Below are 129,424 nucleotides of genomic sequence, written 5' to 3'. Positions count from 1 at the left end.
CCTTGCCAGCTTTTCCTGTTCCCTCTGATAGGAGCAACACTATAAGGTCAAGAGTGCCATACGCTGAAAAAGATTTTCATGCATGAATTGTTGGAACAGATGCACATTTTGCTGCTTCTACTTTAAGTTGTTAAAATAGGAAAATGATTATTTTCTCTACTTCCTGCATCCCCTTAGTGGGTGGAACTGTCCCCGCTCCCCCTTTCTCTCAGTCTGGCAGGTTTCCTTTCCCGGTGGTGTCAAAACACAATACAAAATTCAAGTGCAAGATACCCAAGAAAAAAAAGGATGTTTTATAAACCACAAGCTCGTCACAGGCGAGGGGTCAAGATAAATAGCAAAAAAGAGTTCCAGAGATGGCATAGAGAGCCAATAGCCTTTATAAAGAAATCTGGTGAAAAGGCAGACTTGGGACTTCATTTCGGAGATCTTTGTGAAGAGGATGGTGGCCTTTAAGGCAGATTAAATAGATATAGAAAAATCCACGCTCTTTCTGTTTTTGAGTCTGCTCATCTGAGCATGGCCTTCTGGTTTCAGTAAACTCTCTGAGGATGCAAGGCACCACTTAATGTTATTTCTGCCTGAAAGCCCTATCTGGCACCAGCTGGAAATCCCCCAGGGTAGACAAGGGATAACCTTTTCTACTACTTCTCTGTGTAGATTGCAGAGACAGATGTTTGTCACACTGTATCATCTACATACCTCACCAGCTGAACAAAGACTCCCAGGCAAGAACTGCTAATACATGACATGTAAGTGATAACACAATGCGTGCAGTTACTCTGGCTGATGGCATGTTTTAAGTATGAAAGAGATTGCCAGGTGTCATCAATGAGCCCAGAATCTGGTTATCTAGGGCAACTCAATTTCTTGGAGTCCATTATTTGATAAATGGTCTTACCTCATTATAAGAACTGTATAATAAGTCTTAATACTGAAGTGATACTAGCCACAGTCAGATATTTTGTTAGCATTATCATAACAGCATTATAAAGGAAGGTCAGATTCCTTCCTTCATAATGCTGTTTTTATAAGATATATTACTTAAAGCAGATTTTCCACATTAATGCTTTTCCATTAGAAAATGCTGATTCCAAAAGATTTAAATGTTTTGAATGAATGTCTTGATTTCATCAAAAGCTTTTGTTGCAAATGATCAAAATGTTTTATGCATGTTTCAATGCTGATTTTTTTTTAAATGTAATATATTGGTAATATAATCAATGCTGTATTTATTTGCATACCATAAGTATCTTTTTTCCTGAAAATTAGCCATGCAAACTTGGGGCACATGTTCTAAGTGAGGAAACTGATTTCTGCACCAGAATGGAGGCTTGGGAACACTGGAAAGATGGCATAGGAAAGATGGCTCTGCACCAGTTTACCTGAAGCTGAACCTTCCCAGGGCAGGGAGAAGGGCAGAGTCAGAGACATAACTGGGTGCTTGAGTGCTCTGAACAACAGCACAGGACAGTGTCATTGGCTGTACTGCAGCTGTCAGCCTAAATACTGCTCTTTTTTTGGCCCCACTCAAGGTCCATGTCCAAGACTAGTATCCTAGTTGCCTCCCCTTCATTATGCTATTGGGTGGAGTACTGTTATCAGCATCATTCTCCACCTCTTGCTGCAGGGCAACAGCTACAGATTTAACTCTCCCACAGCTTCTGCTGAATTGTCAACAGCTGTTGGCCAAGCAGCAGTGATGCTAGTGATGGGATTTCACTCCTGTTCCTTGAATCCAGTGCTTTCAGCCTTGAGTGAGCTGGTATCATAGCAGGTAAGACTCAGAAAAAATATTTTTTTCTTCATTCAGGCTTCCTGAAGCAAGTTTATACATCTGACTCAGGGAGGGTGGAAGGAGGAGGAGACTTAGGGTAGTACTGAATAAATGTGGTATATTATAGCAAAATGAGAAACAGTGTTTTAGCTTTACTGAAGCAAATGGTCCAGTACATCTCTTTTGATGTTTCTGTGAATTAAAAATATAATAATAATGTTTTAAATATTGACTTCTCATTCCAATTTGGGACAAAAGGACATTTTGAAGTATTGGAATTTTCCATGGAGCAGATGCTCTGAATTTCAGTTAACTAATTACATAAGCAATTAAGTATGACAAAGCAGCTGGTTGTTAGGCCAAGTACCCTCCCTTGTCACCTCAAACTACTGTACTATTCCCCTTACAAAATGCTGTAGCTAACTCTGCAAAAAAAAGAAGAAAAAAGAACAGTCTCAGAGTGATTTAATGTTATTAAATAGGACTTCCCCTGAAAGGCAATGAGCAACCAGATTTCCCATTGACTTAAATATGAATTAGAGGGTCTCAGAACTTTCCAGGACTGGGCCAAATTTAGAGAATTTTTTTTCCTATGAGGGCCCTCAAGGTGATGATGACTGTCCCCAGGTCTTTTCTGCCATTTCCCAGATGCTATTTAGCTAATTGCTCTATATCAGTAATAGGCATTTCATATTCCTTGTTAAGATGTAGCTCCGGAGCAGCTTCCCAGTATTGTCAAGGGCCTAGGTTTTAGCAAATATAAAGATATATTGCTTATAAAGACCTGTTGCATTCCTAATAAAGTATCCAGCATTTTCAACCAGGCATCCTCCCTATTTCTGCTATATTTTGAAAGATACAATAGTTAGAAAGAATAAAGATAACAGATAGAAAATAGGAATAACTGAGTTCCACCAATAGTAATTATATGGGATATATCTACTATAATTATGTGTCGTGCTTCAGAAGACTATAATGCCCCAGTGGGAAGAGGTCATCCCAACTCTCTTCTGGGAATCCTGTAAAGCCTGTGCACATGTATGAGAAGTAAGTTAATCAGATGCTCCTGTTTTTCTTCATTTTAAATCACAATGATTAAGCATACTGCAGATTTGTCATTACAAGGTGACTAATGGCTCACTCAGGCACTGGGAATCGTGAATATGGACATGTGGAACTCTGCTTTGGTACACAAGGTTGTTCAACCAACTGATCCAACATTATACAGCTGTCTCTCATCATCATCATCATTGGTGATCCCTCGCAGATGAGGATGATTGTTTTCCATGACTGTCTTATCTGTAGATCAGAAGATGGCTGATGAGATCTATCTGGAATTGACAGACTCTTGTGCAGTGTCTCCTGTACGTTGTCCACATCTCAGCTCTGTACAGTAAGGTGGGGATCGCAACTGCTTGATAAACCAGGAGCCTGGTTTTTAATCTAATATCACAATCTTCAAATGCCCATTTCCTCAGACATCTGGAGGCTGCACTTACGCATTTGAGGCTATGTTGGGTTTCTTTGTTGATATCAGCCTTCTGCAAGAGAGAGCTTTTGAGGTACAGGAAATACTTAACATTCTACAGTCTCACCATGAATCTGAATTACTAGAGCTGGGAACTACTTGTTAAGAGTTTGTTGCTGGAGGACCTTGAGCTTCTGAATGTTAAATGTAAGTTTCATTTTCTTGTCTCGGTAAAGATGTCCATGTCTCAGTAAAGATGTCAGTGATTGCCTGAAGGTTTGCTTCTAAGTTAGTGCAACACTACAGTATCATCAGTGTACTGGAGCTCGATGATTGAGGTTGGGGTGGTCCTGGTTTTGGCTCGGGGTCGGCTGACCATCCCTTTTGGTAGTTTAGTTCCACAGCTAGACCATCCATTTGGAAGCTTGTTGGTGGTCAGCTGTAGCATTGCAGTAAAGAATATTGAGAAGAGTGTTGGAGCAATGATGCAGCCTTGCTTAACTCCTGTCTTAACCTCAAAAGGATTTGTGATAGATTGGTTACTGAGAACCACCACTCTCATACCATCATGAAGCAGATGAAGAATCTGATGAATTTTGGTGAACATCTATACTTCAGGAAGATCCTCCACAGTGCTTGTCAGTTGACAGAGTTGAATGCTTTTGTGAGGTCAAAGAAGGCCATGTAGAAAAGTTTGTTGATGCCCTAAACCCACACTGAGATTCTGGGAGGAGCTCTTCAACAAGTGGAAGGAGATGGTTTAGGAGGGTTCTCACAATGATCTTTCCTGTGGTGGACAGCAAGGTGATCCCACTGTAATTTCCACAGTTGAACTTGTATCCTTGCTTGAAGGTCATCTGTGATATCCACATCACAGCTCTATGCCCTAATCTTAAGGATCTGGAATGATGTGAGCTTCTCTCCCCACTGCTTGAAGATTTTGGCAGGGATTCCATCAGCTCTAGCTGCCTTCCCATTCTTCATCTGCTTGATGGCTTTCCCCAACTTGTCAAGGGTGGGGGGGGATTCCAAGATCACTTCTGACTGGGAGTGGAGTCCCACTAATTTAGTTCCAAAGATTGTTCAACCAACTGATCCAACACATTATACAACTGTCACTAGAGGTGGACTAAGCAACAACAATGTCTGTTTTAATGTTATTTGGTTTGTAAAGTCAAAGTTAGGAGAGTGCCAGATTTAAGGTTGTTTTGACCACAAGAATTTGCCCCTCCATGCATGTGCCATATGGTATATGATCATCTAGTATTTTTTTCATGACTCTTACCTTATTCTATGCACAGGAGGCAGTCCTGCTTACAACAGAGCACACAAAAAGTAATAATAGTACCAACTAAATGAGCCTGTCAATGAAATTTGAAACTGCTCCCTATAGAACTGCCAACTGCAAAAGCCAAGCACTAGGAGGTTAGAGCCAAGGGATTCTCATCTTATGGGTATTTTTATATTGAAATTGCTTTTTTTGTTTGCATGTCTACTGACTGTAAAGGGAAGTGCATGCTGTAATAGAAAATCCATGCAACATTAATCTCAGAGCCAGGGGAAAAACTTTAGGTATAAGACTTGTGAAGGAAATGGCTGCTTAGTGCAGGTAAGCCGAAAAGCATCCTACTGGGGCTTTCAAAGTCTTACAGGCAAAAAAAAATGACCCAGCTGTGCCTTGTGAGAATTTAACTTTACAAAAGGCTGCTCCAGATATCTCCAGCTGTGGCTCACAAAACCAAGTCCATGGTGTAGCTCTTCTTCCAATCCACAAGCTTGCTGGGCTTTGCCACTGCGTTTTTGTAGCTTTAAAACGAGAATCATACAGGGAATCCTTCACAAGTACTAACTCCGTGCAATGTGAAAGAAGATGAATACAGTTATTTCACTTCCAATTGTTATTATAGTTAAGGAGCTTGAAAATACATATCTCTGCATTACTATTTTGGAAACATGGATAGTTTTCTTTCTAATTATTTTTAGGAGAAAAGAAGCAAAATCAGTCTGTTTGTTTAATAACAACAACTTCAAATTCTCTGGCCCCTTATCAAGTGTGAACATATGTGCATTGCCATTATGAATGATATACCCACAGATCTCAACTTACCATTCCTTAGTTAAATACGGTTACTGAACTATCATAGAAACTGTAAAACATTTTTGAGAGTCCTGTATTTTTTAACTGGGCTTTCTAAGTATTATGTAAATTTACAAGTTAAATTTAAAGTGTTGATTTTGCCCTGTGAAAATAAACTTCTTCAGTGCAAATATATTTTGCTAATAACACTGGACATTTTTATCTGACTATTGTTAGTTGTATCACAGTAACACCTAAAGACACCAAATATAAATCAAGGTATACATTGTGCCTTGATGATTTACAAATACATGCGGAGATATATAGCTCCTGCCAATTCACAATCTAAATAGACAAAACAAACAAAGGCTGGATGAAATGATTTACGTAAGCCCAAAGAACTTCTCAGTGGTAGAGCTAGGAATAGAACAAAGCTTTTCTTCGTAATAGACTAGTGCCCTATTAACTAGACCAAGCCTCCTCCCAGTAGCTGTAGGATTAGGAAAGAAGGTCTGAGATCACTTGTTTTCAGTACATTATGTGCAGCACTTACTGTGGGAGTTGTGTAAAACTAAGTTAGATGATATTAAACTGATACTGCATCTTAGCTCAAAGAGACAGCTTTAAGGGCAGGATCACAGACTGTTAAAATAGATAGGAGCTTTGCTATGACTTTAGTGGATGCCTGATCAGACAGTACAGAAAGAAATTAACAATCTCTGTATTCTAAAATGTGTGGCGAGTCCCAGGCAGATGAAGACATTTTGGAGAAGGCTGGCTGATTGTCTAATGATCTATGTGCTAGAAAATCCAAGTCTCAAGGCTCATAGTTGCCTATGTGGAATTGTTTGAGCATGAGAAGGAGAAAGTAACTCTAGTGTCATTATCACAGAATGCATTAGTATAACATCTGTGTGTCGTTTTTCACTCTGAGAGTGTTTTTTTTTGTGTTCTTATATATTTTTCTCATTCTTTGGCACTGATGTAAGTCAATCTCTCTTGTTACCTAGTTGGAGCATTGCTAGAAAATAAAAAATATTTAATTGGACAGATCAAGTGGCCTTCAAGACTTGTTGAGGGGAGGGGAGGAGGTTGGACTACTTCCAGCCCTACTTCTCTTTGAAAAGAGAAGTATAGTAGGAATGTCAGAGAACGCTACGCTGTCTTGAAAAACTAGCACAAATTGAGTAGTGGGGAAGAATAGATAGTGCAACCAAAACCTACCTGCACTCGTATGTTATAGACAGACCTCACATTGTAAGGTAGTCTGTGTTATGTACTGTTTTAAGAAATTTTTGAAAGGTCAGGAAGTCTTCTATAAAGTCTCTTTCACCTATTGCTATCATATTTTTGCATTATGTAATTAAGTACTACCTGGTACAGTGTTTCTACTGAGAGATGTCTTCTTTTTTTAACTCAGTCCTGCTTTCTCCTGTTGTTGGTATCATGATGAAATGTTTAACTTTTTCCATTTTTAAGCTATACTGTTCTCTGTGTAGGTTTATTAACACATAAAAGGATAGAAATTTGAGGAGAACTGGAAGGAGACCTCCATTGGAGAATGGGTTTTGTCCTTCCTCCTTGCAGAACAAGTAGGACTCTCTGCCAATAGAATCTATTTGTTCCTTGAGATTCAAGATACCTTAAGAACAAAAAAAGTAGCATACAGGAAGTGGAAGCAGGGGGTAGCTAGCAAGGAGGAGTACACTTCCTTGGCCCACACCTGCAGGGTGTCAGTCAGGAAGGCCAAGGCAGCTCTGGAACTCAGGCTAGCGGCAGGGATTAAGGAGAATAAAAAGTCCTTCTTTAGGTATGTTGGGAGCAAAAAGAGGGTGCAGGGTAGCAAAGGACCCCTACAGGACAGGCAGCGGGGCTTAGTGACGGATAGCAGGGACAAGGCAGAGCTCTTCAACGAGTTTTTTGCCTCTGTCTTTGTAAATAGGAATCTAGACAAACTCTCAATACGCATCACGGACACCAACAAGGGGAACATCAGCTGAAACAAAAATATGAGGTGAAGCTAACACCCTGGAGAGGAGGAACCGGATCCAGGCTGACCTTGACAGGCTGGGGAAGTGGGCAGAGAGCAACAGGATGCAATTCAATAAGGACAAGTGCAAGGTGCTGCATCTAGGGAGAAAAAGCTGCCATCATACCTATAGGCTGGGGGGCAACCTTCTCAGCTCCACTGAGGCAGAAAAAGATCTTGGAGTCACTGTTGACTACAGGATGAACATGAGTTGTCAACGTGATGAAGTAGTTGGCAGAGCAAATCGCAGCTTGTCGTGCATCCATAGGTGCTTCACAAATAGGGCCAAGGAGGTGATTCTCCCTCTCTACGCGGCACTGGTCAGGCTGCAGCTGGAGTACTGGATGCCTCAGTTCAAGTGGGATGCAGACAACCTGGAGAAGGTCCAAAGAAGAGCCACACATCTAATTGGAGGCCTGTAGGGAAGGCCCTATGAGGAAAGGCTATGGGACCTTAACCTTTTCAGCCTCACCAAGAGAAGGTTGAGAAGGGACCTGGTGGCGGTGTACAAATTCTTAAGGGGAGAGCAACACGAAGTAGGTGATGATCTGTTTACCAGTGCACCCCCTGGAACAACAAGTAACAATGGCCATAAGCTACTGGAGAGAAGGTTTAGACTGGACATTGGAAAAATGTTCTTCATGGTTAGGGTTGCCAGGATCTGGAATGGGCTTCCAAGGGAGATGGTGCTCGCCCCATCTTCAGGGTCTTCAAGAGGAGACTGGACAGGCACGTGGATGGGATCACATGATCCCAGGTTTGGTGACACTTTTCTTGCCTGCCAGGGGCAGGGGGTTGGACTAGATGGCCCACTGAGGTCCCTTCTAATCCTAGAATTCATCATGTGCCAGTCTTATCTGCACAGATGCACTGTACCTTTGCATTTATTCCTGTCTCTATCAATACCTCGGTCAATGTCCATGGCAGCAGGGTGCTGGCAGGAGGGGACTTATTCCCAGCCAGTCTCCAGTGGCAGGAGTAGAAAAGTAAATATTCAGTGCACAGAAAGGATTATCTTACTTACTGGGCATGTCTACATGCACAGTTAATGTACCTGAATTTACTGGGTAGTAAATTCAGGCTCGTTTAACTTTTCTCCTGGGCTCATGTCTACACGTGCACCTGGGTTAGGAGCAAATTGAGCCTGTACCAGGAGCAGCCTAGTCCAGGGCTGCTTCTACCCTGCTCTGCTACCCTGCAGCAGCCAGGGACATTGGCGACACACAGGGGGCACGTGCGGGTACACGTGCACCCCCTGAGATTGGCAGTGCACCCCTGCAAGAAGTGCTGCTGACACTGCTGGTGGGGGGATAGTGCCCGCCCCTCCCCTGCTGACAGTGCCCTGGCCACCTGCAGTAGCTCACCACTCACCGCCACCATGCTCCCGCTGCTGCCTGCGGGAGCTCACTGTGCCCCACCAGCCTCCAGGGGCACAGAGAGTTTATGGCCAGGGAGAATTCTAGGTTCCCCCAAGCACCAGCCCCAGGCTGGCAGGGGCATGGGGGTAGGGCCTGGGCAGGAAGCTGTTGTGGGTCTTGGGGTTCTTGGCTGTAAGGAGCTTGGGGTTAGCCCCAAGCTCTGAGGGGAGGGAATGGAGGGAGGGGGGGAAGGAAGCTGCCTCTGGAGCTCAGGCCTTGGCCAGGCAGCAGTTATGGCCCCCTGCTGCCTGGGCTGACTGGGAGCAATTTGCTTCCTCTGCCAGTTTGCTCCTGGCTAGCATCTAGACATGCGCTTTGGTGCATTAGTTTAAAGACTGTTTTCTAGTACCCATATCTGTTCATACTAGTGCATGGTGCTTTAAATTTAATCTACTGCACAGTAATTGCTATGCATGTGTAGATGGTAATGCTTGACTATGCATTAGATTAGTCTAATGTGCAGTAAAGCATACGTGTAGATGTGCCCACTGAATCCTTGTAGGGCTGGTTGTGGCAGTGCTAAGGAACATTGTGGTACCTCCCAGCTCAGTCCCTTCCCATGTGCAGAGTTATAAGGAGGCAAAGGAAGCTGAAGAGCTGATGGCCCTTGCACATTTAGATTTAGTAATTTGTTATATAGCTTTCATTCTCTAATCCTATACCGCATTTTCTGACAGTGTTTATGTGATGGGTGCTACCATGCAATGAAGCTGTAACATACTAAATTGTATTAATTTTATTACAGTAGATTATGAATACAGACAGGGACAATCATGATGAAGATATCTTCATTTGCAGGCTTGTCCAACATATGGCCTGCGGGCCACCATGCACGGGGTGGCAGCAGAGCACAGCCTGTACCAGTACGGGACGAGCCTGTACCAGTCAGTCCCGAGCGGCACATGGCTCCGCCACCGCTTCTGCTGGCTGATGCGGACCTGGCCGGGCTCTTCCCATCCCCAGCAGCACATGGGAAGCTGTCTTCAGCTGCATGCTGCTTTTTCTGGCTGGTGCTGACCCGGTTCTGCCCAGGCGGGTCCTGCAGCACCATGTCAACCCGGGCATGGCCCTGCGGCTTCTCCAGCACTAGGTCAACCCGATTGTAGCCAAGCAGCTCCTGCAGCACCATGTCAACCCAGGCATGCATGCCATGTCAACCAGCGCCATGTCAACCCCTGCAGCTTCACTGGTGTCAATGGTCACATGACATCACTTCCTGATATGATACCACTTCCTGTGACGTCTTTGAATATGGCTCGCCAGCCCACTGGTTGATAAAAAGTTTGTGATCTGGCCCCACATTCAAAAAGGTTGGACACCCCTGATTTACACAAAGGGAAACCTCTCCTATTATTTATAACTGGAAATATGATCTCTGTAAATATAATTTTTGTCATTATCTTTGCCTTGGGGCACATCTATCACTTCTTTTATAATCTTTCTAGTAGCCCTATTCAAATCTGAAATTTATTTTCACTGGGAAATATAATCTTTATCAGCAAAACTTGTTATGTGAGTTAAAAATTCTTCTAGCCCAGCTCTATATCAATATATTGTCATAACTGCTGAATCCTTCTCTGTTCTGCTAGAAAACTCTGGTTGCTTTAAAAAACTTAATGCTTGCATTTTCTCCTAATCATATTATGTGTACTGTTCTTTTTTCCCTTGTAGGTCAGAATTCATAGCTCACTATATACACATGCACATACACATCCCCTTCTGTCTTAAAAATATTCTATTCATGTAATAATGCCCATTAAATGTTGTTATAAAATCTGCTTCTGAAAAATCTTTCTTCTTTTCTATTGCTAACTTGATGGATTTTGATCCATGACTCTTAGATGCATCTTCTAAATTGGCATCACAGACAGACTATATTTAATCCCCGATTTCTCTTTATATGCATTTCTTTGCCTTGCCTTGAAGAGGGGGATGGTGTTACACAGTTAGCTTGATGAATCCAAACCGATATGTTCAACAATGGAGCTAACGGCTCTTAAGCTTTGAGCACAAAAAACAACAGTGCCAGGTCTAATCAGTTCTTAGATGGGAGATAACAGTGGAAGATGCAAAGTTATTCAAGTGCCTCAGTAGATGGCACTCTTCCCTCTAAGGAAGACCTGAGTGCTGAACTTATGTTTTACAGGTTTAAATCGGTTTCTGATTACTTAAACCGGTTTATGTGTAACTTCTGTCCCTAGCCTTAATGTAGAGCATGCAGTGGGCTAAGGATCTGGACAGTATGCACAGGAGATTAGAACACAATGACTCAGGAAAACCTAAGGAGAATATAGGCGCTCCAGAATCTAACCCTGCACCTGGTTCTTTGTGGCGGAGTGTTGCATCCACACAAAGCCCCACTGAAGTCAGTGTCCACTTGCCCAGTTTCAGTTACATGTCCCCTATGTGATACCAGTTGTGACACATGTTGGTAGTGTGAAATTAAGTGCATGTCAGACTGAATTTACTGTATGATTTGATTCTTCACTAAAAATTGTAAAAGTATGAGGATGATAGAGGAAAACAATATTCCCTACAATTTAGCTTTTGGTTTCTACATCATTAGAGAAACAATTGCAATTATTTTGTCTGTGACATTGGCATGATTAATTCTATCCAACAGCATGTTCCTGCTTTTATTTATGGCATTTTATTTTGCATTTTTAGTGTTTCATATTTTGTTCATTGTAGCCATAGGCAAGGATTTGAAGTGGTGATTTTGAGGATTCCTTTGTTTAACAAGTGCCTGCAAAAGCAGCAGATTGAGCTCTATGGCTCAGGAGGCCCCTTCCAGTCGTATGTTCCTATGAAAAGAATAATAGGGCCTGGTGCTCTCTCACAGAAGATGCAGTGCTTAGTATACTTATGGAAATACTTCAGATTCCGTGTCATGTGCTGCTCTATCTGGGTATTGCTGTACAGATAGAACTGGTGCAGTATTATTTTTAACTTGGTTTGACTGTTAAATGCAATTTGCAACATGTTTTTAGCAATCTGAAAAATGCCGGTAATTTAATGGTTAATATTTGGGATCAGATTGGGGATACAAAAAATAGGGATCATAGTTCAGTCTTTCCGAGTGTGAGTTGATAAAATAAGATGCCATAGGTGGTAGATTGTGCAGATGTTTAAAATGTGACAGAGTAAGCATTTTTGTGCAGCCTTGGATACTTTGAGTGTGGTACCACCCCTGCCCCTAATGTGGGACTTCAAGAGCAAACGAATAAATTTAGCCCTCCAGAAAGCTTGATTTCCAGATAAAACATCTTCATAAGCAAGTAATAGAAGCACAAGTAGAGTCTAAATATAGAGCTGACCATAAAGGGAAAAATGAAGGGGAAGCTGTTTTACTATATCACTGAGGGAAAAGCTAGGAGCAATGGATGAAACACTTTTGCTAGGAATAATATTTGAACCCTGCAATAGTCTATACAGTTTTGATGAATACTGTGGCTCCACGAAGAATGAAACTGTAAGGAGAAACATTTGTACTTGGAACCACCCCACCCCAAACAAACAGAAGAAAGAAGGGATACTTTGGAGACATTAAATACTAAGTAATTAATGATAGGATTGCTTGCAGGATGCTAGTCTGACTTACAGAAGAGATTGTTGAAAGAAACAGGTCTAACCCTAGAGAAATGCCTCCAAATAGCAAGGGGGGTTAAACTGCAGAGAAAGAATCAAAACTGTCTCGCTGCTAGAGCAGGACATATATGAAGGGGCATACTAAAAGAATCCACAAGGTAGGACAGAGAAATACTGATTAAAAATCATAATTAGAGTTCATTTTTCAGATATTTATACAGGGTAAAATAGAATCACAATTAAAGTCAGGTCGTGGCCTTCAGCCTTTTGGTCTGTCCACTTATCCCAGTCTGTCATACCTCTGGCTGAGCACCTAAGTGGACACAAGTGAAATCTGAACTTTCCATCGGGACTTAGGCACCTGCCCACTCCCTGCCACTAGAGTGGTTGACAAGGGTCAGCTGACTCTTCACCCCTTCCTATAAGAATCCAGAAGGCCCAGAAGAGGAGGTGTCTGGTCAACAGGGCTCAACCTGTGCCTAGGCTTGTTACTCTTGGCTCATGATACTCTTAGCTCTCTGACAGGTTCTCCCGCTACCTGACCTGGCTCGCCCACAGAACCCATGTTTGGCCTGACCCTTTGGATCTTTAACCTAACTCCTAGTGTGATCTCTTGGTTACCTGACTTGGCTGGCCTTCTGACTCTGTGCTCTGCTCTATCCTCCTGAAATCTGCCTTGGCTCCTCAGACAGGTCTCCTGGCTTTTGGCTTCCCCACACTCAAATCTCTGTGTGCTCCTTCTGATTTCAGTTGCTTCTCCAGATTCTGACTCCCAGACCTAGCCACCCATGACCCAATGTAACACTTAGGCATCTAACTCAGCTTAGACATCCAATAGGTGGATTAGGATCTGGCCACCTGTGTCCTTTCTTTCCATTTCTACTAATCCAACTATGATTCTCACAGATCTCATTTCTTTTACTTTAAGAAAGTGATCCTCAGAGAAACAGTTAATGTAATTTCTCTACTTCCAGGTTTTCAGGGAAGGAGGTATGCATTAATGACTGACATTTGTGTTGTGGCTGAGGGATTTTTCTTTGTTTTGGAGAAGATACTGGATTTGCTTACTCTTTAGTTTTCATTGGTAAGATTACAGTTTAGACTGGACATTAGGAAGAACTTCTTCACAGTTCGAGTGGCCAAGGTCTGGAATGGGCTCCCAAGGGAGGTGGTGCTCTCCCCTACCCTGGGGGTTTTCAAGAGGAGGTTGGATATGCATCTAGCTGGGGCCATCTAGACCCAGCACTCTTTCCTGCCTATGCAGGGGGTCGGACTCGATGATCTATTGAGGTCCCTTCCGACCCTAACATCTATGAATCTATAATATATAGAAAAGATACATAGAGCTTTGGCTATTTTAATGGACTGTATACATTTAAGTAAATAGAGAATTTCACAAGTGTTACCCTGAAAACCTCCCCAGTGTTATATTTTATCCAGAGAAGTACAAGGCAAGCCAAAACAAGTTTCTCTATATACCAGTTTATTGGCATATTAACAATCAGGCAAAATTATCAATAGTAGCTACACACAGTAGAGAACATATAGATAGATATACTCACTACCTGGTTCAGGTTTCAGGTCTCCCAGAGACCACCTTTATAGGTACTCTAATCCTGGAAGTGATGCAGTCCCGATAACAATGATTAGCATGCGAGAGATCTGAGGAACGGTTCTGTGATATGCGAGGCACAGACCAGTGATCACGTCAAATGCTAGTAAAACAACCCCAGGTAAAAACAACCATCACACATCATGACTTCCTGCTGAAGTGGTCAAGAAATAGTTATCTCAGAAAGTAGGCAGGAATACAGAAATTTGAATCTGAGCTATATAAAATTCCTCAACACAAAAGTATACATGTGGGACTCTAAAATTTCCCTTACCTATAAAGTTGAGGCAGTAATCACTTCAAGCCATTTTGAGTATGAGTCAACAACAAATAAGACATTCTTAACTTGAAGAGGGCCAGCAAAATCAACGTGGATGTGTGACCAGGGTTCCTTTGTCATTTCCCAAGGGAATACTGGTGCCTTCAGTGGATTATGATGGGTTGCTTGACAAATGCTGCACTCCCTCACAACCCTTTCTATGTCATTGTCCATACCTGGCCACCATACATAACTTCTAGCCTGCGCTTTCATCCTCACAATGCCTGGGTATGCTGCGTGTAGCGTTGTCAGTATGATTTGGTGTCCTGCTTCTGCATTTGCAATCATTTTCCCAGGTTTGTACATGAGTGTATAGTCACATGCATTTAGCATGATGCTCCAGTGTTGCATACAGGGAGACAAAATAGGAGGAGTTGGTTTGTCCGTAGTAAAAATTCCAAGAAGGGGTTTGTGGCCTGTTCAGATTTCAAATTTGTGGCCATAAATGTAATTGTGAATTTTTTTTCATTTCTGCAATGATTGCCAATGCTTCTTTTATTAATCTGTGCGTAATTCCTCTTGATTGAAGTCATTGTTCTTGAGTAGAAAACAACAGGTGTGTCCATGCCATCAGGTAATGTGTGACTCAGGACAGTGCCAAAACCAAACAGCAAGGCATCACAAGTAATGGACAGTGGCTTCTGCTCAGCATAATGAACCAGGACAGAGTCTGATGTCAGCAACCTCCTGATGCCCTGGAAGGTTTCATTGTGCTGGCAAGTCTACTTCCACTGAGCTCCTTTTATCCAGTAAGCGATGATGGGGCTCTGCTATGCTGGCTTTTTCTTTCAAGAAGATGTAATAAAAGTTGAGAAGTCCTAAGAATGCTTGAAGATCCTGTCTGCATTTTGGTATAGGGGCATCATGAGTAGTACATAGGGTCATGTATTGCTTTTACCTTGTCTTCAACTGGGTGAATACCAGAAGCATCAATTTGATATTCCAGAAAGTTGATACTGAAAACTCCCAGTTGACATCTCTCTCTTTTTACTCTGATACCTGCTTTATTGAATCTCTGTAAAAACTTCCCTGAGCCTTTCAGTGAATTTCTCTCTAGATGGCCCCATGATCAATGTGGCAGACCAGTAGGGGGCGCTCCTGCGTTGAACCACCAACCTCACTGTGCCCAACCACCTTCCAGGCTCCCAGTGCCTCCCTAGGGGTGCCTCACATCTGGCCAACCCTGGAACACACCCACTAGCCTGGGGGTTCCACTGCCACCACCCAAGGCTGGGCTTGATTCTGGCTGTCTGCACCCTGGGAAACACAGGCCTAGCAGCCCTTGAGGGTACTTGATTCACTTCAAGAACTTAGGATGCTTCCCTCAGTCAGAAGTTCAAGTAGTGGTCTCCCTTAGTCAGCCGAACAAAGGGGACCCCAAGGCATAATCTAGACCCGCTCCTACACTAGGTACAAAGGAGAACTTTATTGGTTATAAGGGGTAGGGTTGGAATAGGGTACAGGGTAGAGCAATAGCAGAGAAATCCCATAGAGCAAACTGATTGGCTGGGGTAGCCTTTGATCACACACCTGAGTTACTGCAAGCTATATATCTAGTTAAATCTCAAGTAGCTTACTCACAAGTATCAGCCAGAGGCAGGTAGAGATTCCCTCTGAAGGCAGGCAGTTGCTTGATTATGAGTTTTGAGAGAGAGAAAGCAAGTTTCAGATGGTCCAGCTCTTAGCTCTCTGAGTCTTTCTCATGGCTGCTGCCCCCGCCTCCTGGGGAGTTCTTAACTTATATAGCCCTTGTGACCTCATTTACTTGGTCCAATGTAGGCCAGCACCTGTTGGCTGTCAGCCAACCAATTTGAAATGCATCACTAGTTGCTGGGCAGACCGGCAGGTCCTAGCTTCCCAGGGAGCAAGCCCCTTACCCAGGTATGTGATACCAGTCATGTAGGCAGAGGGAGCAGGTTTCCCCCCTCCCTCAGCAATGTATCCAGCTCAGGCTACCTAAAGAGAGAGGGTAAGGTGTGTATCCTCTGCAGGGCCCATCCTAACCAAATTGTCACAGAGCAGAGTTTTTGGGGAGAAACAGAGGTGGCCTTTTGCCACACTTCTCTCTCCCCCCCCCTTCCCCCCCCCCACCTGCCCTTTTAAAAGCTTGGACACATGGCTTTACAGAGCTATGGGTATGAGTATGTTTCATTTGGAAGGGTCACCTTTCACACCTAAAGGGTGAATACACAAGACATAAGACTGGTCATAACAATAATACACATAGAACATGAAAGCACATTGGGGAGCTCCCATACTAGAACTCTCTCAGGTGGGCCTGAGTCCATCTGACCCATTACCCAGAGTACTTTCACGACAGGGCATCTGCTATCACATTCTGGCTTCCCTTGATGTGTTTGACGGTGAAGTTGAACTCCTGAAGCTGCCAGGCCCATTGTTGAAGCTGGGCATTGGTGTTTTGCATTGTCTGCAACCATTGTAGTGGGGCATGGTCCGATAGGACGGTGAACTGCTGCCCCCACAAATAGGGCCTCAGTTTGTTCGGCGCCCAGATGATTGCCAAACACTCCTTCTTGATAGATGACAGGTTCCGCTCCTGAGGGATTAACTTCCGGCTTAAGTACACCATGGGGTGCCATGTCTCTTGGTGCTCTTGTAAGAGTACAGCTTCTAGTCCTGAGTCGGAGGCATCAGTGGCTACGTAGAAGGGTTTATCGTGGACCGGTGCTTTCAGGATCAGTTATTTGATCAAGGCAGCCTTTAGGGTATTAAATGCTTCCTGGCACCCCTGCTTCCAGACCACTGGATCAGGGCTTCCCTTCTTGGTTAGCTCATGTAGGGGAGCTGCCGTCACTCCAAATCCAGGGACAAACTGCCTGTAATATCCAGCCAGGCCAAGGAAGGCTCTGACTTGCTTCTTGGTTTGTGGAGGTGGCCAGTCTCTAATGGCCTCGATCTTGTCCCACAAGGGAGCAATATAACCTTCACCCACACAATGTCCCAAATATACCACTTCAGATAGTGCCCACTGGCACTTTTTGGCTTTCACAGTAAGACCAGCTTGCTTGATCTGGCCTAACACGGTGGTCAGATGAATCAGGTGCAATTCAAAGTCCTGACTGAAGATGGCGATGTCATCAATGTAAGCCATGGCAAACTGCTCACATCCTTGTAACAGGTTATTAATCAGTCTTTGAAAAGATACAGGAGAGTTGCACATACCGAAAGGTAAAACTGTAAACTCATATAGTCCCACAGGTGTGGTAAAGGCAGACTTGGCTATGGTGTCCGGATCCAGTGCCATTTGCCAGAAACCTTTGGACAGATCGAGAGTAGAGAGAACCTTGGCTGGGCCTAGGTGATCAAGTAAAGTGTCCATCCTGGGCATAAGTTAAGCATCAGGGGTGGTAATAGCATTCAGCTTCCGGTAGTCCACACAGAACCGGATGGATCTATCCTGCTTCTGGACAAATACCACTGGGCTGGCCCAGGGACTCATTGAAGGCCAGATTACCCCTAACCCTTTCATCTCTGTGATCTCTCGCATTATTTCTTGCCTCACCTTCTCGTTAACTGGGTAAGGTCTGGATTGGATAGGGTGATGGCTGCCCATGTCTATAAAGTGTAATGCCAGGTTTGTTTTACCTGGTTTGTTGGAGAACACTGTCTCAAAGTCTTTGAGTGCTGCGAGCAGCTTGTCCTTCTCCTGGGAGGGCAGATGGTCTGGCAGGCAGAGTTCCTCTGTTCCTGCCTCTCCATCCCAGTCGTCATACATGACTGGCTCCTCTGGATCCTCAGGTGATCCTTCTACCAAGGAAATCCAGAATCACTTCTATTAAAGTATGGTTTAAGCATGTTCACATGAACGGTCTTGGGCTTTTTCCCACTCCTGGCCACTATATAGGTCACATCGTCCAGTTTATCCAGGATGACATGGGGACCTTCCCAAGCTGGTTGCAGCTTGTCTGTCTTCAGTGGCAGGAAAGCCATGACCTTATCACCCTGTTTGAAGGTACGTAAGTGAGCCTTTTCATCATACCAGGCACCTTGCTTCTCCTGGGCCTGGGCCAGGGAGTCTCATGCCCCCTTCACCATGTCAGTTAACTGCTGACGAAAGCTGAGCACGTATTCTACCACGGAGGTCTTAGTAGAAGATATTTTCCCCTCCCACTCTATTCTCACCAAATTGAAAGGACCCCTAACTTGTCTTCTGAACATCAACTCAAAGGGTGAGAACCCAGTGGACTCCTGGGGCACCTCCCAGTAGGCAAAGAGCAAATGCGGAAGTTTCTCAACCTAGACACTGGGGCTAGAGTCCGCATAGGCCTTTAGCATACCTTTCCAGGTCCCACTGAACCTTTCTACAAGCCCATCTGTCTGAGGGTGGTAGGCTGTGGTCTTGAGGTGTTTCACCCCACAGCACTCCCACAGGCACTTCATCAGCTCTGCCAGGAAGTTCCCACCCCTGTCAGTCAGGATCTCGGAGGGAAAACCCAGCTGAAAGAAGATCTTGGTTAGGACATCAGCAACTACAGGTGCCTTGGTGGAGGTCAAAGCAATTGCCTCTAGTGGATTTCGCAACTCGGTACCTGGAGTCAGGAAGCATTTCTTCCCTCTATGAGTTTTATGCCTCAGAGGGCCCACAATGTCTATTCCCACTCTTTGGAAAGGTTGATCAATGATAGGGAGGGGCTGTAGGGGAGCCTTTCTCTTGTCCCCACTTCTGCCCATCCGCTGGCACATCTCGCAAGATCTGCAGTAGTCTGTCACATTTTGGACCAATAAAAGTTTTCCTGCAGCTGCTGGTGTGTCTGTTCCCTGCCCATGTGACCACCACATGGTAAATCGTGAGCCATGGAAAGCAATTGTTGTCTGAACTTATGAAGTACTATGAGCTGGCGATGGGATTCCCAGGTCTCGGCCTGGTTCTTTGGTACCAACAACCAATAGAGAAGTCCCTTATCCCAGACCACCTGTTCCCTCTTATCTGGGGTGAACTCTGTCTCTTGCTCCTGAGCCACCCACCTGCCAGAGTTCCTCCAAGCTGGAGTTCTCTAGAACCTCCTGCTTGAACTCCTCTTGCCCGGCTAAGCAATCAGCAGACAGTTCTGGTGCTCCTGTGAGGAGTGCACCCGCACCCTCAGGGATGTCCTTTAGCTTCTACCCAAGAGTCTCAGTTTCCTCTGCTACTGACTGACCAGACTCCTCCCTGGGACTGTCACTTAACCCAAACTTGAGGTCACTGGTTTCCTCAATGCCTGGGGACTGGTTGCAGTCAAAGGAAGTCTGAGTCCCTCCTTCCTCCCCCTCTGTCTCAGTAGCCAATTGGGTGACCAGGCCCTGGGAAGTTTCCACTCCTCTTGCCTTTAGCCTTTCTGCTCTGTTGACAAGTCACCACATTAACACGGTAGAGCTCTAGCTCTAGGAGGTGGCCCTCCTCCCTGTACAGGTATTCTAGCTCCATAATATCACATCCCACCAGGATGGGGACAGGAGCCCCTTCCATCACACCCAGTTCTATGCACATCCTACAGCTTCTCCACTCGATGCGGGGATGTGTTACTGGTACCTCAAATGGCGGAGACCCCACCCCTTGAATGGTAAGAGTCCTCCCCGGGACTATATCTGCAGCTGAAACAAGGTTGGGATTGATTAATGACACACTGGACCCTGTGTCCAGTTCCCTGACAAGGGTTCTCCCGTTTACCATTATCTTAGTCCAGTGGAAGGCCGTCACCTCCTCTGGGTTTGGAATCCTGTAGCAACAGGCACGCCCCTCAGAGTGGCTCGGGTCTTCCCCCTCACTGCTTATAGCTGTTGCATGTCTGACTGGCTTGGGTTTGTTGCTTAGCTTTGGGCAGTTGGGCCTGATGTGGCCTGGCTCCCCCGCAGTTATAGCACCCCCTCTGTGAATACATTTGCCACAGTCTTTTTGTCTCCCGGAACTGGCCTTCGAGCAATAAACCCTCTCTATGTGGCCCCCCTTCTTGCAGGCATGACACTCTGCATTCCTAACCCTGCACTCCCTCCATCTATGTTGGCTGCCACAACTCAAACATGACTGTGGATTAATTGGCTTATGTGGTGCTGTTGGTGAGGGTATAATCCGCTGAATTTGCTGGTGATGATCTGATTCTTGATCTTTTTGGAGTAAGTGGACATTGCTGGAGAACACCTGACAAATTGCTTCACGTTATGGGATGCTGCTTCAGCTGCCAAGGCTATTTCTTGTGCAGTAGCCAAGGCCAAATTTGGTTCAGAGAGCAGGTGATGTTGGATTGCTTCATCTTGAACCCCACAGATGAGATGGTCATGAAGCAGGCCATCCAAAAGATTCCCAAACTCACAAAATTCAGGAAGGCCACAGAGCTCAGCCAGATAATCTGCTCTGCCTTCGTTGGCCTTTTCGACCCATTTAAAAAAATGAAATCTCTGCAGGGTAACAGATGGCCTTGGGCAAAAATGTACCTTTAGAAGGGCAATTAGTTCAGCATAAGACCTAGTGTTTTGGAAGGCAGGTGCTGTGAGGGAGTGAACAATGGCAAATATTTTGGTACCATAGACCACCAGGAGGATCGCACACTTCTGTGTTGGGTTTTCCACTTTTTGATGGCTTCCAGGTAATAGGATAGCCTTTCCGCATAAGAGTCCCAAGAAGCTGGCTGGCTCGCATCAAATTCTTCTATGTGACCAAATGTGGCCATTTTAACTAACATCAGCCATATTACACAGAAAAGAAGAAGAAGAAGAAGAAAAAAAACTTCCCTGTGATCACAAACACAGCCTGGTCTCAGAACATTGTCCCACCCAATCTAGGGGTGTCTTTTCAGCAAAGAATCCCAACCTTGTCACCAGATGATCTGTTGTGAGTTCAGCCACAACACCCTAGACATTCCTAGGTTGAACTAACAGTTGTTATAATTCTCTGGAATCACATCCAGGGTGGATCTTAACAGTTGCATCAGTATATGTATGCAGATCTTATATCTACTCTGCCTCTTACTTGACCCAGTTCATCCTGTGGAGGGAGAGGAACCAAGGCTCTGCCTCCACATGGCAGAGAACATGGAGTCTCCAGTGCTGCAAAATTGCCACAAAGTAACAGAACCATGCAGTGCTGAACATGAGGACTTTGGCCTTCAAGGGACAGTGCAAGGAAAACACAATAAGACGCAACAGCCCTCTATAGTGTTCCATATACATTTTTAAGAATTGAATTGTGCTCATTGTATAGTAACTTGTCTTATCCCATCTCACCACTTTTATCTACTGTATCTACTTACATTTCAGTTTTAATTTATTCCAGTTGGAAGATGGTAATTGTAACAGACTTTGGAGAGTAGCTGAAAGTCTGTTACCAAACTCATCAAATATTTAATCTGTTGTTTGTTTATAAATGCTGAACACACAGTGTATAAATATGATATTTTTCTTTGTATTGCAGGCATTAATCTTCAAACTTGTTGATCATTTTATCTGTTTGGTCCACTTCCCTGGTTCTATATGCAAGCATACTTCAAACCCTCCTGAGCCTCTCTGCCAGCATCATGCAGCAAAGTGAACTTACTTTCTGTATAATTAATATATTTAACCTCTCCAAAGACGTTTTCACTCTTTTCTTTCCACTAAAACCACTCCCTGGTGTGGACCTGGGAGCCTAGAAGTTTTGGAAGTCTTGTGAAAGACTGCTCTAACTATGTACTGGGATTTGTAGGAGGAAGCCCTAAGAATTCCAGCTTACACTCTCAAGTCTTCTAGGTTCCCTTCTGAAGAGCTGCTCAAGGAAATAGGTGCTTTTGTCAGTTCAAAAGCCTCTAAAAGTATGGAGTCAACTGGCTTGGAATCTGGAAGCTCTTATATGCTTGGCCTGGGATAGTCCTTTACTATGTATCTATCCAAGACATGCAGACCCCAGGAACTTGGACAGGAGCTTTGTGTAGCAGGTGCTCATCCCAGGGGTGGTTGAAATGACCCCTGGTGGCTGCTCAGGCACTGCCAGCTTGTGACTCTCCTTGGACAATTTCCTCTTCACTGTGCTGCCACACCTTGATGTTATTATCTTTGAAGAAGAGGTATTCTGCCTCAGGACTTTCCAAGCCTGGTCTGACTCTCATGAACACAGGAGTCTGTGGTCTCTGCTTTAAAGACCAATTATGTGCATCATCCTCCATAATACCCACTCCCGTGCCTTGCAGATGATCTGCTAACACATACCCGTCCTGGGCCCCAGACCTCACCCTTCCTGGGCTATGGGCTCCTTGGCCCTTTCGGTCTTCAGCTATGTTCCCTGACCTTTGGGTGTCTCTAGACCAGGTCTGACCATTTTGCCTACTTCTGCCGTAGACCGTGGTCCTGCTCCTGGACCACTTGAGATCTTTGGGCTCCCAGGCCCACCTGACAACCACCCCTCCTGGGCTGCAGACTTCTAGGCTCTCTGGCCTTGCTTACACACACCCTTCTGTGGGCTCTGGGCCCTCTGGCCCCAGCTAGGCTTCAGGCATCCTGGACCTTCACTCTCTGCTGCCCCTCTCCCAGCTAAGGGCTCACTCGCTTCTGTTCCCAGACCTATCTGTTCCAAGGCCTGCCACTCCAGGCTATGGGCTCACCCACTCCCAGGGCTAGACTGCCTGACCAGCTGAGGCTTACATGGCTCAAGCCCAGTCCCCACACTCTGGTCAGGTGTCTCCTTAACTGTCCCCTGTCACACCTGCAAGCTGCTTCTCCCTTAGTCTCTTCTCTTGAAGCAACAGGCACACCAAGCGCCCTATCACACTGTGTGGAACTGACACTCTTATCAGTTTCACTCAGCAGCTGTGGTTCTAGGGATCTGATTAATTGTAGCAACACCTCTTGTTTGCGAAAAATTTAAAAAACGCTGGCTTCAACCTGATTTGGAATAAAACCAAATTGTATTTTTTGATGAATGGAAAAACCTGCATGTAGCCAACTCTATGCCTGACCAACCAACTCCAGCTGTACAAGCAAAACTTCTAATTTTGATAAAGTCTTACTGTCCAACTTTTTTGTTGTTTTTATCCAAATGCAGCTGTACATATCTTCAGTTGTCTTTCTGATACAAGCCCACTGTTCTACACTTATAACCTCTCATTTCCAGATGGCAGTATAACAACACATATCATTCTGTCTGATTTTTCTGCTTGCACTATCCAAAAATTCTTGCAGCTTTTGTACAAAAGAAGCTCAGGTTTGGATCACCTAAGAAATTACTCTCCAGGTTGGATCGATTGGTGGATTGAATAAGAGTGAATAAGAAAGGGCAGGTTCTGTGTAACTTGTATCTAAATTCAGTTTGGTTTAATGTGGTGGTCAGTGTTTTTTATATGCTGCTGCCCACTTCTGGGTAGAATATTGACCATGAAGTCCAAGATGACAAGACTATATTGACTATATTGCAGCACAAGCAAAAAATACATTATAAGGAAGGAAGATTGCAAAGTTAAGTACTAAGAAGCTAGGAAATGCCAGTGTCAAGGTTGTTCCCAGCCCTTGTGCATGTACATTATGATAAAATCATTAATTTCATCATTGCCTATTTTTTTTTTTTTACAGGGTCTCTGCCTTTTTAAATGAACCAAATAGACCTGCTCTGGGGAAGGAGCAGAATGCTCTCCTTTGGATCTGTGCTTCATTTTTTGCAGAAGTTGGAAGACATGTACAGGATGAGGTAAGGATTGCAGGAAGAGAAAAGTCTTGTGAATAAAGCCTTTGAAGGTAGCTCTGAAACCTAGATTCTGTCCCTGCCTCTGCCACACAGTTTCTGTGCTGCTAGTCAAGTCATTGAAAACAGACAGGTGGTCTCCTCCTCTTTGTGCACAGTTTGAGATCCACAAAACTAACTGGAATAAATTCTAAGTGAACTGGAGCTTTACCTTGTACAGATGTAGTGCTAAATAATCTGAAAAAATAATCAGGCTTTAAGTATCTCAAATTGGGTGCCCAAAATTTAATAGACACTTTTGAGCGTAATTCCTCTGGGCCTCTGCTCCCCATTTGTTGAATCTAGATAATGAATAGTCACGTGGGTGTTGTGAAGATTTATCAATGTTTGAGAAGCACTTGGGTATCATAGCAATGAGCACCATGGAAAAACCCAGGAGAATGTTAATAGTTCTGACTTCAGAACAGAATATTAAGCAGGAAATCAGGCCATCCTGAGCAATAAAATGAAAACAATACTGAATAGCTACTCATTAGCAGAGCACAAGCCAGTCTATGCACTGGATAATATAGGGGTTCTCTCTCTGTGTGAGGAAAGAGGAAACTGAAAAGGAACCCAAGCAAGCAAGATTTCCGACCTGTGGTAAAATACTGACAACCATATAGATCCGGGATAGGCACCCCCTGGCATGCGTGCATGCCCAGTGGCATGTAGAGACATTTTCCTTGGCACACCAGGAGGTATGCCAGGGAAAATGTTTAAAAACATTTTTTTTTTTTAAGTTGCTACTCTGGGCTCTCCAGAGCAGCCACAGTTCCCAGTGCCGCAGCAGGGGAAGCCTGTCCCCTTCCGCATGTATGAAGGAAGCACATGGCTCTGGGCAGCAGATAGTTCAGTAGCCTGGTGCTGGTGCTGATTTCTGTGCTTTGCAAACTGAGAGTTTAACTTTGCATATTATTCAGTTTATTTGCTTTGTTTAATTATTTCATATTCAGTTTTTGCTCTCTCTCAAACCAGTTTATATTATTTAGTTTTTTACTTTCTTAAAGCTGTTCATATTCAGTTTATTTTGATCTACTTTGCATTCCTAGATTTAAACATTTCATATTGCTCACTTTTTGTGTGGTTTTTCTACTCTCTGATTGCCTTCTTGGAAATACTTACCCAGATTTATATGCGCTTTAAATAATGCAATGCTTTCTCATTTTCTGCTTTCTGTTTGCCTGCTTACATTGTTTGCCCTGCCTTTGGTTTGCATGAACTTCAGGAAATCTTACAGTTAGAAGGCATACAAAGGTAGTATATGAAGTTTTATTTATTGTAACCAGGTTTAGAATTTTTAGAAAACCTGGTATTTAGTGTATTAAAAAAAAAAAGCAACATTTATGATTATTAACTATATTAATATGCAGTGTGTCCTGCCATGTACCCCCCACCCTGGTTTTGTTTTTCCAGCATGCTGGCACTCTAGCACCTTATGAGGTAGATGTTGCAGTTTTTTTGGCACTCCAGCCAAAAACATTGCCTACTCCTGATAGATTATCATTAACTTCAGACCCACTGCACAGACAGACCTCTCCACTTGAGGTAATAGAGTAACTGATAGCACATTGCCTCCCTCTGACTAGATAAGCTTTACAGGAGAACCAGCAAATTTTTGCTAGGGGGTTTCATAGATATTTCCTGATAGCAGAGGAACGATGAGGTTTGAGGACCATGGGTTCCATTCCAGTCTCTAGAACAGGGGTGGGCAATTGTTTGGGCCTGAGGGCCACTTAGGGAGTTTTAGTGAGCTGTTGCACACCAGATCAGAATCTCCCCTTTCCCCTGTCCTGGCAAAAGCTCACCAAAACTCCTTGAGTGGCTCTGCCCACCTGCTGCCTTATCTGAGCCACCTCGCCCAGCAGGGAGCAGTATCTGGGAGCTGGACAGGCAGGCAGGGCTGGGATTGCAGGGCCATGACAGCATGGGGCCAGGGCTTGGGGAAGAGCCATGATTTGCTCCCTGCACACCCCTGTGAAAGGCACTGATTCAGTGGGCAGGGGTGTGTGGGGACTGGATTGTGCTCTGCCTCAGGCCCCAGCCCCACGTTGTCACTGCCCAGGGGTCTCCATGGAGGCTGGCTAGGACCCGTGTGGGCAAGGCATGTGGCTGCGTGGAGGGGATGGAGCTGTGGGCAGGGAGCTATGTCCAGGAGTGGGATAGGTGGGAGTGGGATCATTGGGTGGTGACAGTGTGGGGTCCGAACCTGGGGTAGAGCTGTGATGCACTCCTACCACGCCTTTGCTCATAGAACTGGCAACCATTGCAAGGACACGTGGGGAGCAGATTGCAGTTCTGTCCTGGGCCCGGGCCATGTGCTGCCATGGCCCCATGATCCCACCTCATGATCCTGGCTCTGCCTGCTTGTCCCACTCCCAGATGCTGTTCTTTTTCCACCGTGGCCCCATCCCATCCTATCCCATCCACCCAGCTGTGTGCTCTGCCTGTGGGGGTCCCACCCCTGGTGGTGGGTGCAGGGCATATAGTCCAGGGTGCCTGGATAGCAGGGCTGGGTCTGCTGGTGGTGACAAAAGCTGGAAGGAGCCACGACCTCTGGGGCTGCTGGCAAGCAAATCCAGTTGCCTCTGCCCCAGCTGTGCTGTGCACCCAGGGGTGGTGCTACCAGCCACATGAGACATGGCTTGGGTTTCCCCCTGGGCTGGGTGGGACCAAAGCACCCACTATGAGTGGGACAGAATTCCTTGGTGGGCCAGATGTGGGCCGTATTTTGCCTGCCTCTGCTCCAGAAATATATGTTCATAGATTCGTAGATGTTAGGGTCGGAAGGGACCTCAATAGATCATCGAGTCCGACCCCCTGCATAAGCAGGAAAGAGTGCTGGGTCTAGATGACCCCAGCTAGTTACTCATCTAACCTCCTCTTGAAGATCCCCAGGGTAGGGGAGAGCACCACCTCCCTTGGGAGCCCGTTCCAGACCTTGGCCACTTGAACTGTGAAGAAGTTCTTCCTAATGTCCAATCTAAATCTGCTCTCTGCTAGCTTGTGGCCATTATTTCTTGTAACCCCCGGGGGCGCCTTGGTGAATAAATACTCACCAATTCCCTTCTGTGCCCCCGTGATGAACTTATAGGCAGCCACAAGGTCACGATAAAGTGCCATTGGCTTTTCTGATGGCTTCGTCACACTGCCGACTCATGTTCATCTTGGAGTCCACTAGGACTCCAAGGTCCCTTTCCACTTCCGTGCCACCCAGCAGGTCATTCCCTAGGCTGTAGGTGTGCTGGACATTTTTGCTCCCTAGGTGCAGCACTTTGCATTTCTCCTTGTTGAATTGCATTCTGTTGTTTTTTGCCCACTTGTCCAACCTGTCCAGGTCTGCTTGCAGCTGTTCACTGCCCTCCGGTGTGTCCACATCTCCCCATAGCTTTGTGTCATCTGCAAACTTGGACAGAGTACACTTCACTCCCTCGTCCAAGTCACTGATGAAGACATTAAAGAGGACCGAACCCTGTGGGACCCCACTGCCCACACTCTTCCAGGTCGAAACCGACCCATCCACCATGACTCTCTGGGTGCGACCCTCCAGCCAATTCGCCACCCACCGGACTGTGTAGTCATCTAAGTCACAGCCTCTTAACTTGTTTACCAGTATGGGGTGGGATACCGTATCGAAGGCCTTCCTGAAGTCCAAGTATACGACATCCACCCCTCCTCCTGTGTCCAGGCGTTTCATAACCTGGTCATAAAAAGAAACTAGATTGGTCAGGCACGATCTGCTTGCCATGAACCCGTGCTGGTTTCCCCTCAGCATAATTTGTCCTGCCAGGCTCTCACAAATGTGAGCCTTGATAATTTTTTCAAAGACTTTGCCAAAGATGGAGGTGAGACTGACTGGCCTATAGTTGCCCGGGTCCTCCTTACTCCCCTTTTTGAAAATGGGGACCACGTTGGCCCTTTTCCAGTCCTCTGGGACTTGGCCCGTGTGCCACGAGCTTTCAAATATTCCCGCCAGTGGCTCTGCAATGATGTCGGCCAGTGCCTTCAGCACCCTCGGATGGAGCTCATCTGGGCCTGCCGACTTAAAGGCATCCAGTTCTTCCAAATGACTCTGCACCATCTCAGGGTCTACGCATGGTAGTCTGGTGCCTTGCTGCTGCCTCTCTACAACCCCAGTGAGAGACTTGTCGTGCCTCTCACTTAGGAACACTGAGGCAAAGAACTCGTTGAGGAGTTCAGCCTTGTCCCCTCTGTCCATCACCAATTGTTTCTGCCCATTTAGCAGGGGTCCTATTCCTCCCTGGGCCTTCCTTTTACTCCCAATATATCTAAAAAACAATTTCTTGTTGTCTTTTACTTGGGTTGCCATCCTCAGCTCCATGGTAGCTTTGGCCCGTCTAACTGCCTCCCTACAAGCACGAGCAGAGGAGGTATATTCATCTTTGGTGATCTCTCTCTGTTTCCACTTTTTATGTGCTCCCCTTTTGTCCCTTAGGCTGCCCTGGATTTCTCTGGTCAGCCAGGGAAGCCTCCTGGCCCCTTTCCCTCTTTTGCCTCGCTCGGGGATTGTCTTGCTTTGTGCCCGAAGGATCGTTTCCTTAAGGCACAGCCTTAAGTTCTGCAGTGGTCATGGATTCTTCTTCCTGTTACTCGTAAGCTTGACCCTTTGGCCCTATTTTACTCTTTTCGTTGTCTCTGGATCCCCATCTGATTCTTCTTGACTCCCCAGTCTCCCTTCAAGTGGCACATCTTATACCCAATCTCCCTATCTGGATGGCCCTAATGACTTCTCTGTACTACCCAACTAAGACCCTGTCTCTTACCTCATTATTGGACTCTTCTCCTTCCCAGTCCCAGTCTCCATAGTCACCTAGGCAGTCCAGTTTTCCATTCCCACCTCCTCATCCAGTCTGTTTCTCCATTCCTCCCTGGTTTCCAGTCATCTTCTCCATTCCCCAGTTTCTCATCTCTTTATGGCTCCTTCTCCCAGTCTTTTGTCCAAGTGGTCCCATTTCCTTACTGGCAACCTAGCTCTTTGCCAGATCTGTCTTCCCACTCCACGATTTTTCAAGAGTAGATTGGATAGTTATCTTGCTGGGGTCACCTGACCCCACTTGTCCTTCCTTCCTGGTGCAGGGGGCTGGACCTGATGATCTTCTGAGGTCCCTTCCAGCCTTACAATCTATGCTACCCCCTGCCTCCAACCATAAGATCATAGTAAAGTATGGCTAGAAGGAACTTCTGGAGGTCATCTACTCCAGCCCCCTGCTGAAGGCAGGATCATTGCTGGCTTAAGCCATTTTAGTCAAGTATCTGTCTAACCTGCTCTTAAAAACATCCAAAAATGGAGATTCCACAGCCTCTCTAGGAAGGTGGTTCCAAGGCTTAATCACTCAAATAGTGAGAAAATTCTTTCTAATTTCCAACTTAAATTTCCTCTGCTGCAGCTTGAGGCCATTGCTCCTCATCCTTCCCCTATAGCCATTACACATAATTTATCTCCATTCTCTTTATAATCTCATTCAGGTAGTTGAAGACTGTTATCTAATCCTCCTCAGTTTTTTTTCTTCTCCAGCCTAACTAATTCTCTTTATTTTGGACTTCCCTCAAGGCTGTGCTTTTTCTAATCTGTGCACACCTTTCTTGAAGTGTGAGGCCCAAAACTGGATTTGTCCCACCAGTCCCAGTCTTCCATCCTCTTCTGATCTTGGTGCTCCCTTTCTCTTCCACATGGCTCCTAGGACTTCCCATTTCCTACACCTGTTAGCAGTCTCCTTGTTCAGTCATTTCTTGGCACCTGATCTTAGTCCTACTCTCTCTATTCAACCACTGCTATGCTAACACTTTCAATCACTAAGTGATCCCAGGCTTCTTTCACAACTCCCAATAAGTTTCTCTCTTTCCTTATCCCTTGTACAGTCTCCTAACTCCTTGCCCCACTTCCTTCTCCTCACTGCTGAGGAACCAGCAGAGCATTCACTGAGACCATCAGAAAGACCTGCTCCCAAAGAACGGTACCTGGCTCTGCCATGGACAAATGTACATAGGAACTGCAAATAAAATAAAACTATTAGAGAAAAAGTCCTACTTGATCTCTTAATCATGGGCTGAAACATACTTTGTTCTTTATCATTCTGTCAGGATAGTTTATGATATGTAAATGTGGGAATTATAATTGGAGACCTCCAACTCCATTATGAGACAGAAGGAAAGAGTGAATGAGAAGAAAGGCATTGCACCTTTAAGGCCAGACAGTTTTGGCTGGACATGTGAACCCTGCAGGGGTATGTTAACCTAGTACCAGAGAATGCTTGGCAGAAGAATACTGGCAGTACAAAGGAGGAGCTCTCCTGGTGAAAGAGCTGAAGAAGCTGAATCTTTGAACAGATGACCATAAATAGGACCTGAAGAGGACTGGAGCTAGGTGAAGGCCTAAAAGGGAAGACAACCAGGAAGGAAATGGAAGCTAGTCTTGTCTGACTTTACTAAGAGGCATCTTGGCAATGGGAGCCTATGCCGCGAGGCATAGGGCATTTGAGGAAAGCAGGAAGGCCACTGAAGGCATTCCAAGGGAATGTGTAATCTGGGTACTTTTGGGGGCCAAGATGGCCCTGTGAACTGATCACAGGAGGTCTGGTTGTGGGGAACTGATTACAGAGACTGGTTAGGGGCTGATAAGAATATTGGGTGGATGAAAGAGGTTTGCCTAGATTGGACACTTCATGGGCCTGGTTAGGGAAAGCCCTATGATGTAAAGAAAGAAAGAAAGACATTGCCCCATCCACTTCCAAATTCCCTGCATTCACTTCAAATTCAGGAATTTGGACCCTCATCTCCATATAAAAAATAACAGTTGCAGGACCAGGGTAGGGTTAACCTGGTTTTTGGCAATGACATCTCTCTTTCGGCAGTGTCCTACCTCCACTTCACTCAGATCTATGCAGCTGGAGGTATGAGTCCCTCTGCCTCCATTTCAGTACAAACTCTATCAATTATACTTCTGGGGCCAGGGATTAGAGTGGCACTTAGGCAGGGTTAGGGCTTACCTTGTGGCATGCTTGCCAAAAACATTGGCCACCACTACTTTATATGTTGATTGAATTGTTTTTCATATGCGATTCTCCATTAAAATCTGTTCTCTGTTTTTAAACTATAAGTTTCTAAAAATATTAAAGGAATTCAGGTCTTTCATCATAAAATACAAGCAATTCAGCCTCCTAGAAACATTTGTTTCCAATGTCCATGGTTTCAGGAACAAACACCTAGATGTACTAGTAAAAATGTGCATGTACTAGATTTACTAGTACATCTAGTAAAAGTACAAGATTTCCTTTCAGTTTCAGTTGAAAGCCTTCAAACAGAGGATGGTTTCACTGAATATTCAGGCTAACAAAAATCTCAGAAACTCAGTGAATCTTTGCGTCCCCAAATCCCCAGTCTTCATTTACAAAAGGGATTCTGCTAAATTGAAACAAACAATCTTTCTCTATTTTGTTAACTTGTTGGATAAACACATTCTTGATTACATTCAGGATAAGAGGGTTTTAACTGTCACTCTTCCTATATCAGAAACTCACACCTTGACACTTTGCATCTGATCCATCAGTCTTCATTTATATATCTGTTACTCATGATAACACATGGGGGAAAATGAACTTCTATATGAACTCAATTCAAGCTTTAATCCTACTCATGGGCATATGGCCATTTGCAGAATCAGGGCATTAAGAGATACATAGTTAATGCTGGTGGATTTTCCCCCTATTATGGGCTAGAAAGAGTGCATAGAACGTGCTTTCTTAATGAAGATAAAATAGTACTGGACTCAGGACAGACCCCTGGGAGACCCCACTTGATAGCTCCTCTTAATTAGACATTGAGCTATTAATGACTACTGTATGAGTACACTTCTAATCAGTTATGTATTCACTTTACAGTACTTTCACCTAGGCTGTATTTTCTTAGCTTATTAATAAGAATGTCAAAAGTGTAGCTAAAGTGAGGGTATATTGCATCTAGTCCCATCACATCCAGTCCTGCTCTCTTCCTATCATCGGAGCCCGTTATCTAGCTATAGAAAGAGTTCAGGTTGGTTAGGCCTGATTTGCTCTTGATGAATCCATGCTGACTGTTCCTGATCATTTTGGGCACTTTTACAATTGTTCTGGGGGTGGGAGGGCGGTGCTTTAATTAGGGTGTTCCAATAGCTGCTCTAATTAAAGTGCCACTATGTCTCCTGTATCAGTGTCCCTGCACTTAAAAAGGGCAGCAGGGGACTTGAACTGAGCTTATTTAACACTTTTTAGTTAAAGTGCCCCCACCACCATTTTTAAGTGCAGGGATACTGACACATGAGATGCAAGAGGCTGCTGCTAGAGTGCAGAAATTGCCATGTTCCCCAGATCAATCAAGTTTGCTCCAATATGCTGGAATTCCAGCATGTACAGGCACCCTTTGTTTTCCTCTAAGTGCTTCCTTGATGACCTGCTTCATAATCATTCCAGGTACTGAAGTTAGGTGGGTTGGTCTGTAATTCCTCAGATCCTTCTCATCCTTTTTCTTTAAAGAAATATATTCCCTTTCTTAAAACAAGCTATATTTGCCATTTTTCAGTTGTCTGGGACCTCCATGAGTTATGGAAGAGAATAGCCCATGGCTCTGCAATTATCACAGCTAATTCACTGAATATTCTAAGATGCATCCTTTCCAACTCTGATGACTTGAAAATATCTACTTTTTCTAAGTAATTTTTCCATTCCAGGCTCCTTATCTCCTCCCCTATCCTTGCTGCCAACTCTCCTCATCATTTGGTAGCAGACCTTAAGTGAAGACTCAAGTAAAGAAGGCATTAAATACTTCATCCTTCTCTGCATTGTCCATTATTAGATTGCCCTCTGCATTCACTAGGGGACTTACACTTTCCTTGGCCTTCATCTTTCTTCTGACGTACTTGTAGAATGCTTTTTTTTTGTTGCCTTCACATCCCTTGCTATGCACCCTGAAAACTCAGAAAATAGAAGCCCAAATGTATTATTTTTCTAAATTACTTGGGGTTGACAATAATGGTAGTAGCAGAGTTGTATTGACATGAGGTGTGCAGTTAGGTTCAGCTAAGTTACAATGATTGTTTTCATGTTCAGTTTTCTTCATCTTGTCTTTGCCCACAGTCCGCTGTTTCCCAGTCTCCTCAGGCTACTCTAATTTTCAAGGAATTTGCTCTCTAAGTCAGGAGAGTGACAGGTACGTCTTATATTTCTAGTATAAAAGTCAGTACAAGGAAACCTACTGGAGCAGATACCTTTTCTAGTTTTTTGATCATCTTTTTCGATTGAATATTAATGAAGGAGGATGAAGGGAGAAAACCCTAAATATCTGAGAGACTGCCAGAAAAATGTACTGAAGTGGGGATTAAGAATTTTGCATCTGAATGGGACTGCAGTAACTACCAATGTGCAGTAATATAGAGGTGGTTAGCCATTTTGGTCTGAAGATGGGACAGGGTGGCATCTTAGAAACTAACTGGTTCAGAGTGGAAATTAAATTCAGTAAGAATAAGTGTAAAGTCCTGTGCTTGGGACAGAATAATCACATGCACTAATACTGATTGGAGAGTGACTGGCTAAGCAAAAAAGGACAAGAGAGATTATAGAGGACCATAAATTGTTGTTAAAACAATAGTGTGCTCTTGTTGCACATTTTAAGAAATACAAGTTGGAAAAAGTTGAGTGGACAGCCACAAAAATTATGGGAGGTCTAATAAATATGATTGATGAGGAACATTTGGAATAACTGAGTTATATGGTTTGGAAAAGAGAAGACTGAAGAGAGATTTGAACTCTTCAAATATCTGATTGGTGTTTATAAAGTGGAGATTGACAAACTGTTCTCTGTAGCTGCAGGAGATAGGACAGGGAATCTTAAACTGTGACAAGGGAAATGTAGGTTTCCCTTTTCACTATAAGGGTGGTCAAACACTGGAACAGATTACAAAACTAGAGAGGTTGTGGACTCATCATTTGTGGAAGTTTTAAATAGTGGATTTAGGCAAACATTTGTCTGGTATGGTTTAAACAGGGATAATTCTGCCTTGAGCAGGAGTTGGACTAAAAAACCTCCTGAGATCCCTTCTAGCCCAACTTTCCTATGATTCGATAATTCAATTTATTTGAATTACATGTCTTAATGATAAAGACAAGAAAACTGTTTTAAAGATAAAAGATTAGGTTATCGTTAATCATTTGATTTTTAAGCAGCTGGGGTTTAAAATAAAAATCAAAGATTGCAAGTTTCTCTATACATTTGTGAGAGTTGGGGGAAAATGTGCTATTACTGATAAATACCATATATCAGATGGATTAGGACCTTAGTAATTACTGCCACCTATATCAGTAAATTTGATCTGAGGTCTTCCTAGAAAATGACATCCTCTGAAAATCAATGTCTGGTTTTTTTTGAACATGCAGTTCCCAGCCCTGGATAGTTGTGACGGGGGTTGTGAATAATCTGCGATTCTTAGGAAAATGCAGTGGCCATGCAATTGGAGCACACTTGTTTCCATTTTTAAAGCAATCCTTACAAAGAAAGTTTTTTAATTCTCGTTACATTTCTATGTACTTCCTCCATTTATAGAAACAAGATGTGGATTTTGTGGGCCCCCAAATGTTGGATCTGAAAATAAGGTGTACACTTCTATTTTAATTTTAAATATAATTCATTAAAGACTTTAATAGATAAATCTTAAAAAAACAATATATCAGGTTTATTAGATCCTTTTTAGGAAAAATTGCTAGAGTCAGTTCCATAGTGTGTGCGTGTGTGTGTGGGGGTGGGGGAGGTTAGCTTTGGTAGTCTTGGCCTTCACCTCCTGTGTCTTTTCCGACGCTCTCCTGCCACGTCTTGATGACTGTAGATGATATTAGTCGGGAGGCAGTATCTACCACAGTAGGCTACCGGCAAACCCCAGCCCCTTTTATCTGTGGTCTCACCTTTTCATTGCCTCCCTTAATGAGGTGAGGGATTTTGTGCAACACTCAAACCACACTCTGTCATAAGTAAGCAACTCCTTTTATTGTCCTTCGAGTGTTGTTACACTCTTGACCATTACAAAACCGCCCCTGCCTGTTTGTTTTTTTTAGAGACGCCTTCAAAGTGTTATCTTCATTGATGCCCCGATCGGTCTGTTTACCTTTCAAAGCCGAACCAGGGATTGCCTTAAAATCTCCGGCATTAACTTTCAGGTAAGTAAAAGAAGAAAAATTCTTGTTTTGTTTTGTTTTGTTTTGTCCACAAGCCCTCACTAGGGATAGTCAACAACTAAAAACCCAAAAATCAAAGGTAAAGTTTCCTTACGTTTTTCATAGATTTCATAGACATTAGGGCTGGAAGGGACCTCGGAAGATCGAGTCCAGCCCCCTGCCCAAAGGGCAGGAAGTCAGCTGGGGTCATAGGATCCCAGCAAGATGAGCATCCAGTTTCATCTTGAAGGTGTTCAATGAAGGTGCTTGAACAACCTCTGGTGGCAGGCTGTTCCAGACCTTGGGGGCTCGGACAGTAAAGAAATTCTTCCTTATGTCCAGCCTGAAATGATCTTGTAGTAGTTTGTGACCATTCGACCTCGTCATCCCTTGGGGCGCTCTGGTGAACAAACGTTCCCCCAGATACTGGTGGTCACCCCTGATAAACTTGTAGGTGGCCATCAGATCACCCCTGAGCCTGCGCTTTTCCAGGCTATAGAGCCCCAGGGCTCTCAGCCTGTCATCGTAGGGTCTGCTTCCCTGACCTCTGATCATGCGCGTGGCTCTTCTCTGGACTCTCTCAAGCTTCTCCACATCCTTTTTGAATTGTGGAGCCCAAAACTGGATGCAGTACTCCAGCTGCGGCCTCACTAAGGCCGAGTACAGGGGGAGAATGACGTCCCGGGATTTGTTTGAGAATCATCTATGGATGCAAGCCAGCATTTTGGTCGCTTTACTAGCCGCAGCATCGCACTGCAGGCTCATGTTCATCTTGTGGTCAATGATGACCCCTAAGTCTTTCTTCCATAGTGCTAGCCAACATAGCACTGCCGAGCCTATAAGGATGCTGCAGGTTTTTCTTCCCAAGGTGGAGAACCTTGCATTTATCGGCGTTGAACACCATCAGATTCTTGTCCACCCACTTGCTAAGCCTGTCCAGGTCAGCCTGGATCACCTGCCTGTCTTCTGGTGTGGATGCTTTGCCCCAAAGTTTGGTGTCATCGGTGAACTTGGCCAGTCCGCTTCTGACTCCAGTGTCCGCATCATTAATGAAGATGTTGAACAGTATGGGTCCAAGGACAGAGCCCTGGGGGACCCCACTGTTCACAGGACACCACGATGAGTGACTTCCATCAATTACTACCCTCTGGGTCTGACCCCGGAGCCAACTTTCCAGCCAGTGGATTGTGGAGGACCCAAGGCGACAATTGGCCAGTTTCTCCAAGAGGCGATCATGGGACACCAGATCGAAGGCTTTTTTGAAGTCAAGATATATGACATCAATCTCTTCTCCCTTGTCCAGGTGATAGGTCACCTGGTGATAGAAGGAAATGAGATTGGTCAAGCAAGACCTACCCGCAACAAACCCGTGCTGGCTATCCCTTAAGATGTTGGCGTCGACCAGTCCATTAAGGATGGCCTCTTTAATAAACTTTTCTAAGATCTTCCCCAGGATAGAAGTCAGGCTGATGGGCCTATAGTTAGCCGGATCCACTTTCCTCCCTTTCTTGAAGATAGGCACCACATTGGCCTTCTTCCAGTCTTCGGGCACTACACCAGAGCGCCAAGAGTTTTCAAAGATCCGTGCCAGAGGCTGGGCTATAATGCTCATCAGCTCCTTGAGTACCCTGGGGTGAAGACTGTCAGGGCCAGCTGACTTGAAGGTATCCAGCTTCTCAAGATGTTCCTTCATGAAGTCAGCATTAATGGAGGGCAGGGGATCACCCTCACCCAGACTTCCCGGCCCTGTAGCGGGCATGGGCATCCCACGGGGCTGATGAAAGACTGACGCAAAGTACCTATTTAATAGGTTGGCTTTTTCCTGGGCGTCAGTTGTCAGTTGCCCCATCTGGTTTAGCAGGGGTCCAATGTTGCCCCTGCTTTTCCTCCGGCTCCCCACATATCTGAAAAAGGACTTTTTATTGTCCTTGATGCTCAAAGCTAGCTGGAGTTCAGTTGCAGCCTTGACTTTCCTGGTCTGCTCCCTACAAGACCGGACCAGTGCAGAATAATTCTCCTTGGTGGTGACTCCCGACTTCCATCCTCCATCCTTTGTAGGCCTTTCTTTTTAGCCTCAGGAGGCCTGCTAGGTCCCTGGAGAGCCAGGGGGGTTGCTGTGCCCTCTTGCTGCCTTTCCTCCAAGATGGAATAGACTTAGTTTGTGCATTGAGGATCGCTCCCTTGAGGAGCAACCATTCTTCTTGAACTCCCCTCTCCCTGTGGTCACAGTCCCTTAGGGCCTCACTGACAAGCCTCCTGAGCTTGTCAAAGTCGACTTTCCTGAAGTCAAGGACTTGCGTGTTGCTGACTGACTTGCCAGCTTTTTGGCGGACGGTGAAGGTGATCAGCTCGTGGTCGCTGTCACCCAGCTTCCCATCGATCACTAGGTCGCCGACTAGGTCATTCCCAGTAGCCAGTACCAGGTTGAGCTTTGCCTCTTGTTGGCCCATAGACTTCTTGAATCAGGTAGAGGTCATCCACGCACAAGAGGAAGCTCTGCGATCCAATTTTGTCATACTCCTCTCTCTCTCTCTCTTCTCTCACTGTCTTGTTATTTGTTTATTTTTTTCATGGGATCTGCTCTTATCTCCACTTCTTGCAGCTTCTCCGTTTCCCCTCCTGGGTGATCCTTCTCTTGCTCGAGATACACTTGCCGCTTTTCTTCATCCAGCCCTCTCTCGCTGGACCAACGTCCCAGCTCCCCCCGTCTTCTTCTTGTTCTCCCCCATTGAGGAGACTCTGCCCCTTTTTCCCCATTCCTTCCTGTCATGTGGCTCTCTCCCATGGCTCCTTTATAAGAAGGGAGAGCTGCTCTTAAAACGCCGTGCTCCCAGCATGATTGATTTCTCCGTGCCAGCGTCGTCCCTTGCCGATATTTCTTCACACACAGATGAGGGATTTTGGTTACAAATGCTTTGCAATAAAAATCCTCTATTCTTCTGATCCTCCAGTGAATACCTAACTGGCAGGAGCGGTCCAGTCAGTCTCAGCTACTTCATTGGATCTTAAAGGGGAAAAAATGAACTATCTGATAACAATACGGCTGACAGCTGTCATCTTTGCAATGGAAATGTGAAGCAAGGTTGAGTTAATTGTGAGGGGAAGCTCTCCTAAATGAGAGGAAGGGAAGTAGCAGCTGGTGGGGTAAGGTGGATTGCTTTTAATTTTGGGGGAAGTTTGTTTTGTTATACTTTCTTATTTTAAGTTATTTTTCCTCTTACTGTAAGCAACCTGAGCCTTTTTGGGGAAGGGCACTATGTTAAAAAAAAAAAAAAAAAATGCTGGTCCCAGTAAAGAACTTTTGGGCAAAACAACATATAACATTCTGACCTTTGCATTCTCTCTATGCTGCACCTTATTATATCAAGATAAGAGTGCTAGAAGCTTTAATTTATTAATTGCAGTTGTCAGTGTAGCACTAAGTAAAAGAAAATTTGGGCATCCTTGCTATAATATCTGAGGTTGTGGGTTTTACCGTTTATAATGTATGCACATCAGCAAACTCTCAGCACAAACTCAGTAAAAGAAAAGCCTGTTAGGAAGGATTATGTACTTCTGCATGTAGCAAGTGCTAGTCCCAGTGGTGGTCATGATGTTTTCTTGTGGCCACTCAGCCTTTGCCAACCTGGCTCCCTTTGGGACCCTCTTGCCTTTACTCGCTTGCCATGCCTTGTTGTTGTTAACTTCTGATGAAAGGGAGGCTGCTCCAGGGCTTCCCAAGCCTGGTCTTACTCTTAGGACCACAGGTGCCCATGGCCATTGCCTTAAGAGCTAATTTTATGGGCTCCATCCTCCCCAATACCCACTCCCATGATCTGCTAACAGGAGACACCTTTCCTGGGCTATGGGCTTCCTGGCCTGCAGGTTCTTTGGCCCTGTCAGTCTCCAGCTATGACACCCAATCTTTGGCCTATCTATTCCAAGGCCCTGATCCCGCTCCTAGGCCAGGTGAGGTTTCTGGGCTCTCAGGCCCCCGCAGTCTCTGGTGTTCAGCCCATCTCTGGGTCCTGGCCCTGCTCCTGGGCCAGTGAGACCTTTGGGCTCCCAGGCCCTGCTGATGCTTACCCCTCTAGGGCTAGAGAATCCAGAGGTCTGGAGCCTAGCTGACACACTGCCCTTTCTGGGCTTGGGCCCTTGGGCCCCACACTCTACCCTTCTATGGGCTCTCTGCCCCACACTCTGCCCTCTGACAGGCCCCCAGGCACTGGAGCTTCTCTCAATGTGTCCTAATTCCTCTTGGGCACCAGATCCTTGTTACCAGATTTGCCTGTCCCTTTGGAGTGCACTCTAATAAATGAGTTATGTTTCTGGACTCTCTGTAATTCTATCAACATAGGCGATACATAGGTGGGGCATGTGCCCCCTTCCCCCCCAAGAGTGCTGGTGCCCCCCCCGACAGCAAGCGCTTTGGCTGGTAGGGGGGCTAGGAGAGTGCTAGTCCTGAAATTGGCTCTGCCGGCATGTTACGCAACCGGCCACTGGGGGGCCCTCGCTCCCTGGTTGCCGGCTGGCCACTGGGCCCCCCCCTCCTGTGATGCCCCACTGGTGCCCCGCCAGACTTAGGAGGCACCAGTTGCCCATGTCTATCAATGTACTGCTTGTGTCATTTGTGTTTCTATATGGAGTTCTATCTCGTCCTCCTGCAAGTCCTCACCCCCAATGAAGCTACCTTGCAAGGTTTAGTTTCAATGGGTCTGGGTTTCTCCAGCTACCAAATCAGTCGCGCGCGCGCGCACACACACACACACACACACACACACACACACACACACAGATTAACAGAGCACATCTGAGCAGTTAGGGTTACTCAGCATTTCCAGGCTGACACCCTCATGTGCCCCAAACTCAGCACAGGAACAGAGTACGTCTGAGCCAGGCTGGGTAAAGCAGAATTAACAGGCTGACACCCTCATATGCCCTGGCTCAGCAGTTCCCAATCTCTTGTCCCAATTGTCCTGGTAGTAACTACCTTGATGACCAAACCCCACAGGATTTTTGGGCTTTACAGAGATCTTTGGCTTAGGTAAAAGGAGCATTGCTGCAGAGCTAATGGGGAGGTTGAGGAGAAGGAAGAGTAAATGAGCTTCAGAGAGAATATGGCAACCGGCTTGACCATAAAAGTTATTTTATTGCCAGGTATATGAAACGTATAAGGGCACTAGTAGGAACAGCCATACAGGAGAGACAAATAAACAAAGCAGTTACAATGTTGGACAGTTTCAACTGGGTATTTGGGGAAGTCTAGCTCAAGTTTGATTAACAAAAGTCAGGCTTATAAACCTGTGCCTGGAGAGGCAGAGGCTCTCACCACTCAGTGAAGCTTTAACTGGTTGAGGTTCCCAGGTGTTTGGGGAGCTTGCAGACAATTTGTTTAGATTCAGGTCCAGGGGGTTGGAGACAGGCAGAGCCCCCAGCACAATCAGTGAAGATATTCCAGGCAAGAAAGGAAAAGGTGAAGTCCCAGCGAAATTGGTGCAGTGTTTGGATCCAAGTACCAGAACAGAAACTTGAGCTTGGGTAGGGGTTTTTGTAGGGAAATAACAATGGTTCAAGGGAGAACACTAGGTTAGTTTATGGGTAAATGATTTGGAGCAGGGATCCTCCATCATGCAGTGCTCCCCAGCTTCTCTGGTCCTAGAGTTCAGTGCAGTCCCTGCCTTGGAATTTCTGTTCTCCACTCTGAATGCTAATGGAGGTGCCTCCCTTTCTCATCTCTGATGCAAATGGGACTAGGGGAGTTACCTTAATCCTGTCACCCTTGTCCGGAGAGTTTTAGGTGCGTCTCTCACTGCATCTTCATTGCCTTTTGTAAGTCCTTCTTCTGATCACTTCTGGTTCAGGTGGGGGTAGGGGGAATCCTTCATGAGTCACACAGGCTGGGTACTGCACCAGGGTTCCCCAGGAACACAGAGCTGACAGGTAACACCCTCCTGGTCTCCCCCCCACCCCCCTGCATCAGACCTTCTCCTGAGTACCTGTCTCTGGGTCCCAGGCTCTCTATTCCTCCTGGCCCCTCATCTCTGCTGCCCCTCTCTAGGCTACGGGTTCACCACTCCTCTTCCCAGGCCTATATATTCCAAGGCCTGGCCTGTTTCTGGGCCCTGGCCTTGTTCCCATGCTCAATGCTGCTTCCCCCAGCTCAGCAATTCTCTCAGGAGCCCTGCTACCAGGAGCTCCTCTCCCCATGGACTGACTGACCAGCTCAAGCCCAGCCTCCTCCTGGTCGGGTGACACTCTCATCTTTTATCTTTAGGTATGCTCTTTCCAGTGTGACCTTGCTGTAGCTTGCTGTTGCACAGGGTTAAGTGGAGTACAGTAGTGTGGAGCCATGGATGTGCCTTGGAAGTATCAATAGTGGTCAGAAGCCCCTTGCTTAGTGTTCAAAGAACACAGTCTGCTGCATTTGACAGTCTCTTGTGTGCAAGTGGTAGGGCACACAAACTTTTTTTTGTCTTTGGTGCAGATATTTTGGGCTGGGTCAAATCTTGTAGTTTTAAACTGGCAAAATTCCAACTGATATCAGTGAGAATTTGGCCTGTATAAGAGATCCGGGATCAAGTTGTATGTCTCAACCGGTAATTACAAGGATATAGAGACTCCCTATGCCTGAAGAAGGGTGTTTGCACCCGAAAGCTTGCTAAGAACTTTCCAACTACTCAGTTGGTCTAATAAAAGATATCACATCTACTCAAAAACCTTGTCTGCATATAAAACGAAATTTATTGTGTTAGCTGAAACACTGCAAGATCTAGAAAAGATCATAAAATACACAATAGTGCAGAAGAATAATAGTATTTAATGATCTTTTACATTGAAGAACGTTTTAAAAAATGTGTTTTAAGAGTGGTTTAAAAAAACTATATAGATATATATAGATGTGTGTGTGCATATATGTATTTGTATAAATCTATGTAACATACAAACATATATACAAAAGCTTGCTGCTGTAGATAGATAGGCACATACACAATATCTGTCTATCTCTAGATAGATAGATATAGATATACGTGTGTACACCGAGGCCCACACATGCGCACACACTTGCTTCCATAAAGGAACATGAAAATACAATTATCAAATCCTAATTGTTTTAATAGTGTGTTCTAATAGCCATGGGGCTTCTTACATGTGTCTACATATTCTTCTAGTGTCCTCATCACTGTGATGTACACATTAGCCTATTTCAGTGGTCACCAACTGGTCTATCCTGGTCGATTGGGGAGCCCTTGACAGTTGATCTTAGTTAGATCAACCGTCACAGGCTCCACATTCAGGACACATGTGGGGAGTCACTGGGACACAGTAGCGGAACAGCAGAATGTATGAGTGACAGGACGCACAGGGCTAGGCTGAGCTCCGCCCCCTGCTGCCGGGGCTGGGCCGGGTGAGTGGGACAGTCCCTTTCTGCACCCTCTACTACCCACGCAAAGCCCAGCGAACAGCAATAGCCGCCTCGCCATGTGCCCCCGTGCCTCTGCTGGGGTGTGTGCAGCAGCAGGAGCCCCCCACGTGCCTGAACAAGGCACCTGGGCACTGACCCTCCCCTGGCCTGGCCCAGCCAGGGCCCCACTCGCCCCTACCCCTACCCTAATTCCTCCTTCACCGCAGAGGCCTCAGTAATTAAGTGTGTGTGTGTGTGGCGCGCGCACATGTGAGGGACAAGGTAGCGGGGAGAGCTGGAAAAAGCAAAGGGGCAAATCGTATGCACGTGTGTGTATATATACACGTACATAGCTATATATGAATCCCCCCGCCTCGCTGTATTTCCGGGGGGACGGAAATGTTCTGGAGCAACACTTATTGCCCCAGGGACAGGACAGACGCGTGTCCTAGGTGCTCGGCCTGTCCCTCACAAAGCTGGGAAGCGGCGTGGGAGTGTCCCCACCCCTACGGAGCAGCAGGGGAAGCGAGGGCTCGGCAGGGAGCAGGCGCGGTACCTCCCCGCGCCGGCCACAGGGACCCGCCTCAGCTGCGCGGCTCGGGACCAGGCGGGAGGAAGCGGCCGGCAGTGGAGCGCCACCGCCCCTTCGCGAGCGCCTGGACCCGGCTGCGGCAGAGGCGGGGCTGTGTGCGGCCTCCCGGAAGCTGCCGGCAGCCCCATGGACGGCTCCGGGGAGGACGAGCCGGCGGAGGGCACGGTGCAGCTGCTGGCCAGGCGGCAGCGCAGGGAGAAGCGGGAGCTGCAGGGTGAGCTGAGCCGGCCGGGGGTAGCTGCGGCGGCAGCGGTAGCCCCTTGCACTGCGCTCCGCTCCGCGCGCGCTTCCCGCCTGGGGGCCGCTGGGCCCGGGCGGGGGGATTCCAGGACTCCGCGTTCCAAAAGCGCCGTCATCATCTTCGTCACAATCGCCGTCAGCGCGTCATAATGACCCTCGGCATCGGTCTGCTGGCGGGCTCGGATCTCCCCTGCGGGCGGGCGGCTGGAGCACGGGCGCACCTGTGGCCCAAGGGCTTAGTCCGGGACGGGGGAGTCTGGGGCTCGATTAATTCACTGGAATCAGCCCATTGTCCCCAGGCCAAGTGCTAATTCGGGCCCTTGGCAGGTTCCTCGCGTGGGATCAATGGACCCGGCCCTGTGTGGAGTCTGGGCTTTGCTGCCTAGGAGGCCTGGAAGCCTCATCTGCTTTTAGCCTTAGGGCCCTGCTACAGCCCCAAATGGAAGCTGGCTAGAAACCGGCCAGAGCATGGTTGGGTTTTCAAACACTAATGGTGTAGCTGGCTGGCTCTTTTTATAGCTGCCCAGTCACCTGTATGGTCTGGGAATTTCTTGGATGCTTCTGCTTTACCTTTATTGCGTGACTGATAATATATGTAACATGTAGTAGGGGCCGAGGAGTAACCAGGTAATCACACCTTAAGTTGTGATCCAGCTACGAGTTTATCCGTTAGATGGTGTTAAAAAATGTGTGATAGCTTTGTAGCTTGTCCTAATTATGCCACTAATTGAATGTGTGGCCAAGTGCTTCCTTGTGGCTGGGAGCCCTGGCACCTGAGGGACTCTGAGCCACAGGGCTGCACCACTTGCTGCCAGCTCCACAGCTGACGAGTCTTGCCATGGTGATGGCATTCCCATTGCTGACCCTGCTGTGAGTCTCAACAGCTGTGGGCCTTGCAGTAGGGACAGCCTTGTTGGCTGTAGGTCTCATAGCGGGGGCAGTGGGAAGAATCCTGGGGGGCTCACAGCCATGAGAGCCAGTGCAGGGGATCATGATCTCCCTCTACTGGCAGTAAGGTGTGATAAGCTCTAATGCATGATCCTAAAATAGTATCTTTTGCCATGCACATGTGGCATGGCAGGAGGCATGATTGTGCAGATCGCGCATTAGATTCCATTGTGCCTTTATCTGCACTAGAGGTGCACCGATACATTTGTCCATATCGTATCAGCACTGATAAAAGGAAATTGACATTATTGGCAGTCAGCTTTTTTTGGCCAAAGAGGTTGATAATGTCACCGATAAATGTTGTGTGCACGTGCACAGCTGCAGCATGCATGTGGGCAGGAATGCAGCCCAGCAATTTGGAGAGCAGCATCTATCTGATAAGTTTGTGGGGAAAGGGACATAGTGGAGGCAGATTGAGGCCCCCACAGCGAGGGAAGGAGTGGAGCTGGGGCAGGTGGGACAGGGCATGGGATGGAGCTGCAGGTGGCTCACCCAGGGGGTGGGGAGGGCAGCTTTCGACGCTGCATGTGTCCCACGGGAGGCATGGGAGCCATGTGCCCCCCAGATTTGTGCATGGGACAAGGGCATGCTGCCTGCTGCAAGTTTGGGGCTGGAGGCTGAGCCGAACTCTTCCCGGTGGGAGGGCTGGGGTTGCACTCGGGGTGGGTGGAGGTGGGATGAGTGGTGGCAGCATTGGGAGGGGGGGCTATGGGGTATTTTGGGGTGGCTGTAGTCCCCCCTCCCAGTGCTACCACTGCCCACCCCCAGTGCAGCCCCAGCCCAGCCTCTGACCCTGAGCCCACAGTGGGCGGCCTGCCCTCACTCCATACACAAATACGGTCGGCATATTCCCCCTATGCTTCTGCGAGGGATGCGCACAGTGGTGGGAGCTGCCACTTCCACCCCTTGTACAAGCTGCCTGCGGCTCTATCCCCCACCCCGCCTCGGCTGGGCAGTGCCTGCCTCTGCCCCTGCCCCACTCCTTCCCTCACCATGGGGGCCTCAATCCACTCCTCCTATGCCCCTTCTCTCCTCTATGCCCCTTCCCCCCTACAGGCCTACCTTCCGGATGCTGCTCTCTAAGTTGCCGGGCTGCATATTGGCAATCAGATCAGTATTGACTAATATGGCTGGTTAATAATTGGCCATTGGTATTGGCCAAAAAAATCTTTATCGTGTGCCCCTAATTTGCACATGTAGAGGGGCACTAAGTGTGCAGCTATGCCCTGCCTTCTGCTCTACTTCAGACTAACCCTGCTGACTGCCTTTCTGTAAGGTGCCTATAAAGTAGTATCTCCCGTGCCTTCTGCCTCTCAGATTCAGTTGATGTGCCACAAACTTTGGTCTCTCACCTTTCCCACTCCCATGTTGTCACTGTGGGGCTGTGACCCTGAAGTGTTCTTATTTTCTGTTTCCCCCCAGAACTTCTCAGCTGTAATGTGGCCTTAACAGGAGTGTTTCTGCTTATCTCCATGTTGTTAGTTAAAAAAAATAATATAATGTAATAATCTAATGTAAAGGGACTTCAGAAAAAGTTCTAATGCCCAGTCAGAAACATCTAGTACTTCATCTTTAATATCATTTAAGTTTGTCAAGTTAAAAGGTAGGTTTGCAGTAATGTAGGGTTCTAAAATACTTTGCTTGAAACTATTCTTGATTTCCCCTGAGACTGTGCAACTGGGATTCACACAACCCAAAGAGTGTGTGCGCACTAACGGCAAATGGACAGGTCGGTACTCTTCAAGGAAAAAAATCCTCTATAGCAGAGGTGTGCAAAATACAGTCCGCAGGCTGGATCAGGCCCACCAACTGATAGGATCTGGCCTGTGGACGGGCATCCACCAATTGATTTCTACCCCATGGCTGCCACTGGTTCTCCATAAGGGGCTGAGCCCTGCCCGCTCCTGCCCAGGGAAGCCTGTGTTGCACTCCTGCCTGTGCCTGCTGACATCCCTGGCCAGTGTGCATGGCTTCCCAGTGGGGCCAACCCCAGTGCACCTACAATTGCCTAGGTACTGCTCAGCTCCCCCTGCCATCAGTATTTCCTTTTCTTCCTCCTGTCCCTGCTGAACTGCTCCAGGCAGCAACTAGCTTGAGGAAGTGACGGTGGCCACGGGGACATGTGCGGACGCCATGAACCCATCCAGGTGGTGGGGAGCTGCAGGTGGGTGGATCCTGGGCCAGTGCACAGGGGCTCCAGCTCAAGCTCCAGCTCCCAGCCATCTTCTACCCACTCAGCCTCTCACAAGTGGCTGCTTGTTGCACCAGGTGGGCAGAATGGGTGGAAAGTGGCTAGGAGCAGGAGCCCTGCATGCTGGATTAGGAGCTGCCTGGCTGCAGCTTCCCCCTTGTCTGGACAGGCACCTTCTGCCTGGAGCAGCACAACAGGGGCAGGAGAAGGAGCTGCTGGAGGCAGGAGGAGCTGAGCAGTACCTGGGTGGCTCCAGCAACAGCCCCACCAGGAAGCTTTATGCCAGGGCTGAGGCAGTGCTGTCTAGCCAGCTCCTGGGACCTAGCGTGTGGGCACCCCCAATACGCGTGTGTACCCATCCCCCTACACACATGCATGGACCGCCCCCCTGCCGACAAACACCACATGTCCACCCTCTCCTACACTCCTCCCATACACACCTTCAACCCTCATACCCAACTTCACAATACAAAAGAGTAAGACTTTATTTTGAGCTATTATGCAGTCACATTTGCTACTCAGAAAAACAAATCCTGATAAAAAAAATATTTTTGGAAATAAAATTAAAATATGGTTTAGCAGATGGTTGATATGTAGTATATGACTTATCATTTTAACAAGTTACAGATAAAGAAACATTTTCTGAAAGATTTTACATGTATGGCCGTTGATAGCTTACCAAAATCCATTAAGTAGTCTTCCAGTTGAAATAATTGGCCATCCCTACTCTATAGCAATAGTAGGTGGTGGTTTAAATATGGCAGATTGAAAAGCAAATTGAGTGATTATGTCTGTTTCTATATTTGTGAGAGTCATTCAAACTGTAGAGTTCACATCTAGTTTTTAAAACTCTAAAATCTGTTTGAAGTTTTGGTTTTTCATTCAGGTCACTGCAAAGCATAGGGCCATTTGTATAACTTTTATATTGAGTTATCTCTGAAGCTTAGAGGTTAAAGTAATGTGATATTTTGTTCTGGGCCAGTAAAGCTGGTTCTACCCAGTAAACTTCTGGTTCTGCGGGCTGAATGAGTGGTATGGGGATGGTTGTGGGGGGCCAGATCCTGTATTGGGTCAGTCCATGGGTGCAGTCCAGCACGTCAACCCAACCCTGCATGCCTAGATCTGACTGTGAGCTGGCCCAACCCCATATGTCTGGATCTGGCCAAGCAGGCCCACATTATCTGGCCCCTGGGACTCCCCAGGTGTCTGGAAATTTAGCAGCAGGGGAGCAACAAATAATGTAGTCACCACTCCCACCTCATATTTATAAGTGATTTTAGCATATTCCATTTTTAGAGCTTAATACTTGTCTCACTACTTTTCCAACAGCCAAGATTCAAGGTATGAAAAATGCTGTTCCCAAGAATGATAAAAAAAGGAGAAAACAGCTGGCTGATGATGTTGCCAAACTGGAGGCAGAACTGGAGCAGAAACATAAGGAAGAACTAGAGCAGTTGAAAGAGAATTTACCTGATAAGAATAAGGTATAAGTCATGTTTAGATTTCATAGACTTCATAGATATTAGGGCTGGAAGGGACCTCGGAAGATCAAGTCCAGCCCCCTGCCCAAAGGGCAGGAAGTCAGCCGGGTTCATAGGATCCCAGCAAGATGAGCATCCAGTTTGCTCTTGAAGGTGTTCAATGTAGGCGCTTGAACCACCTCCGGTGGCAGGCTGTTCCAGACCTTGGGGGCTCAGACAGTAAAGAAATTCTTCCTTGTGTCCAGCCTGAAACGGTCTTGTAGTAGTTTATGACCATTCGACCTAGTCATCAACCCTTGGCAGGCTCTGGTGAACAAACGTTCCCCCAGATACTGGTGGTCACCCCTGATAAACTTCTAGGTGGCCATCAGATCACCCCTGAGCCTGCGCTTTTCCAGGCTAAAGAGCCCCAGGGCTCTCAGCCTGTCATCGTAGGGTCTGCTTCCCTGACCTCTGATCATGCACGTGGCTCTTCTCTGGACTCTCTCAAGCTTCTCCACATCCTTTTTGAATTGTGGAGCCCAAAACTGGATGCAGTACTCCAGCTGTGGCCTCACTAAGGCCGAGTACAAGGGGAGAATGATGTCCCGGGATTTGCTTGAGAAGCATCTATGGATGCAAGCCAGCGTTTTGGTCGCTTTACTAGCCGCAGCATCGCACTGCAGGCTCATGTTCATCTTGTGGTCAATGATGACCGCCAAGTCTCTTTCTTGCATAGTGTTGGCCAACATAGCACTGCCGAGCTTATAAGGATGCTGCGGGTTTTTCTTCCCAAGGTGGAGAACCTTGCATTTATCGGCATTGAACACCATCAGATTCTCGTTCGCCCACTTGCTGAACCTGTCCAGGTCAGCCTGGATCACCCGCCTGTCTTCTGGTGTGGATGCTTTGCCCCAAAGTTTGGTGTCACCAGCGAACTTGGATTTAACCTTGCTTGGAAACTTTTAGGGGCGAGTTTTAATTTCAGTAACCTGACATTAGGTAGCTGAGAATTAATTTATTAACAAAATACTAGATTTAGGGCACAGAACCTGTTTTTTGTACCTTTCATTATTGGGGTGACAATAAATCCTTTACTCAATTTTACCAGATTTTCACTACTGTGCCCCTTAAGCGTACGTTACATTACTTTCTGCTATGAAAAGAATTACATCAGCAGCAGAAGTATAGTGTCATTATAATTACATCAGCAGCAGAAGTATAGCACCAGATAGTGTTTAGATATAGTTTCCTGGTCATGTATTTCACATTAATTATCTAAAATAAAGCAATTTTCTGTGAATTATAAAGAACTACTAAAGTATCTGTCTATTTAGGGTCAAGTAAAAAGAATAAGGTCTTTACACCGAAGAGTTTACAGTCTCAGGATCTGATGCTGCAAACCTGGTGGCTGAGAGAACTACCCTAGCCAGCTCCTGGGACCTAGCGTGTAGGCAGCCCCAATACGCGTGTGTACCCATCCCCCTACACATACATGGGCACATGCATCATGGAAAAGTCATGATTTGATTAACTCAGTTTGTGGGTTAATCGTCCAGTTAATGATTGGGAATTGTCCGAGACCAAAGGAATCTCATGAGGCTCAACAAGGACGCATAAGATGGAAGAATCCCATGCATCTTTACAGGCTGGTGGCTGACTGGCTGGGTAGCAGCTCTGCAGAAAAGGACCTGGGGGTTATGGTGGACAATAAGTTGAATATAAGCCAATGGTGTGCCTTTGTTGCCAAGAAGGCTAACAGCATACTGGGCTGCATTGGTAGGAGTATTGCCATAAGATCAAGGAAAGTGATTATTCCCTTCTATTCAATACTGGTGAGGCCGCATCTTGAGTATAGTGTCCAGTTTTGGGCTGTCCGCTACAGGAAGGATGTAGACAAACTGGACAGAGTCCAGCAGAGAGGGCAACAATATGGTGAAGGGGTTGGGGTACATGACTTTTGAGGAGAGGCTGAGGGAACTGGGCTTATTTAATTTAGAGAAGAGAAAACTGAGAGGGGATTTAATAGCAGCCTTTAACTACCCGAAGGGTGGTTCCGAAGAGAATGGAGGTAGGCGTTTCTTAGTGGTGACATGACAGAACAAGGAGCAATGGTCTCAAGTTGCAGCAAGGGAAGTTTAGGTTAGGTATTGGGAGGAACTTTCTCACTAGGAGGGTGATAAAGCACTGGAACAGGTTATCTGGAGAGGTTGTGCATCCATCCTGGGGTTTTTTTAAGACTGGGTTAGACAAAGCCTTGGCTGAGATGATCTAATTCAGGATGGTCCTGCTTTGAACAGTAGGTTGGACTAGATGGCTTTCTGACATCCCTTTCACCTCTATTTTTTTATGATTATGATTTTGTTGAGATTTCTAGACCCCTGGGGAGACCCATGGACCAGATGACAAGATTTTGGTCTCAATATAGCCCCAGGAGCTGGAGGTTGAGCACCACTGGATTAATTTGATTTAACTGTAAAGAAAAAGGGATGAGGACCTAGTAAGTGATAAATAATGGTAAAGTGACGGAACGGATGCAAACAAAACTTTACATAAATAAATGTAGTTCTAGAGTTGAATCAGAATCAATTGTATAAGACATGAAACTCCAGGGTTGTAACTGGAATAGACTGGGTATGTCTGCCATATTTCAAGAATTTATTCTTGATGTTCTATTCTCATTAATATTAAACTTAATTCCAACATATTTTGTTTCTAGATAGATTCTGTGGCGGATGGTGTTGCAAGTTTGGAGCTTGATGGATCAGAACAGCAGATTCAGCAGCCTCGAATATCAAAAGCACAGAAGAGGAGGGTATGAGTCCAGTATCAATGTTTTCTTTAAAGGAGTGCTGACATTTTTGCACTACAGTGTTGGCTGATATTTGACTTCATTCAACATCAGTCTCCCATAGAGCTCATTAGGCCAACAGTTTTCCAGTGGACTGTACCAAGGTTAACGAAGTGTGCAGGTGGCTTTCTTGTATGATGTTTTTGTGTTACAAATCAGCAGGGCTGCCACCTAGAATTCTGTGGATATTTTAAAATAGTACACTTGAGTAGCATGTTGACTTCACACTCATTTTGAGAGGGTAATTTCATAATTCTTACTTAATTAGAACTCCTGAATTTATCTTTCTGTGGGATAGTCTGCTTACTATATCTGCCTGGGTGGTAAAAACAGAAGCTTCGTGGAAGAAATAAGAATCATTACTTATAGTGTTAACCGTGTAGTTGTTTGAGGATGTTGATTTTGCATATTCTCACTACTTGGAGCACTTATGTCCTAGAGCTGGAGTTGGCACCTTATGGTCTGTGGGCCAAGTTCAGCCTACAAAGAAATTAGATATGGCTTGGGGGCAGGGAAGGGCAATGATTGGTGGTACATAGCAATGGGAGCACCTTCTCTGTCCTGTGCCATGCAATCCTCTGCCACATGCCACTGATCCCCTCCTCAGCACCCGAGCTGCCTGCTGTTACCCTGCCCTTGCCTAAGGCTCTTTTTTCACTGTGCTACTGCAGTCTCCACTCACCCACGTCACTGAATTTTTCTCTCTCCTCATAGCCATTAGCCACAGGAAACAATAGCTCTTGGTGGTGCGGATAAGTAGGGGTTGCATTAGAGGGTGCAAAATACAGCATGCGGCTGGAAGGGCTGGGGTGCTGTGGAGTGGATTTGTGGCCTAAAAAGTTTCTGACTCCTGTCCTAGAGCCCTGAGGTTTAGCGAAGGAACTGAGGCAGAGTGTCTCTGTGTGCCTTATAATGTCTCCAGTTAAGGAATTATTTGAGAAGGCTCTTTTTTGGTAACTGTAGGGGTTGCTGTCCAGAAAGTTCTCAGAGCTTGAGTGCTGAATGGGGAGAGCAGTGTACAAATGTGAGACTAGAGTCTGCTTGGGTAACATTCTGGCAACCCAGATTGGAGTTGACCACAACACTGGAGTTTATTGGTTTGTCTTTTATACAAAAAGTATTATTAATGACCAGAATGCATTAGCAGATGCATGACAAACAGGTCCAAGGAGGTGATGCTTCCCCACTAAGCCTGACCAGTGCTGCAACAGTTGGAGTACTGTGTCCAGTTTTGGGCACTGCACTTCAAGAGGGATGCAGAGAATCTTGAGAGGGTCCAGAGGCGGGCCACTTGTGTGGTCAGAGGCATGCAGGCAAGGCCCTATGAGGAGAGACTGAGGGACCTAGATCTCTTCAGCCTTCACAAGAGAAGGCTGAGAGGTGATCTTGTGGCTGTCTATAAATTCATCAGGAGAGGGCAGCAGGGAATATGAGATGTTCTATTTACTAGGGCATCCCTTGGAGTAACTAGGAATAATGGCCACAAATTGATGGAGATCAGAGTTAGGTTGGACATTAGGAAGAACTTTTTCACAGTAATGGTTGCCAGAATCTGGAATGGGCTTCCAAGGGAGGTGGTGCTCTCCTCTGCCTTGGGGGTCTTCAAGAGGAGACTGAACAAACACCTAGCTGGGGTCGTCTGACCCCAGCGCTCTTTCCTGCCCATGGCAGGGGTTTGGACTCGATGATCTACTGAGGTCCCTTCTGATCCTAGCACCTATGAAACTATAGAAGTAGTCAGGGCTTCAGTTTTCCAGCTGCTTTAAAAGAACCTCCTCTGTGGTATTCCAGGGACTTTTTACTAAGCAAGATGACTATATAAAAAAAAGATACATAATGGAACAAGTAAAACATGTAACATATCTAATAATATTTGTGTTAGAAAATTTTCATTTTCTTTCAGTGGCTTCCTGAGTTGATCTGGCTAATAGAAACTTGAAAGCCAAAGTTTTCTTTTATGTTCCTTAGTTAGGCACTTGAATTTATTTATCTAACTTTAGGCAGCTTTGGCAATTCTAATTGAACTTTTTAATTGTGTTACTTATAGTTCGTTCTTTTCTAAAAGATGAATATGATATACTATCTAATTGGGAGATTGTTTTCTCGTTGATATGTTGGTAAGGTGTACAGCTAAATCTAAGAAATATTACCTTCATGGAACTGAACAGCAAATGAAGAGCTATAGGAAGACTTGGGACACATTTTAAATTTGAGTAGTATATTTCTTTTTACAGCTTTAATAGTACATCTTTGCAAATGTCATTTATTCTTTTAATCTCAGGAGAAGAAGGCTGCTTTGGAGAAGAAAAGAGAAGAAAGGATAGCTGAAGCTGAGATAGAAAATTTGACAGGAGCCAGGCATCTTGAAAGTCAAAAACTTGCTCACATATTGGCAGCAAGGCAGTTAGCAATTAAGCAGATTCCATCAGATGGCCACTGCATGTACCGAGCTATTGAAGATCAACTCAAGGATTGCCAAAACTCCTGGACTGTTGCAGCCCTGAGAAATCAAACTGCAAAGTATATGCAAAACCATGTTGATGATTTCCTGCCATTTCTAACGAACCCCAATACAGGAGATGTGTATAGTCGAGGTAAGAATTCTAGTTTATTAAATGGCTTTTAAAAATGTTGTGATATAAATACTACCAGTAGTTTTGGAGCTTAGCATTATTCGTTTTCTTGATGAGCTAGGAGAAGTTGCAACAATCTTCAAATTGGGCTTCTGTAGTCTAGTGCAGACAGAATCATAATCTGATTTCTAAGTAGGTAACTGCTTTGAATGTGTATAATTACACCTGTAGGATATATAACTTTTACCTGGCTGTGCAAGATCTCATCTACCCAACAGAATCACTTATTGTTTTGAATTGGTGGTAATGGTGTGATAACCATGTCTTTTGAGTTAGTTTAAACTGTAACGTAGACAAAATATATAACACGATGAAGTTAATTTGCAGACAGTTGAATTCTTAGTCTGAATCTTTTCAGAAAATATGCACCTATTGATCAAGCTCTCTTGGGAAGAAACTTAGTATAATTGGTGTCAGCGTGAACTTAAGGAGGTCATTGTCCAACAAATTCCTGTCCTGTTGCAGAGTACATTTTTGCAGATGCTGTAGATTTTAATACTGAGGGTAGATGATGTTTGCAAAATGCTTGAATCCTAAGTAATGTAGTTGCAAAATGTGAACATATCACATCTTCTTAAGGACCTGCTAAGATGTCAGTTGCATATTAGTATTGCTGTATAGCCATCCATAGGTGCTGTCTTCTATTAGGTTACGTTTCTTTTTTGTAATAGGAAAGAATTAAATACATCTCCTGTTTTCCTCATATCTTTGTTTACAGTATCCTGGTTGGAAAGTCAGATTGATGTTTTTCATTTGTTGTGTGACTATGAATTGGGCACATGTCAAGAATTGCTTTGTTTGCTGTCAGTCCATTTTATGTCTCTCTAAGGAGGATGCTTCAACCAAGAAAATGATTCATCTTGGAGAGTATAATAGTCTGTTTGTCTTACTCTTCACCACAAATAGACTCAGTAGTGACAGTTTTTAAAGTTCTCTGGATTCTAAGCATTGTTTGTTGAGAAATAACCCAACTGGTTGTGGTGAGAGAGTTTGGGAGGAGAGGCAGAACTGCAGTTAGTTCTGAAACTTGCAAAATTTACCTTAAACCTAGCTAGCACAAAGGCAAGTTAACCATTTGAGGAGGAGGTTACTGGCCCTGTTGCACTCTTCTCCAAAGCTATGTCTACTGCAGTTTAAAAGAACAAAAATATTGTGTAGTAGTAGAGGTGCACCAATAAAAGGAAAATTGACACTATTGGCAATCAGATTTTTTTTGGCTGATGTCGTACTTCTAACTTTCCTGTCTCTTGTGTCTCCTGTACATATTATCAACCCTTAAGTCATTTAGTCCAGCCCACTGCTCAAAGCAGGATCATCCCTGAGTAAATCTTCAAGTATCTGTCTAACCAATTTTGAAAATTTCCAAGGCTTGAGATTTCGCAGCCTCTCTGGGTGTCTTGTTCCAATGTTTAACCACCCTTATAGTCAGAAAATCCTTAATATCCAACCTAAATTTCCTGTACTGTATTCTGTGGCTTGCTCCTAGTCCTGCCCTTGACAGTCACAGAGAATAGTCTATCTCCATCGTCTTTATAATCATCCTTCATGTATTTGAAGACTGATACCAAATCAGTCTTCCCTTTTCCAGCCTAAATTATCTTAGTTCTTTTAGCCTTTCCTTGTAAGTAATGTTTCACAGACTTCTTATTTTTGTCACTTTCCACTGGACTCTAATTTGTCCACTATTTTGATGTGAGGGGCCTTGAACTGGCCACAGTACTCTAGCTGAGGCCTTATAAGTGCTGATTAGAGTGGAAGAATCACTTTTCTCAACTTTTCAATTGGCGCTTCTGTTAATATAACCTAATATGCTATTGGCCTTTTCTTGTAGCAAGATCATACTTGGCTCATATTCATACTTCAGCTAATGGCCCACTGTAACCCATACCCATTTCTGCAGTATTGTAGCCAAGCTTATCATGCCCTAGCTTGTATTTGTGCACATGATTATTTTTTTTTTTCTGTTCTAAGTATAGGACTTCGTATTTGTCCTTGGTGAATTTCATCTAGTTGATTTTGGAGCATTTCTCCAATTTGCGCAGGTCATTCTGAATCCTAGCCATTATTTTCCAGAGGAGATGGAACTCTACTCAACATAGTGTCATCTGCAAATTTGCTAAGGGTTCATTGTTTGAATGCATTTTTATGTCATCTTTGTCTACCTCTACTAACTAATTTTTTTCTAGCTTATACTAGAACATGTAACTTAATCATTTTAATTCCTTGCCTGCTTTTCATTTTTCAGTCTGTTTTTCTACTGCCTTGAATATTTTCCCTTGTACTGTGTCCTATTCTTTTTAATCAGTGCATTTTTTCTTAAATATATTTGTCCACTGACCACATCTGGGTAAGAGTTTTACTGACAGGTTTACTGAACTTGGGTTTTTTTTCCCTGCAGAGGAGTTTGCAAAGTACTGTGATGACATAGCAAACACAGCTGCATGGGGCGGTCAGCTGGAAGTGAGTATGGTGATCTTTTTGCTGATGAAACTGAAATGAATGACAATGAATAGATTTTATTATTGTAGAATTGTTCCCACTTCACTTATGTGGGAACAAAAAACACTTTTGTTTTTAAGCTCTTGCCAATGACTTGACACCAAGTCTAGCAAGGTATTAAGTGTTTTAACCTCTAGAGACTTTTCTCCCATTCCAACTGCTGCAGGTTTGTCAGATAGTAGAAACCAAATAGAAGCCAAATAGCCTTTATTCACTGTCATTTGGCTGGTCTGGCCAAGTGACAGAGGATAAATGTCAGGATACAAAATCCAAAGTGCTCCCAAGAACACGCATCTTTATACATACACTCTTCTTTGAATCATCCAATTACAAGCTGACATATGGATGCACAGCTATTTATTCCTTTCTCTTGCATATCAGTGCATTACCTTTTCAGTCCTTTTCAGTTCCATATCCTTTGACTGCCTTTTCACTTCCAAGTTGCTTAGGCATCTACCTTGATTGAGGAGATACTGAGGGTATTTACAGTCAGTCTTAAACACTCAACTCTTTGAAACCTCCCAGTCATAGGATATTTAGTACATCCTTGTTACATCTCCCCAATCTTCAAGCAGCCAACGCTGTGTCAAAATGTAATTAAATTTTGTAATTTAATCTGAAATAGTTTTGTAGTTCATTTACCTTTGGTATTAGAAGTAGACAAGTTTCTCTCTGATTGTATGCTAGCATACTGCTACATTTCTTTCAACAAAGCAAAGTAGTGGTGAATTCAGACAATATTTTTAAAAAAGTTCTACTAAATTGGAAGAACTTACTTAAGTTTTATTAAAACCTAGTTTCTAATAAACCTCTAAATTCTGGCGTAAAATAACCAGATAATATGACTTTTTGAGAGCTAAGATTTTTTTCATGAGATTTGATTCTATTTTTCTGTGCATTGTTTTCCTGTCTTAAAAGCTGCGGGCTTTATCACACATTCTGCAAACGCCAATTGAGGTAGTGCAGGTGGATTCTCCTCCCATTATTGTTGGTGAAGAATATTCAGGCAAACCAATAATACTTGTGTAAGTAGACATTTTTACTCCTCCTTTTTTTTTTTTTTAAACAATCTTTGGGCTTTTTTCCACAGAAGGTGAGATTAATGTTTCGTGTAACTGCACCATTTTTTTTAATGATGTTGTAGCTCAGAAGGGTGTCTGCAGTACTGAAAAACACCGCTGCATGTTTGAAATTCCCCAAACCTTGTGACTGATCTGGGTGTATGGACCACACTTTTAGAGTGTGTTACAGTATAATTTGCCTTGTAGATAATCATAAAATGATTGTCAGTAAGTCATAATGGAAAACTGTTGCACGGCCATTTTTGGTCAATAGGCTGCTGTTAGGCTTCATTGTTTAATCAAAAGTTGATTTTCACACAGTTGTAAGTGGGTTCAATGTACTATTTTATACAAAATCTGACACACAAATAACATCAAGCTTCTTGCATTGTTTCCAGGGTGGGTAGCTGAGTGTGTATGTATATTTTTTCCACGCTGTCTTGAACTTTCAAATTTCCGAAAATTACCTTTCAGTAAAAAGTGGACTTGTTAATTTATATACTGTATAGTTGAAAGAAGGATAATGTTTTAAAACACCTTTTTTGTTTTTCAGGTATATGAGACATGCCTATGGATTAGGAGAACATTATAATTCTGTAAAACTGCTAACGGACACTGCTATAGAAAATGGTAGCTAACATACAGAGGTCACAAGTCTACAGGGGTAGTGATTGTATATTGCAGCTTTGGGCTCTGGATAGTTCCCAAACAGATTGGAATATGAAACTACCTGGAATGATATATATTTTTTTTTTTTATTTAAGAAAGGCACGCAAGTATTAGATACCTATGAGAAACAGCTATTTATAAAGAGTACCTCGATATATTGATGAAATTATGTTTTAGAAAATCTTATTTAAAGTTTTGGCATTCATCAGAGTAACTTGGATATTATATGCTTGGTTTACACAGCACTTCCTGCCACAGTGAAAAGATCAATAGTACATGTGGATAGCCTGCTTGTTCTTTCTTCTGTGCATTTCTTCTGAAGATTCACAAGCTCACATTAAATAATTTTAAGTACTTTTTGATAATCATGGAGATTGTATCAAGGCATGTAAAATACTTTAATATTAGTATTCTAGAGCATGAAGTGATGCTAGAGATACTATTTCAATAGTATTTTCAATAGTCCCATCCATGAAACATTATAATGGTGAGGACCCTCCTAATACCTTTAGTCAAGTAAGAAATGAAAACGAATCCAGTAGTATGAAAAATCTTAGGCTCATCTGATTCAAAGGATCACAAACCAAATGTTTACTTTAACAGGCTTTCATCTTAGTCTTGTAATCAAGGTTTAAGAATTTTACTTTTTCTTCTGCAGCTGGCTGATTCCTTAAATATTTTATATTCATTTCCATAAATAATCTTATAGGAGGAGAACTGCTATTCATGGCTGTAGAAGACAGCAAATGGGTGAAAATTAGCAATTGCACTGCCACCTTTTTATCCATTTTGCAGTCTGAAATTCAGTATTTTAAATTGTATGCAGCCAGTTGCATGCTAGAGGAAAAATAATTAGGTTAACATTTGATACATTATAATGTTAAAGAAACCAAAAAAGGAAAACTTGCTTCTCTCATTTTTGTTCCTGTTGTTTGCCATGCTTAAGTTTTGTTTAATGAAATAACTTTGTGCTCTTGCTGGAAAAGATGTGGATGAGGACTTTCAGGAATGCTGTTTTTAAGGCATTTTTAACACAAAGAATATTTGATTTTGTGTTTTGTAGCATACAGGTTGCCTGGTAAATCAAGCGTTAACCAAACAAAAAGTATAGTGGGTCTGTATTCATTTGATATTTATTTTAACAAGTGGATGAACCCAGTTCCTTTTGTCTTGGTCACAGGACTCAACCTTCTGCTTTGCAAAGCTAAATGACATTGAGCTTTACCACAGTAGGTCAACAATATATAGTTTTAAAATTGATGTCAGAGGCAATTCATATTGTTTGCTGTAGGTAGCTGGTGAAAAATCTTCAGTTAATCAGCTTTTGTTCCTGCTTCAATCTAAAAGGGAGGTGTTGGTGGAAATGATATCTGAATTTGGAATTGGCTATACCAACCGTTTGTCCAATTTAAGATGTTTATAGCTTGTATAGAGCAAAATGTTTAATTAAAGTGAGCAAAGGGCATTTGCTCATATTGTATGGAACTTGCCAAAACTAATAAATTGGTAGAAACTTTCAATTGAGTTTTTGACAAATTAGGGGGAAAATGTTTAATGAAGACACAATTTCCACTTAACAGTTTGTCTTGAAGTAAATCATCTACTTTGGCATTCTTTAGCATACTACTTCCTGTTTCCCCTGCAACTGATAAACTTTGATTTTCAGGTCTTCATGGTCCTACAGCTTCTCTTCTTCAACAACCACTATTAAACAGCAAAGCTGTAATGTTAAAAAATAGAGACACAACAGTATATTTTTCTTTTATTTTTACAACAGTTTTTAGTAGAGTTGCATCAGTTGCACTTTCATAAGCTTTTTCAGTAGAGTCCTCCTTGGATGTGTTGTTGCACTTTCCCTCAGTGAAGTATAGAATCATAAGAAAACAGAGCTGGAAAGGAACTCAAGAGGTCATTTAGTCCAGCCCCTCCCCTGAACAAGGCAGGACCGTCCCTTTCTAAACCATCCCAGCCAAGTGTTTGTTTAACAGCTCCTAAAATCATCCAGTGATGGAGATTCCTCAGCCTTTCTAGGTAGTATGTTCCAGTGCTTACCCACCCTCCTACTTAGGAAGGTTTTTTCTTAATCCAACCAAATTTTTATTTGTAATTTTAAGATTTCCTAATCCTGTCCCGCGCAGCCACACAGAACAGCCTATCACAGAGGTCAGCAACCTATGTCCTGTGGGTTGGGTCCAGCCTGTGAAGAGCCTGGATCCAGCCAGCAAAGGTCTGATCCAATCCAAGTGTTAAGAATGGTATGTTGATTCCCCTACTTCTGCCTGATCCAGACTGTCTTATTACTGGAGGGTCCATTCCTGATGCTACTTCAGCTCCAACTGTTGCTACTCCCTAAGGAGAGCTGCTCTTTTGCTCCCTCGCCTCCTCTGCTACCTTCTCTCTCTCTTCCCCTCCCCGCCCCCTCCAATACTGACTCTATTCACCTTCACTGCTAAATTAGTCACTCCAACTTGCTCACAGCACTTTTCTGTTTTACTTTATCTTTTAATTTTCACTGTAAATTGAAGGATAACCATGTCTCTTGAGACTTCCATAAGAGAGCTATGGTGGGAAAAAAAAACTGTCCTGTTTCATTTTACATATTCATTTGATCTTATTTTAGCTACATCCCTTAAACCATCTGAATATGTTTGTATTGTTGATGTCCCAGTCTTCAGATACTGGTAGAAAGTTATCACGTCCTTTTGTAGCCATATTAGCCAATTTAAACATTTCAGCTCTTCAAATCATTATGCTTAGACCCCTAAGCAATTACTTACGTTTCCTTCTGGACAGACCTTTTGCTTTTGATAAAATTACAGTAGTGATTGAAGGGACTGACATGTATGTGAATTTCAGTAAAGCTTTTGGACTTCAACGAAGTCACACGAACCTGTTTTTTGGAAATCAGATTAGTGAGAGTTAGGGATGCTTATGTGATTAAAAATTGGTTTCTGGGCTAAAATGCATTTTATCTGAAGGGGAGGCGAGTGGAATAGTCAGTGGGGCACATTGGTGTCTTATTACAAGGGACGATTCTGAAAAATGAAGAGCGACCAGAACATTAATGAGATCCAAACAGTCAGCTTGCCACAGGTGTTTCAGTGCCCTTTTGGCGCTATGCTTCTTGCTTGGATATATTAATAGTTGGTTGTGGCTGTTGTGTCCATCTTTGGGAGAGGGGCTACAAGGAAGAACCAAAACTTTGGGTTTTGCAGGCCCACACATATAGCTAGGAGGGGTGTGACTGCAGGGGAGTTAAGGTGTCCAGAGGCAAGACTTCACACTCCTGTTAAAACTTGCCCCTACTCAACCCAACTGCAGAAATGCATCCGATGAGGTGGCCTGGGGAACTGAAAGCAGCCAGGCATGAGACTAAGCAGCCTGGTCGCTACAGAAGCCGGACTGAAAATGACACTAGACCAGTGGGATGCCCCAAACCTGGTGGCTGCTCTGGGGTGACGGTGTCCTGTGGAGCCGCCAGAAGAGTGCAGTACCAGTGCCACTTCCCTGATGAGGCTGTGCTGGTGTAGGACATCTGGTGCTTAGTTCTGAGGAAGGGTCCTTAATAGGATTGCCATCATGAATGACGCGTGCCCCTGGTGGCTGGGGGGGCACAGCAACAGCAGGAGAGTGGCAGTGGTAAGCTAGGAGCTCCTGCAGATGCTGCCAGTACTGTCGGCAGCGTGAGGAGAGCTGGGGGGTAGCTAGTGCTGACCAGGGGTGCCAGCAGTGTCGACGGCAGCCAGCAGCAATTCCTGACGGCCTGCAGATGCTGCCAGCAGTGTCAGTGGTGACTGCCTGCAGCCTTTTTGTAGGGGGTGCACTGCCACGCTCAGGGGATGCACGTGTACCCACGTGCACCCACTACGTGTTGCCAGTGATTACCATATGGTCAGGTTTTCCTGGACATGTCCTCTTTTTGAGTCCTCTGATCTCTGCCCGGGCAGTTTTTTGAAATACTGTCTGGGATTTTGCTCTGCTCTGCTGGTGTGAGCAGGGGGAGAGCAACTGGAGGCAAGGGTGGCGGCACTGGGGGAAGCTGTCCAGGTGCTGGGGCTGCAGCAGGGCAGGGGAGGTGCCCGTCCTCCAGTGGGGCGAGGGGGTCCTTTGAAGGCAGTGGGGAGCTCCATGACGGGGCAGGTGCCTCTGCTTGCCAGGGCCGGGTGGCCCCAGGAGATGCTGCCCAGGGGAGGGCGGGTGTGGGCAAGCCTCCTGGCGTGGCGCTGGAGCCCCAGCCCAAGGCAGGGGTGCCACAGGCATCCTCCCCTCCAGCCTGCGCCAGGGATGGAGTCGCTCGCGGGGCGGGCGGGCTCTGCCGTGGCACACGGGGGTCTCGTGCAGCTCCTGCGAGAGCCGTGTCGTGTGCGCCCGCGGGGCAGCGCGTCACGTGACCCCCTCCCGCCCGCCGTTGCTATGGGGACGGCGCGGCGCGTGCCGGGGGCCGTCATGGCGGAGCTGCGGGCGCTGCGGCTGCGGCGGGGCCCGGGGGCGCTGCGGGCCCTGCGCGGCCTGAGCCTGCGCGACAACGGGCTGCGCCGCCTCCCCGCCGAGTTGGCCGCGCTGCGCGGGGTGAGGGACCGCCCCGTCCTGCCCGCTGCTCCGGGCGGCGCCTTCGGGTGACCTCCACACCGGCCTGTGCTTTAGACCGGCGCAGCCCTGCCCGCTACCAGGTCCTGAGCCCCAGGGGCAGGTCCGCAGTGCGCTGCCGGCTCTAGCAGTCCCTGTGCAAGCAGTCCCCTGGGGGGGACATGGGTGCCTCAGGAGCCCGGGAACGGAGACCAGGGGGTGGGCGGCCACCGCCAGGGGGCAGCTCCGCCTCCGTGTGGCATGTGCTGGGCCCGCTGAGTCTCGGCTCTGGCAGGAAATCAACTCCCCCTTCACCCAGTCCATGAAAATATGCACAAGGTTTTGGTCCTTTAAAAAAACAAAACAAAAACCCAAAACTTTTGTCACACCTTCCTCTTTATTTCCCGCCCCCCATTCACTTCAAACAATTGTTTTTCAACGGTTTTCCCCTGGCACCCACATCTCTTCCCCCTCCCCCCCACCTTTTCTTCCTGCCGGCAGGGGAGTGAGGGAAGCCACAGATCCCATGCTGGTTTCTCTTTCCTCCCACCGGAGAGGAGGGATTGTCCTGGCTCCCCTGGACACCCCTGCCTGCCAGGTCCCCTCATGGCAAGTCACAGTTGTGCAGGTCACAGTAAGCCTCTACCTGTGACTGCTCTGAAACTTTTAGGACAACGTAACAGTCCACTGATTTACAGGTTTTAAAGGTAACCTGCAACAGCACCCAAACGTACCTTTCTTTAAATCGTCTACCTTCGTACGCCCAAGCTAAGGTCAAAGTAGGTTACTTAAAAAACTTTGTCCCACCCTGTGTCAAGAAATGTTACGTGCATTTTTCCATAACTTTTAAAAGGTGTTTTATTCCATGCAGAGAGAGCAGGGTTTGAAGTGATTCTCATCCTACAGTATCAGCTGGGGAGGTTCAGAGGCAGGCCATTGGAACTGAGATTCTGGAAAGCTCTTTGTCTTCTATGCTTGTATTTATCTTCAGTAGCCTCTGGGATTTGGATATTATTAATATATAAATATTTATATAAACCTGTGTGAGGTTTTCTGTATTGGCATGGAGTTGTTTTCTTTGGCAGTGTGCACATATATGCATGTGTACTGAACCCAGTACAGCAGTTCTTGCAATAGGTCCCTGCAGAAGTTACTCGAATTCCAGGTTAAAACCTCAGGTTACACAAGTAACTGTCAAAGGGTTTACAGCTGTGCCTTAATGTTGGCTAAATGTGCAAAATCCAGGTCTTTTCCTTGAAGGTATTGTTTTGTTATATACATCTCTGGTAATGAATTAGCTTCATTATTTTTAATGCTGTAGAAAAATAAAATGGAACTTTCCTAAATCTAATCTCCTATATATGAAATTCTGTTAATGTTGGGGTATGTGTGTGTCAGATTTTTTTTCTGTAGTTTAGAAGGAATAGAAGGGAAATTACTAAATTCTGAATTTCCCAGTAATATCCATGTTTTAAAACTTGGTTAGCTTATATTTACTGCCTTTTTGTTGTGAGGTAGAAACAAGCTAGGTTGTTATTTGTTTATAAACCTCTTTTTATAGTTGACAGAACTAAACTTGGGAAACAATATCTTTGAGGAAGTTCCAGAACAGCTGAAGTATCTCAATTCACTACAGAAGCTTCACTTATTTGGAAATAAAATTGCTACAATATCACCCACAATATTTGGTAAGTTGATGTCAAATCAAAGCAAGCTATTTAAATATTTAAACTTAAAATATTTAACAATTTTATAGTTTATGTTTAAAATTTTCAGTCTGAATAGCGTTGTTTGGTAAACCATGTATTTTTTTTTCCACGTTGGAATAAACTTTTTTATTATACTGTTCTTCGAAACCTTAATGCTTGAACAAAAAAGTTACCTGTTAGCAATTTGTATGCAGGTGGGGGTTTTTAAAACTTCACCAACTTATTTGCCCATTGGCAACTGTAAGTATTAGGAGCAATCTAACTGAATTCCAGTTAACACCAGAGGGATGCTTTGGACACGCAGGATTTGCTAGCTTGGACAGAATTAGTGACCCTTCACCTTCTGGTGTTATTCTTTGAACAGTTGCCTGTGCTTGATGCTTCATAGGCCCTGGACATATGACATACTTATACTTGTGTGAACTCACTTAAGTCTGACCTAGAATTTGCCAGGGAAAAATTAGGGGAAAACTACATCACTGTTAGTGTCATGTACCCACAGTTTGTTCTGGGGTAGTTATTTGCTGAAAGCAAATAGGGTATTTTACCTGCTTCCCCACCACTTAGTGCTGAGACACTATGATATCATGAGCTGTGTGCAGCTGCACTGGAAAAGTTGGATTTCAGTTCATTCTGAACAGCAGTGCAGTTTGCATCAGTGTACCAAACTGATATGAAGTACACGGGAGCAGGGGAGGATCTCAGATTTAGTAAAGAGGGGTACGGCACACTGCCTTTCAGACCATGGTGGAGGATGGAGACAAGTGTGGTCGGAGTCCTCAAACCAGCAGGGGACTCTACGGGGTGGGGCAGGAAACAGATGCAGGAAGGGGAAAACTGCCCCTACAGCCATTGTCCCTGGCTGACCTGGGCATGTAGGAAGCCCCAGAGCCACTCTTCTTACCTCATTGGACCTGATGGGGGGAAGGGTGGCTGTGGGAAGCAGCTGCGCAGGGTGCTAGACTCTGCTGGGGACAATGGTGACAGTAGCTGGACTTCCCCCTTCACCCCTCCCAGATTGTCCCCTCCTGGCTGGGAGTAGATGCAGGAAGGCGGAAACTGCCACCACTGCTGTCCCTGGCCAAGCCTGGAACAACAAGTAGCTGCTTACTGGAGTCTGGCTAGAGTAGGACAGGAGCAGCTCTGGAAATAGTATGAAAGGCAAGAGGAGGTGGGTGTAGTGGGGACCACCGGGAGGGGTGGGAAAGGAATAGGTGCTTTCCCCGGCCAAGCCTAGCATCCTGTGCAGTCCCGGTCTGCACCTGGAGCAGAGCAGGGGTGGCTCTGGGGCTCCCCCAATGCCCAGATCAGTGTTAGCAGAGGGTGGGTCCCCTCCTTTGTGTGCCTGCACCCTGCTAAGCTCCCAGTGTGCCGTGCCAACCCAGGGGATCCAGCTGTAAGATGAGGCTGTGCAGGGTGTTGGGCTCAGCTGGAGACAATAGTGGCAGAAAGGAGGTGTGACTGCTCTGCCACATCCCTCCTTAATCCAGTCCTGCAGCAATGTACATATGCAAGTCTGTTTGTATGTTGTATGCCTTAGGCTGTAGGAAGGTAAACTTTTCTAAAATGCACTATACTCTACATGAGGTGGTAGGTTAAGCCATTCCCCCAGCTTGATATGTGATTACTATTTCAGCATTGTTACTGTACTCCATTTATGCATACTGGATTAGTGCAGAATTTGCTTAACTGTACAACACATTGCCAGTCCAAATTTGTTGTCCGCTACTTACACCAGTGAACTCCAGGTTTCTGCTTATCCATTAAGATAGTAAGCACCTTAGTGCTCACTAGCTTTTAGCTCTACTGTCTGTTTTGAAACTTAATACTGTTCTGGTTAAGTGAATGCAAACTGTATCTGTCTACTTCGTAGTCGCCTTGATGGTTACTATTAAAAACTTTGAGAATAGGGGGAGTCAGGCAGTTTTGAGGCTTCTGATATCACATCACTGACAGTGCTGTTCATGAACAGATCCAGGGGGAGGTATGAAGAGTGTGTGGCTCCACCACTCCCCCTCACCCTTTGGCTATGCAATACTCTGAACTCATTCATTTATCAGAGCAGCTTCAGCTGCTTTGGGATGGCACCAGAGCTTAGGTGGTGAACACTGGTGCTGCTGCTACTCCCACTGAGTCCCTCATCCCTTGGCCTGCTGCCAAATTTGATGGCAGGGAAAAAACAAGGATGGAGGGGAGCCATGGTGTTCACTCCCTGGATTCTGGAGCCATGCCAAAGAAGCTAGTGAGCTTACTGTGCATATGCTACACAGTCAAAGTGGGGTGCAGCTGCAGCCCCCTGAATCCATAGCGAAAATTATTTGAAAGCTGTCTGTGGTGTAGCACTGGTAGCCTTGAATCTGATTCCTTTCAGAGTTTTTAATTATTACTGTAGGAGTTGCTATCAGAAGCCTGGAAATAGAGCAGCCAGTCAGTTTTAGAGCTATTAATACCATATCATTGACTGGACTTTGAATTTGGATAAATGCATGCTCCATATTCATGCATAGATTTTTCTTAGTCTGAAGGCTATGCACTTACAGGGGGTACATGGAGAAATTACAGTATGCTTATTCTCTAATTATCTTCTTTGTTTATTTTACTGTGTACTCTAAAGTGTTTTGTACTGTTAAACAGCTGCTACAGTCAGTCCCAGAAGTGACAATAGCTCAAGGTTGTGTGAAAGGTTTCTTGAATATAGGGTGCACTGGGGATGGAAAGTGCTATATAAATATGTACATTTCCTGTTATTTCCTTTCTTCCTGTCACCATTTTTTTCTTACCTTTTTTTAACTCCTGAATCTCCAATTTTCCTTTAAAAATCAATCCTTACTCTGTGTGTGTGTGTGTGTGTGTGTGTGTGTGTGTGTGTGTGTGTTCCTTTCAAACTCCCCATGGTTACTTTCGTCTATAGTCCTGGGGCATGTGTAGGCAAAACAGGGGCCCGAAATTGAAGCGTTGGGTTTTATAAAACACCGTTTCAGTTTAGGGCTGATTAAATCCCCACGTCATGAATACACCTTGCTGAATTACCTGCCTCTACAGTGGGAAAGGGAGGGTGAGCTGCCAGCGGGCTGAGCAGTCCCTGGGCTGCAGGGGTGGGGGGTGTGTCACAGGCCGTCTAGGCGCTGTGAGTGTATCAGCTGTTAGGCTGCTGGGTTCGGGATTAAGGAGGTGAGTCGGGAGTGAAGTAAAGGCAAATTTACTTATAGCTTAGCATACAACAGTTAACAGAACGGTTAATGCGACAAACAGTACAGTAATAAAGAGCTAATAGTGAATAATAACAATAGATAGACAGAATGACAATGAGTTCCCACATGGGGTTGGCAATTTATTGGCAGTCCCTCTATGCCAGGTGCACGCCAAGTTGTTCCTACGAAGTCAGGCATCCCCGATCAATGCTGTCCGAGGGGTCACCGGGAAGGTTCCTTGGTCAGGATCCAGACCTCACTTACACTGGGAGTCCGGGGTCCAGGCTTGGTACAGCGATGGTCCTTCTGTCCCGTCCTTCTAACTCGTCACTTGACATGCACGTTCCTTTATGCCTTATCTTATGTTAATCTGTTGGCTTTAGAGCCACTCAATCTCGCCCTATAGTTGTTACCCTATGGGATCAAAAGGTGTTAGAAATTATCATGAAAAGTTACCGCCCAAAATCAGGTTCACCCAATAAGCAAATTACACTACATTACTTTGAGGTTTGAAATTAGCATTATCTGCCCAAGTGCAACCCCTTGGTTTCTTATTCCTTGGAATGTGCTAATTATATCAGGTGGTCAGATCTTGTTATGGTTGACCTTTAAAAAACCTGTTAGATCAGCTAATCTTGTAGTTTGCTTATTTCTGGGGCCCATGATCAGTTAGATTCAACACTTTGGTTAAACTGTGACAGACAAATTCCACTTGCAGGTTGCAAACTTGCAAGCTTTGCATTAGTTAATCTTAACTGCTAAACAATTGCCTGGATGTCTCCAAGAGCATATATTTATTACTCATGATCGTAACCCCTCTGGTTCTGGCTACCACGGGGGGGGCGGCTGGTGCTTCCCTCCGCGGCAGTGGAGTCCACCCCTCAGGTGGCACCCGGCTCGGGCGGTCCCAGGGGGCACTGCAGCCATGCAGGGAAGCACTGGGCCTCCGTGCAGCTCAGGCAGGCAGGTTCCGGGGGGTGGAGATCAGGCTCGCTGCTTTTCTTGGGAAGAACCTGCTTTCCTGGGCTGCTGCCGGGCTGCCTGCAGGGCTTCCTATGGAGCCGCGGAGCTGCACGGAGCCTGGTGCTTCGCTCCTTGAAGGAGTTTTAGTTTGCTGCACCCCAAGTCATTTAAAGTGCACTACGTCACCAAATTTCCTACAGCAGCTGGAATTAATTTGCAGTATGCCACTGAGGCATGCAAACACCGACACCATTAAAGTGGTGCAAAAGCATTTAGCCCACTTTAAAGTGTTGTGCACACATGCCTCTTGTTTCATGTACACACGGCCCTCTTGGCTAAGTACAGATGGTCAAAAAGCCTGAGGCTGAATTGATTCAGTCTTTGCAGGTTAGTTTAAGATGCAGAGATTAAACTGACTAACAAGTGAATAGACATTCAGTTTGATTCAGGAAATACAGCCATATGCAGTGGTTCAGGTGAAAAGCTGGGGGTTAGAAGAGCATGGCTCTGGCACATAGCCATTATAGGCTGTGTGTTTGCTTCCTCTTCCTGCTGGCATCAGCAAGGCACCAGACTACCATGCGTAGACCCTGAGACGGTGCAGAGTCACTTGGAAGAACTGGATGCCTTTAAGTCAGCAGGCCCTGATGAGCTCCATCCGAGGGTGCTGAAGGCACTGGCCGACATAGCTGCAGAGCCACTGGCAGGAATATTTGAACGCTCGTGGCGCACGGGCAAAGTCCCGGAGGACTGGAAAAGGGCTAATGTGGTCCCCATTTTCAAGAAGGGGAGGAAGGAGGACCCGGGCAACTATAGGCCAGTCAGTCTCACCTCCATCCTTGGCAGAGTCTTTGAAAAAATTATCAAGGATCACATTTGCGAGAGCCCGGCAGGACAAATTATGCTGAGGGGAAACCAGCACAGGTTCATAGCAGGCAGATCGTGCCTGACTAATTTAGTCTCTTTTTATGACCAGGTTACGAAACGCCTGGACACAGGAGTAGGGGTGGATGTCGTATACTTAGACTTCAGGAAGGCCTTCGATACGGTATCCCACCCCATACCGGTGAACAAGTTAAGAGGCTGTGACTTGGATGACTACACAGTCCAGTGGGTGGCGAATTGGCTAGAGGGTCGCACCTAGAGAGTGATGGTGGAGGGGTCGGTTTCGACCTGGAAGGGTGTGGGCAGTGGGGTCCCGCAGGGCTCGGTCCTTGGACCAATACTCTTTAATGTCTTCATCAGTGACTTGGACGAGGGAGTGAAGTGTACTCTGTCCAAGTTTGAGGATGACACAAAACTGTGGGGAGAAGTGGACACACCGGAGGGCAGGGAACAGCTGCAGGCAGACCTAGACAGGTTGGACAAGTGGGCAGAAAACAACAGAATGCAGTTCAACAAGGAGAAATGCAAAGTGCTGCACCTAGGGAGGAAGAATGTCCAGCACACCTACAGCCTAGGGAATGACCTGCTGGGTGGCACGGAAGTGGAAAGGGACCTTGGAGTCCTAGTGGACTCCAAGATGAACATGAGTCGGCAGTGTGACGAAGCCATCAGAAAAGCCAATGGCACTTTATCGTGCATCAGCAGATGCATGATGAATAGATCCAAGGAGGTGATACTTCCCCTCTATCGGGCGCTGGTCAGACCGCAGTTGGAGTACTACGTGCAATTCTGGGCGCCGCACTTCAAGAGGGATGCGGATAACCTGGAGAGGGTCCAGAGAAGGGCCACTCATATGGTTAAGGGCCTGCAGACCAAGTCCTACGAGGAGAGACTAGAGAACCTGGACCTTTTCAGCCTCCGCAAGAGAAGGTTGAGAGGCGACCTTGTGGCTGCCTATAAGTTCATCACAGGGGCACAGAAGGGAATTGGTGAGTTTTTATCACCAAGGCGCCCCCGGGGGTTACAAGAAATAATGGCCACAAGCTAGCAGAGAGCAGATTTAGATTGGATATTAGGAAAAACTTCTTCACAGTTACAGTGGCCAAGGTCTGGAATGGGCTCCCAAGGGAGGTGGTGCTCTCCCCTACCCTGGGGGTCTTCAAGAGGAGGTTAGATAAGCATCTAGCTGGGGTCATCTAGACCCAGCACTCTTTCCTGCCTATGCAGGGGGTCGGACTCTGATCTATTGAGGTCCCTTCCGACCCTAACATCTATGAATCTATGCTCTCCCTGAGGTCTCTGGGATTTGCAGTCCAGAATCACAGCAGCAGGATTCTGCAGGGTTGCTCATCACTTCCTCTTCCTGTCCACAGTCACAGCCAACAGTAAGTTTAGCAGAGTAGGGCAGCCCTGTGCTCAGGGGAAGTGGGTTTTAACCCTTCTCCCTGGCCCCAGACCCCAGCTGGGGTTTGCTGGGGAGGGCAGTCCCTGTCCTGCCTGCTCCTACACCCCACAACCCTTTTCTGCTGGAGCAGGCTACACAGTCCAGTCCAGGGCTGCAAAGCATGCTGGGATGCTTGGGGACTGTGATTTAACTTGAACCAGGAAGGGGTGTGGGACAGAAGTTTCTTAAACTGTTTTGACCCAAATCAGTTAAGCCTGATACTACATTCAACCAGGTTTATCTTAAACCAGTTTCAGCCATTTTGAAACTGGTTTATGTGCACTGAGCTCTTGTTCTGTTACAAGTTTAAACCAGTTTCTGATTACCTAAAGCAGTTTATGTGTAACTTCTGTCCCTAGCCCTGATGTGAAATGTTTCTACATTCATCACAGGCTGTACCAGTTTGTGGTGGGGACAAAATCCTGCAGTCTGGAGAAATGCAGACACTCTGCTGTTTCAGCAATTTATTATCCTCAAATCTGTCAAAAATGCTGATCTTTAGTTATGTGCCACACTAGTGAGTCCTTTATACATATAGAAGTAGTGTTTAGAAAGCATAATTAGTAAGATGCTTGTAGCTTGTGGATGAGACAGTAAATATAATCATAGGATTCTAACTTACCAAATAGTAAAATTAAGTGTGAACAAATTGATTTAGAATTTTTGTTTGAATATTTCACTTTAGGTTTTTTCAGTATACCTATCACAGTGGTATGTAAGCCAGTTATATGTAACATTTCTTATGAATCAGTTGAATGTGGAAAAAAAAGAAAAGAAAATAACAATAAGCACAATAAAAATATTTAGCATAATACCTAGGAAGGGTTTGGAAACTCTTATCAGGAATGTCTTTTCACCACTGGATAAATTAATATTGCATATTCACAAAATATTCTTCAGTGGTTCAAGTAAAGTCAAGTTATTGGCATTGCCTACTTGCTGAGGAGTTGAATTTTACCCAGTAGTTTTAAGTAAAAAAGTAATTAAAAAAAATGGAAAAGAGACTAGCTAGGAAAATTATTTTAAATTGGAAGAAATGCTTTGGAAGAGTGAAAGACACAAGACATGAACTGATTTAGGCTATAAAAGAGAAGGTTAAAGTATGATTTAATCTGTCCTTGAGGGCTCTGCAGTTTAGTACTGAAAAGAGCCCATAGACTAAAGGCACAATTTTTTTAACGGAAACAAAATAGTTGTAGGAAATAGTTCCATTACTGGAAATTTTAAACTCAAGATTGGATATTTTCCCAATTTTGAAAATACTTTAGTTTAGGGGTTCTAAGGAAGCTTTCCTTGCTTTCCTGAGCTGCTGGATGGCAGCAGCAGGGAGCCTGCACGCAGCAGCTGCTACTGCCATCTACCACTCCATGCTGCCACACCCCACTTCCCTGCACCACTGCGTGTACCCCCTGGGAAGTTTGCGGCCCCCTTTTAACTTGCTTGTGATCCCTCAGGGGTTGCGACCCACAGTTTGAGAACCCCCGCTTTAGTTAAAACTATAATTCATGCAAGTCCTGTGCTCTGTATTATTCAGGAGGTCAGACTAAATGAATCACAATGGTCTCTTTTTTTGTTATAAGCCATGAATCTTTGAAGAAAGACCCGAACAAAACATTCAGAAGAAAATCTGAACCATTTCAGTTTCTTCACAGTCTCAGAAAATGGCATAGCTTAAGAGCAAGGATGTTGTAAAAAATCTGTGTAAAGCATAAGTTTTCATTCCAGTCTGTGTCGAGTCGAATGAATGTCAGCCACTAACAACTAGATAGCAAAGCAACAAAAAAAAAAAGATTAAAACTGTGGGTCAGCGCAAGTATTAATTGCACCCCCAAGTTGATGTACTATATCACTACCAGACTCAAGATAAATTTATTAGCGTGCTTTTCTGTCAACAGAAATAACATACAATAAACTACATATATTTTTTAGCATTCACGGATCATAACAAAACTTTAGAATACTGCAGTTCTTATGTAGGCAAGGTTCCCAATGACTTCAGCATGTCTGTATGATGGTTGTTGTGGGTTCTGTTCTTTAATTTAGAGAATCTGAATTTGTAAACGTTTAAGAAAGTATGTTGAAGAAGTAGTCTGCAGACCTAATGATTTAAGGGAAAATTCATCCGTTAAAAATCCCTGGCTTTTATACAATCTTCTAGACACTGTTAGGAAAGTAGAGTGTAAAATGTTATCCTCCTAAATGAGGGTAATTATGATGGTGTTTGTGGGAGAGAGAGAAAGAGAATGTGTGAAGATAAACATTCTGGTCCACGGAGAATATAAATTGTGTGTTTTTTGGATTAAGGATGTGTTTCTTAACAGATGGATTAGAAAAATTGACGCTTCTGAATTTGAACAACAACAGGCTTAAATATCTTCCTCCAGAAATACACAGGTAATTTTGATTATGAAAGAGTTTCTCAAAGCTGTACAAATTATATTAATGTACAGTGTATTTGGTTTGGATGTATTATTTACCTTGTCATCATTGTGGCAAACTACTACTTCTAATTGCTGGGGAAGTTTTATGACTTTTTACTATATAGCTGAGCAGCAAGAAATGAAATCCGTAATTTTTTGACTTGTTATTTTTTAAAGCACTGCACTATTTTCTTTTAATTTTTGTGTCTCACAGTCAGGTTGTCTTTTTGATACCTTTCTTGAAAGGGATGTGGCATGAGGTCTTTTCATTCCTGTGGAAACACTTAAAGGTTGAGAACAACAGTTGTGATCCAGCTCTTAGAGTTAAAGAGCCAATCTTTTTAATGATGTCTTTGAGTTTGTTGATGTTTGCATATTATCTTTTAATATATGCTGAACTAGAACATCTAAAATATTTACTTTGAGTACCACAGATGTAACTTTTGTTTTTTATGGAATGAACTGAGGTACAATAATAACATTTCTTTTTACAGTTTATCACAAAGTCCTTTTAGAACACATTTTTCCCCCAAATATTTTGCAATGTAAAGTTGTAAACTTCATTGCAAAACTTGAATTTGTGAAATTAAAAATGATTATTGGTACTATGGCCGTGCCCTCTTGCTTTAGGTGATATAAAATGTATGGGGAAGCGAAAGCCCTTCTCTTGAAAAGGTTATTGCTCAGAAGATTCAACCTCTCCCATTTTCTTTCCCTTAACCCTACCCATGAGGGAAGGCACCAGAAGTGGTCTGTTACTGGTTTTAAAAAGCCATGGACAGGTGAGGGGCTAAAATCCTATCAGTGCAGAAAATATTTGGAACAGGGTATCCACAATCCTTCCCCAGTTTAACTGTTTTTACTCAGTAGTATTTGTATTTGTTTTGTGCCCTTTCTGAGGTGGCCACTTTGGCTGTGGACAGATATGCATTTGTAGCGCTACAAAATATAGTGCTATTTATAGGGGGGTTCAGAGCTCCCTAACTAGAGCATTGCAAAGTTGCCATGAAGGCATGCTCTAACTAGGGGGAAGTAGGGATTTGCTCCTCTGCTCTGCCACCGGGGAAGAGCAACTCAACAGGCTGTCACTGATCAATGGGCACTGGTGCCTGCTGCTGCGGTGAGCAGAGCTGCAGTCCCCCAGTCCTAACTAGGCTCTGAGCTCTGTACTCTGGGATTCTGCAAGACACCTAATGCATGGGTGGGCAAAATACGGCCTGCAGGCCAGATCTGGCCAGTGGAGTGATTTTGCCTGGCCTGCAGCGGGTCCCTTGGCCCCTGTGCGTGGTGCTGGGGCACCCCTGCCCCATGCCAGCCCACAGCTTGTCCCTGGATGGTGACAGCAGCCTGCAGCCCCACTGGGTAAGTGTGGGGTAGAGCAGAGTGGTGCAGGGGAAGTGGCAGGAGCCCCAGTGAGGTTGCTGTGTCCAAGGCCAGAGCCAGGGGCCGATATCCATGGAGACCGTGGGCAGCTGGGCAGGACCTGCACCTGGGGCCAATGTTCATGGAAACCAGCCCTCAACCCTGGTCCCAGATGCAGTGCCCTCACCAGGGCTTCTGCCACTGCCCCTTCACTGCTCCACCCCACACTGAGCTGGCAGGGCTGTGGGCTGCTGCCACCCTGCAGGCATCCTGGGGTGAGCTGCAGGCTGGCACAGGGTAGGTGATCCTAGCATCGCTTGCCTCCCCTCGCCCCAGCCCGGTCCTGGCTGCTGCAAGTGGCAGGGTGTGAAGTCGCTGCTGGGTGCATCCTTCTTCTTCCCTCAGCTGCGTACTGCCAGGGGAGGGGAGGGAAGAGGGAGACTAAGTTCCTCCTGAGCCTCCTCTGTGGGGCTCACAGCCCTCCTCTCCCCCTCATAGGTGCTGAAGCCCCCCAGTGAGGCGCAGCAGTGGCTTCCAGCTCTGCCCAACCCTGCACTGTCACTGCTTCAAGATTCTGGTCTTGGTACCGGATACAACTCCAGGGAGCCACACAGACAGGATGGGTGGAAAGCTGCGCCTGGTGCTGGGGCCAGGATCTCAGGCGCAGGGCAGGGCAGGGCAGGGCAGGGCTGCAGTCCACTCTCTGCACACCTCTGGCTGTGCAGCGGACCCATGTCCGCTGCAGGGGCATGCTGGCAGTGGATTGCATCTCTGACCCTGCCCCGGTCATGGCCCCACACTGTCACCACCATGCAACACTTCCTTGTCATCCCAGCCTTGCCTGCCCCTCCTGTTCCTGAACATCATTGCCCAGGGCCCCATTCCACATAAGGAGTTTTAGTGAGTTGTTGCGTGGCGGGGTACTGGGTGCTGACCTGGCCCATGACATCTCACCAAAATAAGTGGCCCAGGGCCCAAATAATTTTCCACCCTGGCTGTAACAGTATATGCAACTATTCAGACATTATATATGGTGCTACAGGGTGCTACAAAGAATTCTTGTTTCATCAAATGTAGTACTACAGAGAATTCCTGTTTCATCCAGGAACGTTTCTGTAGGGATTTAGATCCTATTTTGAACATGTTTCCAAGACCTTTCATTTTCTTAATTTCATAACTTCACTACCCACTGCCTTCAGTAGCGCTTCCATTGCAGCCTGCACTGCTAGTAACTGGAGCTAGGAGGAGGTCCTCATTTGCATTCTGGAAAGGAAGGCAAAAGTACAGCAGACACTTCAAGAAAGCCAACGTGGCCAGGATGATTATGATTCCATCACTGCTGTTGGCTGCTAGGGGACCCCAGCAGAATGAGCAGCAGTGCAGGGCACAAAGCCAAGGAATTCCAGGTGTTGGTACAAGATGCCTAGGTTTGTGAGCTTCCACGTGGGTGTCGACCATGCTGTATGCTCTTTCTACAAAGAATTTAGAATGATCCTGGCAGGGGATGAGCCACAATAGAGTCATATTTCACAACGCATTGAATCACAGTTTATGGTTAATTCGGGATGTGACCCAGACAAGGAACACATTAGTAGTGCAGGCAGGCCTAAGGTCAAGGAAGTCCTAAAGAGTTAGGAACTTCACAGATTTTAGGAGCCCAAGCTGTCATTTTGGCTTTCTGAGGTGAGCTCAGAGAATCTTGAGTCCACAGATGCTGAGGCCATGTTAATGCAACCCCAGCCATCTGCTGTCCAAATATCTATCACCCCATGTTCATTGACAGAGGATTCCTGTACACTGATGGGGGCAGTAAATGAGCATGGTTTGTATGGTAGTCTTTTCTGGTTCAAGTGGCTCTTTTAGGCATCCCCACCCCGATCCTTTCTACTTGCAGAGTGGTTGGCTGGTGTAGATTGCACATGTAGTCATCTTTGCCCCATTTAGAAATTGTGTCCAAGGACTCAGCAGGTAGTGTACTAACTCAGCTCTTACATTTCTGGGGAATATGGAAGTTTCCTTAGTTCCAGAATAGGGCATCTGTTCCTATCCAGAAATGCTTTGGAGGAAGAAGCTCTCCTTCCCTTTAATTAGTCAAGATGTTCTGACCTGAAAGTTTAACTTCTCTTTTCCATAGTTGGATAAAGGTGCTTTTTTCTTAGTGACATTCTAAATTATTTTCAGTGCATTTTGAACAGAAAAATAAGCATATCAAAATTGTCTTAGCAGCATTGAGGAAAATGAAAAAGCTCCAGTACATTCAGCAAGAGGAAAAAAAAAATTAGAATGAACAAATTTGGAATGGTAACCTTTACCAGCATTTTCAGTCATCAGCTATTCTCATCCACTGTGCCTGTTACACCTCTCATCCCTGACTGTTATTTTGCTGATTTCCATGTTGAGTATGGCCCAAGATATTTTCCTTTTGGAAAAATATTAAGATCTACTTCAGAACAAACTATTTAAAAATAAACATTATTTCATTCTTGCATTTTCATTTGATTTTCATTTCTCCCCATTTATTTGCATTTTCTGACCCTGACATGTAGGACCAAATCTGTTCTGTCTATAAGCCATCTACATGCAATCTTATTATATATGTAATATTTGGAATTCAGAAGGCATTTCCTGTCTGCTTTAAATGGCTCCAAAAAATACCCACACACAGCCAAATCCTTTGTTTTGAGAGTCTGTAATAAAAGCAGTCAGACAAGTTATGATTAATTGCTATTTACATATCATATGAATACTTTATAATAGACTTAAATCCCTTAACAATTGCCCACCATATGTTTCATATAAATATATTTAAACAGGTATGTCATGAAAAATAGAACACATCCCTGTATAGGAAATTTTTCAATAAAAGTTGCAATTGTTCCCTGTACTGCAAGTTATATCAAGTCTGTACAACAAAATACTTTATTCATTTTACAGGTTAGAAAATCTGGAATACATGAGTTTAAATAATAATCAGATAGGAAGTATTCCCAAAGAGCTATGTTCCCTGGAAAAGCTTTCTGAACTCCATCTGTCCTACAACTGTCTTATCACGGTACCTGAAGAGATTGGATACATGACAAACCTCAGGATGCTGTGCTTGTCAAGAAACCAGATAGAGGTTCTTCCAGATGTGAGTAATCTTGCGCTAACATACTTTCTCTTTCAATTAATGTGCATATTTTAATAAAACATTTGAATAACAAATTTTTAATGGTGTGTGTTTTCAGACGTACCTTAACAATGTATGCCTACAATCACTAAAACTCGTTCGATAATTTCACTCTCAAAGATGTTTATTTAAATACTGTTTTCTTGAGGCTATTTGGAAAATAGAAATTTAAAACTAATTTATTAACCCTTGCAAATAGGAACAAAGCCTGAAATGGACAAGTAGGGGCCCACATTTTCTAAGCACAGGCACCTATCCTGTCCGTCTTTAGGTATGGCAACATAAACAATTTACCACAAGGCAGGCTAGGACATAAATTTGCTGCATATTAGCTACTTGATGGTAGCTATCGATGTGCACAGTCTTATCCTGTAGTACATGTGAGAGGTCCCATTTTTTGAAGCAAGATAAGTTACCTCACTTTACTTCTGGGTTCAGACTATCCACATGGCTAGTTACTGCAGAGTAATTAACACCCTGTAAATACACACCCTAATTTATCATATGATGACTCCATGTAGCCATAACATTTTTGCTTTGCAAGTGCTGGCAAAGTTGGTAAGTTACGTTCATGCCATGTGTATGTATTGATTTAATTTTTGTGAATATAGAGACTGAGAGGCCATTTATGAAAACTTTCTTTCTGTTAATTTAGAAAATCAAGCAAGAGATCTGTACTTAAAAACCTGTTAACTAGTATCCTGACTTTCAGGAGTCCTGAGCAATCAGAAATTTCACTGAAAGTTAAGGGAAACTGCAGGTACTTAGTGCCCTGGGAAATATTATTTTAAATTTTCTCTTATACTATAAGTAAAGGTTTGAGATAATTTTATGAAATAAAATTCAGTAACATCACTAATTGTGAATCTTTACTTGATGTCTGAACAAATAAAGAACTGGAAGCAACTAATGTAAGTTCATTTAATTAATTATTTTGAGAAATGCTGGACATGAAATAAATAATGTCAGCTTTCTTAAAATATGGGGCCTTTAACGAAATGTATCATAGCTCTGTTGCTTCAGGAAGGATTTGGCATAAATAAATGAAGTTTAAAATACTTTTATAGTCTGTTTTATCATCAAAACTTTCTACCTCTTTTAATGGCCAAATATACAACAACATTCCCTCAGTCAAAATTAGAAGCCTTGGTTTGCCTTGGTGAAGCCTAAAATAAACATCTAAAATGTGTTATATATCTTATCTTAAAACTCTTGAGCTCTTGCATATTCCAGTTAGCTTTTAGGGAGAAGGAAGAGCCTCTAGTTTTTATTCTGAATCAGGTTCCTTGCTTTGAGACTTTTTTTTTTGTGACACTGCTGCTTTGCTGTCTGATATGCAGATGCATAAGTGCTGGCATAGTTAGTAAGTATGTATTTATACCATGTGCAGACATACAAAGCCCCGGACTTTTGGAAAAAATGACCTTAAATGAGGACCCATTGAGAAATTTTATCTTACCTTTAGTTTAGTGGTGTGTAGCTTTTATTTGTGTTCCTTTTTAGCTAGAAGTAAAGATAAAGGAGAAATATATCATTCTAAACTAATCAGAAGAAATAAAGTTATATTTCTTCTATGACTATAAGTGAATGGTCTTCAACTTCAGATCTTAGGAGTATGGCATACATACTATTGCGACCAAGCCTGATTTGTACAGCTTTTGTAGTAGGCTATTCTGACTGAGGCTTGTTCTGTGGGTGCTCAGCAGTATGTACATCAAGTAGAAGAAAATAAGGTTTTGAACATGCAAAGTTTATATTTGATGCTTTGTTTATTTTGTTTACTGTGGTTTTTTTTATTTGTATATTACCTTTGTTACCTGCAAAAGTCAGTACAATTAAACAAAATGAATCTATGAAGCCTGCTATAATAGAAAATGTTGAAAAAAGGCTGTTAATACCATTATATCTTGGCAGCTGCTTGTAACTACTATTTAATTTAGCAATGAAAAAACTTGAAAAAATAACAGCATAAACTAAAATCTTATGTATCTTTCTATCCCATGTTCCACCAGAAATAAGAAATGGTAATTGAGTAATTAAGTTAAGAAATGGTAATTGAGTGAGATTGGGAGATAGGGCCTATTGGTAATTTTAGAGATTCAGGCTCTCCATTTAAAAGTTTTTGTTTACTGGACAAAGGAGCCTAAGAAATGTGGATTTACAGACTATCTGGATCCCTTTGTAGTGAAAGAAAGAGGCTGTGACTGAGAAGAGGAGGTATTGCATGTATCTACACATACGCTTCACTGCGGAATTGACTAATTGGCTCCATAGTAAAATGTCAAAATCTACACATGTGCCAGTATTAGGGTGCAGTAAATTAGTTAACTCTGCTGTAGGACAGTACTGTCAGAGACAGTGCTGTCCTACAACAGAGTAATTACTGTGCTGAAATGCATATTTAGATGGTGACAGGGGCTAGCTGGGGCACAAGCATGAGGGATGCCTGCTGTCTAGCCCTGCACTTCAGCACCTTTGTTCACAGTGCTGTGGTCCTAGGCGCATGTGTAGATATTGCACCATAACTAATTCATAATAAGGTGAAGGATTGGGAGATAGAGGTCCTTGGAAATTTTGAAAAATAACTCAGGATTGATTCTTTTAGTGTTAACAGCAATGACAACTTTGAGAGGCAAGGATTTCTTATGGTAGTATTTTTTTTATTGGACTAACTATATATTTTGGATGAAGATAGATAAGCTTTCAAATGCAAGATATTCTTCATCCGGTCTCATTTAAAAGCTTGTCTAACTTTATCTCAGTTACATAGTTGGTTTGATAAAAGCTATCGCCCTAAGAAATGCTTGCTTCTTGCATAATTTCGAGACCATCTTGGCTGCAACGTTGCTCTTACACTATCTTCTTCTTTCTAATTCATTTTGAGTTTTCCTCTTTTTTTTTTTTCTTATTTTAATCAGATAACTCAGGCTTTCTTTATCAACCTTATCACTGATTGATACCTCTGATATGACAGTCTTATCTATGAGGAATTTAACTTATTGGTCTTTCTCCCCCCTTTTTTACCAAATTGTTTTCTACCCATTTACTCCTAGGGGCTTTGTAAACTGAGGAAACTAAGAATTCTAGATGTAGCGGGAAACAGAATTTGGGTGTTTCCAACATTAGTAAGTATTATTTTCCTATAATTTGTTCACTAACAAAATTTTCCTAGTGCAGTTATTAGATTAAATGCATAGGCAATATATGCAACTTGCAAAAATTGATACCATGAATGTTACAGAGCAATGAGTAAAAAGAAAATAAATATGTAGAGTTGCATAGAAATCCAACAGCATTGAACTGGAGATAGCAAAGTTATGTAAACTAGTATTTATGTGTTGTAAATATTCTATTCAAGGTACCAAAAGTAACATAGCCAGCAGTCTGGTTGATCAAAATGTGCTTGTCAAAGTTGTCAGTGTCCTTCCAGGTGCTGAAGAATTTTTGTCTATAAAAGACACATATTTGAGCACAATTTTACCAGTGTGCACACTGTTATGATTGGAGTATTATACAAATCATGGCCATTCTTTTGAGTTAATTTAGTACCACATGTAAACCACTGATCATGAGGGAAGAGGAAGAAGAATCCATTGCTAGAGTCGAAAGGAAATTACACCACACTCAAATGGCATAATTTTTAATTTAATCTTTGTCTTTTTGTGTTCAGTGTCCGCTGATAAATACATTTTAACTTGACATACCAATAAACTGTGTGTTTCTTCAGTGCATTCTCTGTTTTGGACCAGGTGGCAGTCTTTTACTGTGCACTTTTATCAATGTTCTGGGTCATGTCCTTTTTAACAGCTTGGCTATTTTGTGTCTACTGAGACGGGACTGAAATTCTTTTGCTTCAACTACTGTAACTTTTCAGTTCCTTTGGATTTGCTGTTTCTGTCATTTAAATTATTCATGTGATAGCTCCCTGTTTCCCAGACTGAAGAATATCTCTTGCTCAGTACCGCCCCAGTTCTTTGTATCTTCTATTGCTTGCTACTATGTTGTGTTAAAACAATTAGAAATAAGGACATTTTGGGGGGAAAAAATTGGTATAACTTTTTGAAGTGGTGTGTTTAGTTTTGATTATAAATGTGCATTAATAGCAGTAATCAACTGAGGGCACTACTGCATTGCTTTTTTTTTTCCCTCAGAGGCTGCAATTACCTTTTTGTAGCCCTTTATGGACGCGAAACAGCAGGGAAGTTTGTCTGAAACATTCTTATATAGGACAAAGCAAGAAGGGTTGAGCTTATTAAATTTGGTCCTAAACCTGGAACCTATTCATTTGTATCAGTCTGGACTCATATAGATAGGCCTGTTGATGTGTTGAATCAGGACAACTTTATTTGGCATCAAAGCCAAAAGAATATATAACATTATAATAGTTCTAATTATAAGGACTGATTTTATTGTCACAACATCATCGTGGCTTTCTCAGTTGCCTTGTTTAGTTATGTGGAAAATTACCCAAAATTCATCTTCTAATCTGAAGTTGAAAACTGGCAAAAATTAAAACATCCACTTTCTATTTAATGATCAGTAATTAATGACACACACTGCCGACGGTTACTTATTATAGAATATACAGTTTATTGAATGCATATATGTATTACTTTAATATTGTCCCTAAACAGGGCAGAGTTGGAGCCTTTGCAAATAATGGGAATGTGCTTTTTGGCATTGCAGCCTGCACTCCTCCATGTCTATCCAGCTTTTGCTGTCAAGAGATAGTGGGTTGATGCCATGGTCCAACTTCCATTGGTGTGACTTGTGCTAGTAGGGATCACTCCCTGTGTATTGGGTAGTGCATAGGTGCAGTTATGCCCAACTGCTGCGTGTCACAACCCAAAGTTGTGATTTTTTGTTTGTGTGTGTGCTTCGGCACCGCTAAATTATTTCCTGCCAATTTGTCGCTTTCTTTGCACGGTAGAGCTCTCTGCTGCTAGAGACAACTCTGGTGCAACAGGGGATTTCCTGCCAGATTACAGCTTCTTTGCAGTGTGCATCTCTTTTGCATCGTAGTGATACACGCTGTAAAGAAGTTCCCGCCATTTGTATTAGGATTCACGCCACGTTATTGGCCCATTCCTAATATAGGCAGACGTGGCGGCTAGCGATTGGCTTGCTAGCCGTACAAAAGGCTTGTGTGGTTTCTGCCCAAGTTGGAGGCCTCCACGAACACCGGAGGAGGGAGGACAAGAGAGATTCTGTGTGAAGATCTCCAAGTGCTGCGGACCCGATGTGCCTCCCCTAAGCAGGCAATAGAGGCAATAGAACCAAACCTACGGAGCTTTTGCTTCTTGCCTCTCCCTGTTGCCGAGCGCAATCCTAGACGTATCCCTTTCCTGTAACTTTGGACCCGTGGAGCCTAAGTAACTCTGGGGAAACTTTTCGAACCCAACTTAACCGGACCCGCGGAGCCTAGCAAACTCCGTGGGAGCAATTGATTTGTCAGAATCCTCCAACGAGGATTCAAGCGGGAGCTGTGCCTGGAAACCTGTCCAGCCTACACCAATACCATCTTTGGGTGTAAGTAAATAATCTTTTCAATCAACCATTACGCCTCCGTAACTAATTCTAACTCATGTGCGCTAAACCGCCCCGCGGTTCTCTCCGGCCCCGCGTGCCCGGGCTGCTGGCCACAGCCTGTGTGCAACGAAGACGGGTCTGGTACGACCCCGGTTCGCCCCCGGCTAGCCCATGGTGGCCAGAATAGGATCAGAATCACCGCCACACATGGCGACGAGGGCGGGATCAGGGCCCGGCCCGCACACTGCGCAGAGGAGGAAGCCGTGCATGACACGAATTCTGGTTGATAGTTTAGAATTATGAAAATGCTATATTGCTTCTGTGAGTATGTACCTCACCTTGCTGATATGACAGTAGTGGCTTGTTAATGGTGGTCTGTTGCCGTGGAAAGTGGGTAGAGCAGGGATCGGCAACCCCCGGCACGTGTGCCATGCGTGGCATACGAGGTCATTTTCCTTGGCACGCATTGGGCCTGGGGAGGCAGCAGCCGTTTGCAGCATCCTGGCTGCAGCCGGCCCCAGCTCTGGGTAGCTGCTGCCAGCTGGGAGTCTGGGCTGCTCCCAGCAGGCAGCTGGGATGCTGCAAGCCCTGCTGGGAGCAGCCCAGGCTCCGTGACTATCAGCAGCTACCCAGAGCCAAGGCCGGCTGCAGCCAGGAGGCTACAAACAGCTGCTGCCCTCTCACCCCAGCCCTGGCCCCGGCCCCAGCTGTCTCCTGGCCCCAGGCTCCGGCAAAGCAGCAGGTGCCAACACTACACCCAATGGGGCCGGGGTCGGGGCCGGGGAGGCAGCAGCAGTTTGTAGCCTCCCGACTGCACTGAGCCCTGGCTCTGGGTAGCTGCTGATAGTCACGGAGCCTGGGCTGCTCCCATGGAAGCCCTGCTGCAAGCAGCCCGGGCTCCATAGCTATCAGCAACTACCCAGAACCTGGGCCAGCTGCAACCATCTGCTGCCTCTCAGCCCCAGATCTGGGCCCTGGACTCCGGGTGGGGAGGAGCAGCTGCCCATACCGGCAGTGCTCTCTGCTGTGCTGCCCTTGCCGATTCTGCAAAGCAGTGTTGGAACCTGGAACGGCAGGGCACAGCAGTGGGTGCAGAAAGCTGCCTGCTTCCTGCTACCCTGCCACACTTCCCGTGCAGGCAGGGACAGCAGTGAGGGGTACAATCCTGCACTGCTGCCCATTCTGCTCCCATGCACACAGGGGAAGTGTGGTAGGGCAGCGGGGAGCTGGGAGCAGGCAGCTTTCTGTGCCCCCCTCTGTGCCCTGCCGTGCTGGGTTCCAACACTGCTTTGCAGAAGCAGCAAGGGCAGCACAGCGTGGAGCATTGTCAGTATGTGCTATGTCCCTGGAGCCCGGGGCTGGGCCTGAGGCTGGGGCTGGGGTGGAGAGGCAGCAGATGTTTGCAGCTAGCTCAGGTTTTGGGTAGCTGCTGACAGCCACAGAGCCTGCGCTGGGGGACAGGGACTTTGGGTGAGTGGCAAGGACTGGGTGGGAAGCAAGGGTCATGAGTGGGGCTGTGGGGCAGGGGCTTTGGGTGGAGGTCACAGGGCAGCAGGGCTGGGGGGCAAGGGGCACAAGCAGGGCATCCTGCCATTTACCCTCTGCCCTTATTTTGTTTTTCTGGCATGCTGGCACTCCGGCACCTTCCAAGGTAGACATTGTGGGTTTTTTTGGCATTCCAGCCAAAAAACATTGCCTACCCCTGGTGTAGAGCAAATGATAGCTTCTTCCCAAGAAAATCAGTTTTCTCCTATCTGACTGCAAGGGTCTGGAGTTTAGAAAAGGGAAACATAACCAAACACAGAACAAAGAAGCCAAAATGTTTGTAGCAAGAACATATAGATGACTCAGAGCCATCTAGTAAGCTTAGCATAAGGCTTTCCAAGTTTTTGGCAAGAGGAAGAAAACATGAGGGAACTTTCATAACAGAAACAGGGCCTGACTTAGCTGTGAAACCAGTCAAGGTCAGAGAAGAGAAGGGGAGCTGTAAAGACTAGTAATTCAAAAGACAGACCATGAGATGCACATCAGCTGGCCCTAAGGCTGTGCCATTCCAAGGAAACTGATCCAATCCTCCCTCGCCCCCGCCAAAAAAACCTAGAAAAACGCTGGGTAATGAGCAGGGATCCTGGTTTTCTCTGTTTAAAAATCATAAGTTCTCTGATTTAAAAAATCGCAAATTCTCTGATTAAACCCTGCCAAATCAGCGTTTTTCGATGTTTAAAATGAAACACCACTATGTATGTATGTATCAATTTAATATAATGTTTTACTGGTATGTTTACTATTTTAAAGCACTCTTGAAACCTACCAGTGCCTTAATCAGTATAATAAAATATGCCATTTAATTTTGCTTTTTTTTTAATCATGGAAAATCAGAGCTCCTGGTGCCCCCTTCACTCACCAGGATGCAGGTCCAGCTGTGGTTGTCCCTGTTGCTTTGTGGCACTGAGCAACCCTGATATGCTAGTGTCCTGGCCCTGCCCATGCTGGTTGCTCCTCACTCCAAAGCTGGTGACTCTGCTTGTGCCCCTCCCTTCTAAAGCAGTCTTCTGCCCCCCGCTGACCATTTCAGTGCCCCTCACTCCCAACCCATAGTTCCCTGATCCTGCTGTTACCCCTCACAACCCACAGTTCCCTGCCCCTCCGTTGTCACTCACTCCTGACCTGCAGCCCACTGACCCTACTGGTAGCCCTCGCTCCCAACCCACAGTCCCCTGCCCCCTCCCCGGGCTATGTTAGTACCCCTCACTCCCACCCTATATCCCTCCCATCCCTGCTAGTGCCCCTTACTCCTGCTCTGCAGCCCCCTGGCCCTCCTGATGCCCCTCACTCTTGAGCCACAGTCCCCCACCCCTCCTGGTGCCCCTCATTCTTAACTGGCAGCCCCCTGTCTGCTCATCACTCCTGACCCACAGTCCCCTGCCCCCCTGGTGTTCCTCACTCCCTACCCCCTGCCCCCTCTGGTGCCCATCACTCCCAACCCACAGGTCTCACTCCCCCCACCTCTGTTGGAGGGAGCCCCCAGTTGCCCCCTGCCCAGATTTACAAAATGGTGGGCTGCAGGAACACAGTGGGGATAGTCTCCAGCAAGAGATACATGCAGTGCATCTCATGTGGAACCACTGGCAGCGGCGACCAAGGCACCACATGCTGCTCTGCATTGCCAGCTGGGATTGGGGCTGAAGTGCAGTGGGGAGGACCAGCACTGTGCTGTACAGCAGCAGTGAGGAGTGGAGCATGGCTCTGGCTCATGGCTATGCTGCAGACAGCTGGAGGAGGGTGACGGGCTCTAGGCCCCGTCCTGCCTGGGCACAGCGGTGGCTTTGGCTCACGTGGGTCATAACAGAACGAGTCCAGCCCCAGTGTGGGCTACACGGAGGAGGAGGGGATGTCTGTGGCACCACTTGCCCGAGGCTGGGGTTCTTGCACTGCACCAGGTGGTTTTGGCCATGCACCCCTGGGCAGTGTCTTCCAACTGCCCTGTCCCTGATAGCATGGGCACCGGCCCCTGGCCCCACCAGCCAAGCCATGCAGCTCCCCCTGCCTCCAAAAGACCTACCCCCCTTCCCCCGCTGGAGAGGCAGATGCCTCTGGGTGTTGCCTCAGTCCTCTGCCCAGCTGCAGCCCCAGTGCCTGGACACCTTCCCGTTCCACATACACCCATCCCCATGAATGACATGTGCTCCCAGTGGCTGTCAGCGACGCAGGTGGCGAGCACCGACCAGGGGTCAGCAACCACCCGCAGACACTGGCAGCAGCAGTTGCTGACCACCTGCAGATGCCGCCAACCGTAGCAAGCGACATCTGCCTGCAGGTGCAACCGACAGTGTTGGCGGCACCTTTTCATAGGGGGTGCACCAGCATGGTCAGGGGGTGCATGTGCACCCATGTGCACCCCCTATGTGTTGCCACTGCCCATCCTCTCCACACACCTCTGCCATGTACACACACACACACACACACACACACACACATGCCCTCCTCCCCAGTGCTCCAGCCACAGCAAACAGAAAACACAGACCTCTAGTAATGAGGAAATTGAGGTGAGGAAATGCTTTCAAAGTTTATTATTTTTTCCCTAGATCTGTGTATTTCTCATGCTATAAAGTAAATGACAGTGATCTGTTTAGAAACTCTGCAAAGCCTATGTGTGCTTCTCTTATTATAGATTGAATACTTTTGAAGAAACAGACTTTTTTTGGTGATTTCTGGGAAAGGACATAGTTAAGGTGTGAATGAGTCTGAGGGGTCAACACTATCCACAAATCCAGTGGCATCAGGAGGGAAGGGCAACTGGGGTAGCTGCCCTGGGTGTTGACTTTGGGGCATGATGGAAAAAACAGCTGCAGTGTCAGCTGCACATTGTGGCAGTGGTGTAGCAACAACAGGAAAGTCACTGCTCCTGTGTGTGGCAGCTACCCTGGGCACCTGACCACATTGTTATGCCTCTGAACAGAGCCTCCTGTTCTCTGAAGGGGATAATAGGTAAAGGGGCAAGACTTGTGAGAATGTTTGTACAGAACTCCAAACCAGGGCAATACCTGGACTCTGTTGAGACTTCAGGGGCTGCAAACACTTGGTCTAGGGACAAAAATTACACATAAGCCAGTATAAGTAATCTGAAACCAGTTCAAATCTGTATCAAAACAGATATTCAGTACAGATGAGCCACTTTCAAAATGGTCAAAGCTGGTTGAAGATAAACCAGGATGGATGTAGTATTAGACTTAACTGATTTAGGTTAAATTGGTTTACTTAATTTATGTTCTGATTCCCCTCCAGATTCAAGTTAACTCATAGTCCCCCAGTATTCCAGGATGCTTTGCATCTTCCCCACAAGCCCCGCTCACAGGATGGGCAGGATAGCATTGACCCAAGCTGTCTGCTTCAGCTGAGTAGGGAGACATGCTCCTAGTGCCCCTTGGCTTCTGGCCTGGGCCACTGTAGGCATGTGGCTGCATTTCTGGAATCAAAAGTGAATGTCTGTTTACTTGCTTATTGGTTTAATCTATGCAGCTTAAATTAACCTGCAAAGACTGAATTGATTCAGCCCTAGACTTTTTGACCATCTGTACTAAATCATGGGGCCCTGTAGGGACCAACACAAGGGACTGGTTCATGTTTAAAAGGGAAAGCTTGATTAGGCCTTTGTCAAGGGAAAGGAACATTCTTTCTTCCTCTCTATTATTCTGCTGGCCTGCAGAACAATTGGGAACAATTCTGGCCCTTGGTTTTAGCCAGTAAGATGTTGCAATATAAATTCACGAAGACTTAACAAGCTTTAGTCTGTGTTCATGGTTTGCTGTCTGACAGATTATTCTGATAGTTGCTTCTGTATGCTTTTGTGCAGCTATATAGTTACCTTCAGGGAATAAAGGACTGTTGTGTCCTTTATTTTTTCTGGAGTTCAGGTTGGGCCAGCAAATTTGAAGCTTGGCTGAGGATTTTTGAAAAAATATTGCAAGGATGAATAAAAAAATTCAGGCAGGATTTTATGCTTAATTCAATGTAAATGTGATACCATCCAATAGGGAAAAGATATTAGTTGAAGGGAACCTAGTTTTATTATTGTTTAAACTGATCTTTAAATTTTAAGAGTTTGACTTTTAGTGACTAAGTGAACGGTGTTTTGTTTTAAATAGGGCAGGGCATACATGGTTCATTTAATTTAGCAGTCTCATTATTTACAGGGTCTTTTACTTTTGCCAACAGTGATAATATTCCTTGTCAGGTCTACACTGCTTGTTTTCACAATGTAACTTTATGAGTGACGAGTATGAAAAAATGAAAGCCCCTAGCTAATTTGCAGAATCCCTGAATAAATACCACTTTGCTGACAGAAAGGTGCATTAGGTTATGTCATTTTGGAAGACAGTGTAGCTTTGTCTGTGGCAAAATTCCTTATGTTGTCGTGTACTGTGCCGCCATTAGGGGCCTCTGCCAACATGGCTTTAGCAGCCATACCAACTAAGAAGTTGGTACCATACCTCTATACCAAAGAGGCTCTGTAGTGTAGACAAGTCCTCTAAGCCTGTGGCACTCAACCTTTTGTGTGGTGGGCCAGATGAGGGCTGTGGGGTTGGTCCATGGGAAGGATTACACCCTGCATGCCAGGATTGAGCCCCAGGCCCTGCAATGCCCCACCTGCCTGGACTCTAGGGCAACAAGTGCTGGGACTGGGCCTTTGCTGCTCTGTGTACCCTAATCTAGCATGCAGGGCCACAGCCAGTAGGACTCCCCATGGACGACTGGTGCCTCCTAATACTGGGGGGTTCCCCAGCAGCTGATTGCCACTGCCAGCAGAAGTGCCAGCAGCAACCTGGAAATGCCACCAGTGCTTCTCTCAGGGGGTGCACAGCCAATCTCGGGGGGTGCACGTGCACCTGTGTGTACCCCCTACATGTTGCCAATGGGACTCCCCATAGACTGGATAACATGGTGCCAGGGGCCAGATCTGGCCTGTGGGCTGTGGCTTGACCACCCCTGCTCCAAGCCATAACAAGTACTACTGTTCTTCTGCTACAAGGACACAATTTGTGTAACTGAACAAGGAGTTTTGTTAAGGTACCTGTCACGGCGGGGTCCTTCAGGAGAGCTGTGATCTCCTTACGGCCCCCTCACCGTGCCAATTCGGTCCAAGGGCACCCTCAAATTCTCGCCCGCCACGTCTTTGATGTTTGTATATAGTTGGGAGGCTGCCTCACGTCTCCTTGGGCTCTTTGAGTCGGGGCCTCCCTATAACATTGCCCCCCCATCTGGGGCTCTCTGCGCTCACTCTGGGGACTTCTCGGTAACGCCCCGACTCTCGGGCCTACCACGCTGCTACCCCCTTCTCCCAGGGCTCCCCGCGCCACTACCCCCTCTCACTGGGGCAACCGCGGCACTCCACCCTGCTCCGGGGTTTTCCGCAGCACTAGCCCTGTTTCAGAGGCTCACCGCGCCCGCACTGGGCTTCCTAATAATATGGCCCCCTCTCTCTGGGGCTTGCTGTGCCCCTACTGGGCTTCCTAATAATATGGCCCCCTCTCTGGGGCTTGTCGTGCCCGCACTGGGCATCTCAAAGCGGCCCCTCTCTGGGGCTGGGGTCTACATACCCCGTACACAACCCGGGGTCCATGTTCCCTGCCCGCAACCCACTGGTTGTGCTCATTACCACAAGCTGCACCTTCACTGGCGCCGGGGTTCCCATACCACTGGGGTTCCCCCTGAGAAACCTGCACCCTCACTGGTGTTAGGGCCCCACCCTCTGTGGGTCCCTATGAGGTTCAGCCGCTCCTCTCTGAGCTTAACTGACCCCATGACTGCCCTGCAACTCTCAGGGCCTAGTGCGCCCTCACTGGCACTGGGGTCCTCACTTTACCATGAGCCCCCTATGAGGCCTCCTCCTCCAACCCCTACAGCCTTGCCCAAACCACCGGAGTAATATCTAAGCCGAACATAAACTCGAGCCTCCTGGCTATAACTCAGACATAAGGCACTGGGCCATAACAACATAAGCCTTCTGGCTGTAATTCAACCCCATTGCTCCAGCCTCTGGAGCTCTCGTGAGCTATACTTGCAATCCGGGTTCTCCCTATATCCTGGCTGAGGGAGCTCCTGCCTCTCCAGCTCCCAGCAGGCAACAGCCAGTCTGGCCTCAGCCCTGGGCTTTATGAGGGCCAGGCCCTGCCCCCTTCTGGCCAGCTGACTCACATTAGCTGCCCTGGCAACCTGCAGCTGTGCTCGTTATGTTCTGCCAGGGCTCTCTCTCCCTGGCAGTTTCCACTCCCTAGGAGCAGGCACTGAGGTGCCCTGCGACAGTACTCTTTTCTGTTTAGAAAGCTGTCATAGAATCATAGAAAATTAAGATTGGAAGGGGTCTCAGGAGGTCATTTAGTCCAACCCCCACTTCAGAGCAGGACCATCCCCAACTAGATCATTCCAGCCAAGGCTTTGTCAAGTTGGGCCTTAAAAACCTCCAAGAATTAATTAATGACATGCAGCTAAAAATCTTCAAGGCCACTGTGTTTTAAGAAAAAATTACCAAGAGACAGAAGTCTTCAGTTTTTAATGATCCATTTTGAGTAGAAATATCAGTTTTGTAAGGTAACTGGAAAGAGATGTGCCAGAGGAAACAGTAAGCCAATGTTAGATACCTTTCAAGCACTGATGCTCTGTATAATTTGAATTGTGATGATGTCTCACAAAACTGCCTAGAAATCTTTTTCAGGCAGCTTACAACTAGAGTATCCAGATTTATTTTATCAGACATATACAAAAAGGTTTGTTCTCTTAAATCAGCTTTAAGTTTGAATGGCTCAGAAGTGTACCCACAGAATTTAGCAGGGGTTTCCCTTACCTTGCCAGAAGGAAGAGATGATGTGATAGCTTCACAATAGTTCTGGCAGTCTGATTCTAACGCAGAACTGAGAGGTAACAGAAAACCTACTTTAGTGCTCTAATCATAAATACTAATTATGAACTAGTAAAAAAAATGTGTAAAGCAATAAATATCTAATGATTAAAAGAGCTTCTTAGAGCAAAGAAATGGTCAACAGCTCTGGAATATTTTCTGCAAGCTTTTGTATAACACAGATATATAAATCTTTTCCTGTTTTCATTTGTCCATTGTCATTATATGTGTAATCACTATTCACCTATTTCAGGTATATGTGTTATCTTAAGTTAAAAACGTGAGCATTGAGTAGACTATTAGATATATGCTTGTTTTCTCTATACTGGAACAAAAGCCAGACAGAATTCTGTGTTAAAAAAAAAAAAAAAAGAACACTGTTGAAAGTAACTTTCTTTCCCTACTAGGATAGATATGGAATCCTTCTCTTGTATGTTTGTTTAGCTACACAAGTCCATTAAAATGGGTTTTTTGTGCAGAAATAGTTTTGGTTTAAAGGAATACTCTTTAACTTTCTTCTACAGTTATTTGAAGATTAAAATTACAGTTGATTTAACTTCAGTATAACGCTAATGTGTACAATGTTTAAAATATGGAACTTCTGCAAGACTTGGTACGTCTGTACTTAAATACATCTACGTGATACAGCAAGATGATTTCAAAAGGGTTTGTAGTCTTTAATCTCCTAAGTGTTTATATAATACATTTATTCAGAGGATTATCATTGTTTTTTCCTGGATCTTTCTTTTGAATGTGCACTGGAAGAGAACTTCATTTTTAGAGTATAAAATATTTTTATAAAGTTTCCCTGGCAACATTTTTTTATTTTCTTGAATTCTAGAAATATCCGAACTGAACTATTTCTGCACCATTTTAGCTGACTAACCTTATTATGAGAACTGTATATTTAAAACTTTAAAATAAGTTTTTCTGTCATGGGATAATTGCCAGATTGTCTTAAATAAAAACTCTTGAGAACAGCTTCTTAGTTGTGTGTTCTTTGCAGATGTGGATATAAGCCGAGTTAGAGAGTTCCAAAATTAGTGATCTGCTCTTCACAGGTTTTTTTATGAGAATGAGATTATATTTTGACATTTGATGTAAAAGGAGTATAAGAACACACATCTGTGGTTGAGTCATTATAATAATCTTAAAACTTTCCTAAGAAAGGTATGCGTTTTTTTAGCCATTGTTATTCTTGTGGTATTGGCTAGGAACAGACATTCAAGAAGCCTGAGCCTGAATTCATTCAATCTTTGCAGGTTAATCTAACCTGGCTAGGGTGAACCGGTTTGTAACCGGACAGACATTCTCTGGACGGAGGAAATTCAGGCACATGACTGCAGTGGCTCAGGCTAGGAGCCAGGGAGTACTAGAGCAGCCCTCCCTTCCCTTGTACAGTACTGAGCTGAGGGGGGGAGCGTGGCCAGGCCCCCACAGGACCTCTGCCTGGGGAAGTCTGCCTGCATGGCCCCAGGCTCTTCTCTGCTGGCTGCTCAAGGGGCAGGAATGTTGCCAGACCCTATCCCCCTGCTAGCACTCTGAGGCAACAGATGCATGTGTGCAGTGCATGCATCTGTTGATGATACGGAGCTTTTCAGTCTCCCTCTCCCTGCTTCTTTATACTGGTCTGCAGCAAACTGACAGGCGAGCAGGCCAGCAGGGGTTGATAACAGTGATTATCACCTCATCAGCAAAACAGTAAGCTCTTTTCATTATTTCACACTCTTTTTAAAAAGCTCACTTGCTGACCTGTTGATTAGCTCCAAATAGCCCTAAGCGGTCACTGTTCTGTCTGCCTGCCCCAGTGAAGTTGGAGAGAGAGACACACAGACACCTCTCAGCATTAGCTAGCATACCTCGTGCTTAGGGTCCATGGGGCTGAGGTCTGTGCTGTGGGAGGAGGGGAAGGAGGGGAATTCCTGCTTAAGCAGTGAGGGTTGGGGGTAGGGCAGGGGGAAGCCAGGCAGACCCTGCTGTGTCTGCAGTCTCTACTGGAGCTTCAGCCAGGGAGCAGAGGGGAGGGGCCAGCCCTGCTTTGGAGCAGAGAGCCCTACCTAGCCCGGAGAGCATGCCGGGGTGTTGGGGGTGTCTGGTTTATTTTAAACCAGGAAGGGGTCTGGGACAGACATTGCATAAACTCGTTTGACCCAGATCAGTTAAGTATGATATTACATTCAACCAGGTTTGTCTCAAACTGATTTCAGCCATTTTCAAACTGGTTTATGTGTACTGAGCATCTGTTCTGTTGCAGGTTTAAACCAGTTTCTGATCACTTGAACTGGTTTATGTGTAATGTCTGTTCCTAGCCAAAAAGAACTGTTACCAACTTTTGAGATCTAGGTTGTTGTTTGACTTGCACTCATTTTGCCCATAGAATTAATATTTTTATATCAGAGGTAAACAAAGAGAACAAGAACGTGTGTCCATGATCCTATAGTACAAATGCTTTGCCTCTAGGAGCCATTAGCTGAACAGTATTATTTTAAGATTAATTAACCACTCATTTGTCCTAGAAACCTATCTGTCTGGGTACAAAACTGCAAATAGTCAGATGCTGTTACTAGGTTTTTTCTTTAATGATATCTGCAGTTCTAGTGGACAAGTGACATCAGACTGTATTTGGACAGAATATGCTTTTGTGGGTAGAAGATAGAGTACTTAAATCACTATTTGTGGTCTTGAAGAAATCACTATTTGTGGCTTTTTGAAGAAAGAAGAAAATGGATCTCTTTATTAATGGGAAACTTTAAATACTGGGCTAATAAAGAAAAAAAAAATGTCGGGTTTCTTTGTAACACTTCAGGGCCTGTTTTATACTCCTTGGGTACATTTGCATTATGTGCTCAAAGAATAAGGGCCAAAATCAAAGAATGCTCGTGTTTTGTTTTATTATTCACTGCTTCATTTATCTTCTTTTATATCACCATATATATTATGTTCTGTTTTAATTTTGTGTAACTGGTAGAATGGATAATCTTACTGTATCTTTTTACCAAAAAAGTTATATAAATACTGTTATTTTATTTTAATGATTTTTTATTGGTTTTACTATATTGTTTTGGTGAAAGCTTTAAATATACTACTACTATCTGGTACTGTTATTTGCTGTGTAATTTTCACAGCTTTTATTAGCCATGCTGAAAAACAAGCTTTTATTAGCCATGCTGAAAAAGAAGTTAAAACTAAACTTAAGTGTCTTCTGGGTCTTTTAAACCTATTTCATTTATGTTTTCTGATCATCATAAACCTTAATTTTGCTAATGTGTTTTGTTATTGCATTGAATAATTTGCCCAGCCTCATAATAAACGTCCCTAGCAAAGAGTCTCACTGCTTCCATACTTGAGTGTGCGTTTCATTGGAACTGTTCAAACTACTACAGTATAGAGTCAATTATTGATTCAGAATTAGATGCATGTGGGAAAATCAGTCACGTTGGGACAGGAATGGACAGGTTGAACTATACTAGTATACATCGTCTTGGATTTTAAATTGAGAGGTTTTTTTATAAACTGTAATTTAAGTAGGATTCTAGTCACAAGACTTCTCTATTAGAGGAAATTAAATCTTAATTGTTTGATTTAAATTGTTATATTAGATGTTTGCAACAGTGTTCCCTTAAATCTTATATTTTCCCTAACAATATTAATCCATGTACATCTGCAAGAACATTTATCCTTCTTTCTTTATATTCTTATAATAAAAATGTAAATATTTGAGATGGAATATTTTGAGTAGCAAAGCTGGTAGGTTCCTTACTTTTTCTCACCTAAAGAAAATATTTTTTATTTCAAATAGATGGAAGACCTTCTGTTGATGGGATTGAAGGAGCTTTACTGTGAAGACAATCCATTGCTTCAGAAACAGCCTGTTTGTGCCATACAAGAAGAAGAAATGTTATCTCTTACTGTGAGCAATGAGAGAATTTAAATATTATCTTTATTATCCTTTTTAAATGTCAGGATTTGAAAAATCTGTTAAATGTTATCTGACTTTCTAGGTTGGTTCTTCGCACAAAACTATATAGTTCATTATCTTTTGCCTATAGGTATTGTTTGATTGTATCTGAGTATAGCCAAAGTATCGAACAGAGGAGAAAGCGTAAAATTGGAAGGAAGACAGAAGGTCATTTATCAAACAGCCTTCCTTTTACATTTTGATTTAACTGTCTTGGAAGTGCCTGATGTTAAGTGATTTCATAAATAATGTGGATGTAGGTGCAGCCAAAAGATCCAGTGCCAGAGCCCTGTGAGAATTTTGAGAGAGAGCCACGTAGCTGTCAGATACCTTACGTAAGTTACCTTCATTCTTGAGAACTCTGACCTAGGGTGCTATTTGGGAAAAAGAATGTCTGTGTATATAATGTGAGTTTAATTATTAGTTCATAAATAAACTTAAAATAAAACAAGCCTAGTACTGAGAGAAGTTGCTATAAACTTTAACTAAACTAAATAAGAATTAGTAAAATTATCAAATCAAGGTTGCAGTTAGAATCAAATCAACAAATCCATGTAAAAATGACACTGAATTAAATCACCAGGTTGGCTAATACAGCCAATATAAAAGATGTTGCCCAGTCTGTCTAGGAGTTTTGGAAGACACTATTCATTATGTTTTAGAATGTCCTTTAAATAACAACATAAGGAGAAAATATTTATCACCGTTCTTGCAGAAATTGACATACTTCTCAAATAGAGAGAAATTAACATGGATCTGTTTCCATCCATCCGAACATCGGCTCCTGCAGCAAACAGATCCATATTTAGTAAACTGTCTTGCAATTTTTGCTTACAAGGCTGAAGTGATCAGAGCTAAACATCCTTTACTGTTCATATGACCGATAAACTTTATCACTATATTTGTTTTATACTATGTTAATTGTGGACCCATGCACAACATTTTTATAGATTCATGATCTGATTTATAACTGTATTTGTACTTGATTATGTTAATTCTAGGAGTAGGAATAATGCTTTTATAATAGTTGGTCTTATTTTATTATTATATTTGCATTTCTGTTATTTTTGTTTAAATTAATATTATGGTTGTAAGTCTGTTATGTTGTTTTTGGGAGCATGGCTTTCATCCAGAATCCTTAATAATAAATAAATAAGAGTACAGCCAATAATTACATCATTAGGTTAATAGAGGAGATATTTCTTACAAATCTAACCCCAAGAACTTACAGAGGTAGTTATCCATTAAATTCTGATTTGCTAAGACTCTTAGAGCTCAATCAAGCTGTGCATTTGATTCCTAAAGCTTAGGCTTGTGTACCCATAGGGGAAATTAAAATAGAAGAGTTAGGGTGCTTACATAAGTTACATTTTTGTGCAGTTGGGTCCCTGAAAGTGCTATATAGCCATGATGTAACACGTGCATGGTTGCAGAGCATTTTTTTAAATGGCCGATCGCATGAAAAGTTAACTGTGGTCAAATCAGTTATTAGAAGAAGGTGCTCTAAAGCAGAACACTTTAGGGAACTTGTGTTCCCTCTAGGGTTAATGTTTCATATTTTGCGGAGCTGGGCTGTTGCTTGTGCCAGCCCAGTTCACCCCCTCCCCGGGGCTGTCAGCAGGAGGGGGAGGGAGCAGCAGGTTGCTGTTGGCTGCTTTGATGGGTAGGAGCTGGAGAGGTGGGCAGGATGGAATGGAGCCCCCGCGTCTTGCGCCGCCTCCCCCCCAGCTCCCAAGCTGGGTCAGGTCCATGAGGTGAGGGGGCTCCATTCCACCCAGTTCCTCTCCCTCCCCACCCCAACTCTGGACAGGCAAAGCTGAACTGGTAATTGCTGCTGCTACTGGCAAGAGGCCTGGGTGGGGGAAGGGAACCCTCTTTGCCTTGCAGGCCTGGCCCAGCTCCCCCCAATATCCTAGTCACAGTAGCTGGGGGGGTCATGGGTGAGGGGGCTTTGTTCCACCCTGCCTTCCCCCACCCCCCAAGCTCCTGCCAGGCAAAGCAGCTAGCAGCTGCCTGCTGCTCCATCCCCTTCTCCCTCCCCTGCTGACAGCCTTGGAGCTTCAAGGGGTGGGACAGGGCTAGGGAAAGGGGCAGTTTGGCAGCCTCCTCAGAGATTGCTGGAGTGCTTCTGCCTGCTGGCCAGGGGCATTGCAAGCAGGCTCAAGCCCCTGTGACCCAACAGGCAGGGGACAGGAATTTTTTATTGTATCTGCTTATCTGCCAGAAGCTTTATATGGCCTTGCCCTACTAGAAAGCCCAGATATTTAGTCTCATCTTTTCCCAGAGTACATTTCTTTGGGTTGGCTGTCAGGCCAGCCTGTTTTAGTTCTTTTAAGACAGTTTTCACTGCTCTAACAAGTTGGTCCCAGCCTTCACTATAGACAACAATATTGTCAATGTATGCAGCCGCATACCCCTGATGTGTAGCCAGCACCCAACCTATTAGCTGTTGGAAAGTCGCTACAGCTCCATTAAAGCTGAAAAGCATCTTCTTAAACTCATACAGCCCCAGGAAGTCCCAAAAATGGTTTTGGCCTGGCCCTCCAATCTCATCTGCCAATATCCTTTTGCCAGGTTTAATAAACTTGTTTAAATAAACTTGGCTTGTCCACTTTGCTCTAAAAGCTCATCCATCTGAGGCATAGGGAGTGCATCAAACCACATAATTATATTTAATTTTCGGAAGTTTATGCACAAGGGAAGGGTTCCATCTGTCTTTGAAACAGTTATAATCGGACTCCTCCATGGGCTTCAGGACTCAGTGCTGACCCCCTGCTATAGCATTCTATTTAGTTCCTCTTTGATAGGCTGATACCTATAATATGGCATCCTCCTCCACTTCTCTCAAACTATTATGCATTCTGGGGTGATGATCTTATATACAGCCCCCCAGCCCTCCCCAGGGCTTCACTAAAGACATCTTTCAAGTCCCGAATTATTTCTTGCAAGTGCTGTTGCTGCCCATTCATGAGATGTTGCCCTAAGAGTATGCTGCCTTCAAGCCCTGCCTTCCCTAGTGTTTCTCCCATCCAAACCCATTTCCCATCCAAATTCTTTTTATTCAGGCAGTGGGATGGCCAAAGGGCCTTCCAGCTCTTACCATAATTTCAGCAGGCTCACATGGTGGACTTGTTTCTCCTTTCTATGCCTGGGTCAGAATACCTCATAATCGATAGGGCCAACTTGCCTCACAATCTCAAATAAGCCTTGCCAGCAGGTCAAAAATTTGCTCCTGGAGCTAGGAAGGAGGACTAGGACCCCGTGTTCCACCTGGAACTCCCACCCCCTCTTGTTGTTATTGTACTGCTCCAGTTGTTGACTGAGCATTTTGTAAGTTATCCTTGGCCACCCTGTTAGCAACCTGCAGCCTCTTTCTCAGGGTGTTCACATACCAAGAGTGCTCGCCCTGACCCCGTCATCCTTCTCCCACCCCTTGTGGACCAGGTCCAACAAAGTACGAGGGGAATGCCCATATATCTATTCAAAAGGGGCATAGCCCAAAGAGGCCTGGGGTGCTTCCTTAATCGCAAATAGTGAAGGGGGTACTAACAGGTCCCATTGCCAAGGGTCATCTTGGGTGCAGCGACAAAGCTCATTTTTTAGGGTCCCATTAAAATGTTCAGCCAGCCTGTTGGTCTAGAGGTAGTAGACTGAGGCCCTCTAGTGCTTTACCTTAAGGATATGACAGACACTTTTAAGGACATGAAACATGAAGTTAGTCCTTTGGTCCATAACTATTTTCCCAGGGGATCCCCACCCTGGAAATCTATTTTATCAGTTCTTCAGCTACGCTCTGGCTAAGTAATGGTTTGTAGAGGTACAGCCTCCACTTCTGTGCATTACCAAAGTAATTTAATTCATTCCTTGAAAATAAATTTGGTCTCTTCCTGAAGTTCCTGCATGCAGAATGGTTCCCTCGCTTGTTCTTCCCAACTTAGTCTGACTACCCAGCTTTTTGAAAATAGTAATTATTGGCTTTTATCTTCTCTTGCAGAGTATAGCCTGGTTTTGGTAATAGTTCTGTATATAGGAGGAAGCTCAGGATATTTTAGAAGCAGGATTTGATATTTGAGGTTAGGGAATTACTATATCTATCAAACCTGGACTTTTACAGATGATCATATAAATATGCTGCCATCAAAGCATATACATTCATATATTGGTTCTCCAATACAAATTGCAGAAAAATGATTGAAGGAGAAATCTCCCTCCTTCTAAGATAAAAAGAATAATAGAGAAAAAATACGTAAGGCAACAAGAAAGCTTGCACTGTGTTTAAACATGTATCAGCACAGTTAAGTGTGCTATTGAGGGGACCAGGTGATGGTGTCATTAGCACAGTCACCTAAAAGTACACTTATTAGTGTTGGAAAGGTTAGTGTTCTTTCATGATAATGTGGCCTGAGAACAGGTTGTCTTCTATAAATGTTGCAACTTTAGCTTTTTTTTCTTTATGGAATGTCTCCAGAAGCCTTTCAAGCACATTAAAGACATTGCACGTGTTGGATTCCAGCAATTTAGTCTGCTTCTAATTGAGATAGGCAAGCTTGACTTCTGGACAATTTACAGATACTTCTACAATAGCTTTCCTTACAGCCGTAAGTAGAGGTGCAATACATTGGTCCAATATCAGATAGGCACCAATATAAAGAAAATTGTTCGTATTGGAAATCAGCTTGATGTGGCTGATAATGTGGCCAATAAATGCCCGTGCTCAGCCACTGCACAGCATGTAGGCAGCAAGGAGCACAGCTCGGCAGCTTGGAGAGCTGCGTGCGACTGGTAATTCTGGTGTGATGGAAGGGGAGGGGAGGAGGGATGGAAGGGGCATGGGCGGGCAGCAAGGCCCATGTGGTGAGGGAGGAGTGGGGCTGGTGCTGGGGCAAGCACTGCCTAACTGGGGTGGGGGAGGCGCAGAACAGAGCCATGGTTTGTTGGGTGCATGGGTGGGGGAGGCTCCTGCCTCTGCATGCTGCTCATCGGGGAGCTGCTGGTTCAGCACTAGCCTGCTTATACTGCAGCTGGTCTGGGAGAGTATGAGGTGGCATGTGCCTCAGACCTACGTGGGGTGGGCCGGGGCAAGAAGAGCCCTGCACAGCCCTGGCCCCAGCCTGCCCTGTGCAGATCTGGGGGTACATGCCCCACCCCCCATGCGCTCCTGGACAAGCAGCGGGAACAGCGGACTAGCGCTGGATCAGCAGCTCCCAGATGAGCAGTTTGCAGTGGCAGGAGCTGGCTCCATGCTGCATGGGGGCCGGGTTGAGCTGGGCTGGCTCAATGCTGCGCCATGTAGTCTTGGCCATGCAGCCAGGAACTATATCCTGCTGGAGCCAGTCCACCCCAGCCAGCACCATGCAGTTTCTGGCTGCATGGCTGGGACTGCATGGCACGGAGCCAGCCCAGCTTGCCCTGGCCAGGGCGGGGGGGTAGCGTGGAGTGGTGAGAAGCAGTGGTGCCATGGGCAGAGGAAGTGGTGGCAGTAAGCAGGCAGGAGTGGTGGCGGCAGCTTGAAAGTGGCAGCAGCAATGGCAGGTGGGTAACACAAGAGGGAAAGTAGGGAAATAACGGGAAGGGCGGCAGTTGGCAGTGGGGGAAGTGGCTGCAGGCAGGAGCGCGGGGCCCACGCTGGTGCCTTGGGGCTAGTAGGAACTCAGGGTGGGGCTTCAGGAGCATGGAACGTGGGCACGGGGTCTGCCTGGCTCCATTGCGCAAAGCTTGCATGCAGTCCACCCAAGCCATGCGCTTCTGGGGAGAGCCATGTGTGATAGAGCTGGTGGCCCAGCCCCACTCACTGCTACGCATAGGTCATGGGGAATAGGGGGGAGCTCTGTACTATGTAACTGGACTGGCTCTGCCCCTGTTCCTGCCACCCTGGCAAAGCCCCATGACCTGCATCTCTGTCTTCATTGCTCAGAACTTGGTGGGGCTGGCCCACATGCTACTACCACCTGCAGTAGGGGACTAGGATGGGAGCACAGGGAGTGGCATGCTGTGGGGTCAGGTGGGGCTGGCCTTGCTCGCTGCCTGCAGAGGCAGCTCCAGGCACTAGCACAGCCTCGCTGGGTCCCCTCCAGGGACTCTGAGGACCCCCCTCCCCCACACACATGCACACACAGCCTCCCAGTCACTCACAGCCCCCTCACACCTCCCTCCCCACACCATTCTCTCACAAAAACCCTCCCACACACTCCCACCCCACCCACCATAACCCCACACCCTCCTACCATCCCCACCTCAACCACATACCCTATACCCACCCTCCCCACTGCATCCACCATACCCACATCCCACCACACGCACACACTCCGTAACCACCCCCCCACAATATACAAGAGTAGGAATGAATTTTGAGCTATTATGCGATTGCCTTTAGATATGCTATGCAAATGCACATAAATCAGGACAAAAATATTTTTAAATAAAATTAAAATAAGTTATAGTAGACATTTGTTTTTTTTTGTTTTTGTGCGTTTGTTTGTTTATTTTTATTATGTGATTTGATTTTTTTTCCAGTTTCAAAATGTCAGCACCCTCCCTCCTGTCACAACCCAAAGTTGTGATTTTTTGTTTGTGTGTGCGCTTCGGCACTGCTAAATTATTTCCCGCCATTTTTGTCGCTTTCTTTGCACGGTAGAGCTCTCTGCTGCTAGAGAGAGCTCTGGTGCAACGGGTGATTTCCCGCCAAAATTACAGCTTCTTTGCAGTGTGCATTCCTTTTGCATCGTAGTGATGCTCGCCGCAAAGAAGTTCCTGCCATTTGTATTAGAGTCCATGCCATGTTATTGGCCGACTCCTAATTTAGGCACACGTGGCGGCTAGTGATTGGCTTGCTAGCCATACATAAGGCTTGGGTAGTTTCCGCCCAAGCTGGAGGAGGGAGGAGAGAGAGATATTCTGTACGAAGATCTCCAAGCGCTGTGGACCCTCGCGGACCCGGCGCGCCTCCCCTAAGCAAGTAGAGAGAGGCAATAGAGCCAAGCCTATGGAGCTTTCGCTTCTCGCCTCTCCCTGTCACCAAGCGCAATCCTAGACGTATCCCTTTCCTATAATTTCGGACCCCGCGGAGCCTAGCAAACTCCGGCGAAAACGTATTGGACCCGCGGAGCCTGAATAGCTCCGGGGAAACTTTTTGAATTCAACTTAACCGGACCCATGGATCCTAGCAAACTCTGTGGGAGCAATCGTTTTGTCAGAATCCTCCAACGAGGGTTCAAGCGGGAGCTGTGCCTGGAAACTTATCCAGCCTACACCGATACCATCTTTGGGTGTAAGTAAACAATGTTTTCAATCAACCATTACGCCTCCATGACTAATTCTAACTTACGTGCACAAAACCATCCCGCGGTTTCTCCCACCCCGCGTGTCCAGGCTGACAGCCACAGCCCGTGTACACTGGAGACGGGTCTGGTACGACCCCGGTTTGCCCCCGGCTTGCCCATGGCAGCCAGAATGGGATCGGAATCACTGCCGCGCATGGCGACGAGGGCGGGCTCGGGGCCCGGCCCGCACACCTCCCAAAAGAAGTACTTCTGGGGCAAGGGGAGGGACTTCTGGTGGCAAAAGTCACAGGTTAGTGTCATGACCCAAAGGTCTGATTTTTTTGTGTGTGCTTTGGCACTAAGAATTATCCCCGTGGGTTTACAGCTTCATTGCACGGAGAAGTTCTGCTGCGCAGAGAACCCACGTGCAAGGGAGAGTGTTCCCGCCACTTTGCAGCTGTCTTTGCAGGGTGCGTTTTCTTTGCAACACAGAAATGCACGGTGCAAAGAGTTCCCGTTCGTCGTATGCAAATTCATGCCCCGCAATTGGCTAGCGCTAAATTATTCACACGTGGCGGCTAGCGATTGGCCTGCTAGCCGTATAAGAGACTTGAGCAGTTTCCGCCCAAGCCGAAGAGGACTCCGCATCCATCTCGTGGGGACTCTGGGTGTGCGCGGCAGGGTAATAGAAACCCTGTGTGTTGCTCAGAGGAGTTTGGCGGCCTGATCCACTGCCCACCTCTTCCCGTCTTCAAACGGAACCTTCTATAAGACGTATTGACGAGTTTTATGCGCGCTTGTCCTGGACATCCGGAGTTCTGTCTGCGTAGAGCCTAGCAAACTTCACGTGATTGTTCGTGTTTTCTGGTGTAACCGCAACTCAAGCAAGTTTTCCAGCCTGCACCGCAACCATCTCGGTGTAAGTAAACAATCTTAAAATCAACCGTTAAGTGTCTGTGCCTAATTCTAGCTCGGCACCCGCCCTCTCCGACCCGGCCTGCCGGGGCTGCCGGCCACAGCCCGCGTGCAGAGCAACGAAAAGGGCCCGGGGCCTGACCCGGCCCGCACATGGCGACGAGGATGGGATCAGGAGAGGGCTCGCTAGAGTTAGAATTAGTTGAGAACTGCCCTTGGAGAAGTGGGAGACGCAGCGTAGCAAGCGTCGCAGAATTGGAGGCGCACATCGCGTACCACCAGGCAGGCGGAATGGGCAGGAGATGTGTCCGTGGACACCTTTCGCTAAAGGGAGAAGAAGGAGCTTCCAAAGTCGGAGCCCTAGAAGGGAAAGAAGTGTATCTTCACCCCGCGGCGTTCGGGTGTATCATGGGTGATGAGCGGGTCCTGTACAGGCCCCTCAATGCTGTAACCCTTGCCGAAGTCGACCTGGCGAGCGCAGTAAGCCCGACCCCCGCCCGGGAGTGTGTCCGTTTCTCGCGGTGTGCCCGGGAGATGGGAGAGCCGATGCCGGTCGGATGGCTTTCTCCTTGCACGGTAATACCCAGACTGAGGGGTCGTGATCGTCCGTCCGAGCTCCGCGAAGACCCGGAGACGGAGGACCGAGCCGTAGATGAGAGAGTGGTCCTACGGTGCGACAAGGGGGGAGAACTAAATGCAACTTTTCAGACTATGACAGATCTGATGAATAAAACTTTAAGTTTGAAAACCCAGCTGCGTATGGCCGTTCGGGCGGTCGGAGAAGCGGCTGAGAGAGAGGATCTTAAACTGCCCCGACAAGATGGCGCTGAGCAGAGGGAAGACCTCATGGAGAAGCCGGAAGAGAGGGATGGAGCTTCGGAAGAGCCCGCGAGGGTTCGGCTGGTAACTCCGCCCAACGACGCAGCGTCGATTCTGCCGACCACGCCCCTCTGCCGAAGGGAGGGAGAGTCAAGCGGAGGAGTGCATCCGCCTCTCCCGCCTGAAACAACAACAACCCCCACTGTAACGACTACAGCTCTGACAGAAACAGGAACAGCAATGACAACTCGCGAAGAAATTGATCAGCCTGCAGTATTAAGCAGCCCAGTCATCGGTCTGCAGAGTGCAGTTCATGCTACCACCTATTACGCTCGTTCCAGAGCCGAACTGCAGAATTTGTGTAGAGAATCCAGGATCCGACCCGAAGAAACTCTGGCTGTGTGGTTGGGACGTCTGGTCGTGGAACTTGGGTCCGACCTCCTGGACCAGGAAGAAGCAAGCTTCTTGGTGAGACAAGCTTCATGGAGTAGGGGACATATTACCGACATCGACATGGTGGCGTTCAGCATCCACTGGCCTATTCCGATTCCAGCGCTTGTAAGTAAACAATCTTAAAATCAACCGTTAAGTGTCTGTGCCTAATTCTAGCTCGGCGCCCGCCCTCTCCGACCTGGCCTGCCCGGGCTGCCGGCCACAGCCTGCGTGCAGAGCGACGAAAAGGGCCCGGGGCCTGACCCGGCCCGCACAGTTAGCAGGGGAACTTTCGTCCCAGGGTGGTGAAGAGGGGGCGGGGCAGCTGTCAAAGGGTGGGGCTATCCTTGCACCCCTCGACAGCTCACCAAAACTTAAGTGGCCCTCCAGCCAAAATAACTGTCTGTCCTTGGATTAGACAAACAGGTATATGGGAAGTATTGGATGGGGATGATTCTGCCTTGAGCAGGGGGTTGGACTAGATGACCTACCTCCAGTGGTACCTTCCAGTCCTACTTTTTTGTGGTTCTGTGAAGGTTATTGAGAGGCTGAAAGCTGGGACAGCACTGGATGCAAAAAACATCTATCCTAAATAAGGCAGACAAGGTTCCTTGGGTGAATCTGATATCTTTTATTAGACCAACCCAAATAGTTGGAGAATAGTTATTAAGCAAGCTTTCGGGTTCAAAAACCCTTTGTCAGGCCAAGGAAGTTTCAGCAGTTGGTGTGTTCTCTTCCTGGATGGAATGAAAAGTAAAGAAGCCGGAGGCTGGGCTGGGGAGTCAGTTGTACATCCAGGAAGAGCACATACCAACTGCTGAAACTTCCTTGGCCTGACGAAGGGTTTTTGAACCTGAAAGCTTGCTTAATAACTATTCTACAGCTATTTGGGTTGGTCTAATAAAAGATATCAGATTCACCCAAGGAACCTTGTCTGCCTATGTCCTTAGACCAACATGGCTACAACCTACACCCCTATCCTAAATAACTCATTCATGCTGGTAATTACAAATTGCCTTCTTCCACAAACATGGTATTGGACAAAAGCCATGAAATGAAGCAACAAATGCAACATCTCTTATATATGTTACTTCATTTCATGGCTTTTGTCCCATGCCATGTTTGTAGAAGGCAATTTGTAATTACCATTCTCAAACCTAATAAGCCTGCAGATGATCCTTTTAGTTATCACCTAGTTTTCCTGCTTTCAGTTTTATTGACGGTCTCGAAACACACAAAGAATCAAACGAGTAGTGGAAAGTAGCCTGTCAAATGAACAAACTGCTTCTGCCTATGTAGCTCCATGAAAGATCAGCTGCTATTTACAGCAGATAACACTGTGTCAAACTTTGAAGTAGAGGAAAAGTATGGGATAAGCTGTTTTCTTTCATCTTACTCCAGCTTACGACACTGCAGTTTGATACCAAAGATCTGATGTTGTGCACTTCAAAAATCAAATTCTATCCAATAAATAGGTTCTTCTCAATGGTAAAAGAAAAAAACTTTATTTGGTGGTATCAGTGGCTCAATAAGCAGAAAAGATCATCTCCTTATTTCACTTGGAAAATCATCATACGTCATGTCAACTTCTTGTGCTCCATTTTTATGGTACATCCAATTTTTTCCCTAGTTTTTGCCACCTGCAGTGGCATTCATTCACCTTCATCAGATACTAACATTTAGACAGTGTGCAGAATGGATTGCAGAAGAAAATGCTATTTGAGTGAATCTGTTCTGTAGTTATTGTGGTATCTTCTGTTAGATTTTTTTTTTTATGGTTAACATTTTAGCACTGGGCTTGGAGTATGCTCCTGCTGAATATTTTATTTCTTGGTTGGGAAACTGCATTTGAGGAAGGTGGGTGTTCAACTCAGTAATGCTGTGTACATCATCACAATTTGCCTAATATCTGTTACCTGTTGATTACCTGAATGTTTTTGCTTTGAATTCCTCCCTGTGTAAGATTAGTGACAGTCCTTAACATTGCGCTTTACTGTTTTCGTGGGGGATGCCTAACTCAGTACTGCATGAATGGGGTTGTTGTCTAAACTGCTGATCAGGTCTGTCACCTTTCTGTGTTCTTGGTGGTTGGAATCAATTAGCCACCTTGTACATTTCAGCAAGAAACATTTCAGCCCTTCCAGGGCTTTTCTTGCTTGACTGTGTACACTGTGACACAGCTTCCTAATGACACGCTCCCTTTTGGTCATGGATTAAGGAGCAGTTAAACTCTTAATAAATTCCTTGCCATGTGCAGACTATAATAGGCTCTGAGTTGCTTAATGGCTGTCTGGTAGAGCATTTGTTTACATTTGATTGACCAAAGTTTATGTAAGGGAATAAGATGCAAAGGAAATGATCAGACCAGAGGATGTCACAAGGTGTGAATCATTTTAGAAAATTCAAGAAAGATGGATTGGAAAAATAACTAAGTTAAAGGTTGTGCTAAAAGTTAGGGTACATTTGATGGTTTGATACTAGACACGGCTAATTTTAGATGAGATATAGCTTAGATATATAATGAAATAGGGACTTGAATATTAATGAAAGTAATGCCCATTATGAACATTTATATTTTTACTTTATTTAGTAACTTTTTTGATATTTTAGCCAAGCAACAGAGTATAAAACTCTGGGTTCATCTTGGAATCTTGGTTTCCAGCCTTAAACTACAGTTCTTGCTGAATAGCTCATCTGCAGATAAACTAAGATGAGAGTCCGTTTAAAACTTAATTTGAAACCTAGGTGAGAAGTCCTTTTCCCTAACAAGCTAGCTACCTGTTAAAGGCTTTTTAAGACTTACAATTTTTAAGATTAATTTGCTTTCAAATATAAATAAGGTTGTTATGAATTTAGCTAAATGTGCACTTTCTATATTTAATTTATTTGCTTGATATGCATTACCTGTGCTGTTGGGTCATTTATATCTTATTTGTATTTCACTATTAAATTTGCTATTACAATTTATTTACATTTATGTTTTTGAGTATTTACTCAAATGTAAGTCAACCCTGAATTTAAGGCAACCACCCAATAATAAGGTTCCATATATAGAAAAATTATAAATTTGTTATAATTTTCCAGGTGTAGAATCTAATTATTAGAGGGTTGTCTTAACTTCTTCCCCCTGAAATGCTGCAGCAGGGTAAGCTGGAGGGGAGGGAGTGTCAAATAGACCCTTTGTCCTCTTTCCTCCCAACAGTTTGCAGCCTTCTGCCCCTTTCTCCATTCCCTGGTCTCTGCCGCTTTCCCCTCGCTTCCTTTACTGTCAGGTGCTGCTTAGGCTCTCTTCCCTCCTGGAGCAGCACAGCATGTGGAAGCTCAGCCTCTGCCAGCCATGCAGCAGTCCTGGCACTGCTGATTGGTTGGGCAGGGGGCCATGCAGCAATGTTGGCACTGCTGATTCAGTGGGCAGGAGACAGAGTTTCCATGTGCTTTGTGCCCAGGAGGGAACCCAATCCAAGCTGGTGCTGAGCTGCACCTGATAGTAAAGGGGGAAAGAAGCTGCAGAGAGCAAGTGGATGGGGAGGAGGAGGCTGCTGTGGGTTTGGTTCTGACCCTGTCCTGGGCTCCGGACCAGAGTAGCTGCAGCAGCTACCTACCCCCACCCTTCCACTTTGTATGCAAATTTAATATGAGGGGTTTCCCCCCATGCTGACTGGGAGGCAAAAACTTTGTCTTAGCTTTGAGTAAATATGGTAGTTTTAGTGGGACTGGCTCTTCATAACTTTCTTGATTCTCAGACTATATTCTCAAGCTCAATGCATGTTAAGGCAATGATTTATACTAAAGCATGCGCTGCCTGGCCACATGGGCAGGTCTGTGCTATACCTTTTAACATAGGAGTCAGCAGCAAATGGCCCAGGGGTCAGATCCAGCCTACAAAGTGCTTGGATCCAGCAAGACTATCCTGGGGGGGGGGAGGGGCAAATTGGGGCAACTGAGGAGCTTCTTCTGACCCAGGAAGTGCAAGGTCCAACCAGGGGTAACGCTCTCCTAGGCCTGGTCTTGGCTAAGGGAGATAATCTGGTGTGTGGCTTGAACATTGAGGGTAACCTGGGTGACAGCAGCCATGAAATTAACAGGTTCACTGTCTGCCGCAAGGTCAACAAATCAACCAGCAGGATAGAAGCCCTGGACTTAAAAAATGCTGACTTTGACAGGCTCAGAGCATTAAGTGGGGAGGCGATGAAGGACCAGGAAGGGAAGGCCAGTGGGGTGCATGAAGAGTGGTTGTTGCTCAAGGACACGATCTTCGAAGCACAAAACAACACCGTTCCTGCAAAGAGGAAAGGTAGCAGGAGGGCTGGAAAGCCCTCCTGGTTTAATAGGAACATTGCGGTCCTTTTAAAGAAAAAAAAAAAAGAGGTGCAGGCACAGTGGAAGCTAGGGATGGTCCTCAAGGTCACCAGCACTTGTAGGGATGATGACCTCCCATTGGCTGAGGGGTGGGGGGGTTCCCCCAACAGCTGGTCTCGCTGGCTGAGGGAGGGGGGTCCACCCCGCGGCTGATCTCACTTGAAAAATTTGCCTACCTTTGATCTAGCATATAACTGTAGTACAGCAGAGTTCACTGGGAATTAGACCTTGCTCCCCCAAATAAGCAGGTTTCAACAATGAGCCTTTTGCAGTACAGACCCAGATATGAACGGAGAAGAATTTATATTACAGTAACAAACTGCCTGTGAAAACCAACAGATTGAACAGGTTTCACTTTCTAATCCCATTACAAATGGATAATTTTATTTTTAAAGAATAGCTGTTAAGTGAATCAGTGCTAAAGTGCTCTGCATAAAAAAGCTGATCTCTTCTTCATGGATAGAGTTCAGAGAACAACAAGAATAACGCGATAGCAATCATAATCCACAGAGGAAGGTTAAAGGAATTGGGTTTATTTAGTCTGAAAAAGAAAAGACTGAGGAGGAGCCATAACAGGCTTCCAAATAAGTAAAAGTTTGTGTTATATAGAAGAGAGTGATCAATTTATCTCCATGGTCTTGCATTAGCAAAAATATTAGGAGCTGTTTTTTGCTTTTAGCCAAAAGAGATACAGTGCATAAGAATCAGTCTCTCACACAGAAATAATTCTCATGGAGATTCCTCAAATAGAAAGAAAGGCAGGACAGAAAGGCAGTTTGGAAAATGTTGATTAGACTTTTCCTCTGTACATACAACAACTTGTCTCAAGGATAAAATCTTTAAATTTAAGCAGGAAAATGTAAAACAAAAACTGTAGGCCTGGATTTTCTTAATAGATTTGCATGTGAATGCTTCTACCCAGAACAAGTTTGTAAGTGGAATGAAAACTACTCAGGAATTTTTTAACAAAATTACTCGTCACAAGAAACCTGAGACTTCATGAGAAACATACAAGTATCTTTCTCTATGTTTTCTCAGGGTAAGAGAAAAAGATGCCAGCCTGCTTGGCCTGTAGCCTGTGGATCTAGGATTTGGGAAATCCAGCTTCTAGTCCCTTTTCTGCTTGATTCCCATATCCCTCCAATTAGGCTTTTGGCTAGGGAGGTGGGGGAGGAGGAGGGAGGGATTATTATTTTTCTCCCTGCTTTTTGTGGAAAAAAACTTTGAAAGGTTTTGCTTACATCAGTATGTAGAATGGGGAAACTTTTGAAATCTAAATACATTTTATGGATTAGGAAAACTGTTTCTTGCTTGGCTCCAGAACTGACAGATTTCTTGGCCTTTTTTTGTATCTTGTTGACTGTTACTTACATGCATGAAATGGTTTCCAGTATCAGGATTAGTCATTATTCCAATTTAGATGGCAAAATAGTATTGATTTTGAACTAATACTTGCTATTGTTCGAAATATTTCAAGAGTTCTATTCTGCATGTCTCAATCCAGGAAATGACGGCAAGATTTATTTTGAGAGAGCTGAATGAAAAGGATTCTGTTCTACAGACAGCAGTCAAACAGAATCAAGAAGTGGGCAAGCTGCTCTCTAAAAAATGTGTGTGCGCTGTTTGTGGGCAAGCGTTCCTGACAACACGACTGGAATGTGTGTGTTTTATGCATGTAAAGCAGGTAAATATGAATTTCCTTCCTACAGTTTATAGGTAGGTGCTAGTTAAACTTCATGAGCATCATCCTTCAATATGCTAACAATTCTCTGCAAAAGACAAAGGGGGTGGTGGTTCTTATAACCTTGCAGGTTTGGATCTAGGCACAGTTTTTTCATTGTGCAGATTGTTTGAAATTGTTTTAATAACTATTATTTATACAGAACCAGGAAGGGAAAAATTTAGGGGAAATACCACTTAAATCAGAAGAACCAGTAAGTGGCCTGTAACCTAATTGTAGTAATTCAAGGTATTTGAGGTGGTGTTGATCTTTTAATGAAAAGGTAATCCACAATTCCTGGGCCAACTTTCACCCATTCAAAAGGATGGAAAAGTTATGAATCTCGGTAGGTGATGTTTTCCCCCAGCTGACATAGATTTGGAAGAGCTGGCTGATAGCTTCCCATGCCCCCTTACAGCTCCTGATGAACAACACAGAGGCTTGCTAATTGTTTTCTGCTCTCTTGCAATCCTTTGCTGGTTGATGATCTATTTGAGTTTCATAGCCAGACAGCAAAAGTTAGAACAACCGCAAGAACATTCCTAGCTATTCAGCCTATTTGTGTTATGTATCAAGGTCCATCATTTTTTATCATCTTGGTATTTATTCTGTTTGGGTGTTTGAAAACTAGTTCCAATCCATTACATGTGTTTCCTAGGCAAACTATAGTATGTAGCTCTTTAATCCTTTTCACATAAAACATTATTCTGCTAAACCATTCCATTAGTCCTGGTAATCTCTCTGTGCTATATTTGGGGAAGCTAAAGCTATTACTTAAGTCTGCTTTCTCACAGCCTTTCCATGTGCTTTAATTGGAATATATTTGCCCTTTGACAGTTGTGCTACATGTCCATGTAATGCCTCCTTCTAAAGAGTTAACTTTTCCCACTACTGGTCACATGAGCATATGTCCCCTATGATTTTATTTTATGTAAAATTGGAATTTGTTATTTTTGGCCTATGTTTCTAAGTGTCTCTCTTTGTAGTGATATTTTAATTGCCTTTTACTTTTATAACACTTTCAAATTTCATTAACAAATATTTTTCTTCCTCTTTCAGATTTTCATTAGGTACCTCATTTGGCAGTATGTTGTCTTTCTAATTCTTTGCCTATGATTCAGGCATTTTCTGTTTGAATGACAAAATTACCATCCCAACAAATTTAGATGAATTTTTATGGCACATTTTTGATACAGTAACAAATATTTTACTAAAATGCTGTGCCATCTTTAGTTGCAGTTATAACTATCTTATTGCATTACTATGCATGTATTAAACCTCACCTGAAAAAGTTATTTTAAAGAGAAGGTAATGCTTTCTCTCCCTATTAAACCTTAGTCTCTCTTCCAGAAAGAATTCCAGCTATATATATATATATATATTTAATACAGATTTTGCTCATTAGGGGCTGGACTTGGACCAACAAACTAATAACAAATTGGCCAACATTTAAGTTGTAGTAATGACTTGAGTTATTACTGATGCAGGCCATAACAAAATCAGTGACTTGGAAACAAAAGGCTCAGGATTCCATTACTACTTCTCTGACCCATCCACTTCTCAAAACATGTACTTTAATTTCATTTCTCTACTCTGCTGATCTTTTCCCTAGACCCTCTTAAAGTAATGGAGTTTAAGGCGCAAATGACTTGCATGCTAAATTAATTTTCAAACCTGTACTAAATGATGTAATTTAATTCAAAACTGCCCTTGAAGAAGGTTAAAGTGAGTCTGCCTCCAAGCATGACTTGCAAAACTGTATTGTGAAAAAATATATATAATATCATAACTGTCATTCTTTTTGTAACACATTTAGCTTAGGAGAAGTAAATCATATATCACCCAAGTTGATAGCATTAATTGAACTGATGGTTTGTTTATGTTATAAAAGCTAAAATTGCTTCCTCTGGTTAAACAGAATATAGTCAGCAGAGAAAAAAATATGAAGTTCATAATTAAAATAGACCAAGTAACAAATTTGTTATGTTATAGCTTCATGTTAGTTTGTTTAAATATTTGAAGCACAAAAGAAGGATAAATAATATCAAATTCCTAATTACACATGAATGTTCTTGTCACATTCTGGGATGTTGGAGGTATGAACAACTTTCATTAAGAGTATATATAAAATATATTATTTCATCAAGACTTACGGGTTTGTGTTTGGTTTTGTTTTTAAAAATATACACACCTTGGTACCTCTTTGGTAATTTTTAAAATGCTCTATTCTGCTGCTTTGTATGCCATCTTTCTTTTATCTCCATTACTTCCTTTTTTGCTAGTGTTCAGGCACAAATTTTCAGAGGAGTAATAGAAAGTTGGAATTTTTCTATAGTATGAGAGTTGAATTGTATTAATATGTGTATCTTTACAATTAGAAGGAATTATTCCAAATGTTCCCCATACAAAATATGTATACTTAACAGGACTTTAAGTTCTCTAGAGAAAAATGAGGTAGTTCTGTTACATTTACAAACAGTGTCTTGTCCTCTTGAATTTGAAAGTTGCCATCCAGAGTTTGAATTTTGTACTATGGAGCCAATGAGCAAGTTACTTCAAGGTTAAGGGGAATGGGAATTTAGAGCTTTCATTTACTATGGATGAAGAGGATGCACACACAGTTACTGTGGAACAGCTGACACGTATTAAATTTTTGCTCACTTTTACATCTGTAGCATTTATTCATGTGGAAGCGTTTACATACATATTTAGAGACTCTCCTCCCTAAAATATGCCCTTTGTGAATGATGGGAGAGCAGATCTATATAAATTAGGAAGCAGCAACTCAGATATAAAATTAGGAGAAAGGAGGGAGGTGCATTCAAGTAACCTTTTAAAGCATTCCTGGCTGGCATGGTGTACAGCTCTGAGTAACACTGTAGTCCGCATTTTCAAACAGAAATCCATGTGTTTCTTAATTTTATGCCTTGCAATAATTTGCAACAATTGCAACTGTTAGTAGACATGTCATCAATCATATAAACATTACAGCCATATTCTGAGCATTAGAAGCAAGCCTGCTAAGTATCACATTTCATCTTCCCTCATCCTTTGATTATGAGTGAGGAATAAATGATATGCCTATTATAAACTTGATTTTCATAACTTGATTATATAAATATACTTGGGGGGTTTCTGTGCCAGCAGTTTAGCACATGGGTAACTTCACTCTTGCTGGCACTCTTCACTCTTGTTGGGATATGGGTACTGATTTTGCTAGAATAGAAAACCAGTGAGGTTAAGTGACTTGTCTATAGCATTAGTAGCACAGGAGAAAAAAGAATTGGGTTGTTAGGAAGTTTATCTTTTGATGTGGGATGAGTAGAAAGGTTGAGTGTATGCCTATCTATGGGGTGCTTCTGGGTATGATATACAGAGATACAGCAAATCTTGGGCATATACTATTAGATCTAAAACTTCATTAACTGTAATATGCTTCTTACAGTTTTGCCCATTTGTTACTTTATATATTGTTAATGAAGCATTGTCTAAAGATTCAGAGTAGGTTACTGGTAAAATGAGGAATGTATTCAGGTCTCCAAACTCCTAGTTCTTTACTCCTTGGAGTACATTGTTAGAATTTCCTGGTGGTATTCATATCTTGGATTATATAAATATGTACAGAATATGCTTCCTTAAAGAGATTTTTTTCTTTTTAAAGAAGCATATTCTGTACATACTCAGGTCAGTCCAGGCCAGGTCTGCTACCCTTATGACAGTAGACAGTAATACTTACAGCTGTCAATGAGAGCTGAGTGGCAGAAGATATCCTAGCAATCTGTATGGTGCCAACAGCTTCAGGCAGAAGAGCAGCCGGGGGTGGGGGGGTGGTACTAGTCCTTACCCCTGGTGGAAGAAATGCCACTAAAAGGCAGATGCCATGGCAGGGTAGACTGTGCTCTCCAGCCTTGATTGGCAACCTGTCTAGGAGCAGAGCCCTGAAAGATGTACAGATTAAAGATTTTTTTCATACTGGCATCTCCTGAAGCCAAGCTGGCTCTAAACATACTGGCTTCTGCCATTCCTTTGGGATCAACCAGCTAGGCCAAATGGGGGACATGGATATCTAGGCAACTCAAGTGTCTCCATATCAACTGCCTGTGCGGGCCGGGAGCGATCCGGGCCCTTTTTCGCGCCGCGCGGGCTGTGGCCAGCAGCCCGGGCACGCTGGTTTGGAGAAAACAGGCGACACGCTAGAATTAGGCACGGACGCATAATGGTTGATTCAAGATTGTTTACTTACACCGAAGATGGTTGCAGTGTAGGCTGGACAGTTTCCCAGGCACAGCTCTGCTTAAATCCTCGTTTGAGGACTCAGACAATATTCGGCATTCCCACGGAGTTGTCGAGGCTCCGTGGATCCTTTTGCGCGCAGGGAGAGGGATACGTCGAGGATTGCAAACGGCGACGGGGAGAGGCTAGAGGCTGATCAGACCTCTGTTGCCTGCTTGAAATGCGCTGGGTCCGATAGGCTCCGCAGCGCTTAGAGATCTTCACACAGCGTGAAGTCTCCTCCTCCTGGTGTTCGTGGAGTCCTCCAATTTGGGCGGAAACCACTCAAGCCTTTTATACGGCTAGCAAGCCAATCACTAGCCGCCACGTGTGAATAATTTCACACAAGCCAATAATGGGGCTCGAATTATAATACAAATGGCGGAAACTCTTTGCACCGTGCATCTCTGTGCTGCAAAGAAGAAATGCACACTGCAAAGAAAGCTACAAATTGGCGGGAAAATAATTCAGTGGTGCCAAAGCACACACAAAACAAAAATCACACCCTTGGGTTGTGACACTGCCCAAACCACTGCAGCCAAAACTGAATGGAGAGGATACTCCATCTTTGCTACATGCATGGGCACAACACAGAAGGGGTCAGTCATGGATTATAAGCTCAACTGAAATGGTATAGAGTAGATCACCACAGATCACCTTAATCAGTGGGAAGAACCAGTTGTGTTCCACTGGTCAGCTACTGCTGGCCTTACACTGGGCAGCCCCCAGCCAGTAAGGTGCTGACCCATCATGGTCCGCCTGCCTCATTTGGTACATGGGGCTAGAGCAAAAGTTGAAAAAGAGATGTCAAATCAGGTACCAACCAACAAGAAAAGAAACCTTAAAATCTTCTGGCTGGGAAGGTGGAAGGTCAGGACCATGTGTCCTGGCATGAATGACAATTTATAGATGATGGATAGTGTCTGGAAGACTGCACTGGTTGATCAAGAGCTGCAAAAACTTAACATCAAAGTAGCAGCCTTGCAGAAGACAAGATTGGCCAACTCAGACTCTATTCATGAGACCTTTTTCTGGGAAGGCAGGAGTGCAGAAGATACTTTCCTACGTGGGGTCGGATTTACAGTTTGCAACAGGTTGGTCAAAAACATTGCAACCCCCACTGGAACATCAGATCACATCATCTCACTCTGACTAGTCAACTGATGGTTTTGTTAATATTAGTGCCTGTGCACCAACTTTATAGGCAAGTTCAGATGATAAAGGTAACTTCTATGATGTATACCACGTCACTGAGCACCTACCATGAAACGAGAGGCTTCTCCTAGGGGATTTTAATACTGGAGTGGGCACAGATCACAACTTTTGGCCAACCTATCTGGGTCGTCATGGCATTGGGAAAATGAATGAAAATGGCCAATGTCTTCTCGAACTCCATATCTTAAACCACCTGTGTATCACTAACATCTACTTTGCAGGCGAAGAGCGTCAAAAAGTATCATCGAGACACCCATGATCTGGTCACTGGCATCGATTAGATCTTGTGATCACCAGGAGGAAAGACCTGTTGAGTGTACTATGCACCTACAGGGCAGACTGACACAGACCACTTTCTTACTGTCAGCAAAGTGAAAGTGATACCAAAGAAGCTGCATAAAGCCAAGTACCAGAGTCAGCCAAGAAGTTACTCACACAGCCCAAAGGTCCAAAGCAAGTGCCTTGACTTTCAAAGGACCTTTGAACTAGCTTTGTCTATGAAAGCAACATCTGCAAATGCTGAAGGAACTTGGAGTAGACTAAGACCAGTCATCGAAGAAACAGCCACAGAAGTATTTTGGAAAAAGAAATTGTCAAATAAAGACTGGTTTGAGGCATCTCGGAAGAGATGCTACTACTTGTTGAAGTCAAGAACACAGCCTGCTTGTAATACAACTAGAATCTAACAGAAAGTTTCAAGGCTAAACTTAAGCATGCCAGGGCAGTGGTACAGAAAACAGCTAGACGCAGCACAAACCAGTACAGTTTGTCTCAGACACAGGAAACCTGCGAATTATGACAGCCTGGCAAAGCCCTTGGCCCAATTGTCACTTAAGTCACCCCCCCCTTTAAGTCTCAAGAGGGCAAAGTAAAAATCATTGAAAAGAACTATCAGATGTCACACTGGGTCAAGCATTACTTAGAGCTTTACTCCTGTGAAACAGACATTTTAGAAGAGGCACTGGATCACCTTCCAAGTGTACTGGTACAGCTAGACAGAGAACCTACAGCTGAAGAACTTAGCAAGGCCACAGACTCTCTAGGAAGCAGAAAAGCACCAGGGGTGGATGGCATTCCAGCTGAGGTTCTCAAATGCGGGAAGGCTAGCCTGCTACCACATCTTCATCAACTCCTAGTATGTTGCTGGAAGGAAGGTCAAATACCCCAGGACATACATGATGCATGAACATCATCACTCTCTGCAAGGACAAGGGCAACTGCAACACTCTCTGTCCTCAGAGTCACAGGCAAGGCTTTTACCAGAGTCATCTTGAAACGCTTGCAACAACTTGCTGACCGTGTCTACCTGGAATCACAGTGTGGATTCAGAGCAGGGAGATCAACAGTGAACATGATATTCTCCTTTACCAACTACAAGAAAAATGCAGAGAACAAAATAAGTCACTGTATGTAGCATTTGTCAACCCAATGAAAGCCTTCAACAAAGCAGCAAGAGGTTTGTTCAAGGTCCTGGTAAAGATTAGATGCTCTGCAAGATGACTCAACATGATACACTTCTTCCATGAAAACATGCAGTCCACAGTTCAGTTTGATGGATCAGCTTCTGACAGGTTGAGATGAAGAGTGGAGTGAAGCAGAGTTGTGTTCTGGCACCTACGCTCTTTGGGATCTTCTTTTCTATGCTGCTGTACTATACTTTTGATTGACTTGGAGGAAGGCATTTACCTTCAAACAAGATCAGATGGCAAACTCTACAATCCATTACGTCTAATGTCCAAGACAAAAGTGAGGTGCATACTTATTAGGGTCCTCCTTTTTGTTGATAGCACTGCATTCAGTGCCCATGAAGAAGGCCAACTACAAATACTCATGAATTGCCTCTCCCATGCTTTCAGGATGTTTGCCCTGACCATCTGCATCAAGAAGACTGTGGTCCTATGATAGTCACTATCAGCCTTGACAACACACCTCCTGAGACAGTGAACAAGTTCTGCTACCTTAGATCCACAGTGAGTGACAACCTATCACTGGATGAAGAGCTAATTGTACACATTGGAAAGGCAGCTACCACTTTCAGTAAGCTCTCCAAACGAGTCCGGAACAATACAAAACTCACAAAACTAAACTGCTTGTGTACAAAGTCTGCATCCTCAATGTCCTTATGTATAGCAGTGAGCCATGGTCAACCTATGCATATCAAAAAAAGAAGCTGAACAGCTTTCACCTATGCTTTTTATGGTGCATCCTTCACATCAAGTGGTAAGATAGAATCACCAACACAAAGGTCATCATTACCAAAGCCACCATCACTGCACTACTCAAACAGTGGTACCTATGCTGGCTTGGCCATCTCTGCAGGATGGAAGATGGATGCATCCTGAAGGACATCCTGTATGGGCAAATTGCAGGTGGGAAGAGAAGAGTAGAGCACCTAAAAATTGTGCTTCAGAGATATCTACAAGCAGGATATGAAAGCTTTTGGAATCAACCCAAACCTTTGGGAGGCCTTAGCTGGAGACAGGACAAAGTGGCACTCCCTTCTCAATTATGGAGTTTCACATCACAATGAGAAATGGTCACTCAAATTACAACAGAAATGTGACTGAAGGAAACAGCCTGTCAGTACAGTATCCCTAATGCTATGGCTACTGTACACCTGGGACCCCATGGCAGGACCTACAAATCTAACATTGATCTCTATAGTCACAAGAGAAAATGCACCACCAGTCAGTAGAATAGCTGCAATATCCACCATTACTCACTGATAAACGGATGCCATAACCATAATGCTTCTTTAAACCCCAGTAACCTGTTGAGATCTATTTACTTGAGCTTTTGAAATAAGGTAAGACTATAAGAAACAGTTTTTTATTCATAGTTGATGCTTCCACAACCCTGCATTTGTACTCATAAGCTTGTTTATTTGCACAATGTAATATTTCAAAAATTGGTAGAAATATTTAGCTTTTAAACTAGTTTCAGATCTTTGAGTAAATAATAGCTGATATGTTTAATACAAATGTTATGAAAGGAAATACCGGATTGGCTGGGTTTTCTCATATAACTGTCCACATTCAGATTACTTGGTCATTTTGTGATGCACTCCTTCAAGTCCCCCTTTATTTACCATATTTACTTGAATCCAAGGTGACCAGATTTAAGACGACCCTCAGATGATTATATTGTACACATGGAAAAAATACATATTTGTTATCAATGTATATGTATAGAATCTAATAATTGGGAGAGCATCTTAAATTCATCCCCTCTTCTCCACCTCAGAAGCAGGGAAAGCAGTGGGAGAGAGGCAAGCAGTGGGACTGGCTCAGAGCTGGAGTTGGGACCAGAGGTGCCACCACTGGTGTTGCTGCTCCCAGTCTGGGCAGGGGCAGAGCCAGCATGTGTTCTGTGTCCTGGGCTGGAGCCATGATAGGAGGCAGGTAGTTGTAGGGATGGGGTGTAGGGGCAGAGGTGGTGTGGGGCAGGTGAAGGAAGACGGCAGCCACAGCTCAGCCCAGGTCAGGGTTACTCAAATCCAGTGCGAAGGGGCTTTTCCCATCCATGTTGAATGGGGGAAAACAACCCTCCTCTTGGATTTGAGTAACCCTCAATAAGTAATAAGGTAATCAATTTCTGTAGCTAGATGATGAGTGACTGTTTTGCCTGTAAAAGGGAGAATATACTCAGGAGAATATCTTTGTGTTTTCTGTATTTTAAAATAGATCTTTTTTATCAGTAATACTTTTCAGATTTTGTGCCCCAATCCTGTGCAGTATTTTTCAGCTTGTGTCTGTGAGGTTGAAGAATTTCAGCACCTTGCAAGATCAGGTCCCTTAGAAACTCCTGGAAAAATAGAGCAGATCTCAGTCAGCAGTAACAGCTGAATTTATAAGAGTTTAAATAACTCCCCAGCTGGCTGTGAGACTGTTCCTTTTTTTTTTAGGAACAGACAAACAGACAGTATAGAAATAAATATCTAGAAAAGAGGTACTTTAGGAAGACATTACAGCTTTGTTAAAATACTTACTAGATGTGTTCCAATACAGTGTTCATTTCCATGGAAGGGAGGAATGAAAATGACTTGAAAAACCGCAACATATTTACTAGAATTTTATAAATTTCAACTGAAGTTATCAGTTAGAGCCATAAGGGTCACTTACATGTAACTAGAAATTCTATTGCCTGACAACCTACTGAAAGTGACTGGCAAGGTCGCTATGGATGAAGTCTGAGGGTTAATTTAAAAAAAATGAAATTGAAAATTGCCAATGAAATAAATTAAAAATTGTTTAAATTTTGAAGAGGGAAATTATTGAGCCATATTAAGTGAATGGTTCATTAGCTTAATACTCAAAGGATTCTGCTACTGACCTGCTCTGTGGTCACAAGTATCTCTGTCTGTTTCCCTCTAATCTTAATCTATTTTATCTTTTTAGAGTGTAGGCTCTCCAGGGTGGGAAGTCTCTCTTAGTACGTGAGTGAACATTACCTAGCGTGATGGGGCCTCTTAGCAGGACTATAGTACAGATAATAATAAAAGGGATTTTGTTTATTTCATTTTTAAAAATCCTTTTAGTTTAAAAAATATATTTAACGATTAAGTGTTGTAAATTTGAAGAAGGTACACTATGTTACACCTAAAAAAAAGGTGTATTTCTTGCTTTAAGTATAAAAAATCCTCTGTAATTTGAGAGTTACAACCTGCACCTCCACAATTAATTGCATAACACGCTTCAAGAAACACTTTGAGTAGGTTGCTATACTTCTCTAGATGGCAAACTTCTGGAGATTTGCAGATAGCCAACACAGCCACGCACTTCCAAATATCTAAAACCATGCTTAACTGTAGACTAAAGAGGAAACCTCTTAACATCCTTGTCACTTTGTTGTCTTGGTGTAATTTCTCAATTTTTTTCAGGTGTATTTAAAAAAAATAATTCTCTGAATGTAACTTCCTGTAGACTCCTAGTGACGTACGTTCACACTGGATTACACTGACTAGACTGTTGACCCTTAAAGATGCAGTATTTACACAGGCAGTAGTCCCGTTGACTTACTATATTAACATGCTCAGTGCTGCCTGTGGCAGATGAGTCCCTGCCGTAAGGTTCTTTAAATATAATTCATCAAGACAAAACTTTCTTGCACAGTTTGCCTGCAGAAGTGTTTCAGGATCGTGATCTTGAAGCATTATTTATTTCTTTTAAAATAAAGCTTGTAAATTAGAAGGTATTAGTTTCTTATGAGACAAGTTTATTGAAAGAAATGAATGATCAAGCATTAATGTTACAGCTCTGCTCTAATCATGTACACAATGTAAATGCGTCTTTTTGCACTTATCTTTTTATTTATTTTTTAAAGAATATGAAGATAAGCAGGAACATTCACCTCTTGCCTGTAAGGAAGTTGATATGCTCTTTCCAGTGCTTTAATCTTCGTGACCATGGATTCTTCGGAGTTGCTGAATCCTAAAGCAGGCAGGGAATGTACCCAGTACATCAGATTTCCCTTCTTGGCATTGTTTACACTAACTGTTGAATCTTAAGAACCAGTGTTGCATCTGTGCTCATATTAAAATGTACACACCATATATAGAGAAAATTAATTGTACAGAAATGATCTGACCTCATGCATAATACTTCCATACAAGTGTGTAATGATGGTCTATTTGCCAGATTTTGCTCTTAAAAATGGATGAATGAAGCAGATAACAGTATTTAAATATGATGCAGTTTTATAGTATAAATTGTAACCAACAAATCTACTGTGGCTTTTTTATTAACATGCCTCTTTTTATGGTTTTTGTGTTTTATATGTGACATTTTAATTCAGATTTGTTTTTGTGAGGATTTTAAGTTCAAATTTTAGATCTGCAAAGGAAAATTTGGATGTGTACCAAGTGATTTGCTCTAAGTTTTTTTTCCCCATGTTATTTCATTACAAGTCCCATTTTCCAGGAGTTTATAACTTGGCATACCAATGTCTTGGCACAAAAGCAAATATATAACTGTGTTTTAAAAATTAAAAAGAAATATTGCCAGGCTTAACATTTTTTTTTCTTGATCTGTTTTAACTGTATAGAAGGACTTATATCACATGGAAAACTTTGGTGAAACATGTTGGAAATGATTGCTCTTGGATGTCTTTTAGTCTCTAGATTATTTTCTTCCCTTTTGAACTCTTATAGAAGTATTTATATGGAAACAGAAATTTTTTAAACTTAAGAATGTGTCTATTCCTGTTTCTTTTTCCCCTCACCTAAAATTGTAATCCTTTTATGTGCTATGTCGTAATCCTCTCCCTGTCAAATAATTATGAAGTTAAAGTAAATTCTCCAGTTTAGGAAGGTGTTTATGCATGGTCTAAATCAGGGGTAGGCAACCCTCAGCACACGTTCCAGTTACTGGCATATGAAGACATTTTCCTCGGCGTGCCAGGAGGTGTGCTAAGCAAATTGTTAAAAAAAAAAAAGTTTTTAAATTGCTACTCCTGGCTCTTTCAAGAGACTTAGGAGGAGATGCTGCCTGATGAGCCCTCAGGAGGAGCTATTAGGGGTGGGGGAACCCTTTCTGCGGCTCTCGCTGTACCATCATCAGAGGGGCAGGATTCTCCCCCCAGCCACACTGGGTGGTGGTTGCTGCAGCCCTGCCCAGCCTGCCCTGATGCATCCTCCCACATGCTGCCTGGGGGATGTGCCTGTGTATGGAATAGTAAAGGGTGGGCAGTGGAAACAGGGCTGCCAGCCACCCCGTGCCAGGCACAGCCATGGCTGGGGATCAGGGAGCAGCATCACCATCTCCCAAGCTCCTTGTGGCTGCTACAGCTGCTTCAGACCACTTGGCAGAGGACAGCCCAAGGTGAGAGCAGCAGGGCCAGGATTGTGCTTCCCCTACTCCCCTCCCCTCCCAGCCTATTGTGCTGCCTCCTTCTTGTTGCAGCACAGCTGTAGCCCTAGGGCAGGGGGCTCAGCGTAGCCCAGCACAGTAACCCCCCGCCCCAGGGAGAAGGCAGCTGGCTGATGGGCAGGCTCCGAGCCAGGGCCATGGCAGGCCACATTGCAGCCCAGGAGCCGGCTCCTTGGGAAAGCATAGAGGCTGTGGTGGGCCTGGGGCATTGTCAGGTTGGTCTTTGTCCTGTGGCCCAGCAGCCTTTTTTTCTCTTTCGTCTCCTTTTCTCTCTCTCCTCTTTTTCTCTTCTTTCTCTCTTTCTTCTTTTTTTCCCCTTCTGTTGTCCCCTTCTTAGTAATTAAAAGTGCCTCGACACAGCAGAATTCTTAGCATGATACGAGTACTCGGTGCAAGGGATGCCTCGCTACGGTGGGAAAAGCCTTGGTGCAGTGATCAGCTCCCGCCAAAACTAGCAGCTGCACTGTTTGGATGCATGCTACCGATTGGCTCATTGTAAATTATTCATACCCAGCGGCTGGCAATTGGCTCACTAGCCGTATAAAAGCTTGGGTAGTTTCTGCCCAAGCTGGAGAACTCCGCGTGTACATTGGGAACGAGTTCCTCGTGTACCTTGGAGCAAAATTGGAGGCCTAATCAACCACCAGCCACTCCCCGTCGCCAACCGTCCCGACGTACCCAGCACCCTGCATGCTCGAAAAACATTGGTGTGCCACCCGGTTTCTTTCTTTTGCTTGTAACCTGTAACGGAGCGTGCCTACACTGTGTGCATCGACGCACGTCCCTGTACGTCAGTTTGTAAGTAAAGTTCTTTTCAATTCATCCAGTACGCGTTTGTGCCTAATTCCACTCCATCGGTGCGGCCCCAATTCCGGCTATACTCGGCCCCCACATGGCGTCACAAACAGGATCAGTATCCGGGGAAGACGCAGTGGAGTTGGAATTAGTTAAGAATTGCCCCTGGCGCAATGGGAACCGCCATGTGCAGAACGCCGTGGAGTTGAGTGCACACATCGCCTACCACCAAGCGGGCGGAACGGGTGGAAGACTCGTCAGCGGTTACCTCTCGCTCAAAGGAGAAGAGGAAACTGCGAAAGAGTGGGAAGTACATCTCCATCCCGGGGCGTTGGGATGTGTGATGGGAAGTGAGCGGGTTCTGTTGAGACCCCGAGAGGAAGGGGGCACAGAACCCTTCGCCGGACCAAAGCCGAGCGAAGAAAGCACTGCCCTCAGCCAGGAGTTTGCCCGCTGCATGCACGACGCGCAGGAGGGCGAAGAGCTGGCGCTGATTAATTTAACACTGGCGCCTGAGCTGAGAGACCCCGAGCTTCTTTCGGAGCTCTGCGAAAAGCTAGAAGGGGAGAGTCACCCCGCAATTGGAAGGACCGGCTCGGAACACGGAAAAGGGAAAATGTTAAATGCATTGTTCCGCATGATAACAACTTTGGTGCGGGAAAAGGCAGACCTGGAAGCCCGACTGCTTGCCGTTCAGGCGGCTGAGCCAGACGGCAACGGGAAAAAACCCCGGTCCCCCGCCATTTCAAGATGGCGTTGAGAGGGAAGGGAGCTGCCCGGAGGACCCGGAAGAGAAAGGCGGATCCTTCGACGGACGGGCGGAAGTTCAGTCAATGACTCCGCCCCATGAGGCTGCGTCGCTCCCGACTGCCCCGCCCTCGCTGTACAGCAAGGGGGCAACGGAGAAGCAGCTGTATCCGGTTCCCCTAATGGATGCAGCGACGTCTCAGACGGCCACACATCCTGTGGCAGCAAGAAGCCGAGTGATTGGTGCGCAGAGTACAGCTTGTATCACTGCCAACACCTGTCACGCCAAAACCTGGATGGAATTGCAAGAGTTATGCAAGAAGTCCAAGATGAGACCTAAAGAAACCTTGGCTATGTGGCTGGGACGCCTGGTTGTGGAGTTTGGGTCCGACCTAGTGGACAGAGAGAAGGCAAGTTTTCTAACTGGACGAGCCTCGTGGAGCGGAGGACACGCCACCGATATTACTATAGTGACGTGTAATGTCCACTGGCCCATCCCACTTCCAGCGCTTGTTGCAGATCAGGCTAGCCGCAAGTCCTATGCATGGCACGGAGGTCGCCCACTAAAGGTTGATATAAAGCAAATCGTATTGGCAACGACTGGAATCTCGTACTGCACTTGGAATCCTAGAACACATGCACTGGGACTGACACCACCCCAGCAAAGAGGACCGTTGCCTCACCGTTACCTGCAAGATCCTGGAGCTGTCCCGATAACGCTCAATGGCGTGGAAGCCTGCATTGAGGTTTACAGAGGAAAAGCTGCCACCATTCTCCGAATTCTTCTAAACCCACTAGTTGGACGGCCCGCAGGTAATCTTTTGTGTCAACTCCCACGATTGCAAGCTCTCATCAAGCCGGGCATAGAAACAACCAGTGATTCGGAGCATCAATCCACCGTATGCCCGCACAAGTCCAGCTCGCGACGACCACACGTGTCACCGCAGAGAACACCAGAGGAGCGGATAATGTTCGGATTTCTCCTGCAGCATTCTGGACTCACGAAACAGCAATTGCGAATTTTGGGTGATGAGAGTCAATGGAAACTAGCATACGAGCTAGGTTTTCGATATTCAGTTAAGCTAGATGACGAGTCATCTTGTCAAAATAATGTTGTAAGATAAGTTGGTTAATTGTCTAGAGAGTTTCTTTCTCCACAGGTCTGATATCCGAGATGCGTGCCGGAGCCGGACGAAAGAGGGAAAGAATACTCCAAGAAGCAAGGGCTCGACGTGCGATGTCATCATGACATCCACTGAAATCCTTGTGGTTGAACTTTTTGTGATGAATTTGTTATTGTGTAGTTGTGTCCTGCTAGGTTATTGTTTAATCCGATCTTTAGAGAACGAACTTGTTTCTGTATCTACCTTTGTTCATACCTATTTGCCTTATAACCCTTCTGGCAAGGCAGCGACTTGACCGACTTGCATGTGCTGCAGTTTCAGCTGTGCCATCGGCAAGGGGGCATGTCTGTACTTAGTAATTAAAAGTGCCTCGACACAGCAGAATTCTTAGCATGATGCGAGTTCTCGGTGCAAGGGATGCCTCGCTACGGCGGGAAAAGCCTTGGTGCAGTGATCAGCTCCCGCCAAAACTAGCAGCTGCACTGTTTGGATGCATGCTACCGATTGGCTCATTGTAAATTATTCATACCCGGCAGCTGGCAATTGGCTCACTAGCCGTATAAAAGCTTGGGTAGTTTCTGCCCAAGCTGGAGAACTCCGCGTGTACGTTGGGAACGAGTTTCTCGTGTACCTTGGAGCAAAATTGGAGGCCTGACAACCACCAACCACTCCCCGTCGCCAACCGTCCCAACGTACCCAGCACCCTGCATGCTCGGAAAACATCGGTGTGCCACCCGGTTTCTTTCTTTTGCTTGTAACCTGTAATGGATCGTGCCTACACTGTGTGCATCGACGCACGTCCCTGTACGTCAGTTTGTAAGTAAAGTTCTTTTCAATTCAACCAGCACGCGTTTGTGCCTAATTCCACTCCATCGGTGCGGCCCCAATTCCGGCTATACTTGGCCCCCACAGTCACAACATGGTTAATAAAAAAAGAGTATCGCAACCAAGGTAGTATATGATATTGTATTTATTGTTACCAGGTTTAGAATTTTTAGAAAACCTGATATTGAGTGTTAAAAAAAAGCAACGTTTATGATTATTAACTATATCAATATGCAACGTGTCTTGCCACGTACCCCTCCTCTCTCCCTCTCCCTCCCCCCACTGGTTTTATTTTTCTGGCATGCTGCTACTCCAGCACCTTACAAGGTAGACATTGTGGTTTTTTCAGCACTCTGGCCAAAAACATTGCCTTACCCCTGGTCTAAATGGAAGCGTGTATGTAGTCAGTGGTTTCAATTTAGTGTTCATGTGTTTCAAATTAAGGATATTGTTAATTGGCTTCCAGAACTGCTTCCAGAGTTATTTTTTGTGAAAGTAAGAAGTTGAGCCAAGCGTCTGTTTAAGAGCAAAGACTCTTCCAACAACAATCCCCTGTAGGAGTAAAGAGAAAGTTAACAGAAATATTTTTCTAAAAGTATTTCTGGGATTTTACATTATCCATGAGCCATCAGTGGAACACTAAAAGCTACTTTTCTGTCAAATTTTAGCCTATTGTGTGGGGTAAGTGGATTACCTAGCTTCCTTGCTTCAGCGGGTGATCTTTGCTCCCTGTGGAGCTCCTCTGCCAGTCCTCCCAAATCATATAGTCTTCAAGGAAATACCTAAGGAGGTTGCCCCAAAGTGTGCCTCAGTCACTCTGCTGTCTATCATCCATGTACCTGGCTGGCACCAGTCACTCCCCTCTGGTGATAACTTGCGGCCTCCCTGGCCCTATCTGTGTCCTAGGGCACAAACCTGCCTTAGGGGTGATAATTGTGGCCTTTGTCCTCCCATATAGCCATGCCCATGCTTCAGAGATATCACTCTTCAGCAGCCTGTACAGGCTTCAGCCCTCTTCACTTTAGCTTGCTAATTGCTCTATCTGTAGTCTTCCAGCCTAGAGTCACTTCCTCTGACCTGGCTTCTGAGCCTCTTATTTGTTGTGCCTCAGTCTCTCAGGGCACAGGCTCTAGCCCTCTTGGCTCTGGCCTGCAAATGTTTCTCACTTTCAGGGCATAGCCTCTGGCCTTCCCGTCTCACTCCTGCTCTCCTTTGCCCCTTTGCAGGGCTTAAAATCCCAAGTGCCCCAGGCACCATGGTATGTGGCCTCCAATGCTTCCCTATAGCCACAATCCAATCCTTCAGCATTAAACTTAAAACATAAATATAAGCAACTGGTTCCAACTAAAAGTTATCCTCACTCTGGCTCTGTGCCTCCACTCCAAGACATACTTCCCCTTAGCCATCTCCATCTACCTTAGCTGGGTAGCTTTGGTGTCCGTGGGCTGGTTTCCTGAAGCCCCTCTCTCCCAGCAGTTCTTTATTCTGCAGTCTGCAGGGCCAGAATGCCTTTCGTGTGCCAAACACTGGGCGTATATGCTTAAACAGCTTAATACACTGACCCTTTGCTCCTGAAATCAATATGAACATTCCATACTTTTTAAATAGTTGTTTTCACATAGCAATGATATAAATGAAAATACAGCAGTTAAAATATAAATTAAATTAATATTAAACAAAATGAGGTGATGTTCTCGTTGATCCTCCCAGTCTCAGGCCATTGGGCTGAGGAGGGAGAGGAGAATCTGTGTGGTCAACCAAAGACTGCATCGCTGGTGTCGTCAGGAAGGCTTTGGCTTTCATGACCACAGCCCGCTCTTTGGCGAGAGAGGCAGCGAGCTGCTGGGAAGAGATGGCCTCCACCTCTCTCCCCTAGGGAGGAGGCTCTTCTCAGCCAGACTGGCTGACCTGCTCCACCGGGCTTTAAACTAAGCCCGCTGGGGGACGGGGGGACTACCGCCACTGCTGGCCTGCTGAGCAATCATTGCAAAGCCAGCGGATCACGGCACTTAAGGGAGCCCACCCCTGCCCCAGCCCTGGTAAAATCTGTGGGCAAGGTAGGAGCCCCCCAGGGGGCACTTGCCTGCCTGTACACTAATGCCAGGAGCTTGGGAATAAGCAGGAGGAGCTCATCCTCCTGCTCAGTGCAAACAATTACGATGTCATAGCGATAACGGAGACCTGGTGGGACATCACCCATGACTGGACCATGGGGATAGATGGCTATACCCTGTACAGGAGGGATCGTGTAGAGAAAAGGGGCGGGGGTGTAGCTCTCTATGTTAAGGAAAGCTACACGTCCCTGCAAGCCGATATTGGCGACCAGGGTGGACGGCTGGAGACCCTCTGGGTTAAAATCCATGGGGAACACGGCACAGGGGACACAATTCATAGATTCATAGATTCATAGATGTTAGGGTCGGAAGGGACCTCAATAGATCATCGAGTCCGACCCCCTGCATAAGCAGGAAAGAGTGCTGGGTCTAGAGGACCCCAGCTAGATGCTCATCTAACCTTCTCTTGAAGACCCCCAGGGTAGGGGAGAGCACCACCTCCCTTGGGAGCCCGTTCCAGACCTTGGCCACTCGAACTGTGAAGAAGTTCTTCCTAATGTCCAATCTAAATCTGCTCTCTGCTAGCTTGTGGCCATTGTTTCTTGTAAATCTGAAGGTCCTATCTTGGTAAGTACCCCATGCACCAACCTCGGGAAACTGGGCGACTCACTAACTTGGACAGAAGTCTGTCTTGATTCCACCTGCAGCCACAGGAATTCCTGTTACTGCTGCTGCTTCCATTGG

General features: G+C 45.0%; 2 protein-coding genes across 4 annotated transcripts; both read left to right on the top strand.

Annotated features, from left to right (window-relative positions):
- Window positions 1–43,113: 43,113 nt before the first annotated feature.
- OTUD6B (OTU deubiquitinase 6B) lies at window positions 43,114–59,207 on the top strand. The gene is made up of 7 exons (XM_006276919.4): window positions 43,114–43,349; window positions 47,844–47,998; window positions 50,694–50,789; window positions 53,107–53,419; window positions 55,857–55,918; window positions 56,876–56,982; window positions 57,572–59,207. The coding sequence occupies exons 1-7, from the start codon at window positions 43,262–43,264 to the stop codon at window positions 57,654–57,656; spliced, it is 906 nt and encodes a 301-aa protein (XP_006276981.1). The 5' UTR covers window positions 43,114–43,261; the 3' UTR covers window positions 57,657–59,207.
- An 89-nt stretch (window positions 59,208–59,296) lies between these two features.
- Window positions 59,297–126,642, top strand: LRRC69 (leucine rich repeat containing 69). 3 transcript variants are annotated; one of them, XM_019486517.2, is made up of 9 exons: window positions 59,297–59,942; window positions 63,815–63,941; window positions 72,767–72,839; window positions 77,162–77,357; window positions 80,450–80,521; window positions 95,120–95,230; window positions 95,539–95,613; window positions 110,567–110,746; window positions 121,592–126,642. In XM_019486517.2, the coding sequence occupies exons 1-9, from the start codon at window positions 59,862–59,864 to the stop codon at window positions 121,700–121,702; spliced, it is 1,026 nt and encodes a 341-aa protein (XP_019342062.1). In that variant the 5' UTR covers window positions 59,297–59,861; the 3' UTR covers window positions 121,703–126,642. The 3 variants fall into 3 exon arrangements, with proteins under 3 accessions (XP_019342062.1, XP_059579879.1, XP_059579880.1); XM_059723896.1 differs by lacking the exon at window positions 59,297–59,942 and adding an exon at window positions 61,880–62,256; XM_059723897.1 differs by lacking the exons at window positions 59,297–59,942; window positions 95,539–95,613 and adding an exon at window positions 61,893–62,256.
- Window positions 126,643–129,424: the final 2,782 nt, after the last annotated feature.

The sequence above is a fragment of the Alligator mississippiensis genome, chromosome 3 (genome assembly GCF_030867095.1).
Source record: "Alligator mississippiensis isolate rAllMis1 chromosome 3, rAllMis1, whole genome shotgun sequence".
NCBI lineage: Eukaryota > Metazoa > Chordata > Crocodylia > Alligatoridae > Alligator > Alligator mississippiensis.
This window is presented reverse-complemented; position numbering and strand designations above follow the sequence as displayed.

Coding starts and splice junctions, on each gene's coding strand:
- LRRC69 (XM_059723896.1), top strand. CDS start 61,972: ATGGAGTCGCTCGCGGGGCGGGCGGGCTCTGCCGTGGCACACGGGGGT. Junction 77,358..80,449: donor AGATAGAGGTTCTTCCAGAT/GTGAGTAATCTT, acceptor ATTTACTCCTAG/GGGCTTTGTAAACTGAGGAA. Junction 80,522..95,119: donor TTTGGGTGTTTCCAACATTA/GTAAGTATTATT, acceptor TATTTCAAATAG/ATGGAAGACCTTCTGTTGAT.
- OTUD6B (XM_006276919.4), top strand. CDS start 43,262: ATGGACGGCTCCGGGGAGGACGAGCCGGCGGAGGGCACGGTGCAGCTG. Junction 53,420..55,856: donor AGGAGATGTGTATAGTCGAG/GTAAGAATTCTA, acceptor TTTTCCCTGCAG/AGGAGTTTGCAAAGTACTGT. Junction 56,983..57,571: donor GGCAAACCAATAATACTTGT/GTAAGTAGACAT, acceptor TTTGTTTTTCAG/GTATATGAGACATGCCTATG.